The following is a 132,668-nucleotide window of genomic DNA, read 5'->3' as shown; positions in this document are numbered from 1 at the left end:
ATTACTCTCGATGCTCATGTCTTCTCCCTCTCTAGCTGAACACTACAATTCCCGATGGCTTTGATGTTTGCCTTGTCGCCAACGTAATAGATCGAGGGTGATTTGATGCAGCTTTAACAATAAAGGCTTTATTGCCAACAGAGTAAATATGTATGTTAGCTTTTATAGGACGGGGTGTAGAGTATAAGAGCTGGAGTCTAATGTTGCAGTTGTATAGATCGTTGGTTAGGCCGCATTTGGAGTACTGCGTCCCGTTCTGGTCGCCTTACTACCGGAAAGATGTGGAGACCCTGGAGAGAGTGCAGAGGAGGTTTACCAGGATGGTGCCTGGTATGGAAGGACTGGGTTATGAGGAAAGATTGAGCAAATTGGGGCTGTTTTCCCGTGAAAGATGGCGACTGAGGGGAGAGCTAATAGAGGTATATAAGATTATGAAGGGTATAGATAGAGTAAACAGAGGTAAGCTATTTCCTATGTTAGAGACACACAGTGAGGGAGGAGAGGTATAACACAGATATTAGAGGGAGGTTTTTCACACAGAGGGTAGTGGGGGTATGGAATGCTCTGCCAAGTAATGTGGTGGAGGCAGGCACGCTGGAGTTGTTTAAGAGTAACTTAGACAGGCACATGAGTGGGTTGGAGATGGGAGGATATAGGAGACTGTTTTTAAATAAAGTTCATTAGCAGTGGGACGTCCCTGGTAATGTAAAAGGATGTGGTATGATAATAATGTTTTTTCTCTTTTAATTCACAGGTTTTAAGTCGGTCTGCCTTGTTGTCCAACGAGGGGCATACACGCGATAGGTCGTACAAGGGCTGCTCTTGAATGTTCGAGATTGGCCTAGTGCTTAATGTCATTAGTGTTTGCTTAAACTGGACCAGGTGCTGGGCAAGACAACAGCTCAGTGACTATCACTGTTTGCTGTGCAGACACATGGATTTGGGCCAGTGTCTGTGGGAGTTTGCACATTCTCCCCGTGCTTGCGTGGGTTTTCTCCGGGTGCTCCGGTTTCCTCCCACACCCCAAAGATGTGCTATTAGGCTGATTGGAAGTAATAAATTGTCCCTAAATTAGTTTCCCTCAATGTGGATTGCCATAAAAACAATTGATAAGGGTCATGCGTGGAGGGGGGTACTGGTAATATTAAAATGGCGGCGCAGGCTCGTTGGGCCGAAGGGCCTATTTCCCGGGCTGTTTTTGTTTTTTGTTCTTTATATATGTACAACAGGGTAAGACTAGATTACAATGCGACTGCTCTTGATTCCCTGGCTCCAACAGCGAGTCTCTCCTTGACCTATGTCCTCCTGCTGATTGGCTCAGCTTCCCATCGGGGTGATCCATAGGGTCCTTGCTGGTCAAGTGGCCCTCGGGAAATGAAACACCTTCAAGGGCCATGTTACTACAAACGTCATCCATACACGAGCTGAGAAACATTGCACTTGCTTTAAAACAATGATAACCTGATTACTGAAACAAATTGTCAGCACTTCTTGTGGTTCTGTTTATATACTTCAGAAATTGTTTGTAATTAAAGCTTAAGATAAAGTTAATTCCCCAGGAGGATAAGATTAACACAACAGTAGCACAAATCTGTGAACATCCACATAAAGTACATAGACTCTCACAGCTCATAAATTTCAGACAGTTAATTCTCAGCAATCTTTTACAGCTGTAGCTTCAAGCACTACATACTCAGAATCCCTTGATTAAAATAACAAAAACAAGATCCTCCATTCTCCTTCATTATAATTTAACTTATTTTAACCTGACTTTTTTTGGGTGCACCTGTTCTTTGTTGATTCAAGATCTCAAATGCATTCTCATCCAAACACATTACCATCTGCAAAATGCTTGTTCTTTATCTGGGGTGATGTGGCAACACAACAAAATTCTCACTTATTCCAAATTTGTCCAGACTATACTTAAAATTTCCAAATTTAACTGGTTTGTTTGTATTCCCACAAATCCACAATTAAATCTTATATCAAGTAACTTGGACGCATACATGATCATAGAAAATGTTAGTTTCCAACAACAGATCAGCTGTTGGCTGAAATGGTAACTTTTCTATAGGACCTAAAGTCACAGGGAATAGGTGGAGAAAATGTAGTATGCAATTATGTCATTTTATGAAATTAAAAAAAATTCAATATTTTTTATGATAGTGAATTCCACATATTCATCACTCTCTGGGTGAAAAAATTTCTCCTCACCTCAGTCCTAAAAAGTTTACCCCTTTTCTTCAAACTATGACCCCTAGTTCTGGACCCTCCAACATTGGGAACATTCTTTCTGAATTAACTCTGTTTAACGGCACACAAAACTCCAGTTGTGACCAATGTTTTATACAATTACAACATTATGTCCTTAGTTTATATTCTATATCTCTGTCAATAAAAGAAAACATTCCATACGCCTTCTTTACAACCTTGTCTACTTGAACTGCTGCCTTTCGGAATCTGCGTACTGGTATGCCAAGATCTCTCACTTTATCTACCCCTCTTAGTGTATTTCTATTTATTGTGTACACTGTATAACCTCTTTAAATGCATAACCTCACACTTCTGTATATTAAAATCCATCTGTCATTTTACCACCCTCTCGACTAACCCATTGATATTGTTTTGTAGATTATAGCTAACTTCTACCTGATCCACTACTTGGCCAAGTTTTGTATTGTCTGTAAATTGTTCAACTGTGCCCCTGCATTCATGTCCAAATCGTTAATATATAACAAAAACAGTAAGGGTCCCAATACCAAGCCCTGTGGAACACCATTTGAAACAACTTTCCATTTGCAAGGGCATCTATTGACCATTATTAGAACATAGAACAGTACAGTAGAGGCCCTTCGGTCCTCGATGTTGCGCCGAGCTACGTCTGAACCCAAGATCAAGCTATCCCACTCCTTATCATTCTGGTGTGCTCCATGTGCCTATCCAATAACCGCTTGAAAGTTCCTAAAGTGTCCAGCTCCAGTATCACAGCAGGCAGTCTATTCCACACCCCAACCCCACTCTGAGTGAAGAATCTACCTTGGACATCCCTCCTATATCTCCCACCATGAACCTTATAGTTATGCCCCCTAGTAACAGCTACATCCACCTGAGGAAATAGTCTTTGCATGTCCACTCTATCAATCCCTCTCATCATCTTATAAACCTCTATCAAGTCGCCTCTCATCATCCTCCGCTCTAAAGAGAAAAGCCCCAGCTCCCTCAACCTTTCCTCTTAAGACCTACCCTGCAAACCAGGCAGCATCCTGGTAAATCTCCTCTGCACTCTCTCCAATGCTTCCACATCCTTCTTGTAGTGAGGTGACCAGAACTGAACACAATGTTCCAATTTGGTCTCACCAAGGTCCTGCATAGTTGCAGCATAACCCCATGGCTCTTAAACTCAAACCCTCTGTTAATAAATGCTAACACACTATAAGCCTTCTTCATGGCTCTATCCACTTGAGTGGCAACCTTCAGAGATCTGTGGATAGGAACCCCAAGATCTCTCTGTTCCTCCACATTCCTCAGAACCCTGCTATTGACACTGTAATCTGGATTCAAGTTTGTCCTACCAAAATGAATCACCTCGCACTTATCAGGGTTAAACTTCATCTGCCACTTTTCTGCCCAGCTATGCATCCTTTCAATCTCTCAATTCTTTATTTATTCTTTATTTTTATTTATTTATTTTTATTCTTTATTTCCTGTTACTAAGCCAACTTTGTATCCAGTTTGCCACATATCTTGTATCCCATGAGCCCTTTTTTTAATTAATCTGTATTGTGGGACCTTGGCAAATGGCTTGCTAAAATCCATGTATACAACATCCACTGCACTACCTTCATCAACCCTTATTTTCCAAATGTCGCTGGATTCCGGGGAAGTGCTGGAAGATTGGAAAACGCTAATGTTACGCCGTTGTTTAAGAAGGGTGGCAGGCAAAAGGCAGGGAATTATAGGCCAGTTAGTTTAACATCTGTTGTAGGTAAAATGTTAGAATCCATCATCAAGGAGGAAATAGCGAGGCATCTTGAGGGGAATTGCTTGATAGAGCAGACGCAGCACAGTTTTGTTAAGGGGAAGTCGTGTCTGACAAATTTATTGGAGTTCTATGAGGATGTGTCTAGGGCGGTGGATAGAGGAGAGCCGGTGGATGTGGTCTTTCTTGATTTTCAGAAGGCGTTTGACAAGGTACCTCACAAGAGGTTATTGCAGAAGGTAAGGGGGCATGGAGTTGGGGGTAGGGTGTTAGTGTGGATAGAGGATTGGCTGTCAAATAGGAGGCAGAGAGTGGGGGTTAATGGGTACTATTCGGATTGGCGGTTGGTGACTAGTGGAGTGCCCCAGGGGTCGGTGCTGGGGCCTCAGCTATTTACCATTTATATAGATGATCTGGAGGAGGGAACCGAGTGTATGGTGTCGATATTTGCTGATGACACCAAGATTGGTGGAACGGCAAATTGCGCGGAGGGTGTGGAAAGTCTGCAGAAGGATCTAGATAGGCTGGGCGAATGGGCCAGGAAATGGCAAATGGAATTTAATGTTGGCAAGTGCGAGGTGATCCACTTTGGTAGGAATAATGGTAGGAAGGACTATTACTTACGGGGCGAAAAACTGCAGCAGGCAACGGTGCAGAGGGACCTCGGGGTCCTTGTGCATGAGTCGCAAAAACCCAGCCTGCAGGTGCAGCAGGTGGTCAGGAAGGCGAATGGGATGCTGGCCTTCATAGCGAGGAGGATTGAATATAAAAGTAGGGAGGTCTTGCTGCAGCTGTATAGGGCATTGGTGAGGCCGCAGCTGGAGTACTGTGTGCAGTTTTGGTCGCCGCACTTACGCAAGGATATTTTGGCCTTGGAGGGAGTGCAGAGGAGGTTTACTAGGCTGATACCGGAGTTAAGGGGGTTGAGTTATGAGGAGAGGCTGAATAAACTGGGCTTGTACTCGTTAGAGTTTAGAAGAATGAGGGGAGATCTCATTGAGACATATAAGATGATGAATGGGATGGATAGGATAGAGGTGGAGAGACTCTTCCCGCTCAGAAAGGACAGTAGGACTAGGGGGCACAGCCTCAAGATAAAGGGGGGAGCGGTTTAGAACGGAGTTGAGGAGGAACTTCTTCACTCAAAGGGTGGTGAATCTCTGGAATTCTCTGCCCGTTGAAGTGGTGGAGGCTGCCTCGCTAAATATTTTTAAGACGCGGGTTGATGGGTTTTTGATAAGCGAGGGGATTAAGGGTTATGGGGAGAGGGCGGGAATGTGGAGCTGAGCCACGACAGATCAGCCATGATCTTATTGAATGGCGGGGCAGGCTCGAAGGGCTAGATGGCCTACTCCTGTTCTTATGTTCTTATGTTCTTAAGTTCTTATGTTCTTATGTTCTTATGTTCTTAAGTTCTTATGTTCTTATGTTCTTAAGTTCTTAAGTTCTTAAGTTCTTGTCACTTCCTCAAAGAATTCAATCAAATTTGAGAGGCAAGCCCTTCCTTTAACAATTCCAGTGAGGATTGAAAAATCATCCTCAGAACATCTGCCATCTCCTCCCTAACCTCCTTCAGCAGCTTCAGAAACCATCCATCTGGCCCTGGTGACTTATAGACTTTCAAGGATTCAACCTCTTCAAGTACTTTCTCTCACTGTATGACTATCCCATCCAATATTTCAGTGTTCCTCCTGGACTATTATATCTGCATCCTTCCTCTCCTTTGTAAACAGAGTCAAAATATTCATTTAAAATCCTTCCTATGGCCTCTGCATCTACACACAATGTCCCTTCTTCATTTCTGATATGTCCAACTTATTCCTTAGCTCTAACCCTTTATCATTAATATATTGGTAAAGCATCTTTGGTTTTCTTTGACTTTACCTGCTAATCTATTTTCACGCCCTCTTTATGACTTCCTTATTTCCTTTCTTACTTTGTCCCTGCACTTCTTATATTCATCTATGCTATCTTCAGTGTTTAGTTCTTTGTGCACTTTATTTTTTTGTTTGATCTTCCCCCATATTCCTCCAGACAACCGGGGTGGGAAGGGGATGGTCTAGACTTGGCAGTACCATTCTTTTGTACTTTGTAAATTTGGGATCTCGCATGTTAATGCTTCCTACTGATTTTCCACCGATTTATCCTCTCGCAGTGCTATTCAGTCCACCTGAGCCTAGTCCCTTCTCATTCTCACAAAATTTGCTTTCCCTCAGTTTAACACTTTTACTCCTGCTTTTTTGCTGTTCTTTTCCATGGCAATGCTAAGTCTAATTGAATTGTGAATACTATCCCTGATATGGTTGTCAACTATCATTTCACCCACTTGTCCTTCTTCATTCCCCAAGATTAGGGGCTGAACTTTATAAGAAAAATTCTATGCCCAGCTAGCATGAAATGGAAGCGTTTCAGATCCTTTTTTGAGCAAGGCTTTACTCCCAATCTTATGCAATTAGGGCATGCATAAGTGGGCGAGACTGTTTTCAGCCCATAAAGGCAGTGGGTGGGACTTAATTTGCCAGCCAAGTTGCACTAGCAGCAGAGGGAGCTATTGCGCATATGCTGACGTCTGTGGGTGCACATGCACAATTACAACAGCAGAGGCCTACAGAGAGAGAGAGAAAGAGAGAGAGAGAGAGAGACCTGTCAGGCCTCTGCTGCTGCAGCTGGACTAAAAGAAGACCTCCCCTTATTATCGTGGAGACCCGCATCTGATTGCAAGCCCCACACCACCCCCCGCCATCCAGGTTGATCACACCCCTGCCCCTACCCCCACGATCAACTGTAGGGCAGCAGCAAGCTCTCCTCCCTCTCCCATCAATTGCACGCAGAGCGCAAGTCGGGTCCCCTTCCTCCCCCACCAATCGCATACAGACAGCTTAGTGGGTCCCTCTGCACCCAACCACCACCCCCCCCCCCGCCCACTTGTGATGCAGAGTCGGCAGCAGATCCCCTCCTCTCTCACTGATCGGGCTACATTGGCCTGGCTCCACCCCTTCAGGCCTTGTTGTGTACGTCATGCCCCTGTAAAGACGCCCTTGGCAGTGCCAAAATGCCTAGTGGGCACTGCCAAGGTGTCACCCCCACTTGCCCTCAACCTCCCTCGGGAGGCCTCAATAGCGTCTGGTTCTACCAGTGAGGCTAACACAGCTGTTCCTGTTGCTGGGGTGCTTTCCTCGCCAGAGAGAACCTGTCCCGGACGTTTGCGTCTCGGGCTCACTGATAACGTGCTAAATTCAAAAAATATATTCAGCCTTTCACCAGAAATGGGTGAAAGGCTGATCGCGCTGGCTATCCGGTGCCGGTAAGATCTTGCATGATTCTATCAGCTCACCCCATCAATGGACAGTACAAGTCAGTAAAATTGTGACCTAGGTCTGGAATTACATTTCTTCTCACTGAGTTTATCATTAATTAGTGGAAAGAATTTCCCTGGATGCACTTCATGAATTGTTTTCCCTCAGTGCCTCTTTGGAACTGCCCACTGGTCACCTTGCCAGGGACGGGGCCTGAAGGAGACATGGCCCATGTGAAAGGGCCTGAAAGGACGGGGCCAGGTCAGGGCAGCCCGACAGGGGGGGGAGGGGGGAGGGGGGCCTCACTGCACACTCTGTATGCTGTCGGTGGGGGGGCTGCTGCTGCCCTGCCATCGATCAGTGGGGGGAGGAGCGCGCGGGGGGTCCATTGTTCTTCAGTCGATGGGTAAGGGGGGGGACGCTGTTGCACTGTAGTCAGTCAATCAGTCGGGGGGGGTGGTGGTGCGCTGCTGCTCTCTGTATGGGACCTTGAATGCTTTGATCTCTTCTTCCAAAAGATGTAATCCTTTTGAATTGACCCTGAATCCTTAGCAGGTGACTTCTTCTGATATAAATTTAGATTGTCTCCCGTTTTGGCCTAACTCCTGTTTCCCTAATACCAGCTCAACACCTGTTTTAGATTGTCTCTCTGTTCTTCAGGCGATGTTCCTGTGATCAGTACATCATTCAGATCAATCACTATGTCGGTGAGGCTTTGTGAAAGACCCTGCACCATATGCTGGAAAATGGCACAAGCGGATAAGACTCCAAAAGGCAACTTTGTTTACTGGTAGAGATCCTTCTGTGTGTTGGTTGTAACCAGCTTACATACATCCTCATTTAACAACAGCCACAGATAGACATGGCTGAGGCCCAGTTTAGTATATTTTAAACCTGTTGTCTTGTGTAGGAAATGAAAACAACCCAAGTCTACCCAACCTCTCTTCATAACTTAAATCTTCCATCCCAGGCAGCTCCTGGGGAATTTCCTTTCCACCCCTCCAGTGCAATCACACATGTTCCATAATATGGTGACCAGAATTTCACACAGTACTTTAGGTGTGGCCTCACCAAAGTTCTATACAACATCAACATGACTGTCCTGCTTTTGTAATCTAGGCTGCGATTGATAAAGGCAAGTGTCCCATATGCCTTTTTCACCACCCTACTAACATGCCCTTCTGCCTTAAGAGATCTATGGGCAAATATGCCAAGGTCCCTTTGTTCCTCAGAATTCCCTAGTGTCATGCCATTAATTGAATACTTCCTTGTAAAATCACTCCTTCCAAACCTTGCACTTTTCAAGGTTAAATTCCATCTGCCACTTATCCGCCCATTTGACCATTCTGACTATATTTTCCTGTAGCCCACAGCACTCAACCTCACTGTTAATCAACTGGCCAATCTTTGTGTCATCTGCAAACATATTAACCCCATTACCTGTTGCGACCTAGGCCAGAAAGTCCGAGGTATTTTGTGAAGTTAGCCTAGATTTTTACATTTGAATTTGGCACAGGTGAACATTAGATATTGCACTGTAAATTTAATTTGGAGTGAGTGACTTAGATCCCTTGCCGGGTTCCTCACCAATTTCTTTAAGGGAACTAAACTAATGGTCATTGTCTAATTTTTGTTCTGACTTTACTGGTTGCTTCGCTCTGCATCATGACTTTAAGAATGAGACTGTGATTACACTTTATAAGCACTTAGGAAACACTTTAGAATGTCCTACATTTATGAAACTTGCAATATTAATGCAAACTCTTCTGTCTCCTTGCTTCTTTGTTTATTTTTCCATTCTTTTTTACTTTCACTAATTTAAATATTAAAGTTGAAACTTGACTGCCTTCCAGAAATACTTAGAACATTGACTTTTCAACATTGCTCAGTGAGATGCAGACAGAAGCCTATAAAGCCTTTTAAGGTCAGAAAGCAAATTGCATAAATATTACACAGTGTTCCCTGTGACAAGGTAATGGAGTGCAGGAGAGAACTGCTCCTGACTATGTGAATTCATCTGAAGAAACTTTGTGACCCATGCAGACATTTGTATAATTGAGGTAAGGTGGAACACAACAACAGCAACGCTAATGCTTTAAGTGTGTGCTTAAGGGGTGTAAAGGGAAATTTTAAGGCCATGATAATAACTCAAATGCGTTTCAGAGGAATGCAATATTGTGTGGGGATTCAGAAATTCCAGTACATGGAGTCATAGAGGTTTACAGCCTCTGGGCCCACCTTGTCCATGCTGCCCCTTTTTTTAACCCCTAAGCTAGTCCCAATTGCCTGTGTTTGGCCCATATCCCTCTATACCTATCTTATCCACATAACTGCCTAATGCTTTTTAAAAGACAAAATTGTACCCGTCCCTACTACTACCTGTGGCAGCTTATTCCATACACTCACCATCCTCTGGACCCTTTCGTATCCCTCCCTTCTCACCTTCTCACCCTTACCTTTAGGAAAAAATACTGACTATCTAACTGATCTATGCCCCCTCTCCAGCTGATCTATGCCCTATAGATGGGCATGTGACGTGTGGTCGCCCAATTATAATGGAACCTTTGGATTTAGTCCCAGTTGAAGTGGAGCAGATCCATATCTGCAATTCTCATTTCTCATATTTAGAGGACCAGTCCAAAAATTTAAATTGGAGGAATTAAGAGATTGAACAAAGAAAGAATTTATAACCGTAGGACAACCCAAAATACTTTACATCTTTACATCTACTTTTGAAGTGCAATTACTGTTTTAATATAAGGGATGTGGTAACCATCATTACACACACAGCAAGATCTCACAAATGGCTCTGTTGACTAAATAATCAGTTTAAATGACATTACTTGTTATATAAATATTGCGCTGGGCACTGGTAAGAATTCCTTTCTTTAAAATATAGCCATGGGACCTTTATGTCCAGCTGACAGAGCAGAAGAGGCTTTAATTTAACATCTCATCTGAAAGCCTTATTATGGATTCAGGACTGTCAAAGATTGTGCTCAATTTAATCTTGCTCTGCTCGATTGAGGAGTAAGAGAGGGATGCACTTCCCCAGCAAAGAGAGGAAGAAGGCATGGCAGGAGATGATCCAGCAGCCCCACGTCTGCCTTCAGTTCAGGAAATAGTTTGATGGCCTAATGGTTTTAGGAAAGTGAGCATGATTGCATATTCATCTACATCTTATTGTGCATATCAACCTGACCCTCTCTCTGTCTAAGCATCATCCATGGAATTCACTTACCCTGCAATCATCTTAAGCACTCATCCCACTTCCTCATCTATCCACCTGCCAGTAGCCTTACCTTGATGCTTAGGCAATTTATGTCTGTTCCTCACAATCACTAAATGAATTGGACGGCAAGGTGGCACAGTGGTTAACACTGCTGCCTCACAGTGCTAGGGACTCAGGTTCAATTCTGGCCTTGGGTGACTGTGTGGAGTTTACATGCTCGCCTCGTGCCTGCGTGGGTTTCCTCTGGGTGCCCCAAGTTCCTCCCACAGTGTAAGTTAGGCTGATTGGCCATAGTAATTGCCCCTTAGTGTTAGGGGGATGAGTAGGGTAAGTACATGGGACTAAGCGGATAGGACCTGGATGGGACTATTGTTGGTGCAAGGTTGATGGACCAAATGGCCTCCTTCTGTACTGTAGGGATTCTATGATTCACTGGGTGAACGGTAATTCAGAGTTCTCTTTGAGGAGAAAGAATCATTGTACAGAAGGGAAGGTGATGGTTATCCACAAATAAATAGCTGCAAAGCTATCCAATTAGGGATGTACAGATTGGGATTGCCCAGAAAACTAATGACAGATTAAATGACAATAACCCATAAATCAGCAGTAAGTGAAATATAACTGTCTTTACAATGATCATTCTTGCAGCACAGGGGTTAGCACCTATCTGTGTGGAGTTTGCACATGGGTTAGCCATGGTAAACATGTGATATAACACGAATAGTGCAGGGAGATAGGGTCCTTCTGGAGAGTCAGTGCAGACTCGATGGGCTGAATGGCCTCCTTCTGCACTGTAGAGATTCTATGGATTCTTAGCCTGTCAGTTTTAATTTTTGCCTTTCCCCTTCACCTCAGGGTCTTCATGAAAGCAGCAGCAGCCAATAGACCTTCCAAGTGATGAATTCGCAGAGAAACTGAACCTTTCTGAGGGTGCATTGTTGCAAGACGTGTGCTTATTGTGCACCAACGGAGAGACGGGTGGCACGATGGCACATTGATTAGCACTGTCGCCTCACAACGCCAGAAACTCAGGTTCAATTCCTGGCTTGGGTCACTGTCTATTTGGAGTTTGCATGTTCTCCTCGTGGCTGCATGGGTTTCTTCCAAGTGCTCCGGTTTCCTCCCACACTCCAGAAATATGTGGGTTAGATCGATTGGCCATGCTAAATTGCCCCTTAGTGTCAGGGGGTTAGTAGAATAATTAAATAGGGTATGGGGATAGGCCTGGGTGGGCTTGTGGCCGGTGCAGACTCGATGGGCCAGATGGCACTGAAGGGATTCTGTAACTTGTTCTTTGATTGTTCTGATTAGAGAGAGAGCTGGGTTTTCAGCTGATCTTTCACAGTTTATAAATGAGCAAGAGCCCACAGTGTTTGTATGAACTGCTGTTGAAAGCTGTCTTCAGAGGACCCCCTTCAATACTGCTCTGATGCACATAGTGGGGGCGGAGTGGGGGGTGGGGCTACTGAGGATAATGGTCAAAGAGCAACAGAAAATCTCAAGTCTGCTGGTAGCTCTTCCATGCACGCTGTCCACAACCACACAGAATCATAGGGTGCAGAAAAGGCCCTTCAGCCCATTAAGTCTGCACCGACATATTAGAAACACCTGAACTCCCACCTAATCCCATCTGCCAGCACTTGGTCCAAAGCCCTGAATGTTATGATGTGTCAAATGCTCATCCAGACTCCTTTTAAAAGATGTGAGGCAACCCGCCTCTACCACCCTCCCAGGTAGAGCACTCCAGACTGTCACCACCCTCCGGGGAGAAAGTTTTTCCTCATATCCTGCCTAAATCACTTGGCCCTCACCTTGAACCTATGTCCCCTCATGACTGACCCTTCAACTTAGGGGAACAGCTGTTCCTGATCCACTCTAACCATGTCCCTCATTATCTTGTAGACCTTGATCAAGTCACCACTCAGTGTAATATCCTCCAACAAAAACAATCCAAGTCTATGCAGCCTGTTTTCATAACTTAAGTGTTCTTCCCCAGGCAGCATCGTGGTGAATTTCCTCTGCATGCCTTCCTTCCCATTTCTCAATGCAACCCATGTAACCTCACGTCATGATATTCAGGCATATTGTTTCTCTTCATGTCTTTAACCACTATTGCGACACACCTTACATTTTTATTCCATTCTCTGTCCTGCCTGAAAGCCCTGTGTCTAGGAATGTTGAGTCTATGGAAACCCTGAGCTCAAATTCCTTTGGCTGACCACACTTCCTGCACATTTGTTTGCCAAAGACATGAGAAACATAATGAAATTCTCACTTGATACAATATGTGTATTCAATAGACCAGAGACGGCCTATCACGCCTCTCTTTATTAAAGTACAAATTACATTTCTCAAACAAAAGATGCTGAAAATACCAGGCAGATCAGGCAACATTTTTCAGGTCAATAATTGCTCATCAAGGCAGATGACAATTTTAAAAGATTGGAAGCAGGAGATCAGAAGGAAGAACAAGAAGGAAAGGCCTGTGATAGAGTGGAGGGCTGAAAACCTTAAACATCAAACAATTTCACAATCCAAAAGCCAAAGAGATTGGTAATAGGTTTAGTGAAAAACAAAGGTTGTGCGCAGATGAGGTGTAAATGGCAGCCATCTGAATAGATAAAGAAATGAACAAGTCAGCAAAAAAAACACATTGAACATGATAGAAGCAGAGGATATGACCTGAAATTGTTGAACTCAGTATTGCTGAGATGAAATTTGAGGTACTTTTCTCATTGCACTTTATTGGGAAACTGCAGCAGGCCTTGGACAGAATGATCAGAAAGGAAGTAAAGTGGAGAATTAAACTGAGAAATGACTGGAAATGCAGAATTGTCCTTGCAGTCTGAATGGGGGTTTCTCCAAAGTGTCCACGCTATTGTAGAGGAGACCACATCGTGAACAGTGAATACAGTACACAAAATTGGAAGAAGTGCAAACAAATCACTGTTTGACTTGGAAGGAGAACCTGGGCCTTGGATAGTTTAAATTAGTGTCGAATTTTCCCATCATAGTCACAGCAGGTTCCGTGGTGGATGGGAATGGGGAACATAGGAGCAGGCAAAAAGTCGGAAACCCACCTGCCACTCTCCCGATGACAGGTTAATGGCAGCTTGGTTATCCCACTGTTTAGCAGCGTGAACATCATTTGTTTTCATTAACAGCTCACAAATGCTCATTGAAACAGCTGCTCACTGGAATCTCCCCACACCTCCCAATCTTTCATCGCACCAGCGGGAAATTACATTTGCCTCAAACCTATCTGAAAATGAGTGGCATGCACACGTCAGATTTCAGTTCACTTATGACTTCAAGGTGCATGTAACATACAGAGTCTACCAGTTATGGTGCTGTGCCACACTCGTTGTGATGAATGCTACACTTCTGGGCCTGTAGGGTTGGTCTGCTCCTGCTCTATGCCAACATTGTCTAGACAGACAAAATGAAATCATAGAATCCCTACAGTGCAGAAGGAGGCCATTCGGCCCATTGAGTCTGCACCAACCACAATCCCACCCAGGCCCTACCCTTATGTAGAGGCAAGGGGACCTCTACATATTTACCCACTAATCCCTCTACCTATGCATCTCAGCACACTAAGGGGCAATTTTTTTTAAGCATGGCCAACCAACCTAACCCATCCATCTTTGGACTGTGGGAGGAAACCAGAGCACCCGGAAGGAACCCCATGCAGACATGAGGAGAATGTGCAAACAGTCACCCAAGCTGGGAATCAAACCCAGGTCCCTGGAGCTGTGAAGCAGCAATCCTAACCACTGTGCTACTGTGCCGCCCCAAGTGGACAGGATTTTATGGCCTCCCTCATCTCGCAACAGTAAAATCCCGCCCGAGGTCAATGGACCTTTCTGTCTCCATCCCTCCCATGTGGCAGGCAGGATGGGAAAATTACAGCTAACTATGCTGTGGTACTGATGCAGGCCTTTGTTTTTAGGCATTGACCAGTACTGCATCAGGATTGGGGAGTGCAAGGGTCTTCTTCAAATGGCTGACAACATTGTCCAGAAGAACACCATTGTACAGGAATACTCAGACAGAACTTTCACAAATGACAATGTTGAGTGGTGGGTGGGTGTGAGGGAAGGGTGGGGATGATTAACACAAAGAAAACAAAGAAAAGGATTGCTGTGCAAGGGCTGTGAGTGGGAAGGGGGCACGATGGAAGGCAGAGGGAGGCAGAAGATAGATCATGGAGTAGAAAGTTGACAAGGGTAAATGAAATGCTGTCAAACAAGGGTATACCAAATATATGACTGGGAGGGGTTGCATATAGATTCTGGGGTGGGGTTCATTAGGCTCGTAGCACATAAAGGATGGGTCACACTGAGGCTCAGAGGTGAGGGCAGTAATCTGGGAGGAGACGCTGTAATTTTTAACTTTCATGCAATTGAAGATCTGTGAAGGTCCAAGTCCTTGGTCTGGGGCTTGCAGTCAGGAGTCACTGAGTAAAGACACTCCTGTGTTGATGTGGAAAGGAGTTACAGATTACAGGCTGTCCATGGCTATGTTAACCTCATTGTCAGAAGTCAGAGACAGGAGACAGCCCCGGGGGGGGCTGGGGGGTTGTGGTGGAAAAGAGGAGTAGGCAGCCTGAAACAAGAGGAATCATTGGGAACATGGTATACTCCAGCTCCTGGAAGCTGTGAGCTCCATTAGGAAAGAGGATAGCCTGGTGTGCCGGCCTGTCTCACAGTCACCACCCTCAGCCTTGCCGGTCTCTACTGGGCTGCAGATGGACTGTTGATGGTGACTGGAGTCATCTGCAGCCTGGAGATTGAAAACATGTAAAGCACATCGCCACTGGGGGGCAGGGTGTTCAGCTTTGTGGGTGATCCGTACACAGGCTCTAGATGAAGCAGGTAGAGGTAGGCATGAGGCATTGGCTATGGGCTCGGTGGTGGGGTGGGGGCAGGAATGTCCACAACAACAACTATGGGAGCCAGTATTATTGGGGGAGGCTGGAGAACAATAGCATGAAACTCTGTTTTCACATATTGATGTTCGAGATGTATATTTGACACACAGAAGACAGTGAGAGGGAGTGTGTATTCTGCTTGGAGAAACACCATCTTGTTGTACTACACTAATGACCACCAGCTCAAAACTAAAGTTACATTGGGAGTGGTCTGAGACAGTGAGAGATGAGTATGTTGCTAGGCTAAGGGACCCCTTCTGTGAGTGCCCCCTAACTTGTTGGTGCTGCAAGAGTGAACGGGGTCATCTTAGTTAGAAACGAGGAAGAGTCTCTTGGGAAGAAAGCTACTGAAAGCCAATACTTTCATTAGAGCTGTTACAGCTACTCAGAACTTTGTGACTTCACATTACAGATCCTGCATTTCAAGGGTAACAGCTATGAATGTGGACTTTATGAATGCAGGCAATAATGAAACAGGCCACAGCTGCATCATAAATGGCATTCCATTAAGTGCAGAGGGACAAACAGCCATTGTCCGTCATTGAGCGGTGCATTGGCCTGCTGAAGATGTGGTTCCGCTGCTTGGGCTGTTCTGGGGGGGGCCCTCCAGTATGACTCTGTGTGTGCTTCGCACATCATTATCGTTTGCTGCACTCAGCACATTGCCCAGCAGCAGGGAGACCAGCTGGAGCAGGAGGAGGAGCAGAGAGGGGGTGAAGTGGGCATCCCACCACATGAAGAGCTGGAGGAGAGATGGCAGTGGCAGGTGTCTGGCAAAGAAGGGCAGAGAGGGACTCCTTGATTGCAACCCATTTCATTCACCCAGCTGGTGCTGTGCAGCGAGGGGGTGCAACCAACACAAATCCACCACACCCCAGGAGCAAGTGCAGTCACTATTCCCCCTCCAAATCAACCTGGGCCCCCAAACCACCACATCACTCTTCCCCTGCTCCTGTCATCCCATCACTACATCCCCCAGAAACATCCGACCCTATAAATCTGCCTGGGCTGGCAATGGTTGCGAGTCTTGGTTGAAGGCTGGAGGGTGATGACGACTCACTGTTGTGCGCAGTGGGATCCTGCCCCTGGTGCAATTCAAGTCTGAATCCTACTTGTACTCCAAATGCACACTGCCACCCTGGCCTACGGAGCTGTAAGGGTTGGGGGACACATGTTTTTTGGGCAAAGGGAGGTTGGGTCACTTGCATCAAGAGTCTGGTGGATGTTGGGGAAGGCACTCTGAAACATGGGCTGAGTCTAACAAAGCTCAACAGACAGCATGTCTATGTTTGGGAGTCAGGAGCACTGAGCTGTGGGGGGCTGGGGGAAAAGAATCAGTCACAGCATGATGTACAATTAACAGTTTATTCTGCTCTTAACATAAATGATTACCAAACCCTAGCTAATGCTGACCTTCAGTCGTGACCTTTAGTGAATTACAACTTTCTAACTTTGTGCTGTCTACTGCTTCGAGGTGCTACCCCAGGACGCACATCGGAGGTGGAGGTGGCCATCTGTTATGCACACCCCATTGCCTGTAATTCCCTTGGTGGATGTTCCCTGGGTGGCCGGGATCTGGAGAGTCCTGGCTGAGTTGCACTATTTCGGTGCCACCCTGGTCATCTCGCTGGCCCTGATATGCTCTGATGTGAGGAAAGGAGGAATTGGTAGGTCCTGGGTGAAAGACCCCAACATTGGCTCAAGCCTTTCCTCTTCCCTTGGGGTGCCCAGAGGCTCCAGGAGCACTCCATGGAACGCCAGGATAGCTGGACTGAGCTCCAGAAGCTTCAGTGTCACTTGGCTCTGCCAGTCCTGGAGGCCTAGATGCTTAACATAGAACAGAATCATAGAATCCCTACAGTACAGAAAGAGGCCATTTGACCCACTGAGCCTGCCCCATGATGCATGGTCCCCCAGCCCTGACTCGGCCAAGCTCCGGAGCCCCTCTGCTTCAGCATTCTGGGAGCAAGGCTCTGGAGCCCCTCAGCAGTGGCCCTCTGAGCCTGGGCTAAGTTATTGAGGCTCACAGCCACTGCCTGCTGTGTCTCCAGAATGCCAGCCAGAGTCCTGGGCATGGCCAGCAGTGTCTCCCACTTGCCTTTGACACCCATGGTCATGGCACACTGTGCCTCCTGAAGCTGGAAATATACTTGCCCGTGGCCTGTTGTCTCTCCAGGATGGCCTGGGCTCTGTCACCTATGAGGACAAGGGTTATGGGTGGAGGGGGGGGGGAACTCAAATTGTTAAAATGGCAGCATGGGCTCATTGGGCCGAAGGGCCTGTTTCCCGGGCTGTCTTGTTCTTTGTAGAACAGACCCCTGAGCCAGACTTTCCACTGCAGTCACCACTCGTGAGGTGTCGGCCTGGGTCTCACGCTGCGTTGGCACCACCTCCTGCAACAGCACTCTGTTTGACTCCCCTAAACAGCCTTGCAGTTGCAGCCTGGTTGCTGTTGGCCCTTCCACAACTCCCTGTGTTTCCTGATGCATCGCCACCAGCCTTGGGAGGGACAAACCCAGAGGTCCAGCAGCTGGCTTGGGGACAGCTGAATCCTGGCCTTTGGCAGACCTCCGTGTGCCCGAGCCCTCGGATGTGCCCGCCTCCACCCAATGCGCATCAGTGGCTGCGATGTGCTCACCAGTTCGTGATCGAGAAGCCTCAACACTAAAGGTAACCACTGTGGTGATCATTTCTGTGTTGGTGGGTTGTGTGGTACATGCTGGTGACAATTTAGTGGTGCTGTCCTTGGAGGGTCCCTTAGTGCCTCCCTCTGAGGTGTCATCCAAGGAGTTGTGGGCAGTTTGTTCGAGAGCAGCAGGAGTGGCGGTGTTGTGGGAAATTATCACTGGAGTCAGACCGGAGGTTCAAAAGTACAGCTTTGTGTCTGAATTAAAGCTTCGGGGAGAAAGCACTGGTACTTCACAATACTTGGCAGCTACCTTCTCAATAATACAAAAGGAGTGGTTCATTTTTACACTTTTCAGACATTGGATAGTCCAGGCATTAGCCATTTAACACGTTGTTATAGTTGAGTAGGATCGATAGTTTAACACATCATTATAGCCAGACATATACAGACATTGGCTTTTAACATTGCATTGTTTCATAGAATGGATACATTTCCTCCTTCAGTGACTATCAATGACTTAGTTTTGGTCTATACTTACAGTAATTGGTTTTCCTGCATTTATGTATTCCCAGTCCCATTTATGGCTAATCTCTTTATCAGTCCTTATTGTCCTGAGTCTGTCCTTATCTTTAAAGTGCCTCAAGCACTTTACTGGCTTCCTGCAGAATCTGATTCCTGCATCTTTAACTTTAAATGATTGTCTGTCCTGCATGTTTTAATTTTAAGTAGTGTCTGCGCTAAAAGTCAGTGTCTGCTTAATGTTTCTCTCCCAGGTAACCTTTTTATGTGCCAGGCAGCCATTTTATGTGTCAGGTACCCAACTTCATGATTTTCCCCACTTCAGTCCCCACTTTTGGTCTGGATTTAATAATCCTTAGACCAACAATTACATATTCACGTATACAGGCCAATTTTCTTCTTTGTTTCTTCTGATGTCCTCAGGGATCTTTATCATGGGTTCTTCCTCGATGGATACACTAGCTCCTGGCACAATTCTCATTACCATAACCTTGCAGCAGACTTTTAGGCATCCAACAATTAGACAACAGACAATTACAATTGAAATAAGTATGACTAAGCCATGTAATAAGTAAGATTTCCAGGACCTCCCCTACTAGCCATTCCAGACAGTTACTTCCTTTCTTGGGTCCCTGTCTGAAGTTAGCAAGTTGTTCTCTGATGTTATTGATGACTTGTGTAATGCTATAAGACTTGTCTGTGACATGGGTAATGCGTTTGTTGCTAATGATTGTACACACTCCCCCTTGTTGTACTAACTGGTAGTCCACTGCATATTGTGTCTGCTGTGCATATAATCTCAGTTCAGCGGAGAAGTGTGAGGAAATTCATTTTGGTAGGAATAACAGATGTGTTGAGTATAGGGCTAACGGGAGGACTTTGAATAGTGTGGATGAGCAGAGGGATCTAGGTGTATGTGTACATAGATCCCTGAAAGTTGGGAATCAAGTAGATAAGGTTGTTAGAAAGGCATACGGTGTCTTGGCGTTTATTGGTAGGGGGATTGAATTTAGGAGTCGCAGCGTTATGTTGCAACCGTACACAACTCTGGTGCGGCCGCACTTGGAGTACTGTGTGCAGTTCTGGTCCCCACATTACAGGAAGGATGTGGAGGCTTTGGAGAGGGTGCAGAGGAGGTTTACCAGGATGTTGCCTGGTATGGAGGGGAGGTCCTATGAGGAGAGGCTGAGGGATTTGGGGTTGTTTTCGCTGGAAAGAAGGCGGCTAAGAGGGGATCTTATTGAAATATATAAGATGATTAGAGGTTTAGATAGGGTGGATAGTGATAGCCTTTTTCCTCTGATGGAGAAATCTAGCACGAGGGGGCATGGCTTTAAATTAAGGGGGGGTAGTTATAGGACGGATGTCACCACCCAGAGGGTGGTGAGGGATTGGAATGCCCTGCCTGCTGCAGTTATAAATGTGCCTAGTTTGGGGGCGTTTAAGAGATCCGTGGATAGGTTTATGGATGAAAAGGGATTGGTTTAGGTTAGTGGGTCATTGTTTTTTAACTGGTCGGCGCAACATCGTGGGCCGAAGGGCCTGTTCTGCACTGTAATGTTCTATGTTCTATTTCTTGGTTAACAGCCTCCAGTGCTTTTGACGTGCTGTTTCCCAGGACTGTTAGTCCACAAACAATATGATTCCTATTCTTTACACTAATCACCCCTGCTACCCCTCCCAGAGATAAGGCTCCAAGGAACCCATATCCCAGTGAGGATCACATTGTGCCCAGGGCTTCCCAGTTGGGGCAGAATTCTTTGCTGATAGCTCAGTTACTATTCTCCTCCGTGTATGCCCCTTCTGAGGGCATGGAACAGTCAGTTGTCCTATTGTTCCTACTGCAAAACGGTTTGAATGTAGGCCCGAAGCCTCCTCCTATTCTCATGAACAGTTGCCCTGCTTCCTGAGACCCTTCAGTGTCCACTTCCCATGATGTTTACGGCTGTCTGCCAGACAAGTCCTACCTCCCGCAGAATGGACAATTTGAAGTAACAGCGCTCGGAATACTCAAACCTGACTTTCACAGGATTGCCTCACTGTGGATCTTTTCCAATGATGTGGGTATGCTGGCGTTGGACTGGGGTAAACACAGTAAAAAGTCTGACAACACCCGGTTTTAGTCCAACCGATTTATTTGATAATAGACTCACAAGCTTTCGGGGTTAGCCCCTTCGTCAGGTGAATGGAGAGTTCTGGCCTCAGACAGAGCATATAAAGCACAGACAGTTTAGAGATTACTGATTAGAATGTGAATCTTTACACCTAACCTGCTGTTCAAGACCTGAAGTGGCTGATAATGTGAGTGGAAGGAGCACTGATCACAGTTTAAAGAGATGTGTATTGTCTCCAGACAGTACAGTAAGTGAGGTTTTGCAAACCCAGGCAAGTCACGGGGGTTACAGATAGTGCGACATGAACCCAAGATCCCTGTTGAGACCGTCCTCATGTGTGCGGAACTTGGCTATCAGTCTCTGTTCAGCGACTCTGCGCTGTCGTGTGTCGTGAAGGCCGCCTTGGAGAATGCTTACCCGAAGGTCAGAGGCTGAATGCCCGTGACCACTGAAGTGTTCGCCAACAGGAAGGGAACCAAACTACCCAGCCTTCAGGAGAACAGTGACCACAATACCACACAACCCTGCCACAGCAACCTCTGCAAGACATGCCGGATCATTGACATGGATACCATCATCACACGTGAGAATACCATCCACCAGGTACACGGTAAATACTCTTGCAACTCGGCCAACATTGTCTACCTGATACGTTGCAAGAAAGGATGTCCCGAAGCATGGTACATTGGGGAGACCATGCAGACGCTACGACAACAGATGAATGAACATCGCTCGACAATCACCAGGCAAGACCGTTCCCTTCCTGTTGGCGAACACTTCAGTGGTCACGGGCATTCAGCCTCTGACCTTCGGGTAAGCATTCTCCAAGGCGGCCTTCACGACACACGACAGCGCAGAGTCGCTGAACAGAGACTGATAGCCAAGTTCCGCACACATGAGGACGGTCTCAACAGGGATCTTGGGTTCATGTCGCACTATCTGTAACCCCCGTGACTTGCCTGGGTTTGCAAAACCTCACTTACTGTACTGTCTGGAGACAATACACATCTCTGTAGCCTGTGATCAGTGCTCCTTCCACACACATTGTCAGCCACTTCTTGAACAGCAGGTTAGGTGTAAAGATTCACATTCTAATCAGTAATCTCTAAACTGTCTGTGCTTTATATGCTCTGTCTGAGGCCAGAACTCTCCATTCACCTGACGAAGGGGCTAACCCCGAAAGCTTGTGAGTCTATTATCAAATAAATCGGTTGGACTAAAACCTGGTGTTGTCAGACTTCTTACGATCTTTTCCAATGCCATTCTTTGAAGTCCCAGGGTGTTGCTCATTCTCCTCCTTTTTCACCAGAACAGAATGCCAGCAGGATGTGTAGGCCATGAAGCAGCCTCATTGCCAGTTATTAAAGATGCCCCTAAGGATTAAGGGTGCATAAAGAAGGGAGCTCTTTATTAAAGATGTGCACTGATCACAGTCAGCTCTTAGATTACCCAACAAGGTCCTAAACTGGGAGGAGCTAATTAGGACCAGGGGTCACCTGACCCACATTCTTAAAGGGGCAGTCTGCACCCCATACCCGACATATAATATACATACATATATCATACATTGTGGAGAGATACTCAGTTTTGAGCTGCTAGATTTGTCTTAAATCTATCCCATTTACTACATGGTGGTAAATAGAATTTTTATATGAAGATGGAGCTTCCTCTACATAAGGACTGTAGGGTGGCCGTTCTGTCATGGACAGATATGTCTGAGATAGCTATGTTGGTGAAACTAAAGTCAACTGGTGAAGGCAAGGTCAAGTAAATTATCTCATGTTGGCTGTCTCATTGCCTACCACAAATCTGATCTGGTATTTACATTTTCCGGGCTAAGCCAGCCCCTTCATCTTCCCACTCAGAGTACGTTCTATGTCCTTGCTACCATCAGTACTGCTTCCATGGCAGAGTATGGATTAATTAGCTGAGGATAGGCCACAATTAAAAACACACAGCCAAAGCAAATGTTTTTCCAGTGACACGCATCACTGAAATAAAATAGATTTAATTTTTTGAGTACCAAATGTCTTTGAAACTTGCACAATTGTTGATTCGTAAAACTGATCTTTATTTCATTTCATGAGACTTTATGGTTGAGGACTCCCAGGACCACTCCCCTCAGACGATATCACATACTGTCCCACTTTGGACGGTCTTTCCTGTTGGTGAAACAGGGCAATTTCAGGATGAGTGATGCATGTCTGCAGGACATTATCTGATTGGTCATCCCATTCCCCTTCTGTCTCCAACAATCAATCCCATTCCCCACGCTCCTGCCATTACTCATCTGACCTTTCCTATGCTAAATGGAATGGGAACTGAATGGATGAATTTTGACTGGCAGTTAACCAGCTGGTTCACTCCAATCTCCAGTCTTAGAGCATTGGCAACCCTAGCGCAGAGTCCAAGGGCACTTACAGTGATAAATGATCCATATTATTGGTAAACCATTGACCACAGACTGTTTCTATGGGCTGTCACCCATTGAGAATTGGATTTAGATTGCCTATAATCAGCCATCAGAAAGAGAAGATTCTTTTCCAATCAATAAGAGGCTGGATTTTAACCTGGCATGAATGTCCAAATTTCCTACACTTTCCATACTCAAACACGTAAGTGCTCCTTCATACAGAATTTGCATAGTTAAAAAATTATTTTGCAAGAGTAAAATCTGAAGAAAAGCAATTACACAAAGTAAACAACTAAATATCTTTAGTCACCCACCAGTAGATAAAAAAGCCAAGTCACTGATCAGTTAGATTTTGTTAATTTTCAGTGATTACATAGCAGTGTGTGTTTCCATTCAATGTGAGCAAAACCATGGAAGATCAACCCCTTCACCATAAAATTATTTTAAAATTAGCTTATAAACCCTTACTGATATTATGCCAAGTATGATTTCCGTATACGGGGGGGTAATTTTGAGCCTGCTTTGGGAAGGACAAAATCTCAAGAGGGTTGGGAAATGAGATTTTCGCCGGCGAGATTTCGTTTCCCAATTTTACACGCCCTCCCTGTGACTTAACATCCTTCCTGTACAGTAACCTCATTTTAATAAAGTTATTTGTCATGAAAGGGCTTCTTGCAATATGCTTGCCTTCACTGACTATTCATGCTTTGCTGATGTGATGTCATAGAAAGTAATAGAAACCCTACAGTACAGAAAGAGGCCATTCAGCCCATCAAGTCTGCACCGACCACAATCCCACCCAGGCCCTACCCCCATAACCGTACACATTTTACCCACTATTCCTCTAACCTATGCATCTACGGTCAATTTAGTATGGCCAATCAACCTAGCCTGCACATCTTTGGACTGTGGGAAGAAACCAGGACACCTGGAGGAAACCCACACAGACTCGAGGAGAATGTGCAAACTCCAAACAAACAGTGACCCAAGCCAGGAATCAAACTCAGGTCCCTGGTGTTGTGAAACAGAGGTGCTAACCACTGTGCTACCATGCCGCCCGCTGTCATGTCAGCGAGGTTTATAACAGGTTCTTAAAAGCTTGAAACAATTGAAGAGAAACTGCTGGAGGCTTCAAGCTAAGCATAGGAGAGGAACATGCCAGGGTAGTGCCTTCTGGCAACCTGGCACTGTCACTGGCAGTGCCTACATGGCAGTGCAGGGCAACCCTTGGGAAGCCTCACTGTGGTGGAGGGGGGTTCTTATATGTGGTGGGAGGGTGTGCCCCAATTCTTGTGAAGATGGGGGTTATGACTCTTGTATGTAGGTGCATGCTATGGGGCGGGGGGGGGAATTGATGCTTGTGTGGGGTGGGAGGGGACACGGTGGTCATACTATGTCATGGACATTCCACGTGTCCATGATGGGTTGCGGGGAATTTACAAAGGAAATGGAAGTCTTTCTCAGTGCAGTTGTTGTTTGCTCTGTGCAGTTCTACTCCATTGGATCGATAGATACTGCTGGAGGTAAGGCTGTTGATGAACTAACTTTTATTGGCTTCACATACAAATATCTCAGTACACTCTGTCCTGTGATATTACATCACATGTAATGAACATTTGGACAGGTAGTATATATGGACTTCAGCAAGGCATTTGATAAGGTGTCCCATGCAAGGCTTATTGAGAAAGTGAGGGGGCATGGGATCCAAGGGGACATTGCTTTGTGGATCCAGAACTGGCTTGCCCACAGAATAATCTGACAACACCAGGTTTTAGTCCAACCTATTTATTTGATAATACACTCACAAGCTTTCGAGGGGACTGCCTCTTCGTCAGGTGAATGGAGAGTTCTGGCCTCAGACAGAGCATATAAAGCACAGGCAGTTTATCTCTAAACTGTCTGTGCTTTATATGCTCTGTCTGAGGCCAGAACTCTCCATTCACCTGACGAAGAGGTAGTCCCCTCGAAAGCTTGTGAGTATATTATCAAATAAATAGGTTGGACTAAAACCTGGTGTTGTCAGACTATTTACTGTGTTTACGCCAGTCCAACGCCGGCATACCCACATCTTGCCCACAGAAGGCAGAGAATGGTTATAGATGGGTCATATTCTGCATGGAGGTCGGTCACCAGTGGAGTGCTCCAGGGATCCGTTCTGGGACCCTTACTCTTTGTGATTTTTATAAATGACCTGGATGAGGAAGTGGAGGGATGGGTTGGTAAGTTTGTTGATGACACAAAGGTTGGAGGTGTTGTGGATAGTGTGGAGGGATCTCAGAAGTTGCAGTGAGACATTGATAGGATGCAAGACTAGGCAGAGAAGGGGCAGATGGAGTTCAACCCAGATGAGTGTGAAGTGGTTCATTTTGGCAGGTCAAATAGGATGGCAGAATGGAATATTAATGGTAGGACTCTGCGCAGTGTGGAAGACCAGAAGGATCTTGGGGTCCGAGTTCATAGGACACTCAAAGCAGCTGCTCAGGTTGAAGCTGTGGTTAAGAAGGCGTATGGGGTACTGGCCTTCATCAATCGAGGGATTGAGTTTAGGAGTTGAGAGATAATGTTGCAGCTATATAGGACCCTGGTCAGACCCCACTTGGAGTACTGTGCTCAGTTCTGGTCGTGTCATTACAGGAAGGATGTGGAGACCATAGAAAGGGTGCAGAGGAGATTTACAAGGATGTTGCCTGGATTGGGGAGCATGCCTTATGAAGATAGGTTGAGGGAGCTCAGCCTTTTCTCCTTGGAGAGACGAAGGATGAGGGGTGACCTGATAGAGGTGAGATAGATGTTGAGAGGTATTGATCGAGTGGCAAGTCAGAGGCTTTTTCCCAGGGCTGAAATGGTTGCCACAAGAGGACACAGGTTTAAGGTGCTGGGGAGTAGGTATAGAGGAGGTGTCGGGGTAACTTTTTCACTCAGAGAGTAGTGGGTGCGTGGAATGGGCTGCCGGCAACGGTGATGGAGGCGGATTCGATAGGGTCTTTTAAGAGACTTTTAGATAAGTACATGGAACTTAGTAAAACAGAGGGTTATAGGTAAGCCTGGTAATCTCTAAGGTAGGGTTAGGCACATCTTTGTGGGCCGAAGGGCCTGTATTGTGCTGTTGTTTTTCTATGTTTCTATATTTCTAAACCTATGTGCCTCCTCAATGAGCAGCTAGACTGGGGATCATCCCAACACTGCATTAAATAGAAAATATGATTAACTTCTCTGGGAATATACAAATTACATCAACAAGGTTTCATTAAGACAGCAAACTGCAAATTCACTGAACTAATTAATTTGTCACAATCAGCATAAATGGAAGGAGCATGCAAAAAGTGAGATAAAAAGCAATCCCATTTTCAGATTAATGTATGACTGTGTGCCACTGTTTCCAATAAATGATATTCTTCCATCAACTGCAGGATAAACCCATTGCATTTGTCTGATGTAGCTCCAAACAACTGAATAATCGGTGTCACCTGCAACAGCAAAAGAATACTTATTAAAGTCACATTTTATCTCTATACTAACAGAGATCCACAAAACATTTATAGTGAAATCAGTACCTTTGTTGCAATTGTACCTCCTTAAATTTCCATCTTGTGCCACTCCATCTGTCCCATGCCATCCAATTCAGGCCATACCCATTGCTCTCCTCTCTCACTTCATGCCCAGGTCTATCCCACCCCTTCCCCCTATTCAATCCAATCCATTGGGCATCTCCCACCCCTCAACCCTCTGCCAAGTTGTCTACTCCCAATACTGATCCCCCACAATGCCATTTCTCTCCTCACATGCCGTTCTCCTTGGTGCCATTTCCTGCTCCCTCCCGTGCCATCATCCTCCTCCAGCCACAGGAACTCTTTTGTTGGGCTCCCCTCACTTTCTGCTATTTTTTTACCCCCACCCCCCGACCACCAACGTCCCTCAAACTGGCAATCGATAGCAAGCACTGGAAACCGATGTACATCTAATGTTTCATTTGGCCTCATGATTCACGTGTCCTGCCCACCAAATCAACCCATTGACTAATCAGGACAGTGTGGCCTGTTGGAAACTGCATATTATTATAGGTTGGTGATTTGAACATTAGTTGAAAATGTGTACATACCAGTATCGTGTTTCAGATTGTTATCCCTCAACATGCTGAACCCATCTCCACCTCCAGCAAGATAAGAGCCGACAACAATTTTGTCAACTTTGCAGTCTTGGGCCTGATTTTAACATTTTCATTCTGAATCTGGGTTTAATTCAGATCCCACTTAGAAGTCTGCTTTCAGACGTCCCCATACACAGTCAGCCTGAAAAAAAACATTGCGAGTCCCATTTGCGCTATGGGCGGGGCTTAGCGTGGCCAAAATGATTGGAGCTGTGAGCTGTGGGAGCGCAGTGATAAAAAGATTTGAAAAAGCGCACCCTTGTCAGATCGCTCCCGGGCCACAGAAAGCAGAGAAAGTGGCCTGGGAGTGAAAAGCCTTGCTCCCTTCCCACCCCACCGATCACCCGCAGAGTGGCAGCAGACCTTCCTGCACTCCCCCACCAGAGATCCATCTGCCCCGCTCCCCACCAGTGAGCGATCAGGTCTCTCCCCCACCCCCACCAGAGACACATCTTATCCACCTCCCTCCTCCCCCCCGCCCAGAGAATGGTCTGGCCTCACTCACCACTCTCCCCCTCAGAGAGCAAACTGGCCTCACTCCACCCTCACCCCTCCCCACCCCCAGATAACGATGTGGCCTCACTCATCGCCCCCCCCCCCAGAGAATGGTCTGGCCTCACTCCCCCTTGTCCCCCAAGAGGAACATCTGACCCATCTCCTTCCTCCCCAGTAGACAATGATCAGCCCCCCCCACCACCAGACAACGATCGCCGCCCCTGACAACGATCGGCCCTCTCCCCCAGACAACAATTGGCCCTCCCTCTCCGCCCCCTCCCCACCAGAGATACATCTGACCTGCCTCCCTCCCTCCTCTCCCCCACAATACTGATCTGAGTCAGAGAGCCGTTGGAAGCTCTGAACTTGCCTCTTCAGCAGCTGGTGTGCCAGATTCAGACTTTTATTCAGCAGGTTTATTTCGGTGTGATTCTGGATTGGCAAATGTTGTGGTAAAGGGGGAAATGCTGATAAAGTTGGGCGGGCAGTTCATTAATTCAATTTAAATGCATGCAAATACATTTAAATCGCTGTTGCACCCATTTCAGTCACGAATCAGATCGCTGCCATTCCCGGTTTTGGTAAAGTGGCCATCTGCGCGGACATGGGAGCAGATCGCGTTAATGGCCTCACACCTGACTTCACCACGTTTTTGCACCCCAAAATGGGCACGACACAACGATAAAATAGGGCCCTTTGAGTGGTTCATAGTGTGGCACTCTGCAGTGCCACAGAGCAGAGAACATCCAATCTGATCACCCTGTGACCCGGCTTTTTACTCAGGTCAAATTCCACGTGGACGCCTAAGGAAACAAATCATGTCAGACTCGGCAGCAAGAACAGAATTAACATGGTTGACAATCACATTTGGCACCGTATGGGTGGGATTTCTGGCCATGCTCACCCAAAGATGAGAAATTCCTGCCCAAGGTCAACAGACCTGTGTATGGTCCACCCCCGCCTGCTACAAACCCTGCAGTGGGTGGAATTGGAAAACTTTGCCCAATGTGTGTATCTCTGAACCTGTTCGCTTTAATTCCCTCCCAACTGGACTCCTCCCTTCCCCCTGAACTCTTCCCCTTCCATTTGCTTTTGATAAATAAAATTCTTCTATTGTGGGTGAAGGTGCTTCATTTGTGTGTGATATACAAATCACAGGATCCGGTTTAAATATTACACGTGACTCCCCACCTGAAATGTCAGGTCCTCTGGCTGGTCTTCTCAAGACCCCTGGCAAGGAGGCAGCATTGGAGTGTCACCATATTCAGACCAACATCTCCTTGATGATTCCTTTCTCCCTGTCTGAAGCTGCAGATGTGAGCGGATACCCTTGAACTCCTCTGACAGAGCAAATATGTTCATTTCACTGATGGGGGCAGAGTTTCATTCTGCCCACTTGTGAACTCAGTCCCAGTGTCTGCACACAGCTTTGTCTTGAAGTTGCTGAGGCTCCCCAACAAGCAGAAAGTGTTGAAACCCTCTCCATTGCACTTGAAGACTTTGATCTGTAACAAGTTCAATGTGTAGTGCCTCGTAAACGATTTAGCTGCCAGCTCAACGGATTTCTATCATCTGTCAGGCACCTGTGTTGATTTTTATTTCCCTTCACAGTTGAATGTGCCTGAAGTACTCCTTCATCTTGACCACAGTCTTGACAGAATCTAATCCTGATTGACAGTCTGTGGTTTCAATCCCTCTTTGAAGTAGTTTGTTTGGAGCCTGTCCCAATGGTACAGTGACCTTCTGTTCCAGTTCTGGTCCCAGTGTCCCATAAAAAGGGAATCTTTCTACCCCCCATACATTTTTTTAAATTCATTTTGCGGGATGTGGGCATCACTGGCTAGGTACTAATTATTACTTATTCCTAGTTGCCCTTGAGAAGGTGGTGGTGAGCAGTCTTTTTGAATGTTGCAGTCCCTGAGTTGTAGGTATACTCACAAGTGCTGATAGGGAAGGAGTTCCAAGATGTTGACCCAGTGACAGTGAAGAAATGGTGATATATTTCCAAGTCAGGGTGGTGAGTGACTTGGAGGGGAACCTTTGGGTGTTCTCAGGTATCTGCTGCTCTTGTCCTTTTGGAAGGTGCTGCCTAAAGACTAATTTACCTCTCTAACTGGCTTTTCTGCAGGTTCCATCTATTCCCAGAATGCCAATAGGTGTCCTATGAGATAGCCTCCTATTTTTCTGATTAAAAAGATCCTAAAACATGAAGACTCTTCAGATACCCCATGGACAGAAGTAACCATGGACAAATACAAGCATTTAGAAGATTGTATGTCTGCCAAGCCTACTCTGAAGAAGTTGTGTTTCCAGTAGGTTAAAAGTGGCTCCACAATTATAAATTATGACTCTTTGATAGACCTAAAATAATAATCAACAGTGTTCCAGGGGGTATGAATGATTGCTGAAGTGTATTTTTGCCAGAGATTACCTATTGTATTGCAGCTACAATTGTCTTGTAGGATAGTTTTGTGTTCAGTGATGTAGAATGACCTTACCAGCAGCCTGCAGGAACTCCCCTCTTCCCTGTCCATATCTGTGGACAGAATGCTCAAAAGCTGCTCTTAAAGTGGAACCGTAAACTTTCAGCAGATCAATGGTATTTCCAAATGGTGAAGCAGTTAAAATATTTTCTGCTAGTATTGTTCCTGTGCATAGAAAAGAAAATATAAGTTATTTCTAGCTTTTTTATTGAGTTTTTAATCCACCAAACTGGAGAGTTTTACATTTCAAATTCATCTATTATTTATCTTGCCCTCAAATATTTACCCAGCCTTCTTTGAAAGCATGCAGTTTTCGTGTCTATGACACTATGGTTCCAGGGTATTGACCTGTTGAATTCACATTATATTATTTCTTTGATATTAATGTCTTTTCTACAATGAGGCTCCCTCCCTAGTAGCTAAAGACACGCTCATCGTGGTCCACCCAATAGTTGTACAAATTTATCATTCCTTCTTTAATCTTGTACGCTGTACCTGTATTTTTGAGAAACACTATGGCTGGAACTCTACCACCTTGAACCACCCCATCATGCTGTGAGAGTCCAGCAATGGAAATCTCTGTTCACCTTGGGCAGGAATTTGTGGTCTCGCCCAAGCGAGGCCATAATATCCCACCTTCTGGGTAGGATTTTAAGGATAGTGAGCAATCGGCACCTCTCCATTCTGAGAGTTGACATGTAACGCGCTAGCACCAACATTTTAGCTCCTACTGCCATTTAAAGCTCAGTTGAGCATTGATTAACAGTGGGCAGGAATTCTATTCACCATTGGATAGTAGTCCCAGCTGTGAGAGCTGTTGGCCAATCAGATTGACTGAAAGCTCTCCAGACCGGCCAAGCACAGTGTTGCAGTGGCCAGAAGCGGTACTGCAGCACTCTGCCTGGAACCAAGGCCTGGGACCATTGGAAAGGTAAGTAAGGGATCCCTGGGGTGAGTGAGTAGGGACACACTGCGGGGGGAGGGGGTTAGGATTTGAATGATCGATCACGGCATCAATGGTTGGCCAGCAGGGAAGTGGATCCCAGGGTTTCAATGTCCTGGAGGAGAAGAATTCCCAATTCTGGGTGGGTCTTCAGATTGAGGTGCCCAACTCCCCTTTCTGCACTGATTGTCTTAAATGGAGATATTTTTTCTGGCAGTTTCCTACCCCACCTGCATCCACCAGCCTAAAATTTGAAGTTGGGCAGGAAGTGGCCACTTAAGAGCTTTGACAAGTTAAAAGGGCAGAATTCCCACCCAAGGGAATTGGAATATATTCCCATCCACCACCACTCTCCTCCACCTGGCTGAACTCATTCTCTCTCTCTCAACAACTTCTCCTTTAACTCATCCCACTTTCTCCAAATCAAAGTGTAACAATGGATACCCGCATGTGTCCTAGCTCTGCTTATTTTCTTCTGGGGTATGTGGAACATTCCTTGTCCCAGGCCTACCAGTGTCCCCTCCCACAACTCCTTTATTTGGTGCTGCTTCATGCTCTTGTCCAGATCTGGAGAAATTCATCAGTTTTGCTTCCAGTTTCCACCCCACCATCACCTTCACCTGGGCCACCTCAGCCACTTCCCTTCCTTGACCTTTCGGTCTCCATTTCCAGCAATAAATTATCTATAAATCTCTATTACAAGCCCAGTGACTCCTATAGCTATCTGGACACCCTACATCCTGTAGGACTCCATCTCTTTCTTTCAGCTCCTTCTCGTCCATCTCATTTGTTCCAATGATGCCACTTTCCAAAGTGGTGCTTCTAATATGTGCTCCTGCTTCCCCAATTGTTGCCTCCCACCTATAGTTGTTGACAGGACTCTCAACTGCATGCAGTCCAGCTACTGCACCAAGACCCTCATCTCCACCCCTCCCTCCACCAGCCTCCACATTCAAAGCATAATTTTCTGCCATTTTAGCCAACTCCAGCGTAATGCCTCCACTGAACATATCTTCCCTTCATTTCCTCTGTTAGCATTTTGCAGAGACTGTTCCCTCTGGGATAACCTAGTCCACTCCTCCACTGTACCCAACATCTCTCTGATCACCCATGGCACCTTTCCATGCAATCGCAGAAGGTGTAGCACCTGTCTCTTTACCTCTTTTATGCTTACCATCCAAGGTCCAAAACACTCATTCCAGGTTAAGCAGTATTTCGCTTGCACCTTTTTCAATTTGATCCACTGCATTCGCTGCTCCCAATGTGGACTCCGCTATATTGGGAAAGCAACCAGCATAATTAAGGATCCCATGCATCCCAGAGATTCTCATTTACACTTCCTTCCATCAGGAGAAAGATACAAAAGTCTGAGGTCAGGTACCAACTGACTCAAGAACAGCTTCTTCCCTGCTGCCATCAGACTTTTGAATGGACTTACCTTGCATCAAGTTGAGCTTTTGCTACACCCTAGCTATGACTGTAACATTACATTCTGCACTCTTTCATTTCCTTCTGTGTGAACGGTATGCTTTGTCTGTATAACGCGCAAGAAACAATGCTTTTCACTGTATACTAATACATGTGACAATAATAAAGCAAATCAAAATCAAACGTTTGCTGAGCACATTTGGTCTCTGCACAATCAGGACCCTGATCTCACCCCTGCTTGCCATTTTAACACACAATTCTGCTCCCATGCCCACATGTCTGTCCTTGGCCTGCAGCAATGTTCCAGTGAAGCTCAATGCAAGCTGGAGGAACAGCATCTCATCTTCCGGCTAGGCACATAACAGGCTTCTGGTCTCAACATCGAATTCAACAAACTTCAGGTGATTCGCTCTACCCCACCTTGACCCCTTTGTTTTCATTTCATTTAATTTTAACTGTTCTCTACCTTTTATTTCTTTATTGGCTCAAGGATTGGTGTGGGAGAAATGGGTTTGAATTTATGGGGCATTGGCACCAGTATTGGGGTTGATGGGACCTGTTCAGATGGGATGGTCTTCGTCTGAATCATGCTGGGACCAGAGTCCTGGTGAATCATATAACTAGGGCTGTAGATAGGGCTTTAAACTAATTAGTGGGGGTGGGGGGGGGGGGGGGGGGGTGTGTGTGTGCAGGGGTATGGGGAATTACAAAATCAAGAGTAAAAGAGAGGGTACGAGTGCTGGTTAATGTTGAGGACATTCCACTAATTAAAGGAGGAGAGGGCGCGGGAGAACATAAGAACATAAGAAATAGGAGCAGGAGTAGGCCATCTAGCCCTTCGAGCCTGCCCCGCCATTCAATAAGATCATGGCTGATCTGTCGTGGCTCAGTTCCACTTTCCCGCCCTCTCCCCATAACCCTTAATCCCCTCTCTTATCAAAAACCCATCAACCCGCGTCTTAAAAATATTTAGCGAGGTAGCCTCCACCACTTCAACGGGCAGAGAATTCCAGAGATTCACCACCCTTTGAGTGAAGAAGTTCCTCCTCAACTCCGTTCTAAACCACCCCCCCTTTATCTTGAGGCTGTGCCCCCTAGTCCTACTATCCTTTCTGAGCGGGAAGAGTCTCTCCACCTCTATCCTATCCATCCCATTCATCATCTTATATGTCTCAATGAGGTCTCCCCTCATTCTTCTAAACTCTAACGAGTACAAGCCTAGTTTATTCAGCCTCAAATTGGGTCCAGATAAAGGCTGGTATAAAGACACTTTACCTGAATGCACAACACATTTGAAACAAAGTGAATGAGTTGATGGCACAAATCAGCACAAATGGGAATGATCTAGTGGCCATTACAGAAACGTGGTTGCAGGGTGAGCGGGACTGGGAACTGAATATCCAGGGGTATCATACATTTAGGAAGGATAGACAGGAGGAAAAAGGAGGTGGAGTAGCACCGTTAATAAAAGATAATATCAGAGCAGTAGTGAGAGACGATATAGGGTCCAAGGAGCAAAACATGGAATCGTCGTGAATCGTTGTAGGTGGAGATAAGGAATAGTAAGGGGAGAAAGTCACTGGTGGCTGTGGTCTATAGGCCCCCAAATAATAATTTTGAGGTGGTGCGGGCTATAAACAAGCAAATAATTGATGTGTGCAAAAACGGAACGGCGATAATCATGGGGGATTTTAGCCTGCATATTGATTGATTGGACTCAGGTCGGATGCGGTGGACTTAAGGAAGAGTCCTTAGAATGCTGTCGGGACAGTTTCCTTGAACAGTATGTTACAGAACCTACAAGGGAGCAAGTTATCTTAGATCTGATTCTGTGTAACAAGGCAGATAGAATTAGGGATCCTCTTGTGAGGAATCCTCTTGGGATGAGTGATCACAATATGGTTGAATTTCTGATACAGATGGAGGGTGAGAAAGTAGGGTCCCAATCCAGTGTCCTCTGTTTGAACAGAGGGGAGTATGATAAGATGAGGGTGGAATTGGCTAGTGTAGACTGGGGGCGCAGATTGGTTGGTTGGACAGCTGAGGAACAGTGGAGGATTTTTAAGGAGATCTTTTTCAGTACTCAGCAAAAATATATTCCAGTGATAAAGAAGGACTGTAAGAAAAGGGATAACCAGCCGTGGATATCGAAGGAAGTAAAGGAGAGTATTAAATTAAAAACTGATACGTACAGAGCGGCTAAAAATAGTGGGGAATTAGAAGATTGGGAAAGATATAAAAAATAACAAAGAATAACTAAGAAAGTGATAAAGAAAGGAAAGATAAAGTATGAAACTAAACTAGCTCTAAATATAAAAAAAAGTAAAAGTTTTTACAAATATATAAAGAAGTAGAGAGTGGCTAGAGTGAATATTGGACCTTTAGAGGACGAGAGGGAGGATTTAATGGTGGGAAACGAGGAAATGGCTGAGACTTTAAATAAGTTTTTTGTGTTGGTCTTCATAGTGGAGGGCGCAAATAGCTTACGGAATATTAAAGATAGAGGGATGGTAGGAGATGAGGTTCTTAATACAATTACAGTCGCTAGAGAGGTAGTGCTTGGTAGACTAACGGGACTGAAGGTAGACAAGTCCCTGGGACCGGATGGAATGCATCCCAGGGTTCTGAAAGAAATGGCAGAAGTAACAGCAGGTGCGTTAATAGTTACTTATCAAAATTCACTGGACTCTGGGGAAGTGCCGGCAGATTGGAAAACAGCTACTGTTATGCCGCTGTTTAAAAAAGGTAGCAGACAAAAGGCAGGTAACTAGAGGCCTGTTAGCTTAACGTCCATAGTTGGGAAAATGCTAGAATCCATCATTAAAGAAGAAATAGCAGGACACCTAGAAAAGAACGTTTTGATCAAGCAGGCGCAGCATGGATTCATGAAGGGGAAGTCGTGTTTGACGAATTTACTGGATTTCTATGAAGATGTGACTAGTGCGGTAGACAGAGGGGAACCGGTGGATGTGATGATTTCCAGAAGGCGTTTGATAAGGTGCCTCAAAAAAGGTTACTGCAGAAGGTTAGGGTGCACGGAGTTGGGGGTAAAGTGTTAGTGTGGATTGAGGATTGGTTATCTAACAGGAAGCAGAGAGTTGGAATAAATGGGTGCTTTTTTGGTTGTCAGTAGGTGACTAGTGGAGTGCTGCAGGGATCGGTGCTGGGCCTCAACTGTTTACCATTTACATAGACGATCTGGAGGAGGGGGCTGAGTGTAGGGTAACAAAGTTTGCTGATGACATGAAGATGAGTGGAAAAGCAAATTGCGTGGAAGGCGCAGAAAGTCTGCAGAGAGATTTGGATAGGCTGAGTGAGTGGACGAGGACCTGGCAGATAGAGTATAATGTTAGCAAATGTGAGGTTATCCACTTTGGAGGAAAGAATAGTAGGATGGAATATTATTTAAATGGTGAAAAGTTGCAGCATGCTACTGCGCAGAGGGACCTAGGGGTCCTTGTGCATGAATCGCAAAAACTCAGTCTGCAGGTGCAGCAGGTGATCAAGAAGGTGAATGGGATGTTGGTCTTTATAGCGAGGGGGATAGAATATGAAAGCAGGAGGTCTTGCTGCAACTGTTCAGGGCACTGGTGAGGCTGCAACTGGAGTATTGTGTGCGGTTTTGGTCCCCTTATTTGCGAAATGATATATTGGCCTTGGAGGGAGTGCAGAGAAGGTTCACCAGGCTGATACTGGAGATGAGGGGGTTAGCTTATGAGGAAAGATTGAGTAGATTGGGCCTGTGCTCGTTGGAGTTGAGAAGGCTTGGTGGTGGTGGGGGGGGGGGCGCGGCAGATCTTATAGAGGCTTACAAGATAATGAAGGGGCTAGATAGGGTAGAGGTACAGAGATTCTTTCCACTTAGAAAGGAAACCAGAACTAGAGGGCACAGCCTCAAAATACGAGGGGGGGGGCAGTTTAGAACATAGTTGAGAGACTCACTACTCTCAGAGGGTAGTGAATCTCTGGAATTCTCTGTCCATTGAAGTGGTGGAGGCTGCCTCGTTGAATATGTTTAAGTCACGGGTAGATAGATTTCTGATCAATAAGGAAATTAAGGGTTATGGGGAGCAGGCTGGTGAATGGAACTGAACCACTTCAGATTAGCTATGATCTTATTGAATGGCAGGGCAGGCTCGAAGGGCTAGATGGCCTACTCCTGCTCCTATTTCTTATGTTCTTATTGTCTTTCTTTATTTTTCTTCCCCCTCCCCCACTCTTTCCCCTCATTTTATCTCCTCTTTCCTTATTTTTTCTCTCTCTTTGCTTTCCCTTTCTGTATTTTTTCTCAATTTTACCTCTTTCCCACCCATTCCCCTCTCCCCCCACATTTTTATTTATCACAGTTTACCCTCTGATTTCAGCTTCTCTGCTGTTTGGCCATTCACACCTTCCATTCTCTCCATGGACTGCCATTAGCAACCTTTTCCCTTGTTTTTGTGGGTATGACTCATCTTTCATTCCCTCACCCTGCAGTATAAATATTTCTTACTTTCTTTGCCTTTTAGCTTTGCCAAAGGATCATCCGGACTCAAAACATCAGCTTTTTTCTCTCCTTACAGATGCTGCCAGACGCACTGAGATTTTTCAGCGTTTTCCCTTTTGGTTTCAGATTCCACTACCCGCAGTAATTTGCTTTTATTCCCACCCGAGGTCCTGCCCAATCAAGTGTGAAATTGCATTAGGATTTGGGTGGGTGAGTCCCTGCAGGGAATCACGTCCATTCAATTTTACACTCTCCTGTGACTGCCCCCCCTCAGTCCAAACCTCAGAACCCACCATGGGGGCAGGTAAAATTTTGCCCAATGTTGTTGCCTTTTTAAAGGTTTATTCATCCATATTCTCACTTCAGGGAATAATGTGTCCAAACCAATCAATCATTCTCTGTAACCATCTGCTCCCTTCTCCATCTTCTGATGGGTGGCTTTATCTCATACAGTGTTCTTGGGCTGGATCCTTCAACCCCATCCGCAGCTGGGATTCTCCAGTCCCACTGCTGTGAATGGAAATTTGGCTGAGTGCAAAATTCTCCAGTCTCACTGGCAGGGTGTGAACAGACAGAGAATTCTGGCCCTTATTTCCAATACGCAATATTTCATAAATATTCATAAAAAGCATAGAACATAGAACATTATAGTGCAGAACAGGCCCTTCGGCCCACGATGTTGCGCCGACCAGTTAAAAAACAATGACCCTCTAACCTAAAGCAATCCCTTTCCATCCATAAACCTATCCACAGAATCTTCTATCATCTGTTTGCTTTCTATCATCACAGTAACAGCTCACAGCTGCTTCATAGGAGGGGAATTGGGCACAAATCTATCAACTTCTTCATTTTTTCCTTCTGGCTTCTGCTTTCCTCTTCACTGTTTACCAAGCCTGTATTTTATTGTCATTGGTAGATTTTGAGATTGTGCTAATTCAAATTATCTCGGCGCATAGAGAAAAACTATGGTCATCGAATATCTCACTGCCAATTTGGTCTATCCTATGCAAGATCCACTTGTCTTCATTTGGTATCAGACAATCATCCATGTTGCTACATTTCTTCTTGTCGCCAGGACTGGATGGAATGCATCCGAGGGTTCTGAAAGAAATGGCGGAGGTGATAGTGGATGCCTTGGTGGTTATTTTCCAGATGTCGCTGGATTCCGGGGAAGTGCCGGAAGATTGGAAAGTGGCTAATGTTACGCCGTTGTTTAAGAAGGGTGCCAGGCAAAAGGCGGGGAATTATAGGCCAGTTAGTTTAACGTCTGTTGTAGGTAAAATGTTAGAATCCGTCATCAAGGAGGAAATAGCGAGGCATCTTGAGGGGAATTGCTTGATAGAGCAGACGCAGCACGGTTTCGTTAAAGGGAAGTCGTGTCTGACAAATTTACTGGAGTTCTATGAGGATGTGTCTAGGGCGGTGGATAGAGGAGAGCCGGTGGATGTGGTCTTTCTTGATTTTCAGAAGGCGTTTGACAAGGTACCTCACAGGAGGTTATTGCAGAAGGTCAGGGGACATGGAGTTAGGGGTAGGGTGTTAGCGTGGATAGAGGATTGGTTGTCAAATAGGAGGCAGAGAGTGGGGGTCAATGGGTGCTATTCGGATTGGCGGATGGTGACTAGTGGAGTGCCCCAGGGGTCGGTGCTGGGGCCTCAGCTATTTACCATTTATATAGATGATCTGGAGGAGGGAACCGAATGTAGGGTGTCGAAATTTGCTGATGACACCAAGATTGGTGGAACGGCAAATTGTGCGGAGGGTGTGGAGAGTCTACAGAAGGATCTAGATAGGCTGGGCGAATGGGCCAGGAAATGGCAAATGGAATTTAATGTTGGCAAGTGCGAGGTGGTCCACTTTGGCAGGAATAATGGTAGGAAGGATTATTACTTACGTGGCGAAAAACTGCAGCAGGCGACGGTGCAGAGGGACCTCGGGGTCCTTGTGCATGAGTCGCAAAAACCCAGCTTGCAGGTGCAGCAGGTGGTCAGGAAGGCAAATGGGATGCTGGCCTTCATAGCGAGGAGGATTGAATATAAAAGTAGGGAGGTCTTGCTGCGGCTGTAAAGGGCATTGGTGAGGCCGCAGCTGGAGTACTGTGTGCAGTTTTGGGCGCCGTACTTATGCAAGGATATTTTGGCCTTGGAGGGAGTGCAGAGGAGGTTTACTAGGCTGATGCCAGAGTTGAGGGGGTTGAGCTATGAGGAGAGGCTGAATAAACTAGGCTTGTACTCGTTAGAGTTTAGAAGAATGACGGGAGATCTCATTGAGACATATAAGATGATGAATGGGATGGATAGGATAGAGGTGGAGAGACTCTTCCCGCTCAGAAAGGATAGTAGGACTAGGGGGCACAGCCTCAAGATAAAGGGGGGGCGGTTTAGAACGGAGTTGAGGAGGAACTTCTTCACTCAAAGGGTGGTGAATCTCTGGAATTCTCTGCCCGTTGAAGTGGTGGAGGCTACCTCACTAAATATTTTTAAGACGCGGGTTGATGGGTTTTTGATAAGCGAGGGGATTAAGGGTTATGGGGAGAGGGCGGGAATGTGGAACTGAGCCACGACAGATCAGCCATGATGTTATTGAATGGCGGGGCAGGCTCGAAGGGCTAGATGGCCTACTCCTGCTCCTATTTCTTATGTTCTTGTACTTTATCTTTGAATTCTTTAACAATTTGCATTTTTTAGCTTTAATGTAGCAAAACTTCCTGATCCTCTTATGAGACCCCTTTTCTAACAACATGTTTATATCAATTTCATTAATTGCATTCCCTTTATCTAGAACTTATGTTGCAAAGTTGAGTAGAGTAATAGAACATAGAACATAGAACATTACAGCGCAGAACAGGCCCTTCGGCCCACAATGTTGCGCCGACCAGTCTTATTTTTAAAAAAAAACATTGACCCACTAATCTAAACCAATCCCTTTTCATCCATAAACCTATCCACCAATCTCTTAAATGCCCCCAAACTAGGCGCATTTACAACTTCAGCAGGCAGGGCATTCCAGTCCCTCACCACCCTCTGGGTAAAGAACCTGCCCCTGACATCCGTCCTATAACTACCCCCCCTTAATTTAAAGCCATGCCCCCTCGTGCTAGATTTCTCCATCCGAGGAAACAGGCTATCACCATCCACCCTATCTAAACCTCTAATCATCTTATATGTTTCTATAAGATCCCCTCTTAGCCGCCTTCTTTCCAGTGAAAACAACCCCAAATCCCTCAGTCTCTCCTCATAGGACCTCCCCTGCATACCAGGCAACATCCTGGTAAACCTCCTCTGCACCCTCTCCAAAGCCTCCACATCCTTCCTGTAATGTGGGGACCAGAACTGCACACAGTACTCCAAGTGCGGCCGCACCAGAGTTGTGTACAGTTGCAACATGACGCTGCGACTCCTAAATTCAATCCCCCTACCAATAAACGCCAAGACACCGTACGCCTTCTTAACAACCTTATCTACTTGATTCCCAACTTTCAGGGATCTATGTACACATACACTTAGATCCCTCTGCTCCTCCACTCTATTCAAAGTCCTCCCGTTAGCCCTATACTCAACACATCTGTTATTCCTACCGAAATGGATTACCTCACACTTCTCCGCATTAAACTCCATCCGCCACCTCGCGGCCCAGCTCTGCAACCTGTCCAAGTCACCCTGCAAACTTCGACACCCTTCCTCACAATCTACCACACCTCCGACTTTGGTGTCATCAGCAAACTTACTAATCCACCCAACTATACCCTCATCCAGATCATTAATAAAGATTACAAACAGCAGTGGCCCCAAAACAGATCCCTGAGGCACACCGCTCGTAACCGAACTCCATGATGAATAATTACCATCAACCACCACCCTCTGTCTCCTATCTGCTAACCAATTCCTGATCCAAGTACCTAAATTACCACCAATCCCATACATCTGCATTTTCTGCAGAAGCATACCATGGTGAACCTTATCAAACGCCTTACTAAAATCCATATATACCACATCTATTGCCTTACCCCTATCCACCTCTTTGGTCACCTTCTCAAAGAACTCAATAAGGTTAGTAAGGCACGACCTTCCCGCTACAAAACCATGCTGACTATCTCTAATCAATTCATTACTCTCCAAATAACTATAAATCCTATCCCTAATAATTCTTTCTAAAACCTTGCCCACTACAGAAGTAAGACTCACTGGTCTGTAATTCCCAGGGAAGTCTCTGCTCCCCTTCTTAAACAATGGGACAACATTCGCTGTCCTCCAATCTTCCGGTACTATACCAGAGACCAACGACGACCTGAAGATCAGAGCCAGTGGCTCTGCAATCACCTCTCTTGCCTCCCATAGAATCCTAGGGTAAATCCCGTCTGGACCAGGGGACTTATCTATTTTCAACCCATCTAGAATATCCAACACATCCTCTGTATCAACTACAATACTTTCTATTTTACACCCCTTCACCCCAGTGACCTCCTCAGCTACATTCATATCGTCCTGCGTGAACACCGAAGAGAAATAATGGTTCAATGCCTCTCCAATCTCTTCCGGTTCCACACACAACTTCCCCCTACTGTCTGTAACTGGCCCTAATCTTGCCCTAACCAACCTTCTGTTCTTGACATACCTATAGAACGCCTTAGGATTCTCCTTAATCCTATCAGCCAAAGTCATCTCATGCCCTCTTCTAGCCCTTCTTAACTCCCTCTTCAACTCCCTCCTAGCCAATCTAAAGCTTTCTACTGCACTACCCGAGCCCTCAAGCCTCATCCGAACATAAGCCTCCTTCTTCTTCCTAACCAACAAATCAACTTTTTTTGTGCACCACGGTTCCCTAGCCCTACCAATTCCTCCTTGCCTGACAGGGACATACCTATCACAGACCCACAGTAGCTGCTCCTTGAAAAAACTCCACATTTCAGACGTTCCTAGTCCCTGTAATCTCCTAGTCCAATCAATGCTTCCTAATTCTCTCCTAATGGCCTCATAATTACCCTTCCCCCAGCTAAAACTACTGACCCGAGGTTCATGCCTATCCCTTTCTATCACTAAGGTGAACGTAACCGAATTGTGGTCACTATCACCAAAAAGCACACCAACTTCCAAGTCTAGCACCTGGTCTGGCTCATTTCCCAGCACCAAGTCCAATATAGCCTCACCTCTAGTTGGCCTATCTACATATTGAGTCAAAAAACCTTCCTGCACACTTTGAACAAAAACTGACCCCTCTAACGAGCTAGAGCTATAGCAATTCCAATCAATGTTAGTAAAGTTAAAGTCCCCCATAACAATTACCCTATTACTTTCACTCCTAACCAGGATCGTCTCTGCAATCCTTTCCTCAACCTCTCTAGAACTTTTTGGAGGTCTATAAAAGACTCCCAACAGGGTGACCTCTCCTCTCCTATTTCTAATTTCTGCCCATACTACCTCAACAGACAAGTCCTCATTAAACTTCCTCTCTGAGACTGTGATATAGTCCTTGACCAATAATGCTACTCCACCCCCCCTTCTACCTCCTTCTCTACTCCGACTAAAGCACTTGTACCCCGGCACCTGCAACATCCATTCCTGACCCTGCTCTATCCACGTCTCTGAAATGGCCACAACATCAAAGTCCCAGGTACTGGTCCACGCTGCAAGTTCATCCACTTTATTGCGAATACTCCTCGCGTTAAAGTATAAACATTTCAAACCTCGCTCCGCCCCACCCCCACAATGCCGTGCAATGCCGTCCCCTTCTATGCCCCCCTCACTTTCACCCCCTCTACCCAGGATCCCACCCCCCCTCTGAATCAGTTTAAACCACTCCGCATAGCCTTCACAAATTTACCCCCCAGGATATTTGTTCCCCTCTGGTTCAGATGTATACCATCACTCTTATAGAGATCCCATCTTCCCCAGAATGAGCCCCAATTGCTCAAGTAATTAAACCCCTCCCTCCTGCACCATCCCCTCAGCCACAAGTTCAAACTTTCCCTCTCCCTATTCCTCTCTAAACTATCCCGTGGCACAGGCAAGAGTCCAGAGATAACCACTCTGTTTGACTTGGCCTTTAGTTTCCATCCCAACTCCATGAAACTCTGCTTAATATCCCCTTCCCTTAGCCTCCCTATGTCATGTGTCCCCACATGAATTATAACTTGGGGTTGATCACCCTCTCCCCTAAGAGTCTTGAATATCCTCTCTGACACATCCCGGACCCCAGCCCCTGGTAGGCAACACACCAGCCCTGAATCCCTACCCTTACTACCAACTCTCCTATCCGTCCCTTTAACTGTAGAGTCCCCAATCACGAGGCCCAATCTCTTGCATCCCCTAGACACCTGAGCTTTTACAATAGGCTCACCCCCAGAGTCCTGCTCCCTCTGGCTATCCCCAGTTGATGCTTCCTCAACTGTAGCCTCCAGGACCGAAAACCTATTTTGGAGGGGAACAGCCCCAGGGGATTCTCCTCCCACATGCTTCTTTCCCCTCCTCTTGACATTGACCCAAGACTGATTACTAGGAGTGACTATTTCCTTAAAACTCCTATCAATGTCTCTCTCTGCCTCACGAATTATGCGGAGCTCATCTAATACCTCCTCCAGCTCCTTAACACGCTCCTCCAGAAGCTTCAATCGAAGACACTTCCTACAAGTAAAATCCCCTGAAACACTACTGGAGTCCCTCACCACATACATCCCACAGGAGATGCAGCACACTGCCCGAACTGCCATCCTTGAAACAGGTAACAGCAAAAAAAAAGTAAAAAATATAAAAAAAAACTTCCCCACACTTATAATTTAGGTTAGAGGAGGTGGGAGGGTGGGATTCTCTACTAGTGTAGAGAATCGGGTATCCTCTCTGGACTAATTTATAGGGTTAGAGGCCTGAAAAAAAAAATTGTAGATTAGTGTTTGTAAAACTGTAAAATGCTAGGTCCCTTTAAAAGGTGGTGCTTTTTCTGTGCATAGAAAGTTAAAAAGTGCACATAGAGCCCCAAACTGAAACATTTGTACTGAAAGGACAAGCAGCAGTATTACCAAGACAACACGCTTTTGAATTTTTTGAATTCAGCCAATCATTTGAATTAGACACTTAGATATTCAGAACCTATGAAATTTAAATCTAACAGTTTTGACAATATAGGACCAACCTTATTGTAGAAATATTGATATGTCATTACAAAAAGAGGGGTAATGGGACTGTAACAGGATTCCTGTTACATCATTAATGGGGACAGATGGGGTGGGAGGTGGTATCAGGGACAGTAGTTGTAGGAAATCCCACCAGCATAAATCATGTTTTGGGCCTTCTCCCAGAGTTAAGGTTTTGAGTCAGGATGACTCTTTCTTTGTTGTTACAGCTGCCTCTGAGGGTCACTCTTTTTAAATGCTGAATAACTTCCAAATCTTAACAAAGCTCATGGATCTTTTTGTTTTAGACAAAACTTTCTTTTATGTTTTCAATTCTCTAAATTTGCTGAATTTGGGCTATTCCAGTGGACAAATGTTTAAATGAAAGCTTCATCAGGTTCATTCATGGTCAGAAGTGCTCAAAATATTTGAAAGGGTTAATAATCACAAGTTTAAAAATCACATAAGCTGCAAGATGCTAAACTCAGTCACACAGGCCAACTATAAAGAAAACCACATAGAACATTACAGCGCAGAACAGGCCCTTCGGCCCACGATGTTGCACCGACCAATTAAAAAAGCAATGACCCTCTAACCTAAACCAATCCCTTTCCATCCATAAACCTATCCACGGATCTCTTAAACGCCCCCAAACTAGGCGCATTTACAACTGCAGCAGGCAGGGCATTCCAATCCCTCACCACCCTCTGGGTAAGAACCTACCTCTGACATCAGTCCTATAACTACCACCCCTTAATTTAAAGCTATGCCCCCTCGTGCTAGCTTTCTCCATCCGAGGAAAAAGGCTATCACTGTCCACCCTATCTAAATCTCTAATCATCTTATATGTTTCAATAAGGTCCCCTCTTAGCCGCCTTCTTTCTAATGAAAACAACCCCAAATCCCTCAGTCTCTCCTCATAGGACCTTCCCTCCCTACCAGGCAACATCCTGGTAAACCTCCTCTGCACCCTCTCCAATGCCTCCACATCCTTCCTATAATGTGGGGACCAGAACTGCACACAATACTCCAAGTGCGGACGCACCAGAGTTTTGTACAGTTGCAACATGACGTTGCGGCTCCTAAATTCAATCCCCCTACCAATAAACGCCAAGACATCGTATGCCTTCCTAACTACCTTATCTACTTGATTCCCAACTTTCAGGGATCTATGTACACATACACCTAGATCCCTCTGTTCATCAACACTATTCAGAGTCCTACTGTTAGCCCTATACTCAACACATCTGTTATTCCTGCCAAAGTGAATTACCTCACACTTTTCCGCATTAAACTCCATCTGCCACCTCTCGGCCCAGCTCTGCAACTTGTCCAAGTCTCTCTGTAAACTATGACACCCCTCTTCACTATCTACCACTCCTCCGACTTTGGCGTCATCAGCAAATTTACTGATCCACAGGTCTTGATTAAAGCAGATCCAATAAGCATCTAGGACCATAACATTCACAGTCACATAGCACACACACACACACACACACACACACACACACACACACACACACACACACACACACACACACACACACACACACACATCACCGCCACTAAATTATGCACAACTGCAGTTCTCAGTTTCGGTTCTAACAAGAGACAGTTGGACGGAGAGGACATGAGGGGTTGATATGCCACTGGTTAGAAAGATAACTGATAAATGTGCAGAAAGAAATATGGCCTGGTGATATTATAATTAGGTAGATGTGCACAATTTGTAACTGGACACGTAAACTCTTATGTTATTTGTCCGTAATTCCAATTGTTAATTTTGAGTGGATATAGATAATTTCTATACAAATGTACATTTCTGATTGATATATGTTAATTGCTTGTAATTGAATCTGGACACACGTCTGGTTGCGTGAAACTGCAGTCACTGCTTTGGAATGCACTACCAGCTGGTGTACTGGAGCTCTAGCTGTAGTTATAGATTTTAAAACTCCAACATTCTTCATCTGGTCATTTGAAAGCAACAAAGTCGGTAAACAGCTGTGGCCCCTCTACAGTATTTGTGAAAATAATAGATGACCCACAAGCCATTGCCACTGAGTTCATCAATAGGTGCGCACGTTCCACCTCCTTATGTCAAACAAATGGATACATGGGTCCAAGACTTCGTATCTGGCTTTTGGATATTTTCATAGATCTGAAATTATTGCAAAAAGAGCAGTGTAAAGTCTGTTAGCTCAGTTATATGACATACTGTAGTTCTGTCAGACATTCATTCCAAACATTGCTCAGATGCATGCAGACTGTCACAAACAATTCCTGGTTAATGAGATTCAACAACAACAACAACAACTTGTATTTATGTCGCATTTTTTCCATAATGAAATGTTCTAAGGTGCTTCACATAATAAAAGACAAAGTGTGACACCATGCCAAAAGGAGCTGAACAGAAAAGTGATCAAAGAATTGGGTTCTAACAAGCCTCAAAAGGGAGGAAGTGAGGCGGGTAGGTAAAGTGAGGGAGTTTCAGAGTTTGGGTCCTGGGCAACTAAAGTCATGGCCCCTCATTGTGATCTTGTGCACACCAATGAGTAGAGACTATGCTGGTGGGAGGAAGACTGTGGCTGGAGTGAGACTCAGCCAGAGCAAGGGTATTGGAAGTTTGGAGCTGAGTGAGAATTTGGTGCTGAGGGAAAGAGATGCTCATTTTTGGGAAGAGTGGGAAGCAGACTTGCGAGGGAGGCTCACGGGCAAGTAAGAGGTAGAAAGAAATCAAACCATGAAGACACAGCCAGCACGTAAACGATGGTAAGTATTTTTTTCTTTTCTTTTTTTCTCTTTCTTTTCTTTTGGCATTGGAATTGATGTTGTAAGTTAACTTAATGGTTAAGTCATGGCAGAAGAGCCCAGGCCCATGTTATACTCCTCTTGTGCAATATGGGAATTCAGGGATTCTTTCCAGCATCACTGGCTCCTTCACATGCAAGAAGTACATCCAACTACAGCTGCCAACTGTTAGACCACTTGATGGCGCTGGAACCGCGATGGAATAACTTTGGAGCATCCATGATACTGAGGAAGTCGTGAAAAGCACATTCAATGATTTGGTCACACTTCAGATAAAAATTACTGAGGGAGATAGGAAATGAACGACTACCAGATAGTGGAAGTAAGGCAGTGCAGGGTGCCCTGTGGTCATCTCCCTCCAAAACAGATATACCATTTTGGATACTGTTGGGGGAGATGGCTCACCAGGGGAAGGTAGCAGCAATCAGGTTCATGTCGCCATGACTAGCTCTGCTGCAAAGGAGGGCAGGAAAAGGAGTGTCAGAGCTATAGTGATAGAGGATTCAATTATAAGGGGAAGAGGCAGGCATTTCTGTGGACGCGAACTAGACTCCAGGATGGTAAATTGCCTCCCTGATGCAAGGGTCAAGGGTGTCTCAGAGCAGCTGCAGGGCATTCTGGAGGGCGAAGGTGAGCAGCCAGCTGTTGTAGTGCATATAGGCATCAACGATACTGGCAGAAAATGGGAGGAGGTCCTACAAGCTGAATTTAGGGAGTTAGGAGTTAATCTAAAAAGTAGGACCTCAAAAGGTAGCAATCTCAGGGTTGCTACCAATGCCACATGCTAGTCAATTAGAAATGGCAGGATAGATGAGATGAATATGTGGCTTGAGGGATGGTGCAAGAGGGAGGAATTCAAACTCTTGGGACACTGGAATTGGTTCTCGGGGAGGTGGGACCAGTACAAATCGGGCAGTCTGCACCCGGGCAGGACTGGGATCAATGTACTAGGGAGAGTGTTTGCTAGTGCTGTTGCAGGGGGTTTAAACTAATATGACAGGGGGATGGGAACTGGTGCAGGAAGCCAGAGGGAAGTAAGGTGGGGACAGAAACAAAGGCAATAAGGGGAAAAGTGGAAGGCAGAGAAATCAAAAACGAAAATCAAAAAGGCCCACAGCACATTGTGTGGAGAACTCAGTGAATGGATCCAGTAAGGCTAAGAGAAATAAAACACAAGGAGACTACAAAACATGACAGGACAGACGGTCTGAGGTATGTTTGCTTTAACGCAAGGAACATGACACGTAAGATGGATGAACTTAAAGCTTGGATTGCTACATGGAACTATGACGTTGTGGCAATTATGGAGACTTGGAAAGATAGCTTAGCAATCCAGGACTTAGATGTTTCAGGTGAGACAGAGAGGGTGACAAAAGAGCTTGCTTCACTGATTAGGGGGGATTCACAGCTATCCAGAAGGAAGACACCTTGGTGGGATCATGCAGTGAGGCCATATGGGTGGAACTCAGGAACAGGAGCAATGCAATCATACTGTTGGGTTGTACTACAGACCTCCCAGCAGCCAGCATGAAGCGGAGGAACTGAAATGTCAGCAGATTATGGGAAGATGTAAAAACAACAGGGTTGTTGTGGTGGGTGATTTTAACCACCCCAACATAGACTGCAATTTTTTTAGTGCCAGGGGCTTGGATGGGGCAGAGTTTGTTACATGACCAGAATTTTACTGGTACACCCACCCTGATTTCGGGTGTGGTTGAAGCTTAGAGAACAGAATTCTCCATTGGCTTCAGGCGGGATCGTATGAAACTCCAGCGGATGTGCTGGTAAAATTCCACCCAGCGTGTCCAAGAATGCTTCTTGAGGCAATATGTAGATAGTCCAACTCAGGAAGGGACTATCATAGACCTGGTTCAGGGAAGCGAGCCTGGTCAGGTGATTGGTGTCTAAGTGGGGGACCATTTTGGGAACAGTGATCACAATTCTATAAGTTTCAAGAAACTTGTAGAAAAGGATAGAAGTAGTCTAAACTGGGGGAAGGCTAACTATGATAGGCAGGAGATAGGGAATGTGACTGGGGTGGCTGTTTGAGGGCAAGTCCACATCTAATATATAGGAGTCTTTTAAAAGTCAGCTGTTAATAATTCAGATCAAGTATGTCTCTGTAAAAATGAAGGATAAAAATGGCAAGATTCGGGAATTCTGGATGACCAGGGAGATTGTGAGCTTAGCAAAGGGGAGAAGGAGGCAAACATAAATTTCAGGAAATTGAAAACAGATAAGGCTCGAGGAGTACAAAGATAGCAGGAAAGAGCTTAAACAGGGACTTAAGAGAGCAAAAAGGGGCCATGAAATGTCCTTGGCAGACAGGATTAAGGAGAATCCAAAGTTTTTTTGCATATATAAGGAGGAAGAGGGTAGCTAAGGAAAAAGTGGGTCTAGTCAAAGAAAGTGGAGGGAATTTGTTTGTGGAGCCAGTTGAGGTAGGTGAGGTCCTTAATGAGTACTTTGCATCAGTATTCACAAAGAAGAAGGATGGGGTGGATGCTGAGTGTAGAAAGGAGGATGTTGACTTTCTAGGACATGTTGAGATAAAAAGGATGGAGGTATTGGAGGTTTAGAAAATCATTAAGGTGGACAAGTCCCCTGGGCCAGATAGTGTCTATCCCAGAATAGTGAGAGAGGTGAGGGATGAAATTGCTGAGGCCTTGGCCAAAATCTTTGTATCCTCTTTAGTCACAGGCAAGGTACCAGTGGATTGGAGAATAACTAACATTGTTCCTCTGTTTAAGAAGGGCAGAAGAGACAATCTGGGAAATTACAGGCCTGTGGCCTTACATCAGTAGTGGGGAAATGATTGGAGAAGATTCTTAGGGACAGGATGTACTCACATCTGGAAGAGAATAGGCTTATTAGTGATAGGCAGCATGGTTTTATAAAGGGGAGGTTGTGTCTCACAAACTTGATTGAGTTCTTTGGGGAAGTGACAAGAAAAATTGGCCAGGTCTGGGCAGAGAATGTTGTATACATGGATTTTAGTAAAATGTTCGATAATGTTCCTCATGGCAAGCTGATACAGAAGATGAAGTCATGTGGGATTCGAGATGAGCTGGTAAAATGGATGCAAAACTGGATGGGTTATAGGAAGCAGAGAGTAGCGGTGGAAGGGTACTTTTCTAACTGGAGGTCTGTGACAAGGATCAATGCTAGGACCTCTGCTGTTTGTAATAGATATATATAAATGATTATAGGAGGAAAATGTAGATAGTCTGATTAGTAAATTTGCAGATGATACAAAAATTGGGGGAGTAACAGATAGTGAGGAGGATTGTCAGAGGATACAGCAGGATATAAATCGGCTGGAAACCTGGGCCAAAAGATGGCAGATGGAATTTAACTCAGACAAATGTGTGGTGATGCGATTTGGAAGGTCTACTGCAGAAGGAAAGTATACAGTAAATGATAGGCCCCTTAGAAATATTAGCATACAGTGGGATCTAGGTGTGCAGATCCACAGTTCCCTAGAGATGGCAACTCAGGTGGACAAGGTGGTCAAGAAGACATATGGCAAGCTGGCCTTCATCAGTCTAGACATTGAGTATAGGAATTGGAAAATCATGTTGCAGCTGTATATTTGGTTAGGCCACATTTGGAGTATTGTGTACAATTCTGGTTGCCACATTACTGGAAGGATGTTGCATTTGAAAGGGTGCAGAAGAGATTTACCAGGATGTTGCCTGGTTTGGAGAAATGTACAATGAAGAAAGGTTGAACAAACTTGGATTGTTTTCTTTGGAACGTCGGAGGATGAGCGGGTTTACAAGAGGTTTACAAGATTATGAAATGCTTGTGGATAGTCAGTGTCTTTTTCCCAGGGACAAACTACCCGGGGGCATATGTTGAAAGTGAGAGGGGAAAAGTTTAATAGAGATGTAAGGGGCAAGGTTTTCACACAGAGGGTGACGAATGCCTGGAACGCGCTGCCGGTGGGGTTGGTGGAAGCATATTCTGTAACAACATTCAAGGGGCTTCTGGATAGATACATGAATAGATAGGGAATAGAGGGATCTGGATCATGTAGAACAAGAAAATATTAAATTAGAAAGGCACCTGTTTTGGCACAGACTTGGTGCGCCCCAGGGCTTGTTCCTGTGCTGTACTGTTCTTCTTCTTCTAATTATAAATGGGAATACATAAGTGACCAGAGTTAGAGGAGCACAGATATCCCAGAGGGTGTGGGGCTAGGGGAGATCAGAGAGATAGGAAGGGGAAAGGCCATGGAAGGATTTGAAAACAAGAATGAGAATTTTAAAATTAAGATGTTGTTTGACAGACCAACTCGGCCAATACTGTCTACCTGATATGCTGCAGGAAAGAATGTCCTGAGGCATGTTTCATTGGGAAGATCATGTAGACGCTACGACAACAGATGAATGAACACCATTCGACAATCACCAGACAGGAGTGTTCTCTTCCTGTTGGGGAACACTTCAGCAGTCACGGGCATTCGGCCTCTGATTTTCGGGTAAGCGTTCTCCAAGCTGGCCTTCATGACACACGACAACGCAGAGTTGCTGAGCAGAGACTGGTGCCCAAGTTCCGCACACGAGGACGGCCTCAACCGGGATCTTGGGTTCATGTCACACTATCTGTAACCCCGACGGCTTGCTTGGACTTGCAAAATCTCACCAACTGCTCTGGCTGGAGACAATACACATCTCTTTAACCTGTGCTTAACCCTCTCTCCATTCACATTGTCTGTACCTTTAAGACTTGATTACCTGTGAAGACTTGCATTCCAGCCATTATTTTGTAAATTGAGTTTGTGTCTTTATATGCTCCGCTTGTGAACTGAAATTCCACTCACTTGAGGAAGGGACAGCGCTCTAAAAGCTAGAGGCTTGTGCTACCAAATAAACTTGTTGGACTTTAACCTGCTGTTGTGAGACTTCTTATTGCGTTTACCGCAGTCCAATGCCAGCACCTCCACATCAGGGTTAATATTCCCTAGGACACCAGGGAAACCTCCCACTCTTTATTGAGATAGTTTCATTGGAATTCCACTGCTCTATTGCACTGCTTCAGCTACTTCACTCATTGTAATAACCCAATATGTTAAACGAGGTAGCATAAAAATGTAATCAGATTTTTGCACAGGATGTACAAAGTCAAATTTGAAGGGCAAATTCGGAGAAGCCCAGCCATGGCTCACAAAAGAAATTAAGGATAATATTAGATCCAAAGAGGAGTCATATAAATTGATGCAAAGTACCAAGTACTTAAGGATTTGGAGCAGTTTAGAAGTCAGCAAAGGAGGAGCATGGCATTTATCGAGAATAATAAAAATGTACAGATCAAACTGGCAAGGAACATAAAAGTGGATGTAAAAGCTTCTAAAACTATGGGGGGGGGGCGGGTTTGCAGGTTAATGAAGACAAATGTAGGTTCCTTGCCGTCCAAAGTGGGGAAAGTTGTAATAGAGAACAAGGAAATGGCAGAAAAATTGAATGATTACTTTAGTTTTGTCTTCATGGTGGAAGGTACACATAATATCCCAGAAATGCAAGGGAACCAAGGATCTAGTGAGAGGGAGGAAACAAAGAAAATTAGTATTCATGAAAAAAAAGCTGGAAAAGTTAATGGGACTGAAAACCACTAAATCCCCAGGGCTCGAAAATCTACATCCCAAGGTACTAAAGGAGATGGCCATGCAAATAATGGACGCATTGGTTCTCGCCAAATTCTATAGATTCTGGTACAGTCCCAGCTGACAGGGAAGTGGTAATATATCCCCACTATTTAAAAAAAGGGAAGAAAGATTCAGGCAGTGACAGACTGTCTAGCCTAATATCAGTAGTAGGGAATATGCTAGATTCCATTATAAAGGATGTGATAACAAGACACTTAGAAAATATCAACAGGATTAGAAAAAGTCAACATGGATTTCTGAAAGGGAAATCATGTTTGACAATCCTACTGGAGTATTTTGAGGATGTAACTAATAGAACAGATAAAGGTGAACAGTGGATGTGGTGTATTTGGATTTTCAGAAAGCTTTTCATAAATTTCAACATGAGAGGATCATGTGCAAAATTAAAACTCATGGGACTGGGGTTAATATATTGCGCATAATTTGAGATTTGGTTGACAGACAGGAAACAGAGTAGGAATAAATGGGTCACTTTTCAAATAGCAAGTGGTGATTAGTAAGGTCCCACAAAGATCAGTGCTTGGGTCCAGCTGTTTACAATATACATCAGTGATTTGGATGAGGGAACCAAATGTAATATTTCCGAGCTTGCTGATGACACACAACTTCTGGAAACCTAGTAGAAAATGTTAAGGAGTTTCAAGGTGACTCAGATAAATTGAGTGAGTGAGTAAAAACAAGGCAGATGCAGTATAATATGGATAAGTGTTAAGTTATCCACTTCAATGGAAAAAGTGGAATGGCAGATAATTATTTAAATGGTGATAGACTGGGAAATAAGAACATAAGAACATAAGAAATAGGAGCAGGAGTAGGCCATCTAGCCCTTCGAGCCTGCCCCGCCATTCAATAAGATCATGGCTGATCTGTTGTGGCTCAGTCCCACTTTCCCGCCCTCTCCCCATAACCCTTAATCCCCTCTCTTATCAAGAACCCATCAACCCGCTTCTTAAAAATATTTAGCGAGGTAGCCTCCACCACTTCAACGGGCAGAGAATTCCAGAGATTCACCACCCTTTGAGTGAAGAAGTTCCTCCTCAACTCCGTTCTAAACCGCCTCCCCTTTATCTTGAGGCTGTGCCCCCTAGTCCTACTGTCTTTTTTGAGCGGGAAGAGTCTCTCCACCTCTATCCTATCCATCCCATTCATCATCTTATACGTCTCAATGAGATCTCCCCTCATTCTTCTAAACTCTAACGAGTACAAGCCTAGTTTATTCAGCCTCTCCTCATAGCTCAATCCCCTCAACTCCGGTATCAGCCTAGTAAACCTCCTCTGCACTCCCTCCAGGGCCAAAATATCCTTGCGCAGGTGCGGCGCCCAAAACTGCACACAGTACTCCAGCTGCGGCCTCACCAATGCCCTATAAAGCTGCAGCAAGACCTCCCTACTTTTATATTCAATCCCCCTCGCTATGAAGGCCAGCATCCCATTCGCCTTCCTGACCACCTGCTGCACCTGCAAGCTGGGTTTTTGCGACTCATGCACAAGGACCCCGAGGTCCCTCTGCACCGTCGCCTGCTGCAGTTTTTCGCCACGTAAGTAATAGTCCTTCCTACCATTCTTCCTACCAAAGTGGACCACCTCACACTTGCCAACATTAAATTCCATTTGCCATTTCCTGGCCCATTCGCCCAGCCTATCTAGATCCTTCTGCAGACTCTCCACACCCTCCGCACAATTTGCCTTTCCCCCAATCTTGGTGTCATCAGCAAATGTTGACGTACAAAGGGACCTGGATGTCCTTGTACACTGTTCACCAGTTGTACAAGACATTAGTGAAATCACAGCTAGAGTATTGTGTGCAATTTTATTCTCTTTACCAAAGGTGGGTTATACTTACCATAGAGGAAATGAAGTGAGTGTTCATCAGCCTGATTCCTGGGACGGTAGGATGTTTATATGAGGAAAGATTGGGTCTTTTAGACCTGTACTCAATGGAGTTTAGAAGAATGGAAAAGGGATCTCATTGAAATGTTTAACATTCTGACAGGGCTAGACAGACTGGATGCAGGGATAATGATCCCCCTGGCTGGGGAGACTGGAACAAGTGGCCACAGCCTCAGGACACAGGATCGGCCATTTAGGATTGAGATGAGGAGAATCTTTTTCACTCAGATGGTGGTGAACCTGTGCAATTCTCTACCACAGAAGGCTGTAGAGGCCAAATTACTGATGTATTTAATAATAGATTTGTACACTCTACAGGGGTCAAGAGGTATGGGGAGAATATGGATGTATGGCATTGAAATACAGGATCTATGATGATCATAAAGATTGGTGGTGCAGGCTCAAAGGGTCAAATGGCTTGCTCCTCCTGTTTTCTATTTATCTGAACATTAATTTCTGAGGTGAGCTGCGGGATTGTAAGGAAATTGATGAAATCTCTATCAATGCAATGCAAATCAAATAAACAAGTAATAGAAAATGGAACAGAGGTACCCCTTCCCTATCTTAAATAAATAATGTCAGATTGCCTCATATTACTGGGTTTATAACAATGAAGTGAATGACAGTGAATTTGTTCACATAAATTGTTACCACGGCTTCACAGATTAAATTCTTCATATTGCATTCTCGATTCCTTCATTCCTCTGCGGTTCCATTCAGGTAGACCAATGAATTGCCCAATGACTTCCTTTGAAAAATTGGCAAGTGCCTATTTCCAGCTATTTATGTCTGCGAGCAGTGCCTCATCTGAAGATCAGACAGGAGAGAAAGTTTTCATGTCATTGATTTATAGAATTAAATGGTATTCCTCAGCAGCTTTTCCTTTTCTGTCCCAGGGGAGAACTCCCCTGCTTTACTTCAATGTTAAACTCCCAAGGCGTCGCACGTACGCATTATCAAGCATCAAACGTACAGAGAAATATTGGACCAGAAGTTTGGTCATGGGGTCAATGTGTAATGGAGGATTTAAAAAAAGGGTAGAGATCTGGAAATATGTAGAGAGGGAATTCAGGAGCTTAGGCTGAAAGCACAGTGATTAAAATCAGGGATGTGCAATAGTCCCCACTGATGCGAACTGTGCCATCCATTTTTAATACCTGAACAATTGGGGTGGCCCATTTGCTGGTGGTCACTGGTTCTAGCATCCCCATGTTCATCAGCCATTCCAGTTTTGCCTCCACTTTCAGCTGCATAGCACTTGGTACCAGATGTACCTTCAGAATCCATACTGAGTCTCTGGCTCCAAATTGAATTTTAATTTTGACCCTTTCATCTCATCCAGGTCCCATTGAACACATTCCTATATTGATCTAGGACAACATGTGAACTTTTTCCTGAATCCGCCAGCCTATTCTCTACGTCCCTGTTTAATTTAAATTCTGCAACCAGAAGCATCCACACAGGCCAGCAGTGTATACACAGGACCATTGTATATGGTCAAGGACCATATAACTCCACACACTGATCCCTCACTTGTCCCTTCACCAGTATATAGCCCTTCAGGTGGCACCATTTGCTCCATATAAGTACGTAGGATATTCTTGGCCAGCTTCAACGGCAGTGCTTTTAATTTATCTCCATATACTGAGTCCAAATTCAGTGACACTGCTGTCCCCCTATTCAACTCCATTTTAATTATCTTCCCTTCTATCTAGGGAAGGATCCAGAACCGATAGGTTTCTCCCTGGACTGAAATTTCACAGATTTAAGCTCCTTTGCTTCCGTCGCAGATCCGACGGATTCCCTGTTCTCTTCCTGGCTGGTGCCACCTTATGCTGAGTCCATAGGTTCATCTCTCTCCAGCTACTCCTTTCTCTTTAAGTTGCGCCCTACAATTCTAAGAAATATGCCCCATCTACTTACATTTGTGGCACTGGGCTTCATGAATCTAGCATGTTGATTCTTTGTGGTCAGATTTGCCTCATTGGCAGCATTGTGTGGTGCTTCAGAACTCAGCTGCAACACCCAGCTGTATTGTTTCATTGGCGGCCAACTCCATCATGGAAAATACTTTGAAATCTAGGACTTTTTGTTAAATGTTTCTGTTGGATAGCTTTGTTACACAGGCCACGAACTAAACAGTCTGGAAAGCATCTTGAAGGAACCTGCCAATTTCACAGTGCTCTGTCAATATTTTTTAAATGGCTAGAAATTGAGCGATGGACTCACCTTCCAGCTGTACCCTTTAACAAAACTGAAGATGTTCTGCTATGAGCCACGACAGATCAGCCATGATCTTATTGAATGGCGGGGCAGGCTCGAAGGGCTAGATGGCCTACTCCTGCTCCTATTTCTTATGTTCTTATGTTATTATTGGTGGCTTGGGTGCAAAATGGTTTCCTAACACCTTGCACAATTCCCCAAAGGCTTTCTCCATGAGCTTTTCTGGTTGCACTGGACTTCTTAACATAGCAGACATCTTACTCCCCATGGTGCTAAGAAAGATCGCTACCTTGAGGTCTTCATCTACCTTATTAGTTTTTAAATATGAATGAAAATTCTCTGTTTATAATGTCCAGCTTTCTGTTTCTTCATTGAACGGTCCTATTGCTCCAAATTGGCCTGCCATTTTCTCTTCCACTAGTGGGAATATTTCCTGCCGGTCACATTCAGTCACTACTCGCAGCCTGCTTCCCCTCATTTCCCGTTCTTTGTGTCAGCCACTTCCTAGCCAGTTGTGCTCTCGCTACTCTTCCCGTCAAGAGCCGAGTCGAGTCTCCTCGCAACTGCTTTCCCATGACGATTTTGATGCTCGTGGTCGAGAAACTCTCTCTTATTCTATCCATCAGCTGCACCCAAGTCCATGACCACTGCCTTCAGCCTGATACCTGGTGAATATCTTTTTCTTTGAGGTGTTGAATACAGCCAAATCCCTTTGTGACCACTTCCCTCGCTGCCTAGGCCCACTACCTCATCACTTTGTGCCATTTTCAGAATCTGGGCAATGTCTGATCTTCCTCCCTTCTTCTGAAAATCTGGCGATTCCACGCAATCTATGGGCTGAAACTCAGCCTCATCGCGAGTTCTTATGTACGAGGTCCAATTATGGACTATAAAGAGACACAGGTAAGTAGATGTAAATCAAACAGGAATGGTTTATTCGACATTGTGTAAGTAGCACAGTAGGTACAAGACTGCTCTAACAAGATCCATCCGGGGTGAGTTTTTGCCCTTGGTCACCCAACTTGCTCTCTTAAAAGGGCATAGGCCCAATGACGTACATAACATATTGCACTGTTAGAGACACTGACATTGTTAAACTGAGGTTTTGTCTGTCTGTTGGGATGTATGTAAAAGAATCCAGAGCATGATTTTGAAGAGGAGCTAGCCCTAATGTCCTGACAAGAGTTGAGAACCTGCTGATGAGCACACTGACTGTTGTAGAATTTGTTGTGCTGCTGTTTCATACATTACAACAGTGACTACACTGTACTTCATAAGTCGCAAAGCACTTTGATATCAGGCAGTAGTGAAAACTGCAATATAAATGCAAATATAATCCTTTCACTGAGATGTTAGTTTAGTGAATGCACTCAAGTCTCTGGAGTGGACAAGCTTCTGACCCACAGGCAGGAATGATATCATAGAGTCAAAACTAGGCACAGTGTCAGGCATAGATGCTTGACATAGAAACAAGAAGCAGGAGGAGGCCATTTGGCCCTTCGGGCCTGCTACACCATTTATTTTGATCATGGCTGATCATCAAATTCAATATCCTGATCCCCCTTCCCTCCCATATCCCTTTAGCACCTGGAGCTGTATCTAATTCCTTTGTGAAATCACACATTTCAAATCCTGGCATTCTGGAATAAAAACAAGTGATGCAGTTTCTTAGCATCAGTGAAGAGCGAAGACAGGTTACCAGAAACTGAGAAATTAGGAGCAGCAGTAGACCATTTGGCCCTTCGAGCCTGCTCTACCATTCGATCTGATCATGGCTGATCCTCTGTCTCAATGCCATACTCCCACTCTCTCCATACCCCCTGACACCTTTAGAGTCTAGAAATCCATCTGTTTCCTCCTTCAATATACTCAGTAATTTGGCCTCCGCAGCCTTCTGAGGTAGAGAATTCCACAGCTTTAGCACCCTCGGAGTGAAGAGATTTCTCCTCACCTCAGTGCTAAATGACGGACTCTGAATCCTGAGACTGTGACCCCTTGTTCGAGACAATCCCCTTCCTTCCTAGCCTGAGGAAACAACATCCCAGACTGTGCCACATTTGCTGGACAGATGGGAAGTGGGAAGGGAAGGGATGAAATGAAACTCTAAACCTTGGCATTCTGTGCTGGTGTCCTACTGCAGATATCAGGTGCACAGGGCTGCCTACTTATTTATTTATTACAGGCACTGCTCTCGATGCAGATAATGCATTGTGGGAATGGCAACAAAGCATTCTCCTCAAACTGAATTCTAGTCCAGTTCCTCAGAAAGGATTTACTCAGCTGGAAGTTCTGGAGTAAAATAAATGGTCTTTTTTAATACATATTGACCAGAATTCTGCAGTCTCGTACACTCCGCCATTGTTACCAGTGAGAACAGAGAATTTGGTGCTTAGCCAAATTTCCACTCACTGCAGTGGGACTGGAGAATCTCAGCCACAGACACAGCCAGAGAATTCTGGCAATTATAAACAGCAACAATTGTGTAGGAATTGAGCCTTACATCATGCAACGAAAAACAAACACAAAGAAAACAACATTCAAGCATAAGGGCAAAGTTAAATAACACGATACAGCTTATGAGGACCAACAATAAATACAGTGGTTGGATAGGAAACAGGTAAATTTGAATGGTTGCTGCATGAGGCAACAGTCGAACCTCCAATTGTAATGAGCATAAATTTCCATCCATCAGCATTTGAATTCAATCTGGTTAAATTCTTTTTTTCATTGCATTGTGTTATAGTTCAAAAAGTTATGAAAAGTTGCTTCAAGAACTCAGTTTTTTGTAATTGATGGGGAAATTATTCATTGCAATGTCTACTTGTCATATTACCTTGAGGGATGTTGCTGTCTAACAATATTGGATTTCCCTTCGCTTTTATCACTCTTCCTTTCTCGTCTCACGTCAGAAGTTCAAGGTATTTTCCGTAAGTGTAGGCCTGTACGACAGGAACGTCTTTGCCATTGTCTGAACGTACAATGTGGGTGTAAGGACCAACAGGGATATCACTGGAAGGAACCTTACCCTGTTGGATTAAAACATACAATGTAATAAATAGAGAAGATAGGCAAGAACCAATTTATTTGCCTTACCGTCATAGGGGATGACCTTATGAAAACATTCTAAGTTCAGAACAAGTGTGAAAATGGGAGAGTTTCTGACCCATTTTTTGGCTGAGTCCAAATCTGCGATCTTATGCACTCATAAGAAAAACATGAAAAACCATTTCTTGTCTGTAGGGGGAGGGAGGTGGGGCTTGAATCGACCAAACACTGGTTGAGAGCAGCAGGGGATATCATTGCGCATGTGCAGGTCCTTCTGCTCTGAGAGCAGCAGAGGTCTGTCACTCAGGCTCTGCTACTCTCAGCCAGCCTCCATGGTCTAAAGCAGGCCTCCTCCTCTGTCACCGTGGGAGTCCCCTGGGTTGGATGGGATCTTTTCCAGGTTACTGTGGGAGGCAACGGCAGAAATAGCTGGGGCCTTAACAGGTATCTTCACATCCTCTGACCACAGGCAAAGTTCCAGAGGACTGGAGAATAGCCAAAGTCATTCCCTTGTTTAAGGAAGGAAACAAGGATAATCCAGTAAATTATAGGCTGGTGAGCCTGATACCCATGGTGGGGAAGCTCTTAGGAGAAAATACTGACGGATGCAACATATGCATTTGGAAGAAAATGGATTAGTTAGTGACAGGCAGCATGGTTTTGTACAAGGAAGGTCATGTCTCACCAACTTGATTGAGGTTTTTTAAGACTTGACAAATACTTTTGAGAGAAGGGCGATGGATGCAGTTTATATGGACTTTAGTTCGGCATTTGACAAAGTCCCACATGGCAGACTGATACAAAAATTGAAATCACAGGGGATTCAAAGTGGGCTGGCTCATTGGATACAGAACGGGCTTCATTATAAAAGACAAAGAGTAGCAGTGGAAGAGTGTTTTTCAAAATGGAAATCTGTAGTTAGTGGTGCTCCATAGGAAGCTGTGCTGGACCTCTGTTGCTTGTAGTATATCATATATATAAATGGAGGAAAATGTAGGTGGTCTGATTAGTAAGTTTACGGATAACACGAAGATGGATGGAGTTGCTGATAGTGTCGGGGATTGTCAGAGGATACAACAGGATTTGGAGGGCATCCTGAAACCCATTGTACAAAGAACCTCCAGCTTTTGTTGCGACACTATGGACTTCCTACAGAAACTCAGCACACATGGAGCAGTTGAACCAGGGGCACTCCTCGTCACAATGGATGTCTCAGTGCTCTACACCAACATCCCCCACAATGATGGCATTGCTGCAACTGCCTCAGTACTCAACACCGACAATTGCCAGTTTCCAGGTGCAATTTTACAACTCATTTGCTTCATCCTAGATCACAATGTCTTCACCTTCAACAACCAGTTCTTTATCCAGTCACATGGAACAGCCATGGGGACCAAATTCACACCTCAATATGCCGACATCTTCATGCACAGGCTCGAACAAGACTTCTTCGCCGCACAGGATCTTCAACCGATGTTATACACTAGATACATCGATGACATTTTCGTCCTTTGGACTCATGGTGAACAATCACAAACAACTATATGATGACATCAACAAGTTCCATCTCACCAGACTCACCATGGACTAATCTCCAGAATCGGCTGCATTCTTGGACACACGCATCTCCATCAAGGACGGTCACCTCAGCACTTCACTGTACCGCAAGCCCACGGATAATCTCACGATGCTCCATTTCTCCAGCTTTCACCCTAAACATGTTAAAAGAAGCCATCCCCTATGGACAAGTCCTCCGTATACACAGGATTTGCTCAGATGAGGAGGATCACAACAGACACCTCCAGACGCTGAAAGATGCCCTCATAAGAACAGCATATGGCGCTCGACTCATCGATCGATAGTCCCAAAACACCACAGCAAAAAACCGCATCGACCTCCTCAGAAGGCAAACACGGGACATGGTGGACAGAGTACCCTTTGTCATCCAATACTTCCCTGGAGCGGAGAAGCTACGACATCTTCTCCAGAGTCTTCAACATGTCATTGATGAAGATGAACATCTCGCCAGGGCCATCCCCACATCTTGCCTTCAAACAACTGCCCAACCTCAAATGGACCATTGTCCGCAGCAAACTACCCAGCCTTCAGGAGAACAGTGACCACAATACCACACAACCCTGCCACAGCAACCTCTGCAAGACATGCTGGATCATCGACATGGATGCCATCATCTCCCGTGAGAACACCATCCACCAGGTACACGGCACATACTCTTGCAACTCGGCCAACGTTGTCTACCTAATACACTGCAGGAAAGGATGTCCCGAAGCATGGTACATTGGGGAGACCATGCAGACGCTACAACAACAGATGAATGAACATCGCTCGACAATCACCAGGCAAGACTGTTCCCTTCCTGTTGGCAAGCATTTCAGCGGTCACGGGCATTCGGCCTCTGATCTTTGGGTAAAAGTTCTCCAATGCGGCCTTCACGACACACGACAGCGCAGACTCACTGAGCAGAGACTGATAGTCAAGTTCTGCCCAGATGAGGACGGCCTAAACCAGGATCTTGGGTTCATGTCACACTATCTGTAACCCCCATGACTTGCCTGGGTTTGCAAAACCTCACTTACTGTACTGTCTGGAGACAGTACACATCCCTTTAACCTATGCTTAATGCTATTTCCACTCGCATTGTCTGCGCTTTTAAGACTTGATTAGCTGTAAAGACTCGCATTCTAATCAGTATTCTGTGTGTGCCTTTATATGCCCTGTTTCTGATCAGAACTCTCCTCTCACCTGACAAAGGAACAGCATTCCAAAAGCTTGTGGCGTTTATTATCAAATAAACCTGTTGGACTTTAACCTGGTGTTGTGAGACTTCTTACTGTGTTTACTCCAGGCCAATGCCAGTATCTCCACATCATCGCTGACTTGGCCAGTCTTTATTGCCCATCCTAATTGACCCTGAGAATATGAGTTACCTTCTTGAACTACCACAGTCTATGTGGTATAGGTACATCCACAGTACTGTCAGGGAGGGGATTTCCAGGATTTTGACCCAATGACAGTGAAGGAACAGCAATATATTTCCAAGTCAGGATGATTAGTGGCTTGGAGGGAACTTTCAGGTGGTGGTGTTTCCATGTGTCTGTTACCCTTGTCCTTCTAGATGGTAGTGGCTGTAGATTTGGAAAGTGCTGCCTTACGAGCCTTGGTGAGTTCTTGGAGTGCACCTTGTAGATGGTACACCCTGCTGACACTGTGCTTCAGCAGTGTGGAGTGAATATTTGTGAATAGGGTGGCAATTATGCAGGCAGCTTTACCTTGGATGGTGTCGAGCTTCTTGAGTGTTGTTGGAGCTGCATTCATCCAGGCAAGTAGACAGGAGATCAACCTAGCAGGATAGCATGTCAGGAGCAGGTAATTTATGTCTAAAAATCACACCTAGGGAAGCTACTTGCACGATAAACAGCATAAGCAGCAAGTGACAGGCAGAGTCACAATTAACAGATCAGATCTAACCTCTGCATTCCTACCATATCCAGCCGTGAATGGTGGTGGACAGTTAAACAACTCATTGGAGGAAGAAGATCCACAAATATCCCCATCCTCAGTGATGGAGGAGTTCAGCACATCAGTACAAACAAGAAGGCTGAAACATTTGCTACAATCTTCAGCCAGAAGTGCCAAGTTGATGATCCAACTCAGACTGCTCCAGAGATTCCCAGCATCACAAATACTTGCCTTCAGTCAAATCAATTCATTCCTTGTGATTTCGAGAAACAGCTGCAGGCACTGGTTACTGCAAAGGCAGTGAGACCTGACAATATTCTGACAATAGGACTGAAGATCTGTGTTCCATAACTTGCCATTCCCCTAGCCATAATGTTCCAGTATTGTTATGACACTGGCATTTACCCAACAATGTGGAAGATTGTCCAGGTGTGTCTGATACATAAAAAGCAGGACAAATCCAAATCAGCCAATTTTGGCAACAATTGGTTCTGCAGTTTTAAAGAAATTCTTTCATGGAAAGTGTATTTCATTGCCCAAGACCAGCATCCTTAATTAGCACAACTGAATGGGTTGCTAGGTTATTTGAGAGGGAATTCAGAACGAACTGTATTGCTGGAAGTCTGGAGTCACATGTAGGCCAGACCAGGTAAGAGTAGATTCCCTTTCCTAAAGAATATTCTAAACTAGACGGTCTTTACAACAATAACGATAGTTTCATGGTCATCATTACTGAGATGAACTTTCAATTCCAGACTTGTTAATTAGGTGTAGTCAACCTGCTGTGGTGGGTTTGAAGCTCCATCCCCACAGGCTGTCTATCTGTAAGCAACTGAGCTGTTTGACGTGGCAATCAGTGAAAACTGAGCAGAGTGATTAGCTGCTGATTGCCTAGATTTGGGAAGAGGCAACAGTCTGTATAGCTGCTGGTGGTATAATTAACCCAAATCTTGTCTATCTGTTTTTTGAGAATAGGATTGGAGGCTCTTTTGAGAAAACTTGGTTAGTGAGGGATTGACTGACTCTGCTTGGCTCTGAGGTGTTGATTGGATTTGTCCTGTTTTTTTGTAGGGCAAATTTTCAATTTGTCAAGTTGACACCAGTGTTAATAAGAACATAAGAACTAGGAGCAGGAGTAGGCCATCTGGCCCCTCAAGCCTGCTCCACCATTCAATAAGATCATGGCTGATCTTTTTGTGGACTCAGCTCCATTTACCCACCCACTCACCATAACCCTTAATTCCTTTACCATTCAAAAATTTATCTATCCTTGACTTAAAAAAATTTATTGAGGTAGCTACAACTGCTTCACTGGGCAGGGAATTCCACAGATTCACAACCCTTTGTGTGAAGACGTTTCTTCTCAACTCAGTCCTAAATCTGCTTCCCCTTATTTTGAGGCTATGCCCCCTAGTTTTAGTTTCACCTGCCGGCGGAAACAACTTCCCTGCTTCTATCTTATCTATTCCCTTCATAATCTTATGTTTCTATAAGATCTCCCCTCATTGTTCTGACTTCCATTGGGTATAGACCCAGTCTACTCAGCCTCTCCTCGTAAGCCAATCCTTTCAACTCTGGAATCAACCGAGTGAATTTGCTCTGCGCCCCCTCCAGTGCCAATATGTCCTTTCTCAAGTAAGGGGACCAAATCTGTACACAGTGTGGCCTCACCAGCATCTTATACAGCTGCAATGTAATCTTGCTGTTTTTAAACTCTAGCAATGAAGGACAAAATTCCATTTGCATTTTAATGACCTGCTGTAAACCAACTCCTTGAAATTTCTGCACAATGACACTTAGGTCTCTGCACAGCAGCATGTAGCAATTTTTTACCATTTAAATAATAGTCCATTTTGCTGTTATTCCTACCAAAATGGATGACTGGCCTATAGTTACTTGCCTTTTGTCTACCTCCTTTTTTAAACAGTGGCGTCACCTTTGCTGTTTTCCAATTTGTGGGAACACGTGAGATCCAGCAAATTTTGGTACATTATCACCAGTGCATTTGCTATTTCTCCCGCCATCTTTTCTTATATCCTGGGATGCATTCCATCAGGACTATAAACTTGTCTACCTTTAGCCCCATTAACTTGCCCAACACTACCTCTATGGTGATAATGATAGCCCTCGCCCACTCACTCAAATTATCTATATCCCTTTGCAGACTTTCAGCGTCCTCTGCACACTTTGCTATTTCTACCCATCTTTGTGTCATCTACGAATTTTGACACAATACACTTGATCCCAACTCCAAATCATCTATGTCAATCGTAAACAATTGCGGTCCCAACACCGATCCCTGAGGCACACCACTAGTCATTGATCTCCAGCCAGAAAAACACCCATTTACCCCCACTCTTTGCTTTCTGTTAGTTAACCAATACTCTATCCATGCTAATACATTACCCCTATCTTTATCTTATGTAGCAGTCTTTGGTGTGGCACCTTGTTAAATGCCTTCTGGAAATCCAGATACACCACATCCACAGGTTCCCCACTGTCCACTGCACATGTAATGTTCTCAAAGAATTGCACCAAATTAGTCAAACATGACCTGCCCTTCATAAACCCATGCTGCGTCTTATCAATGGGACAAGTTATATCCAGATGTCTTGCTATTTCTTCCTTGATGATAGATTCAAGCATTTTCCCTACTGCAGAAGTTAAGCTAACTGGCCTATAGTTACCTGCCTTTTGTCTACTTCCTTTTTTAAACAGTGGCGTCACATTTGCTGTTTTCCAATCTGCGGAAACCACCCGAAATCTAGTGTATTTTGGTAAATTATCACCAGTGTATTTGCTATTTCTCCTGCTATCTCTTTTCGCACCCTGGGATGCATTCCATCAGGACCAGGAAACTTGTCTACCTTTAGCCCCCTTAACTTGCTCAACACTACCTCTTTCGTGATAATGATAGTTTCTAGGTCCTCACCTGCCATAGTCATCAATTTTTGGAATGTTTTTTGTATCTTCCACTGCAAAGACTGACACCAAATACCTCTCAATGCCTCAGTCATTTTCTCATTTCCAGTTATTACATCCCCCTTCTCATCCTCTAAAGGACCAATGTTTAATTAAGCCACTCTTTTTTGTTTTATATATTTATAGAAACTTTTGCTATCTGTTTTTATATTCTGAGCTAGTATTGGAGCAGCTTGCCTAGGACCTCTATGACTCTATGACTGGCTGCAGTTAGTTCTGGAACACAAGTTTTTAGATGCAGTCAGGATGTTGATTCAGAGCTTTGATCTGATTCATTTGATGTGGAACTCTTATCTTAGACGATAGCACATCATTTCCATTGTTTCAGATGGATGGAGTTCTGTAGCAGGGTGGCACCTCACTTTCAGTATGACTTATGGTGTTCCTGGCATGTTCTCTTATAACTGTTCACTGAACCAGGATTGATGGTTATACCTGGATGATGGATATGTCAGACCATGAGTTTACAGAGTCTGGTTGATGACAGCTCCTGCTGTTGTCTCATAGATTCAGTTTTGAGCTGCTAGATCTGTTCTGAGTCTATACAATTTAGTGGTAGTGCCACACAATGTGATAGAAGGTGCCCTGAGTGTAAAGACAGTATTTTGTATCCCCTGTTTGCTGGTTATCCCATAAATATGGACATTGACAATGCATCTACAACAGATAAATTGATAAGGACAGGGAGCTTTTCTCTTCATGTTGCTTCTCTTACAAACCTGCCACAACTCCACTCTGACAACTATGTCCTTGAGGATTCTGCTGACCTGATTAGTAGTGGAACTATTGAGTCACTCAGTGATAGACATTGAAGTCCTCTCTCCTATAGAATATTCAGTGATACTGCCAACTTTAACACTTCTTCTGGCTGATGTTCATTATAGAACAAAACTGATTCATCAGTTGAGGGATGATAATGAGCAAGATGATTCCTTTGATATGTTTGACCTGATGTCTTGAGATTTCATAGAATTTGAAGTCAGTGTCAGGATTCCCAAGGCAAGCTCCACCCTACTGTGGACTTCTACATCAATGCTACTGGTGGGGCAGCTCTGCCAGTGAGATGCCCCAGTGATAGGGGTGTCTGTGAAATTGCTGTTGGTGTAATTTAGCACTGATTTGTTTGAAATGACTTGATAACCTGATTCAGTCTGTCACATGGTAAGTTAACACCCATGTGACAACAAGTGAGCACAATAAACAGCAAAATGAAGAATTTCAGATTCATGCTGCTGAAATTAAGGTTTGGGACTGCTGTTGTAAAGCAATGCATCTCTGTCTGACTAGTCTCATGATGTGCTGTGACATCGCCAGAGGCATTTGCAGGATTTTATCCCTCTTCCATGTCGGATTCAATATGGCAACAGCTCTTATATAAATATGCGCTGAGTTGATTCAAAACCCAGTGTGGCACCTCTTCATCTTTTGTCCTGTTGGTAATATTGGTCAAATGTCTAATAGACAACAGGGACACACTCAAAGTTGGTGTGGGTAGGAGTGAATGTGAAACTGCCCAAGATCACCCTGTTAACATGATATTAAGTTGGATGGCCAATTAAGGCCCTCCCAGTGTACAATGTGTCTACTATTAGTTATCCGTGCAGATGGGAGCACGTTGGGTCTATTGCAGACTCAGCCTGAGGTTTAAAAGGAGAGGGGGAGCTCCCTGAAAGTTGCATGAGTTTTGGCAAAAGCTTTGTGGCTGAACACGGCTTCTCTTGTGTGGGTACTGTGTATGTAGAGACTGCTCTCTAGGAATGTCATGGACGCCAGGAGGCCATGGAGGGCAGGAGGGTAAACTGGATGGGGTAAGTGCCCCCATTTTATAGATGAATGTCTGTCTGTATTGGTGAAAGGGGTCAGTGCCAGGCACAGCATCCTGATATCTAGGGATGGAAAGAGTAGGCCGCCCCACCTAACAGATAAGGCCTGGATGGAGGGTGCTGCCAAGGTCATTGGGCACAATGTGATGTGCCACAGCTGTGTACAGCTGGTAAGGGTAAGCACTGTGAGAGTATGGTCCTGTGTGGAGATGGCATGGACCTGAGTGGAGAGGTGTAGTCCGGTTTTCGTTCCTCTGGGCACTCGGATTTGTGTGTGTCTGCCAACTGGCACTGAAGTCTGCCCTGCCAAGGCTGAACTGTCAACCCAATAGCCCATAGTGCATTGGAGGGGGAAGGCGTGCCGCAGTGAAATCATAGAATCATAGGATCCTACAGTGCAGAAAGAGGCCCTTCGGCCCATCGAATCTCCACCGACCACAATCCCACCCAGGCCCTACCCCCATATCCCTACATACTTTACCCACTAATCCCTCTAACCTATGCACCCCTGGACACTAAGGGGCAATTTCTTAGCATGGCCAATCAACCTAACCCACACATCTTTGGACTGTGGGGGGAAACCGGAGTACCCAGAGGAAACCCACACAGACATGAGGAGAATGTACAAACTCCACACAGGCAGTGACCCAAGACGGGAATCGAACCCAGGACCCTGGAGCTGTGAAGCAGCAGTGCTAACCACTATGCTACCGTGCCGCTAAGTGACTAACTAATTGCCCATGTGGGGGATGGGGACATCCAGAATGGTCCTTGAGGAAGATGGAACCCTTTCTATTATCCCCTGTCAGGAACAGACATGTCTCAATACTGCAGAGCGTCACTGAATTGATGGGTGAGTCTCCAAATTGTTGGTCCTGACTAGGACTGAGAGTGATACTCTGGAGTTGAGTTACCATCATCCATCATCTCAGCAGGCCACCTACCATGTCTAATGACAATGAAGAGTGAATTCACTGATATTGTGTCTTTCTTCCACAGGTGTGCTGACTGCACTACCCGAGGACCCTCCATCAGGCTCTCATGAAGACATTGCTCCTGAACCTCCATCACGCTGCATTTCTATAGCAGATACCAATGCAAATGTTAACATGTTGGTGGCAGTTATGTCATTAGCTCTGTGGGTAGTGCACTCTGTATGAGGTAGTGACAGAGGCAGAGAGGTCCCAGGGTGCTGACAGTGGGAGCACTGCTGGAGACTGGGACTATGCTGACTCAGAAGTAGATATGGAGCCTCTAGACTTGTCCATCAGATGGCAAATTCTTCATGTCCAGCAGGATGTGTGGGGAGATCTATATTAAAATAGCCCACTTCCTAACCAGGTTAATAATTTCATGAACTTCATCTTTACTTAATAGCTTCCAGTGAGGGATTTTTTTCATGTGTTTCCTGAAGTCTACATAAATATCGATAGACATTTCATTATTTTAACAACCTCCTCAAATAGTCAATTGGATTTGTCACATGACCTTACTATTAGCAAATTTATGCTGGCTCTCTGGTCAGCTGAATACTTTAAATGTGTTCATCTACGCTATCCTTAACTGTAGCTTCTAGTATTTTACAGAGAGATAACAGAAATCAGGCTAATTGGCCTAGAATTTCCTTGTTTTCCATTAGCAATTGTCCAATCGAAAAGAGCAGTTTGTAAATTGATTAAGCTTTGAAGGTTGGTCAAAAAAACAACAAATTTACTCTGACTCAAACTGGAAAGCAGATATTTCCAGCACATTAATGCTCTCTTACCATTGCATCGTATTTCAGTTTGTTCATGAAGTGGGCAGCCTCAGTACCTTTGTAATAATTGAACCAGATGGTTCCCTGGTACTGATCCCCGGCATCCAACAGCAGCACATTTTTCTCCTGCTTCCTGATCTCTCGAATTTTAGTTAGTCTCCTGGCCACACCTGCATAACAGTTTGACCTGCACTTGCTCGAATCCTCGCTGGTCTCCTCCACCCTGGTGTGCACATCGTTAGTGTGGAGAATCGTGAGCTCAAAGGAAAGAGTGCCCCAAATGCTGAGCAGCCAAAGAGCCAGCAGCAGTGCAGAGGAACAGCCCATTCTGAGCGAGAGAGCTGCTAGTGCCTCATGGCTTTGAGCTGCTCACCTTCACAAGAACACAAGCCTTGAATGTTCTCTTACAGACAAGGGATAGGGGGACCCTCAATGTAAATCACAAGGAGCTTATTGATGACCCCGAGAACTGCAGATTAGCTGCAGAAATTTGAGAACATTTCTTCGACTCATAGGATTATAGAATCCCTATTGCAGAAGGAGGCCATTCGGTCCATTGAGTCTGCACTGACTGTTGTTCATCCATCGTCATCAAAGAGGACCTTGACACCATTAGTCATTTTGAGGCTGGATGCGGTGTGTCCGAAGATGACTGATCAGGCCAATACGGGCATGGAATGTCCTGGCACATATTGGACAGACTTGTGTAGACAGTAGTTGTTGCGCTGGTGGCTCTGGACTTGCGCAGCTCGCGCTTAAGTTGTGCTTCAACAATACACCTTGCTTCGTAAGCTCGACAGCCTTTGTGGATGAGACAGCGCCAGGTAGGGCAGTTTTGTACCAGCGTTTCCCAGGTGGTCATGTCAATGTCTAGTGACTTCAGGGAGGCTTTGAGTATGTCTTTGAAATGTTTCTTCTGTCCTCCATATGAGCGTCTTCCAGCAGAGAGTTCCCTAAAAAGGAACTGCTTGTGTATGCGCTCATCTGACATACAGATGACATGACCTGCTCACCGGGTCTGCGCTCTCATTAGCAGTGTGTGGACTGATGGTAGACTTGCTCTAGAGAGAACTTCAGTGTCTGGTACTTTGTCTTGCCAACAGATGCGTAATATTCTGCGAAGACAAGTCATGTGGAAATGATTGAGCTGTCTTGCATGCCTTCGATACACAGTCCACATTTCACAGGCATACAGGAGGGTAGTGAGAACCACGACGCTGTAGACCTTCAGTTGTGTTGCTGGGCTGATTCCTCGATGTTCCCATACAGTGGGGCACAGTTTACTGAAAGCAGAACTTGCCTTTGCTATTCTGCGGTTAACTTCAGTATCAATAGTCACTGCTCGGGAGAGGGTGCTGCCAAGATAAGTGAACTGGTCCACTGCCTGTAGTTTTTGCCCTTTGATTGTGATTATGGGTTCTGTGTACGGTGCATGAGGAGCAGGCTGGTGCATGACTTCGGTCTTTTTAATGTTGATGGTGAGTCCAAAGTTGTCACAAGCCGTGGAAAATTTGTCCATACTGACTTGCATCTCTGGCTCTGAGCCAGTATACAGGGTGCAGTCAATCGGCAAAGAGGAAGTCTCTCAGAACAGTCTCTTTCACTTTGGTAATAGCTTGAAGTCTCCTCAGGTTGAAGAGTTTCCCATCCACTCTGTACTTGAGGCTGACTCCAGCAACACTGTCCTGGAAGGCATCATTCAACATGGCGGTAAACATCATGCTGAACAGTGTGGGTGCGAGCACACAGCCCTGTTTGACACCATTGGTGACTGGGAATGCCTCAGAGGATTCTCCGCCATTCAGTACTCTGGCCATCATGGAACTGGCGTACCATCTGAATGAATTTGGAGGGGGGGGGGGGCAGCTGAACTTTGACATGATCTTCCACAGGCCTTGTCAGCTTACAGTGTCGAAGGCTTTCATGAGGTCGACAAAGGTTATGTAGAGCTCATGATTCTGCTCCTGATACTTTTCCTGAAGTTGCCGTGCAGCAAAAATCATGTCAGTCTCACGACCTTTGTGGAAGCCACACTGTGACTCTGGAAGCAGGTCCAGCTCCAGATGAGTGACCAGACGATTTAGCAGGACTCTTGCGAGGGTTTTCCCTGTGACGGAGAGCAGCGAGGTTCCTCAGTGGTTGTCACATACTTGCCGATTGCCCTTCCTCTTGTAGAGGTGTATGATGGAAGCATCTTTAAGTTCCTGAGGATTGGATCCTTGCTTCCAAAAGGACTGGAACAACTCGGTGAGCTTCTCGATAAGTACAGGACCAGCAGCTTTATAGATCTCTGCGGGTATGGCATCTGCCCCTGGGGCTTTGCCACTGGATAGCTGGCTGATAGCTTTCGTGACTTCGGCTACTACCGGTGGGTCATCCATGGCGCTGTTGATATCAACCTGGGGAATCCTGTCTATTGCCTCATCGTTAGTAGATGACGGTCAGTTGAGGACGGCTTCAAAGTGTTCAGATCTCTGCAGGATCTGAGTCCCCTCTGTAATGAGAGTTGTACCATCTGTACTCAGGAGGGGGGAACTCCAAAGAGATTGAGGTCCATAGAGAGTGTTGAGAGCTTCATAGAACCATTTCAAGTCATTTCTGTCAGCGTATCCCTGTATTTCATCTGCCTTGGCGCTCAGCCAGGCATCCTGCATTTTATGCAGTTTAATCTGGACTGTCCTGCGAGCACTGGTAAAAGCATTTTTCTTGGCAGCTGAAGATGGGTCGTTCTGACAGGCCCGATGAAGACGGTGCTTTTCAACAAGTAGAGCCTGTATCTTTCCTCATCATTCTCATCGAACCAGTCATGCTGCTTGTGGGTGGAGGGCCGGAGCACCTTCCGTGCAGATGAATGTACAATATCTCTGAAGCGTTCCCAGTCATCCTCAGCACTGCCTGCCAGGTGTATGTCAGCAAGCTTGATTTCTAAGTCTTTAGCCAGAGCTGAAGCTATGCTGGGGTTCTTTAGCTTGGCCGCATTGATTCTTTTCATAACCTTGCTTCCATGTGGTCGCCTCTTGGGTCTGATACAGAGCCTCATTTTGGAGACAATGAGCCTGTGATCTGTCCAGCAGTCAGAACCACACATGGCCTTGGTCACTCTGACATCCTGCCTGTCTTTTCTCCTGACAGTGACATCGTCGATAAGATGCCAATGCTTAGAATGGGGGTGCATCCAGGAGGTCTTGTTACGGGTAGGCAGACGGAAGGTTGTGTTGGTGATGAGGAGGTCATGTGCTGCACAGGTCTTCATTAAGAGCAGGCTGTTACTGTTACAGTTGCCCACTCCATGCCTCCCAATGACTCCCTGCCAAATTGCAGACTCACACCCTACTCTTGCATTGAAATCACCAAGATCAGCTTGTTGGTGCTGCTCACTGCTGATAGTAGGGCATCTAGTTCTTCGTAGAATTTGTCTTTTATCTCGTTCAGGTTGTTAATTGTGGGGGCAAAGGTGCTAATCAGGGTGGCTTGACTTCTGCTCTGTAGTGGAAGCTGTAATGTCATAAGCTGGTCGTTCACACCCTTGGGTAGACTAACAAGTTTCTGAACAAGGTGACTCCTGACGGCGAATCCAACTCCAGCATCACGACATTCATCGCTGCCGCGACCGCTCCAGTGTATCCGTATCCACCTCCAGTTTCAGTCAACTGACCTACATTGGCAAGACGAGTTTCGCTCAGGGCTGCAAAGTCAATGTTGTATCTTGCAAGCTCTCTGGCACCTAAGGCTGCTCTTCTCTCTGGTCTGTCTGCTGTAGGGTTGTCCAAAAGCGTGTGCACGTTCCAAGTGCTAATGGTGAGCGGTGTCACCTTGTGTTTTATTTTGTTTGTTCGACCGCAAGATGGGATCCCCGCCAGCCACGGTAAACTGGCCAGCATGCAGTGAAGCAGGCAATGTTTAGGGCACCTTTTCTGGCCCCTTCCTCATTCTACGGAGGTGAGCAGTGCGTTCCTGAAGAGGACTGCTCAACCGCCCAGGTAGGCGCCGAGTTCCACTGCTGCTTCGATCAGCGAAAAACAACCATTAGACCTGAGCCGCCTGCGTGCAGGTCTGTGACTACAGCTCCTAGTGTATCCACGCCTGATGCTTCGTCGCTCGCCCATCGCCACAGGACTTCAAGGGTTGAACAGGACACTGAAGATGATGATGATGGTGTCGAAACTAGCGCTTGATTTGGATTAAAGTGAGGGAGAGTTGCGCAGCATCAGCCTCACTCTCCCTTCCCAATCCCCACCTAGATCCAGTGACAAGACAAGAGTCAAGACAGCTGGAGGTGGGACTAGGCTCAGTGGATGACCAGGATGTCTTCTGTGTCTTGTCCTGCTCTTTGTGTTCCATGACGCTTGCAGAGGCCGCCTTCTTGACCGTTGGACTCAATCCACCGGACTCTGTCTTCACATGCTGGGATAGACATCTCCCCAACTCACTGAGGGTTGAGACCTGTCAGCTACCCTCACCAGGTTTAGCTGGCTTGTCGAGGCCATTGCCCGGGGTGTGGCTGCTGTCGCATGCAAACAGCTACAGGGAGCCACAGGTGAGAGCTGAGAGCCAGGTGGGGACAAAAGATGGACAAATTGCCCTGAATGGATGCGACATATTCCCCCAGCAAAGGTACTACCCCTCCCTGACACCCCATACACGCGCCCCATACTGCACCGACTACAATCCCACCCTATCCCTGTAATATATATATTTATCCTGCTAATCCCCCTGAGCTAGGGTGAATTTAGCAAGGCCAATTAACCAAACCCACACATCTTTGGACTATGGGAAGAAACCGGAGCACTTGAAGGAAATCCACACAAGGGAGAATGTGCAAACTCCACATAAATTTGTTCACAAAAAGCTACAGATTTTTAATTGCACGTACCATATTCAAATCTCTGCATTTCCCCCACATTGAAGAGTGGCTGGAACTTTTCACACTGACAGTTCATGCCTCCTCTTCAGCTTATCACAGGTCACTGACAGTCAGTAGCAATGAGCTGAGAGTGTTGAGGCTGACTTGAATACAGCCTGTATTCAGCCAAGGTCCAATCTGCTGCCAAGTCTTTGGAACTTCTTCCTCAGAATGAGGTGGAAGCAGAGTCTTTGAATATTTTAAAGGCAGAAGTAGATAGATTCTTGATAAGCAATGGGTGATGATTAGCAAGAATGTGAAATTTAGCGAGAATGTTAGGTTGAGATTACGGTCAGATCAGCCATGGTCTTATTGACTAGCAGAACAGGCTCAAGGGGCTGCGTTGTCTACTCCTGTTCCTAATCCATGTGTTTGGCTGGAAGTGAATGTAAAAGATTCCCAGGAACTTTATGGAAGATCAAGGAAGTTGTTCCTGATATCCTGGTGAATATTTACCCTTAAACCAGCAACACTAAAAGATCTGGTCATTATTGCATTTCTTTAAGTGTTTGCTGTGTGTAAATTGACTGTCAGGTTATCTACATCACAATAATAATCACACTACAAAAGCATGAAGCACGCTGGAATATCCCAGTTGTGAAAGTTATTTTATAAATAAGTCTTTCTTTCCCACTGAAGCCACAGACTTGTTCATCTGAATTTGAAAGTGTGTTAGGAACACTGATCCTCATTCTCCAATGATCTCCTGACTTCACCTGGAGATGAACTAGTTTCTAATCACATTTTTTAAAATTGTGACAAATGGCTTTTAATTGAGAACTGGAAGCAATGAGACAAAGGGTTTGGATTGCTAACTCTGGTCAGACATATTCCTTGCAGCTTCATCACAAGTCAACATGACAATTGGTTACCGTTGTAAAGTGAGACAACATTGACCTTGAGATAACATCATAACTCCTTGCACTGTTCCACCAGTAAAATGATGGACAGAAGATAAGCACACAAAGCCTTGACAATCCGACAGACTGTCTCCAGGGATATACAAACCTAGTAGCTGATAAAAGATAAATTGGACTCACTGTTCAGTGTTTCAGGCTATTGGCAGCATTAATTACTGGGTGTTCCAGAATGTTCTGGGATGAATGATAACATTAAGAGAGTTGATAAACTTGTTCTGTCATCATTGAGGCATAGCCTGATGATGCCCTGCACACACAGTGGGACCATTTTCAGAAAAAAAGGGGTGAAGTAGGATTTGGACTGCAGTGGACTGAATCCTTCCAGATATCAACTGTATGATCTGAATGCCATGCTGGAGATCCCACAGGAGTTAGAATTGGACCCTGCAGGCTCCATGCCAGAATTCCTAATGTGGACCAGATCAAAAGTTGCATAAGTTATTTCTGTCCTTGCAGAATCATAGTTTCTTTTTTGATTTTCCTGTTGGGAATCCACTCTCCTGTCAAATTTGGGAGTAGCAAGCTCAATCTGGTACGAAACTTTCATCCCATTAATTGCTCTCTTTGTCCTCTTTGAAGAGGCCCAATTATGGTTGATAACTATAAAAAACTGTCAACAATAAACATGGATGAAAGACTTCAGGTTGGCCAGGTGTTCCTGCTCTGAAGCCCCGGATGACCAAGATGCTATCTAGGTAAACTGTTACCTTGGATAGCCCTTGAAGGATGCTTTCCATAACTCTCTGGAAGATGGCACACGCTGATGAAACCCTAAAAAGTAAATACGTATACTCATAAAGTCCCATATGTAGATCGATTAATACATATTTCTGGGAGGACTTGCCCAATTCAAACTGAACTCAGGCATGGTTTATGTCCAATTTCGAAAATGTCTTGCATTCTGTTAACCTAGCATACAAATCTTTGAGCTCTGGCATGGGGTACCAATTACAATTGGAGACCCGATTAACTGACAGCTTTTAGTCTCCACAAGACAAAATGATTCGTTGGGCATAAGAACAGTGATTAGGCGTGTGATCCATTCTGTAAATTGCACAGGCTTTATTAAATCCAAGCTCTCAGTGCGCTGTGGTTCAGTTTTTACCTTCTCCAGCATGGAGTAATGGACTTGCCTGGCTCTGAAATACCTCAGTGTAGCATTGGGGTCAACATAGATCATGGCCTTGGCTCATTCTATTTTTCTCAGGCCCTCTTAGAAAACTTCAGGGTAGCTGATAGCTTCATTTAGTCCCCCTACGCCCAGCCTAAAGATCTCCAACTAGTTCAGCTGGATCTTCTAGAGCCAACCTCTCCCCCTTAGGGTTGGTCAATGCCCCTGTACAACAATGAGTAGGAGATGGGCTGATTGCTGCGTCTGCCTGTATGTTACTGGGGCCATTGTGATGCCTTTTATTTGTAGAGGTTCCCCTGTGTAGGTGGCTATTCTGGCCTTCGTATCTTCCAACATTCAGAACTGGATGCCTGATTGGAGTTGATTATAGGTCTGTTCCCTTACAACGGAGACTGTAGCTCTCATGTCCACCTCTATCTTCAAGGGATGGCCATTCACTAATAATTCCATCCTTATCAGGCAACTTCCATTGAGCAATTTAGTTCCGTTGTTGTGTCCCTGTCTGTGGAAGAGGGGATACCAGCATGATACACTTAGATATTGGCCTAGGTTTTCATCCGAGGCAGCACGTGTTTTGTCTGTTCCTGAAACTTCACTATGGTGGTATTTCTTGACAGTACTTGCACTTGTCACCTGGCAGCTGCACCTTTCTGCAGTATGTTCTGTAATACTGTTGGGTCCTTACTGCCTTTTCTTGACTGACAGTTTAAAGAGCAGGAACAAAGAACAGTGACAGTTTAAAGAGCGGGAACACAGAACGGCCACAGTTTAAAGAGCAGGAACACAGAGCAGCGACAGTTTAAAGAGCGGAAACACAGAGCGGTTACAGTTTAAAGAGCGGGAACACAGAGCGGTTACAGTTTAAAGAGCGGGAACACAGAGCGGCGACAGTTTAGAGAGCGGGAACACAGCAGCGACAATTTTGAGAGCGGGAACACAGAGCAGCGACAATTTTGAGAGCGGGAACACAGAGCAGCGACAATTTAAAGAGCGGGAACACAGTGCGGCCACAGTTTAAAGAGCAGGAACACAGAACGGCCACAGTTTAAAGAGCAGGAACACAGAACGACGACAGTTTAAAGAGCAGGAACACAGAGCCGCAACAGTTTAAGGAGCAGGAACATAGAGTGGCGACAGTTGGGAGTCTGGGTGGAGAGGATGGCAGTTAGGGCAGTTCAATGCTCCTCTTGCAGAATGTGGGAGGTAAGGGTCACCTGTGGGAGGTGCATCCAGCTCCAGCTCCTCAGAGACCACCTTAGGGAATTGAAGCTGGAACTGGATGAACTTCGGATCATTTGGGAGGCAGAGTGGGTGATAGATAACAGTTATTGGGAAGTGGTAACATCTAAAAATGAAGCTAGCTGGGTGACAGTCAGCAGAAGGGAGGGGGGGAAGCAGTCAGTGTAGGGATCCCCTGTGGTTGTTCCCCTCCAAAATAAGTATACCATTTTGGATACTGTGGGGCGGGATGACCTTCCAGGAGTAACCAGGTCTCTGGCACGGAGTTGGGCTCTGTGGCTCAGAAGGGGAAGGGGGAAAATAGGAGACCAATAGTAATGGGAGACTCAATAGTTAGAGGCACAGACAGGCAGTTCTGTGGGCGTGAACGAGACTCCAAGATGGTAGTCTGCCTCCCTGGTGCCAGCGTTCTGGATGCCTCTGAGAGGATAGAAAGCATCCTAAAAAAGGAGGGTAATCAGACAGACATCAGTCCATACTGGTACAAATGACGTAGGCAGAAAGAGCAGGGAGGTCCTGCAAGAGCAATTTAGGGAGTTAGGTCGAAGGCTAAAAAGTAGGATCTCTAAGATAGCAATCTCTGGATTGCTCCCCAGGCCACATGCTAGTGAGGCTAAGAACAGGGAGATTGTGCAGCTGAACACGTAGCTAAAGAACTGGTGCAGGAGGGAAGTCTTCCAGGGAGGATGGACCTGTACAAGAAGGATGGTTTACACCTGAACTGGAGGGGCACCAATATCCTGGCTGGGAGGTTTGCAAGTGCAGTTTGGGTGGGTTTAAACTAATGTGGCAGGGGGCTGGGGATTGGAACAATAGCGTAGAGACTGGGGACAAGCATACGGCCAAGACAAGGCTACCTAAGAGGAACAGCAACCTGGGGGAGGATGAACTCAGTGGGCATGGAAGACTGGAGTGCATCTACTCCATCTTGAGGGGAATTGCTTGATAGAGCAGACGCAGCACGGTTTTGTTAAGGGGAAGTCGTGTCTGACAAATTTACTGGAGTTCTATGAGGATGTGTCTAGGGCGGTGGATAGAGGAGAGCCGGTGGATGTGGTCTTTCTGGATTTTCAGAAGGCGTTTGACAAGGTACCTCAGAAGAGGTTATTGCAGAAGGTTGAGGGACATGGAGTTGGGGGTAGGGTGTTAGCGTGGATAAAGGATTGGTTGTCAAATAGGAGGCAGAGAGTGGGGGTCAGTGGGTGCTATTCGGATTGGCGGATGGTGACTAGTGGGGTGCCCCAGGGGTCGGTGCTGGGGCCTCAGCTATTTACCATTTATATAGATGATCTGGAGGAGGGAACCGAGTGTAGGGTGTCGAAATTTGCTGATGACACCAAGATTGGTGGAACGGCAAATTGCGCGGAGGGTGTGGAGAGTCTGCAGAAGGATCGAGATAGGCTGGGCGAATGGGCCAGGAAATGGCAAATGGAATTTAATGTTGGCAAGTGTGAGGTGGTCCACTTTGGTAGGAATAATGGTAGGAAGGATTATTACTTACGTGGCGAAAAACTGCAGCAGGCGACGGTGCAGAGGGACCTCGGGGTCCTTGTGCATGAGTTGCAAAAACCCAGCTTGCACGTACAGCAGGTGGTCAGGAAGGCGAATGGGATGCTGGCCTTCATAGTGAGGGGGACTGAATATAAAAGTAGGGAGGTCTTGCTGCGGCTGTATAGGGCATTGGTGAGGCCGCAGCTGGAGTACTGTGTGCAGTTTTGGGTGCCGTACTTGCGCAAGGATATTTTGGCCTTGGAGGGAGTGCAGAGGAGGTTTACTAGGCTGATGCCGGAGTTGAGGGGGTTGAGCTATGAGGACAGGCTGAATAAATTAGGCTTGTACTTGTTGGAGTTTAGAAGAATGAGGGGAGATCTCATTGAGACGTATAAGATGATGAATGGGATGGATAGGATAGAGGTGGAGAGACTCTTCCCGCTCAGAAAGGATAGTAGGACTAGGGGGCACAGCCTCAAGATAAAGAGGGTGCGGTTTAGAACGGAGTTGAGGAGGAACTTCTTCACTCAAAGGGTGGTGAATCTCTGGAATTCTCTGCCCGTTGAAGTGGTGGAGGCTACCTCGCTAAATATTTTTAAGACACGGGTTGGTGGGTTTTTGATAAGAGAGGGGATTAAGGGTTATGTGGAGAGGGCGGGAATGTGGAACTGAGCCACGACAGATCAGCCATGATCTTATTGAAGGGCGGGGCACGCTCGAAGGGCTAGATGGCCTACTCCTGCTCCTATTTATTATGTTATTATGTACTCCAATGTAAGGAGTGTAACGGGCAAAATAGATGAGGTTAGAGTCTTAATGCATGCAAGGATGTAGTTGCAATGACAGCAACTTGGTTAAAAGAAGGACAGGACCAGCAGCTGAATATTCCGGGGTATAAGTGTTTTAGGCAAGACAGAGGAGGGGCTAAAAGAGGTGGGGGAGTAGCAATACTAGTTAGGGAGCATTTTACAGTGGTACACAGGGTGGAAAATATGGAAGGATCATGTAACAAGACACTGTGGGTAGAGCTCAGAAACAGGAAGGGCACAGTCACTATGCTGGGGGTATACTACAGGCCTCCCAACAGCCCACAGGAAGTTGAGGAACAGGTATGTAAGGAGATTCTGGTCAGATGTAGAAAAAATAGAGTTGTGATGTGGGAGACTTTAATTTCCCTCATATAGACTGGAAATCGCTTAGGGCTGGGGTCCGGACAGGGAGGAATTTATAGACTGTGTCCAGGAAGGTTCTTTGGAACAATATGTTGCTAGTCCAACTAGAGAAGGAGCTATACTGGACCTTGCACTGGGAAATGAGCCCAGTCAGGTCATCAAAGTTACAGTGGGGGAACACGTAGCGAACAGTGACTGCAATTCTGTAAACATCTTAATAGTCATGGAAAAGGATGAGTGTTGTCCTATGAGTAAGGTGCTGAATTGGCTAACTACAGCCAGATTAGGCAGGATTTGGTGGCTGTTGACTGGGAGAGGCTGTTTGAGGGTAAATCCACATCTGGCATGTGGGAGTCTTTTAAGGAGCAGTTGATAGGAGTGCAGGACAGGCATGTTCCTGTACAAAGGAAGGACAGGAAAGGTAGGATTCGAGAGCCATGGATAACCAGGGGAATTGTGGGTCTAATCAAAAAGGAAAAAGAGGCTTACATAAGGTCTAGGCAGCTAAAAACAGATGAAGCAATGGAGAAATACAGAGAGAGTAGAAAAGAATTCAAACAGGGAGTTAGAAGGGCAAAAAAGGGTCATGAAATGTCCTTGGCAGACAGGATTAAATAGAATTCCAAGGCTTTTTATACGTATGTTAGGAACAAGAGGATTGTCAGAGAAAGAGTCAGACCTCTCAAGAACAAAGGAAGGGAATTACGCTTAGAACCCAAGGAAGCAGGTGAGATCCTAAATGAATACTTCGTATCAGTATTCACAAAGGAGAGGGACATGTTGATTGGTAGTATCTCAGAGGGATGTGTACACCCGTTAAAACAAATCACAATTACAAGGGAGGAAGTGTTAGGTGTTTTAGGAAGTATTAGGGTAGACAAATCCCTAGGGCTAGATGGCATCTGTCCTAGATTACCGAGAGAGACAAGAGATGAAATTGCTGGGCCTCTAACAGAAATCTTTGTTTATTCATTGAACACAGGTGAGGTCCCATAGGATTGGAGGATAGCAAATGTGGTCCCGTTATTTAAGAAGGGCAGCAAGGATAACCAGGGAAATTATAGGCCAGTTAGTTGACATCCGTGATAGGGAAATTGTTGGAGAAGATTCTTAGAGATAGGATCTATACGCGTTTAGAACTGAATAGTCTCATTAGCAATAAACGACATGGTTTTGTATGAAGGAGGTCATGCCTCACAGATTTGGTTGAGTTTTTTGAGGAGGTGACAAAAATGATTGATGAGGGAAGGGCCATGGATGTCGTCTACATGGATTTTAGTAAAGCGTTTGACAAGTCCCCCATGGCACACTGGTGCAAAAGGTTAAATCTCACGGGATCAAAGGTGAACTAGCTAGATGGCTATGGAACTGGCTTGGCCATAGAAGTGATGTAGAGATGCTGGCATTGGACTGGGGTAAACACAGTAAGAGGTCTCACAACACCAGGTTAAAGTCCAACCAGTTTATTTGATAGTAATCCCACAAGCTTTCGGAAATGCTGTTCCTTCGTCAGGTGTGTGGAAGGAAGAACCTTTGTTTGGTATGTTTGGCCATAGAAGACAGAGAATAGCAATGGAGGGGTCTTCTTCTGATTGGAGGTCTGTGACTAGTGGTGTTCCACACAGCTCTGTACTGGGACCTCTGCTGTTTATGATATATATAAATGATTTGGAAGAAGATGTAGCTGGTCTGATTAGTAAGTTTGTGGACGACACAAAGATTGCTGGAGTTGCGGATAGTGATGAACATTGTCAGAAAATACAGCAGGATATTGATAGGCTGTTAAATTAGGTGGAGAAATGGCAGATGGAATTTAATCCAGATAAATGCGAAGTGATGCATTTTGGTAGATCTAATGTAGGGGGGAGCTACACAATAAATGGCAGAACCATCAGGAGTATAGACATACAGAAGGATCTGAGTGTGCAAGTCCACAGATCCTTAAAGGTGGCAGCACAGGTGGAGAAGGTGGTAAAGAAGGCATATGGCATGCTTGCCTTTATTGGACAGGGCACAGAGTATAAAAGGTGGCATGTGATGTTGCAGTTATATAGAACATTGGTTAGGCCACATTTGGAATACTGTGTCCAGTGCTGGTCGTCACACTACCAGAAGGACGTGGAGGTTTTGGAGAGAGTGCAGAAAAGGTTTGCCAGGATGTTGCCTGGTATGGAGGGTATTAGCTATGAGATGAGATTGAGTAAATTAGGGTTGTTCTCCCTGGAAAGACGGAGGTTGAGGGGCGACCTAATAGAAGTTTATAAAATTTTGAAGGGCATAGATAGGGTGAACAGTTGGAAGCTTTTTCCCTAGGTCAGAATTGACAAACACAAGAAGTCACAAGTTCAAGGTAAGGAGGGGGCAAGGTTCAATATGGATATGCAGGGGCCGTATTTTACACAGAGGTGGGGGCCTGGAATGCACTACCAAGTAAGGTGGTTGAGGCAGACACGCTAGGATCATTTAAGACTTATTTAGATAGCCACGTGAACAGATTGGGAATAGAGGGATACAAACAGATGGTCTAGTTAGGAATACATGATTGGTGCAGGCTTGGAGGGCCGAAGGGCCAGTTCCTGTGTTGTATTGTTCTTTGTTAGAACATAGAACACTACAGCACAAACAGGCCCTTCAGCCCACCAGTTGCACCGATCACTTCTATACCTACTAAGCCATAGACCTATCTATAACCCCAATCCCATTAGATCCCACATACTCATCCAGAAGTCTTTTAAAAGACCCCAGCGAGTTCGCCTCCACCACCACCGACGGCAGCCGATTCCATTCAGTCACCACCATCTGAGTGAAAAACTTACCCCTAACATCTCCTCTGTACTTGCTTCCCTGCACCTTAAATCTGTGTCCTCTCGTAGCGACCATTTCAGCCCTGGGAAATAGCCTCTGAGAGTCCACCCTATCTATTCCTCTCAACATCTTATAAACCTCTATCAGGTCTCCTCCCAACCTTTGTCTCTCCAGGGAGAAGAGTCCCAGCTCCCTCAACCTATCTTCATAAGGCATGCCTACCAATCCAGGCAACATCTTTGTAAATCTCCTCTGCACCCTTTCAATAGCTTCCACGTCCTTCCTATAGTGAGGCGACCAGAACTGCGCACAGTACTCCAAGTGGGGTCTGACAAGGGTCTTATAAAGTTGCAGCATTACCTCCCGACTCCTAAACTCAATCCCTCGATTAATGAAGGCCAGTACACCATACGCCTTCTTGACCACATCCCCCACCTGCGAGGCTGATTTAAGAGTCCTATGGACCCGGACCCCAAGATCCCTCTGCTCTTCAACACAGCTAAGACTCCTACCCTTGATATTGTATTCCTTCATCCCATTGGTCCTGCCAAAATGGACCACTACACATTTATCTGCGTTGAAGTCCATCTGCCACTCCTCCGTCCAGTCTTGCATCCTATCTATGTCCCGCTGCAACTTCTGACATCCTTCCAGACCATCCACAACACCACCAACCTTCGTATCATCTGCAAACTTACTAACCCATCCCTCCACTTCCTAATCCAGGTCATTTATGAAAATGACAAACAGCAAGGGTCCTAGAACAGATCCCTGGGGCACTCCACTGGTGACTGACCTCCATGCAGAAAAATACCCATCCACAACCACTCTCTGCCTTCTGCAGGCAAGCCAGTTCTGGATTCACAAGTCCAAAGCCCCCTGGATCCCATGCCCTCTCACCTTCTCAAGAAGTCTTGCATGCGGGACCTTATCAAATGCCTTGCTGAAGTCCATGTAAACCACGTCCACCACTCTTCCTTCGTCAATGTGCTCAGTCACATTCTCAAAGAACTCAACTAGGCTCGTAAGGCACGATCTGCCCTTAACAAAACCATGTTGACTATTTCTGATCATTCTAAATTTCTCCAAATGCTGATAAATCTTGTCCCTCAGAAGCCTCTCCATCAACTCACTAACCACTGAGGTCAGACTCACCGGTTGGTAATTTCCCGGGCTATCCCTGTTCCCTTTCTTGAAAATAGGAACCACAACGGCAATCCTCCAATCCTCCGGAACCTCTCCCATCTCCATCGACGATGCAAAGATCATCACCAGGGGCTCTGCAATCACTTCCCTCATCTCCCACAATAACCTGGGGTACATCCCATCAGGTCCCAGCGACTTGTCTATCTTGATAGAGTTTAAAAGTTCTAACACATCCTCTTCCTTAACATCCACATACTCAATATTTTCAGACTGCCGCAAACCTGTAGTACAACCTCCCAGATCACTTTCCACCGTGAATACCGAGGCAAAGTACTCATTAAGCACCTCTGCCATTTCTTCCGGTTCCACACAGACTTTTCCCCCTTCACCTTTTATAGGTCCTACCCCTTCTCTTCTCATCCTTTTACTCTTCACATATTTGTAGAAGGCCTTGGGATTCTCCTTAATTTTACCTGCCAAGGCCTTCTCATGACCCCTTCTGGCTCTCCTAATTTCCTTTTTAAGCTCCTTTCTACAAGCCTTATACTCCTCTAGATCCTTACCATCTCCTAGCTCTTTGAACCTTTTATACACCTTTCCTTTCTTCCTGACTAGGTTCACCACAACCTTTGTGCACCACGGCTCCCGCGATCTACCAAAGCCTCCTTGTCTCATCGGAACGTTGTCGTGCAGAGCTCCAGTCAAACATTCCGTGAATATCCGCCACCTTCCTTCTGTACTTTTCCCCAAGAACGCCTCCTTCCAGTTTATTCGTCCAATTATCTGCCTGATGTCTTCATATTTCCCCTTACTCCAGATAAACACCTTCCTAGCCTGCCTGATCCTATCTCTTTCCAATGCTATCGTGAAGGAGATAGAATTATGATCTCCATCCCCAAGATGCTCTCCTACTGAGAGATCCGACACCTGTCCTGGTTCATTCGCCAGTACCAGGTCAAGTACAGCCTCTCCTCTCGTAGGCTTATCCACGTACTGTGTCAGGAAACCTTCCTGAACACACCTAACAAACTCCTCCCCATCCAAACCCCTTACCCTTGGGATATTCCTGTCGATGTTTGGGAAATTAAAGTCTCCCATCGCGACAACTCTGTTATTACTACATCTCTCTAGAATCTGTTTCCCTATCTGCACCTCAACTTCCCTGTCACTATTGGGCGGCCTATAGAAAACACCCAGCAAAGTTATCGACCCTTTGCTGTTCCTAACTTCCACCCACAGAGACTCCGTAGATAGTCCCTCCACGGCATCCTCCTTCTCTGCAGCCATGACACTGTCCCTGATCAACAGTGCCACTCCACCACCTCTTCTGCCACCCTCCCTGTCCTTCCTGAAGCATCTGAATCCTGGCACCTGAAGTACCCAGTCCTGTCCCTGAGACATCCAAGTCTCCGTAATGGCCACCACATCACATTCCCCAGCAGCAATCCACGCCCTAAGCTCATCTACCTTATTTACTACACTCCTGGCGTTAAAATAGACACACCTCAGCCCCTCAGTCTGGACATTTCTCTTCTCCACCATCCGTCTAACCTCCCTCTCATACTGTCTACAGTCCTTCCCTACCCGGGAGCTAACCTCCTCGGTCTCAGTCTCCTCATCTCTGTTCCCTCCCCCACAACCTTTCTAGTTTAAAGTCCCCCCAGTAGCCCTTGCCAGTCTTCCCACCAAGATATTAGTCCCCCTGGGATTTAAGTGCCACCCGTCTTTACTGTACAGGTCACACCTGCCCCTAAAGAGGTCCCAATGATCTAGGAACCGAAATCCCTGCCCCCTGCTCCAGTCCCTCAGCCATGCATTCAGCCTCCACCTCATTCCATTCCTGCCCTCATTCTCCCGTGGCACAGGCAGCAATCCCGAGATTACTACCTTCGCTTTCCTCTTTCTCAGCTGCCTACCCAGTTCCCTATAGTCCCTTTTCATGACTGCTTCCCTCTTCCTGCCTATGTCAGCAGTACCTATATGAACCACAACCTCTGGATCCTCACCCTCCCCCTTTCAGGATGTCTGGGACACGCCCAGAGACATCCCGGATCCCAGCTCCAGGGAGACAAACCACCATCCACGACTCACGTCTACGTCCACAAAAACGCCTGTCCGCCCCCCTCACTGTGGAGTCCCCTATTAGTACTACCTTTCTGCTCTCTTTTTTAATTTTTTGACATACTGGCTCAGCTCCAGAGACCTGGCCACTGCTGCCTCCCTCAGATGAGCTGTCCCCCCCAGTAGTACTCAGGCAGGAGTACTTATTTTGAAGGGGGACATCCACCGGCGTGCTCTCCATCACCTGAGGTTTCCCCTTCCTAATAGTTACCCACGTGCCTTCTTCCCGTTGCCCTGGTGTGACCACTTGCCGATAGCTCCCATCAATTATCACCTCATTCTCTCTAATGAGACGAGTGTCCTCATGCTGCATTTCCAGTTCCTTTACCAGGTCCCGTAGGGACTGCAGCTCCACACACCGAGCACAGGTATGGATGTCTGGGAGACCAGGAGCCTCCAAGACCTCCCACATATTGCATCGGCAACAACATACTGGCCTCACACTCATACTTGCCCTTTTTAGAAACCCAGAGGAAAAAAAAGTAATAAAAACTTATAAACTTACCTTGCCTCACCCTTTTTGCTTTGGCCCTCTGAGCCAAAGCCCTTACAGCTCACACAAAAACAAAAACAAACGTACCTGCCCTCACTCAGAGCCCTTCTCTCTCTCTCTCTTTTTTAGGTTAGAGGAGGAGGGAGGGGTGGGATACTCTACCTGTGTAGAGTATCGGGTTTCTTCACCTCTCCAATTTATGGGGGTCCGGAGGGAAAAAAAACTACTTCCCTATGACCACTTCCTGTGTCCGATTTAAAATTAAAAAAAAGCTAGAGACGTTAGTTTAAAAAAGAAACACAGTAACTCACTCAGAAGCTCTCCCCTCACCAGTCTCTCCCTCTCTGATGTGCTCCCAAGGAACAATGTTCTTTGACTGGTGGTGACATTAGGGTTCCTATATCCTACATCCTATACAAGCGCTTTCCATTGATGACTGATTAAATGAGATCCACCCCACTAAAGGGAGAACACTGCTGTCTGATGTCCCTTGTAGTTCCTGAACACCTTTCTCTGTATTCTCAAGTGACAAGATTATTTCAACAGCTTTTTTAAAGTCTAAATTGGGCTCTGCCGACAGCTTCTTTTGGAAGGTTAGATCCCTTATGCCGCATACCGATTTGTCATAAGATCATAAGATAAAGGAGCAAAATTAGGCCATTCAGCCTATTGTGTCTGCTCTGCCATTCAATCATACCTGATAAGATTCTCAACCCCATTCTCCCATCTTTTTCCCACAACCTCTGACCCCCTTACCAATCAAGAACCTACACATCCCTGTCTTAAATACACTCAATGACTTGGCCTCTACAGTCTTCTGTAGCAATGAATTTCATAGATTCACCACCCTCTGGCTAAAGAAATTCCTCTGCACCTCGGTACTCTGGTTTCCTTCCACAGTCCAAAGGATGCGCTGGTTAGGTGCACTGGCCATGATAAATTGTCCCTCAGTATACCTGAACAGGTGCTGGAGTGTGGTGACTCTGGGATTTTTGGTGTAAACCTATTGCAGTGTAAACGTAAGAGATGGATAAGATAATGAAAGGGATGGATAGGGTAGAGATAGAGAGATTCTTCCCGCTTAGAAAGGATAGCAGGAGTAGAGGGCACAGCTTCAAGATAAGGGGGGGGGGTGGTGCAGTTTAGATCAGAGTTGAGAAGGAACTTCTTCACTCAAAGGGTGGTGAATCTCTGGCAATCTCTGCCCATTGAAGTGGTGGAGACTACCTCAGGTCTTAGTTTCTCCTACTATTGGAAACATCTTCTCCACATCCACTTTATCCAGGCCTTTCAGTATTCTGTCAGTTTCAATGCACCCCCCCCTCCCCAACTTCCATCCTTCTAAACTCCATCAAGTACAGACCCAGATTTCTCAAACATTCCTCTTATGTCAAGCTTTTCATTCCCAGAATCATTCTCATGAACGTTCTCTGGATTCTTTCCAAGGCTAGAACATCCTTCCTTAGATATAGGCCCAAAATTACTCACAATACTCCAAATGTCTCGCAACATTGCATTAAGAGGTGATCAATAGTCTCAGTGTTCAGGTAGTTTCTACAACCTAGCCAAGGACTCAGTGACACATTCCCCAGGAGTTCTCCCAGCCTTATTGAAATGATATTGCTTGAGAACTACTGGGGGATTCAGATCATAATGTTTGTTTACCACGTCTACCAGTTCATTAAAAGTTTTTGAGTGAGGGTCATCTGGGTAGGTCAATCTTCTTATCACACTGAAGGTTGGGGCCCCACATGCTGTTAACAGTATCACTTTTTGTTTCCCATCTCCTTTAATGTTGTTAGCATGAAAGTAGTAACGCATGTGCTTAGTGTATTGGGCCCAGTCTTCCCCATGGGTATCATAGGGCTCAGGTTTCTGGAAAAGAGGCTTTTTCCGACCAGAGAAGGTTTTTGATGTTCTGAGATTGTCCAGAGGGAAGGATAGAGAGAGGGAAAATTATCCTCATCACCAATGTAGTATTTCAGCCTAACACCGGTTTCCCATAACCAAAACCATTTATTGCGCACCAAAGAAAAGGGCTGCAGTTGCGGCTTACAGTCAGGTAGTCTTCACCTCGGGACCTAGAACAATGGCCCAAGTAGAATAACAGGTTAAAAAAAACCCTCTAACCATTTCCCATCGGGCAGGCCTCTGCTTCTTCAATAAGGTAGCTCATATTCCATGAAGCCCACGGACAGATCCATTGATGATCCCCCATGGCCTTCGTGGCCATCATAAGAGCTTCCTCATGCTAGTGGCACTATTTCCTTACCAAACATTGTGACAAGCTCAACCAATCCCCAAATCCATCTGCACAATGTGCAGTACAGCATCCGGCACCTATTGCAACCATCAAGCCAACTCAGCCTATTAAAGCAACATTCATGTTTGTGTCATTTTCAACACACCAAAACAAAACATTCTGGCCACAATGTAGAGAAACTGAAATACTGAACACAAATTATGTCACCAGTGACAAACCCCTGTTTTGTGTTCAAAATGCCTTAAACTTACATTTGTGGGTGCTGAGTCTTGGTTTCACCACCACTGGCAGTGGCATTGGAGGCAGTCTGTTGTCTCTGTTGTCTGACAATCCTAATGAACTTTGCAGTCATCCTCTGGCCAGTGGAGTAGCTGCACCGGGAAGGATGCACCTAGCACCAGGGCTGGGTATTCCTCAGTCATTGTGGCAACATAGAAGCATTGATCACTGGAAGAGAGGTGGATGGGCTGCTACCATCCCCAAAGTGGAGACCATAGAGACAATTAGCAGTTTGTCTGCCAGCATGAAGTACGCTTGCACTTTCCTGCTCATCACTAATATATAGACACAACTAGGAGAGACTAGGTGCCTCATCCATCTCAACGCTGGCAGTGACCTACTGAGTTCAGGGTTTGGGCTTGCAGGTCCAAGCAAAGGCTCAGGAACTGCTGCCTGTTCCTGAAGCTGCCTCTCTATGAGAGTCACCACTCTGATAGCCAGAGATCACTTCGAAAGGAGGAGGTGGAAGATGTTCAGGAAGAAGTGAAAACATGGAAGAGGCAGCTGAGATCTCTTCACTTCAGACGGGCAGTTCAGACTCTACATTCATTTGGAGAACACCTTTCACCAGTATTCCCCACCCAAGTGGGATATCAAGGGCTGGAAGCAGGAATCAGAAGGTATCTTCATTTCCAGATCACAAATTGAATCAGGAACTGTTTGGCATTTTCACTGAGGCAAAACCCGAACAGCTGAGAGATAGAAGTGGCAGCCAATTCATGGCTGTGGATTGTGTGTGTGTGTGTGTGTGTGTGTGTGTGTGTGTGTGTGTGTGTGTGTGTGTGTGTGTGTGTGTGTGTGTGTGTGTGTGTGTGTGTGTGTGTGTGTGTGTGAGTGAGTGGTGAATGGGGGTGGGACTTCATTTCCCTCCCTTGTGAAAATTGGCATTGTCAAAACATAGGCTTTTAATGCCATCTTTGTGGTTGTTTACCTCCTTGCTGTCCCAACACAGTGTATGAAAATCCAGCCCTGGACCACTTCAACTCCTCTGCCAATTTTCCTCTTTATTTGGCATGTGGATGTTGCTGGCAAGGTCAACATTTGTTGCCCATCCCTAATTGTCCTTTAGAAGATGCCTTCTTGAACTACTGTAGGCAAATTGCAATGCTGTTATTTTGACCTTGTGACAGTGAAGATATGTTGATATATTTCCAAGTCAGTGGCTTGCAGGAGAATTTGCAGGCGGTGGTGTTCCCATGCATCTGCTGTCTTTGTCGTTCCAGGAGGTAGAGAACATATGTTTGGAAAGTACTGTCGAAGGAGCCTTGGTGAGTTGCTGCAATGTATGTTGTATATGGTATACACCGCTGTGACTGTTAACCAGTGATGGTGGGAGAGAAGATGGTGCATAAGCTGGATGGTAGACTGCTTTGTTCTGCAAGGTGATGAGTACCTTGAATCCTATTACAATTAAAACCACCAATGATAAACTTTCTATTAAATCGCTATCCAAAAAAAACTTCCACTTACCTGAACAGAAATATACTGCTCACTCTTACACATTCTCTTGAAGTAGGGTTGTCTGGAACCTTACCTTTGGGCCACTGCCTAGCCCTGATGCCTCTGTACTTCGCCCTCAGACTCACCCTGAAGCCTCTGTCTTGGAGGTGAGAAAGGTTCCAAAGCAGGTGGAAGTGGGGAAGATTCCAGAGCAGTTAGATGGGGAAAGCTCTGGTGCAGGTGGAGGTGGGGAAGGTTCTGGTGCAGGTGGAGGTGGGGAAGGTTCTGGTGCAGGTGGAGGTGGGGAAGGTTCTGGTGCAGGTGGAGGTGGGGAAGGTTCTGGTGCAGGTGGAGGTGGGGAAGGTTCTGGTGCAGGTGGAGGTGGGGAAGGTTCTGGAACAGCTGGAAGTGGGGAAGGTTCTGGAGCAGGTGGGGGTGGGGAAGGTTCTGGAGCAGGTGGGGGTGGGGAAGGTTCTGGAGCAGGTGGGGGTGGGGAAGGATCTGGAGCAGGTGGAGGTGGGGAAGGTTCTGGAGCAGCTGGAGGTGGGGAAGGTTCTGGAGCAGGTGGGGGTGGGGAATGTTCTGGAGCAGGTGGGGGTGGGGAATGTTCTGGAGCAGGTGGGGGTGGGGAAGGTTCTGGAGCAGGTGGGGGTGGGGAAGGTTCTGGAGCAGGTGGGGGTGGGGAAGGTTCTGGAGCAGGTGGAGGTGGAGAAGGTTCTGGAGCAGCTGGAGGTGGGGAAGGTTCTGGAGCAGGTGGAGGTGGGGAAGGTTCTGGAGCAGATGGAGGTGGGGAAGGTTCTGGAGCAGATGGAGGTGGGGAAGGTTCTGGAGCAGGTGGAGGTGGGGAAGGTTCTGGTGCAGGTGGAGGTGGGGAAGGTTCTGGAGCAGGTGGAGGTGGGGAAGGTTCTGGAGCAGGTGGAGGTGGGGAAGGTTCTGGAGCAGGTGGAGGTGGGGAAGGTTCTGGAGCAGCTGGAGGTGGGGAAGGTTCTGGAGCAGGTGGAGATGGAGATGGGGAAGGTTCTGGAGCAGGTGGAGATGGAGGTGGGGAAGGTTCTGGAGCAGGTGAAGGTGGGAAGGTTCTGGTGCACGTGGAGGTGGGGAAGGTTCCGGAGCAGGTGGAGATGGAGATGGGGAAGGTTCTGGAGCAGGTGGAGGTGGGGAAAGTTCTGGTGCAGGTGGAGGTGGGGAAGGTTCCGGAGCAGGTGGAGATGGAGATGGGGAAGGTTCTGGAGCAGGTGGAGATGGGGAAGGTTCTGGAGCAGGTGGAGATGGAGATGGGGAAGGTTCTGGAGCAGGTGGAGGTGGGGGAGGTTCTGGAGCAGGTGGAGATGGAGATGGGGAAGGTTCTGGAGCAGGTGGAGGTGGGGGAGGTTCTGGAGCAGGTGGAGATGGAGATGGGGAAGGTTCTGGAGCAGGTGGAGATGGGGAAGATTCTGGAGCAGGTGGAGATGGAGATGGGGAAGGTTCTGGAGCAGGTGGAGGTGGGGGAGGTTCTGGAGCAGATGGAGATGGAGATGGGGAAGGTTCTGGAACAGCTAGAGGTGGGGAAGGTTCTGGAGCAGGTGGAGATGGAGATGGGGAAGGTTCTGGAGCAGGTGGAGATGGGGAAGATTCTGGAGCAGATGGAGATGGAGATGGGGAAGGTTCTGGAGCAGCTAGAGGTGGGGAAGGTTCTGGAGCAGGTGGAGATGGAGATGGGGAAGGTTCTGGAGCAGGTGGAGGTGGGGAAGATTCTGGAGCAGGTGGAGATGGGGAAGATTCTGGAGCAGGTGGAGATGGGGAAGATTCTGGAGCAGGTGGAGATGGAGATGGGGAAGGTTCTGGAGCAGGTGGAGGTGGGGGAGGTTCTGGAGCAGGTGGAGATGGAGATGGGGAAGGTTCTGGAGCAGCTAGAGGTGGGGAAGGTTCTGGAGCAGGTGGAGATGGGGAAGGTTCTGAAGCAGGTGGAGATGGGGAAGATTCTGGAGCAGGTGGAGATGGGGAAGATTCTGGAGCAGGTGGAGATGGAGATGGGGAAGGTTCTGGAGCAGGTGGAGGCGGGGGAGGTTCTGGAGCAGCTGGAGGTGGGGAATGTTCTGGAGCAGGTGGAGTTAGAGGTGGGGAAGGTTCTGGAGCAGGTGGAGGTAGGGAAGGTTCCAGAAGAGGTGGAGGTGGGGAAGGCCCAGGCACTGGGAACCAGTGGTCATTAGAAGTATTTAAAATGTAGGTGGATAAATATTTGATTGGTCAAGGAATAGAGGGCTGTGAGGAAATGGCATAGAAAAGGAACTGAAGCCAACATAGATGAACAATGATCATATTAACTGGTGGGACAGGCTTGATAGGCCTAGTGGCTTACTTCTGCTTCACTTTGTTGTGTTCTTGTGTTCTTAGGATCTCCCTGTCATGTTTGCAGAGAACATCTGTGTATTTTCTCTATATATTCAGTAAACCATATATCTTGCAGTTTGCAAATCCACCTTGGAGTTTTTGTTCTCGTCCATAGATATAGGGTGAGATTCTCCAATCCTATTTACCATACCCCACTGCCAGCAAAAATGGAAAATGTGGCACTCAGCCAAAACTCCATTCACTGCAGTGGCACCAGAGAATCCCAATCACAGGCAAGATCAGAGGTTTCCGGCTTTGATATGTACTTCATATCTGTTAATCAAAGTCCATTACTACCGTCTGGTTCCTATACCTGCCTGACTAACAGTCACATTCTACTGGCTCTTATCCAATTCATGATCTTTTGAGCTGTTATCATTAGCTCAAGTTTCAAATCCTTTACCAAGGTGCTGTCTTGTCTTAGACTTGAAACCTGGGTGAAATTGGCATTTTAGCTTCAGACTTGGCCACTTTGAAGGCTCTTTAGTGTTGAAAATCGCTGGGGAAATAATTGCAACTTTTGTTTATTGGCTGATGGCTTCAGTGGTTGCATACTTTTTAAAGTGGTTTGTGTTTCTAGTGTTAGATAAACAGTTAAATAGTATTAAACTCAGAGTAAAGCATTGTGAAATAGCTATTGTGCAACATGACAGAAGAGCTGAGGCCTCTTGTTTGTACATTCTGTACATGAAGAAAAGTGTCCAGGACACTTCATGTGTCCTGGAAAACTACACATCCAGGAAGTGTAGTCAAGTGTGTTCAAGAAGGCGTAATGTGTACTGGCCTTCATTAATCGAGGGATTGAGTTTAGGAGTCGAGAGGTAATGCTGCAACTTTATAAGACCCTTGTCAGACCCCACTTGGAGTACTGTGTGCAGTTCTGGTCGCCTCAGTATAGGAAGGACGTGGAAGCTATTGAAAGGGTACAGAGGAGATTTACAAGGATGTTGCCTGGATTGGGAGGCATGCCTTATGAAGATAGGTTGAGGGAGCTGGGTCTCTTCTCCCTGGAGAGACGGAGGTTGGGAGGCGACCTGATAGAGGTTTATAAGATGTTGAGAGGAATAGATAGGGTGGATTCTCAGAGGCTATTTCCCAGGGCTGAAATGGTCGCTACGAGAGGACACAGATTTAAGGTGCAGGGAAGCAAGTACAGAGGAGATGGGGGTAAGTGAGTGAATGGAATCGGCTGCCGTCGGTGGTGGTGGAGGCGAACTCGCTGGGGTCTTTTAAAAGACTTCTGGATGAGTATATGGGATCTAATGGGTTTGGGGGTTATAGATAGGTCTATGGCTTAGTAGGTATAGAAGTGATCGGCGCAACTAGTGGGACAAAGGGCCTGTTTGTGCTGTAGTGTTCTATGTTCTAAGTGTCAACTGTCTGGGCTCGAGCTCAGACCTTCAGAACTCAATGGCTGGCAGCCAACATTAAAGTGCCTATAGAATGCTGAGTGGATGGCACATTTCAGGAGTTGTTATACTACAATGACAGAGAATTTAGGAAGTGAAGGATTTCGTGACCACATATCAGTTCAGGAGGGACAGACAGGCAGTGCAGAAATCCACTGAGAATATGGCACTCACAAACCAATGTTAAGTGTACATTAGCAGTGTGGGTGATGAGACCTTGTGGGGAGAGCAGTCAAATACAATTCCACAGCATCCATGAGAGACTCTATATACAGGGGAGTCTGAGACCATCAGGGTGATAAACGTGCATTGCTACATCTGTAGTCAAGAATCCTGAATGATATATGGTCTTTCTGGTGCCAAGGTAAAGAATATCACTGAGCTGATGCAGGACATTCTGCAAAGTGAATCAGATTGGTCAGAAGTTATTCGTCCATTTGGAAATCATTGACATAAATGGGAAAAGGTTGTGAACCTAGAGATGGAGTTTTAGAAGCTACGGAAAGGATTCTAGAACAGGATCACCAAAGTTGTCACGTCTGGATTATAACCAGTGTCACAAGTGAGTACAGAAACTGGAAGATAGCTCCTGTGAAGGGGCATTAACAGATTCCTGGGACATTGGCACCAGTTCTGGGGCATGAATGACCTGCACAAGTTGAATGAGTTACACCTGTACAAGCTGTAACCAATATCCTTGTGGGGAATTTAAGTAGTAAAGTGGAAGAAGGTTTTAAATAATTGGTCAAGGGACAATGTAGCAGTGGAGTGAAAATCATAGAATCCCTACAGTGCAGGAGGAGGCCATTGGGCCCATCGAGCCTGCACTGATAATAATTCCACCGAGGCCCTATCCCTGTAATCCCATATATTTACAATGCTAATCCCTCAACACTAAGGGGCAATTTGGCATGGCTGATCAACCTAACCCCCACATCTTTGGAGTGTGGGAAGCAACCGAAGCACCCGGAGAAAACCCATGTAGACATGGGGGGAATTTGCAAACTTCACACAGTCACCGAAGGCTGGAATTGAACCCTTATCCCTTGAGCTGTCAAGCAGCTAGTTTTTGCCCAGTCATCCAATCTATCTGTATCCCAATGCAGAATCAATTCAATGAAAGACAGGGGTAAAAAAAAAGTACAAATTCAATAGAGGAAACAATTGAAGTCAACTAATAATGTTAGAATGCAAAATGTATTAGAAACAAGGTTGACGGGTTATAGGTGCAATTTGGCACATGGATTTTTGAAGTGGTAACTATAATGGAGACCTGTTTTAAACATTGTCAGGAATGGGATTCCTGGTAAAATGAGAGACAATGAAGAAAAGGAAGCGGCGTGTCATTACTGATTGAGAAGAGTACAAAGAGACCGTACATCAGTGGGAGCAAGGACTGAATCTGTTTAGTTCAAAGTGAAGAACATAAACAACGCTGTTATTTTGCTGTTTTTTTTTCTATAGAATCCCAAATAGTGAGAATGAGGTTGAGACACAAATCTGTAGGCACATTTCAGAGAAGTGTAAAAATAATATGAGTAAAATTGAGATCTGTAATTACTCTCACATAGTCCAGGGTAAAACAGAGCAAAGAGAGTAGAGAGAGTGAAAAATGAGAAAATGTGTGCTCACTGTTTTTCCAGCCCAATGAGGAAGAAAGCAATGCTGGACCTAGCTCTGGGAAATGCTATCAGACAAAAGGAATATGTAGGAGTGGATAAACATCTGGATAACAGTGATCAGGATACAGTAAAGATTAACAAAGAAAATAACAAAGAAAAGGCAAAAGTCAAACTATCCAACTAGGGAAGAGACCCAATTTCGATGATTTGTGAAAGGATTTAGGACAGGTGGACTGCAAACAAATGTTAGATAATGACCATTGGCAGATCTCCCAGGGGGTTGAAAAATATATGATTCAAAGCTGGACGTCCCAGAGCAACAATGGAATAATGGTTAATTAGGAAACTAAGTATATGCCTATGAGCTCTACTGCTGCTGCTTGAAAATTGAATTCAAATCACGGGACTAATAAATCACATCCTGCCATGGTTGTAGTGATTTACTACAGTTTAAGATATGCTTTCTACGGTGCGTCTGTGAGAGTTGGTGAGACTTGTAGCGGTCATACCAAATTTCCTTAGTCTTTTGAGAAAGTAGAGGCATTTGTGGGCTTTCTTAATAATAGCTTCGGCATGGGGGGACCAGGACAAGTTGTTGATGGTCTGGACACCTAAAAACTTGAAACTCTCAACCATTTCTACTTTGTCCTCATTGATGTATACAGGGATGTGTCCTCCACTGTGCTTCCTGAAGTCAATGACTATTTCTTTCGTTTTACTGACTTTGAAGGCGAGATTATTGTCATTATATCATTTCACCAGAGTCTCTAGCTCTTTCCTGTACTCCATCTCATCATTGTTTGAGATCTGACCCACTATGGTGGTGTCATTGGCAACTTGAAAATCGAGTTGGAGAGGAATTTGGCAACACAGTTATAGATGTGTAAGGAGTATAATAAGGGGCCAGTGCTGGGGTGATCTGGAGGAGGCGTTGTTACCTATCTTTACTGATTGTGATATGTGGGTTAGGAAGTTCAGGATCCAATGGCAGAGGGAGAAGCTGAGCCTCAAAGCACGGAGTTTGGAGGTGAGTTTTGTAGGTATAATGGTGTTGAAGGCTGAGCTGTAGTCAATAAATAGGAATGTGACATAGATGTCTTTGTTATCTAGGTGTCCTAGGGTTGAGTACAGGGCCAGGGAGATGCTATCTGCGGTAGGAGAACTGTAGTGGATCTAGACAATCTGGGAGGCCAAGATTGATTCTTGCCATGACTAACCTTTCGAAGTACTTCATAATGATGGATGTCAGAGCCATTGGATGATAGTCATTAAGGCATGCTACTTGGTGTTTTTTGGTACCTGGATAACGGTTCTCTTCTTGAAGCAAATGAGGACCTCAGATTGTTGTAAAAAGAAGTTGAAGATGAGTACAGGGGCTTGTGGAGGCTCAGCTTCTGGGGACTCCTCAGGTCAGGGGTTGCCATGGGTTAGGATCGTGAAGTGAGCATTCTCCTTGTCTGCTGAGAGACCCCTGAGGTGCCACCTCTCAGTTGGGAAGGCTCCGAGTTTTAGTGTGTACATCCTATCCCAGCCCTCACTAACAGTCACAAGCATCTGGCAGCTGTTACCTCAGTCAAGGGAACTCACTAGGTGTTAACACAGCTGTGTACACCTCACGGACTCTGCAGTGCTCCCAAGAATGGCCACTGTTGCAAGGAAGTCAGGAGGTGCCTTCCTACCATCTGTCTGAACTGGACACCATGTCTGGAAGCCACTTTGCACCCAACTTCCAAGTAGGTACATGTAGATTTCTACTACAAGGGTTCTTCACTGGGGAACGTCCCACAAGCACCCTTATGCGCAAGTGAATGCCTTATGCTGCATCTGGGTGGTAGAGGGCAGCCATCTGGGTGGCCAGCACAGCCGGATGCCATGTGTTGCTGAAGGCTGTGCCTGAGTGTGGAGACAGTGTGACACTTGTGCCATGTCCTTGCAGTCCTGGCACCTGATGACAGTGAAGGTGACGGAATCCCTAAACTTCAACGCCATTGGCTCATTCCTGGTCTTGAACAGGGACCTGCATGGCATCTCGCATTCGGTGATGGATGCCCTGTATGCCTGGGCAGGCCAGTGCATCCACATACATCTGAGCCACCCCAACAGGATGCATGGGGTGAAGGCTTCACTGCAAATGCTGGCAAGCCTCAGGTTCAAGAGGCTGTAGATGGCCCTGTGGAATCAGGGAGCTCATGGTTGATGATACCAGGCAGAGGCCTTTGAGTGCGGCGGAAATCTGATACAATGAGGCCCACACTGCTATCCGGTTTGTCATTGAACGGTTCATTGGACTGCTGAAGATGTGGTTCTGCCGACTGGATCACTCTGGCAGTGCTCTACAGTTTAGCCCCCAGAGAATTTCCCCAATCATGGTGATCTGTTGTATGCTCCACAACCTGGCGCAGCAGCTGGGGGGAGGCATCCTGGAGGAGGAGGATAAGGCAGATGCCACTGTGGAAGATGTGGATTAGAAAGGCATGAAGGACAAAGCTGAGGAGGAGCTTGAGGGTGCTGGACCTGGGGTGGCAAAGGTCCACCTGGCTAGGAGGACCCGGGAGGCCCTCATTGCTGCAAGGTTCACCCATTAGGAGGCATGGTTTCTAGAATCTCCAACCTCCTCCTGCAACCCTCCCCCTCCTCTCCCCCCCACCTCCCTGACATTACACCAGGGTGATGGGCTTGGGTTGGCTGGGCCCTTGTGAGTGACTAGTCCAGGCAGGAAGGTGATGATGACTCACGCTGGGGCAAATTGTGATGCTGCCCTGGTGAAGCTTGAGTTTCAGAATAACAGGCAGACCAGGGAATTTCGTTACTCAGCGTGCTGAATCTTTGGAATTTTCTAATCTGGAAGCATGTTTAAGACAGAAATTGATAGATATTTGGATCCTAATAACATCAAGGAATACAGGGAATGTGGCATTGAGGTAGATGATCAGCCATGATTTAATTAAATGATAGAGCAGGTTCCGATGGGCTGAATGGTCTACTCTTGCTTCTGTGTTCCTATATGACAGCAATACGTCTGAATAAAACAATTATTTTTTGTTTGGACTTGGTTACAATGATTTGTTGAAGACTGCTGTACGTTTTTGTTTTACATGTTGGAGGATTGTTTGTTTACAATGGGATTATTTGCTGTTTCTGACTCGTATTTATCTGATTTGGTATTTGCTTCGTTGCACTGTCATGTTATTTGATGTTCTTTCTTGATGTTCAGGGTGTTTACTGATAATTTTTGCAGTGTTCCATATACAATCAGTTTGGTGTACTTGAATTTTCTGTCCATTATTTATCTTGAGTAATTTGTTCTCCCCGTGCTGGTCATGGGCACTTTTCATATTCCCCGTTCTTTACTTAATATATCTCTTACTCCTGGTTGTATTGACAGGGGATGGTGGGCCACACTTGTCCACTGAATAGTAATTGGCTCCACATTGCGATGAAGTGCGCATGTTTGGAATGGGGATACATATTTGGTTCAAATTGTACCACTCAGCTTGTTGGCTGATGATCTGTGTTGTCAAGCTAGTTGGTCATCTTCCGGTGTAAGAATGGGGGAATTCCAGTGACATTACTTATGAACTGTATTTTTGTAATTTTCTTGATGATACCATGAATGGTGACCAAGGTTGGTTTTTTGCACACCATTAAGCCTTCAATCTATGGTGTCCACAACATAAAGCACCAGAGGCAAACAGGGTGAGTTGCTATAAAAGCCATGAGCATAATGAACACAGGGATGGAACCTCTGAGCAGTTGTAGGTGGTGAGATTGGATTTGGGCAGTTGAAATATCACTTGCTGATTTTTTTGGGTACATACATTTTAGTATATAAAGTGAAAGGGTGTTTGCACCTGCACTGATATCCGGTTTTGCACTTAGGTTAAGCTGCCTCTTCAGCTGTGGGCATGTAATCTGGATAGTGACAAAGTTTTCAGTTGGTTCCTCTACCAATACATTCTTTGTTGTTCAGTATGCTGAATGTCTGCTCACATCGAGTGTTGATGGTTTGGTTAAGCTCATCATCCACTTTGTGGGCCTTATCTTGATGATGTTTCTTTGGTACATGCTCTTGCTTATTTAGAATGCTGCACCTGTTTGGCCTCTCACGGTTTGGAACCATTGTTTTGATTGTTGCTCCCTGCACTGATGCTTCCGGTGTGCTTTGCTGGCAGATACTTTTGCATACAGTTTAAAAGTCAGGCATGTACAAGGCCACACTGTTTACTAAGTTTGGCTGCATTCACTATTGCACCAATGGTGGAGGAATTAAGCATAGCCTATAGATGCTGTCTAGCCAGTAGTAAGGCTTTGCACTTGTGTCCATTTTGTATTAGTGTTTCTGCGGTGTAACCTTTGGATTGATTCAGGAAGTCTTTTTTGGGTAAATGTTATAAAGAACAAAGAACAAAGACCAAAACAGCCCGGGAAACAGGCCCTTCGGCCCAACAAGCCCACGCCGCCATTTTAACATTACGAGTCCTCCCTTCACCCATGACCTTTATTTATGCTTATGGCATTCCACATTGAAGGAAAACTAATTTAAGGACAAATTATTACACCAATCAGCCTAATAGCACATCTTTGGGGTGTGGGAGGAAACCGGAGCACCCGGAGAAAACCCATGCAAGCACAGGGAGAATGCGCAAACTCCCACAGACGCTGGCCCAAATCCATGTGTCTGCACAGCAAACAGTGATAGTCACTGAGCTGTTGTGTTGCCCAGCATCTGGTCCAGTTTAAGCGTACACTAATGACATGAAGTACTAGGCTATTCTTGAAACAACCAAGAGCAGCCCTTGTACGACCCATCGTGTGTATGCCCCTCATTGGACAAGGCGGACCGAAGCACCTGTGAATTAATAGAGAAAAACATTAGTATCATCCACATCCTAGCCAGCTCTGCTGTCAGGAATTTTGAGTTGTGCCCCTTTGTGAATTGGTCAATTGTTTCTGTTCACTGTGATCAAATGGAGATGAATTCCAGACGTGTACACTGAAGTTGAGCTTCACTTGTAATTAATTTTTGGGAGGTGACCATATTCTGTCACTGGGTGGACCTAATATATTGAGTCTCTGGCAGCCTTCATTGCCCAGAGTAGTTTTAATATTTATGGCTGGGCTTAAAATGACTAAGGGTTTGGAAATGGCCAAGAAAACACAGTTTGATGTATTATCAGAACAATGTATACTGGGATAGGAGGTCTGCTGCCTACTGGTTGAGTGTTAGAAATTTTGTGGTTATTGTATGACTATTGCAGGATTATTAGGACCTTCTCTGAAACAGGACAGCTATCCAGGTTCTCTTTTGTTGCTCTGCTAAGCTTAAATTAGTTCTGAGTTGCAGTACCTTCGGTGGTCACTAGCATAGGTGATTGTAGGTTGCTGAGTGACTGCAATGGTTGAACCATTAAGTTTTTTACAAAACGGTGATTTAGGTGCCAGTATGTACTGTAGGCTTCAAAGGTAATATAAAACAGTGAAACAAGCACTTTTACAGAATTCTGGTTGTTGGGACCTGTTCCTGGATGAAGTTCTCTCCCTACCCCAGTTTGCAGTACTTTAACTTCCCCCTGAGCTCCCGTACAACAGTAATCACCAGTAATGGAGTCTCTCTTGTCTGTGATTTCTGCTGAAAGCTGGACTTTCCAGAGACAGCTATTTACTTTCTCCTCCTGCTTAAATTTTGCAGCAGGTAGACCCATATTGATTAAGCATTCCCAAATTCAAACAATCTTATTGGGATTGCCTTGAGTGAGATACAATCCCACAACAAAGGTTGGTAGGATTCCGATAGAACAATAAATCAAATTCACTTGATGAGTAATTTATGGTTGTTGCACTTTATTAACTTCCTTCATTGTTGTAACCATTCCATGATTCTTTGATTCTACAATTGCAAGCTTATAGCTATTCAGAAAGACCAAACAGGCTGGGGCCATTTTCTTTAGAAATGAGAAGGCGGAAAGGTGAACTAACAAAGATCTTTAAAATTATAGAATCATAGCTTTAGGTGAGAAGGTTATCCACTTTTGGGGTTGTCCAAAACCAGGTGCCAGAAATAGAAGATGTCTCTTCTAAATTCAGTGGGAAATTCAGACTTATTCAGAGAATGGTGAGAATGTGGAACTCACTATAACATGTAGCAGCCTATTTAAGTCTATTTAAGGAGATACTAGATATGAATATGATGAGGAAGGTAATAAATAGTTCTGTGGCAGTGTTGGATGATGTAGGGTGGGAGGAGTTTCTTGTGAAATTTAATTGCCATTGGTTAGTTGGGAAGAATGGTTTGTTTGATGTCATGTATACAATGTAAATCCCTCCACCTCCCCTGCCCCCTTAAGATTTGCCTTGAACCATCCTCTGACACAGTTGTTTGACACACCCTAATCTTTCCACGTTTGACTTTGAATCCATTATTTATTACAACCATAAGGAAGCATTTGAGGAGTTTTGCTGCATCTCAAACATTATAGCAATGTTGTAGAATTTGATTATCACCTTAATGGAAGAAAAAAGAAAACTTTCATTTACATCGTGATCTCAGGAGATCCTGAAGCATGTAGCAACCAATGAAGTTTTTGGAGTGTTGTCAGTTACATAGGAAAATGCAGCAACAAATTTGCACGCAGCATGACTCCACAAACAGCAATGTGATAATAATCAAATAATGCTTCTATTGGTGTTATTTGAAAGATAAATATTGGTCCAAGACTCCAGGGAGAACTCCCTACTCTTCAGAATAGCCACATGGGACTGTTTAACCCAGGGGGCAGACAGGGTCTCAATTTAGGATTTTATCTAAAAGACAGTAGGGGTGAACCTGCCAAAAAATTTTAAGGATTGAATGAGCGTAGAAATGAGAGAGAATCATATCCATTTTCTCCGACAAGAAAAAAATTCAAATCGTAGGGAAAGAAAATGTGATTCGTGCCAGTAGGGGTAGTGGATAGAGCCTATTCATGCCAGGAAGCCAGCTGCTGACTACTACAGGGTATCATTGTGCATGTGCAAGATCTCCCTGTGTACACAGTTAGTGCACTGGGAGTCTGACATTCTCCCCCACCACCCCGGATCATGGGCCCCTCCGGGTCAGTTGCCACTCTGTGGCCATCTCTGATTGCAGAGCTGCACACAGCCACCCCTTAGGTCCCACCCCCTCCCCTGGTGGGCACTGCCAGGGTGCCAGAATGGCAATGCCAGGATCCCGGACTGGGTGAACCTGTCATAAACTGTGCTGATTTGACATCACGTCGGCAAGTTTGAACTTATGGCAAGGGAGGAACATGTATCACAGGGGTGGTTAATCATATTTGAATTTATTAAAATCAAATTCACAGCCATTATAGTTGTGGACCTGATTACGTCACCGGCTGGGAAAACAAAATTCTGGATTCAGGATCTTGCCGGTGAGATTCGCGATTTTCGGGTTTGGCTGGATATTGAGCCCCCTTCACCAATCCCCTGGATGGAGACGGTGTGCTCAAGACTGACCTCTATATCACTGTTCCATCACTATTATGGAATCAAAATCATGGAACTCCCATTGGAGGAATACCCAGACCTCAAAGATCGCAATGGTTCAAGGAGGTGGCTTATCAGCACTTTCATAGAATCCCTATTGTGCAGAAGAGACCATTAAATCCATCGAGTCCACACTGACTCTCTGACAGAGTGACATACCAAGGCCCTCACCCCACTTATCCCCATAACCCTACACAATTCCTTTGGTTAATTCATCTAACCTACATATCTTGGGATACTACAGAGCAATTAGGCATGGCCATTCCACAAAATCTGCACATCTTTGGGCTACGGAAGGAAACTGGAGCAGACACGGGACAATGTGTAAAGTCCATGTAGACAGTCATCCAAGGACGGAATTGAACCGGGTCCCTTGAGGTGTGAGACAGCAGTGTCAACCACTGTGTTACTGTGCTGCCCTTTCTCAATGACAAGTCATAGAATCATAGAATCCTACAGTGCAGGAGGCCATTCACCCCAGCGAGTCTAACAGAGTCTGACAGAGCACCTTACCCAGGCCCTTTCCCTCACCCTATCCATGTAACTCCATATATCCACCATGACTAGTTCATCTAACCTAATCCAAGATGAACAATAAATGCTTATCTTTTCAGCAATACCCACATTCCATTAATGACTAAAATAAAATAAAAACTAAACTAAGTGTTCTTTCCTTGAATTCTGTACATGAAAGAAGAACTTTCCCTGAATTTAACATTCAATGTGGAGATCTTAATCGTCATCACATCCCCCCTTATGTTCTCATTCTCCAGAGATTAAAGTCCCAGTATAAACAATCTTTCATCTTTAAGTCAACTGTTTAAAGTTCATGAATCAGCCTTAATTCTCCTCCAGATTCCTTCCCTAAAAATCACGTTTCCAGGACTTCAAATGTGGCCTCATCAAGAGCAGTCACAACTTAACCTCTGCGGTACGTTACTTCATCTTCCGATCTTCTAGCTTCTCACCTTGTTTACCTAGTTTTAATTCTGCATATATACTCCCTAGTTAATGATTAATTAACCATGGGAATAACCATTTACTACTCAGACTTTGAAACACTATCATTGGCAGGGATTTCCTGGCCCCTTTGTGGACAGCTTTGGAGATGCAATGTCAGGAAGGGCATGAAATCACAGGGAAAGGAATCAGAAATAGGAGAGAGCATCATCAGGGCAGGAATGGATTTTAAAAGGGATGAATTAATCTGAAAACAAGGTGATCAGAGCATCTTGTATGCCAATTCACTGGGATTTTGTGGGTCTGTTTCAAATTTGAACCAAATGCATTGGGGTTATAGGGCGTTAGAATCCTAGTAGGTATATCAGTGTGGCAACAAGGTGGCAGCTTAGGCGCACACTAAATTTAGCAGCCGTCAGATGAGGCAGTGCACCTTCACAACAAGGTTAGCACAGTCTGGTTATGGTATTTTGCAATAAGGAGGAGGAGTTTGGGTGCCAGGGCTTTAGCTGTAGAGTCTTTATCTGGCTGCTGGCACTTGGTGCATTGAAAAGGGGCTGAGAAGGTGGTGGAGTGGGGTGTAGGAGGTGAGTGTTCCTTGAAGTTGGCAGTACTTCACAGCCATGGCATCGTCCACTGAGGAGGCAAATCCTCCAATGAGGCGAGCCTCAGAAGGCAGGAGATACAGTCACAGTGATCCAGACTGCAGCAATCTCATGGCCACTTGCTGGGAAGTCTGAAGATTGAACCAGAAACAGACTGCAAAGCAGAGAAGAATAAGCACTGTAGCAATGGTCTATAGGCAAGATGAACTACCTCCAGATGTCAGAGAAGCAGTGTCACTGAAGTCTGTGCCTCTCCCATTTTTGATTTGATTTGATTTATTATTGTCACATGTATTAGTATACAATGAAAAGTATTGTTTCCTGCACACTATACATATGCACCGGAATTTTATCACCTCACTCACCTCAGAGTCGGACTGGGAGAGGGGCAGACAATAGAAATATCCGTTGTCCTTGGTGGGAATTTCCAGTCTCGCTCGAATGAGGCTGTAAAATCCCGCCCATAGTTTCTTGTGCATTATAGATCTTTACGCCATGATGATGGATCAGCTGAGCCCCACTGGCATTGGTGATCAATCAATGCCAGTGCTGATGAAGGCCACTGTGGACCTTAGCTTCTATCCTTCAGTTCATTGCAGGGATCCACTGGAAACTTGTAGCATTTCCCATACATCAGTGCATCATTGCATCAAGGTGATGACTAATGCTGTCTTCAAGTGGACCAGCCAAAACATCCATTATCATACTGAATCAGACAGTCATTCTGAGAGAACCAGAGGATTCCCCCGAGATGCAAGTTGTGATAAACTGCACACGTGGTAATCAAGGCTCCCAGAGGCAAGCGATGGTCTTGATCAAATCAAGAAAAGGCTTCTATTCCATTAAGATCCAGCCATTTGTGTGTACAGTGTCAATGGATCTTGCAGGTGTGTGCTTGGTTCCCTGGAATCAGCCTTCATCTTCAAGCATTCTCAGGTACCGTAACTTTTCACTTCTCCTGTGCACTTTCAAGGTTAGATTTTTGGCAACAAATGCTATTAAGGAGATGCTTACTAACACCAGTGAGGAACTGGAAAAAAATACAACATGAACTATGCAGCTATCATTAAGCAGATCATGCTTTCCTGAAGATGAGACCTTGGTGCCTGGATAATTCCAGTGAGGCACTTCAGTATGCCCCCAGTCGTAATGATTGGTTGGACTTTTCACAGCCTGGCACTGCAGAGTGACAAGATCCTGATCACTGAGGATTTAGTGGAGTGTGAGGGACCTCCTCAGACAGGGAAGATGATGAGGAATCTGATAACCAGCCACAGGATCCTGAGAGACACGAGCGACTGCATAGAAGGTGCAGTGACAGAGAAACAAGGGAATTGGCAGGGAGTTCATACATACATGTTTCAAATTAAATTTCCAACATCATCTTTCTAGTCAAATAAAAGTTTACCTTCAAGCTTCTGCGATTATAACTTACCACAGGCTCCTGTGCCCAGTGTCTCCTGGTACTTCCACATGATCAAAAAGCACCACTGTAAGCACCATAGTCCATCCCAAACAGATTCTGGAGTGAGTGATGATACTCCTGCACTTTCAGAAAGCCTCTTCCAATAGATGGAAATGTCAACATAATGCATTAGACCTTTACTGGAAATAAAAGGGTTACATTTAAGATGTTTAGGACAGAGAGCAGAAAAATTTATATTGTGAAGAGACTGGAAACTCTCAAACTGGAGCTTGAGGATGCATCATCAAAAAGTCAGTAATTGAAACAAAGTCCAGCTAACATTGAGGAACATTGAGGTTGTGACACAAGTGGAGAATGTTGTCAGGAAGGCTTATGGAATGCTAGCCTTTATAGGAAGAGGTATAGAGTTTAAAAGCTGCCGTCTAATGCTTCAGTTGTATAGAACGTTGGTTAGACCGCATTTGGAGTACTGCGTCCAGTTCTGGTCACCTTACTACCGGAAGGACGTGGAGGCTCTGGAAAGGGTGCAGAGGAGGTTTACCAGGATGTTGCCTGGCATGGAGGGGTTGGGTTACGAGGAAAGGTTGGAGAAACTGGGACTGTTCTCTTTGGAAAGACGGAGATTGAGGGGTGACATGATAGAGGTATATAAGATACTGAAGGGAATAGACAGGGTCAATAGTGAGAGATTGCTCCCTAGATTGGTTACGAATACAAGAGGACATGATTTAAGGGTGAGGGGGGAGAGGTATAATTTGGATATGAGAGGAAGGTTCTTTACACAGAGAGTAGTGGGGGTATGGAACGCGCTACCGAGTGGGGTGGTGGAGGCGGGAACGTTGGACTCGTTTAAGGTTCAGTTAGATAGGCACATGAGTGAAACGAGGATGGAGGGTTATGGTAGGGGTTATTGAATAAGGGTTAGAACCTCGGGAGACACCGGAAAGGCAGGCTTGTGATTAACGTTTTTGTCTTTTCACTCCGCAGGTGGAGGTCCACCTCGTTATCAAACGAGGGGCATGCACACGGTGGGTCGTGCGTGGGCTGCTCCTGGAGATTCCGGGAGTGGCCTAGTACTTCGTGTCGGTGTGTGTGCTTGATCGTGGACCGGTAGACGGGCGCCGCAACAGCTCGGTGACTAGCACTGCTAGCTGTGCAGATACATGGATTTGGGCCTGTGTCTGTGGGAGTTTGTGCATTCTCCCTGTGGTTGCGTGGGTTTCCTCCGGGCGCTCCGGTTTCCTCCCACACCCCAAAGATGTGCTCTTAGGCTGATTGGTTTTACCAAATTGACACTATTCTCCCCTGAATCTGGCTAAGTCAGGGGTTCTATTCGTAGACACACAGGGTAGAATAGGTGTAGGGTGATGCGGCGGCGCGGGCTCGTTGGGCCGAAGGGCCTGTTTCCCGTGCTGGGTTGTTCTTTGTTTTGTTTGTAATAGTTTAGACCATAGGCGAAGGAAAGGGGAATAAAGGAATAAGGGAATTGTGCATAAACATGGGAATAGAATTACTATTGGTATGGAGGATGAACACTGGCCATTCCAGATTGTAATTTCTATTTAATGGCTTCAACAAAACTAATGCAATTAAATAATTAAACTTCTGATCATGACACAGAAGGGTAAAAAGGCCCATTTTTGTGTCATAGTTTGCTTTTCATGATACTAATGCACTTCCCCTCTTCCCACACACTCCAACTCTGATATCTCTGCATAAAGAGTTTGAAGTGTGGATTTAGTGTACATGGAAATCTCACTCAGTCGGAATGTGCTAGTTTTATTCTTAGGATTGAGAGTTGACTCCTGCACCCCATTCTCAGAATACTTATTGCAGATGATCTCATTTTTAGCTGTAGGTCTGAATGTTGGTAATTGCTTCCTTTTGACACTGCACTCCAAACTTTTGTCCTGAGGATTTTCCTTTACTCTGAAGGACAAAAATGGTGTAAAAAATGTTTGTACATTTTTGTCTTCTTTGTAGAGTGAATACAGAACAATCTGTATTCTGCAACATACATTTGTGTTTCTTATTGCCATTCTTACATGGCTCCTTGTGTCAAACTGTTGGGTGTTGGAAACAGTTTATAGTTTACATCAAGCTTGCTGGTGTCTGTTCTAAATTTGAAGATGTTAGACATCCAAACATTTTGTTGGTATATCTTAGAAAGGTCAACATGTGACACATCAGCAGATGCAATCAGTAAGTATTGCTGAAATATCAGCTGAGTTTTGTTCACCCTCCTAACTGTCTTATTCATAAGTAAATCTAAGGATATTATGGTGACAATTAGAAGATACAACCTACTGTGAAACTAAATGATCAGTGCAGGGATTCACAGAGAAGGCATTGTCAATTGTCACTGAATTGAATTTTCTGTAGAAAACCTATCACTTTACAATAACGTGGAACGAAAAAGAAACGAAAAGCCTTGTTTTGAGGACTAGGATCATATAAGGAGGTCAATTTTTCTAGCCTCAGTGTAGTATGCTTGGAGACAGGGGCTGCAGGAAAATAGTATCCAAAAATCTATCCATCTCTGACTTCATTGTGTCAAATAACTGAGTATCCACAGGCCTCTGGGGACATTCTGGCGTGTAGAGAATTTGAAAGATTTACAGCCCTTTGGTGAAGAAATTCCTCCTCACCTTAGTCCTAAATAGCTGATCCCTTATTCTGACTCTGTGTTTAAAATTCCCCCAATCACAGGAAAGATTTTTTTCAGCATCTCCCCTGACAAGCCCTTTAAGAATTATATGTTTCCATTAGATGACTTTTCATTCTTCTAACACCAGAGGATATAAATTTAATCCACTCTATCTCTCCTCATAAGACTTTCCCTGGAGCCAATCCAGTGAACTTTTACTGTACCCCTTCTGAGCTGAGCTAACAAACCAAAAATTCAGACAGAACTCCAGATATAAATGCCTTAATGTACATTTGTAATATAACTTTGTAACTCTTAAACTTGAATCATTTTGTAACAAAAGCTAACATACCATTTACCTTCTTAATTGCTTACTCTACCTGAATATTAACTGTGATACAAATCTATGGATACCCAAGTCTTTCTGAATGCAAACAGTTCCCAATCCACTTCAAACATTTTTTTCTATTAAATTGATAAATTCATTCACTTCAACAACCACAACTTATATGACCATCGTATTCCCACAGTGCAGAAGGAAGCCTTTGGCCCATTGAGTCTGCACTGATTCTCCAAAAGACCTTCTTACCCAAGGCCCACAATCCCTGAAACCACTCTCCCCCCAACCCTATCCCCATAACCCCAAGTACTTAAGTTTAAGTTTATTAATGTCACAAGTAGACTCGCATTAACACTGCAGTGAAGTTATTGTGAAAATCCCCTAGTCACCACAGTCTGGCACTTATTCGGGTACACTGAGGGAGAATTTAGCATGGTCAATGCACCTAACCAGCACACAGCAGCAGTGCTAATGCCTTTAATGTAAAGCAACAGCCAAAGATGCATCTCAGTCTCTACCATTTAACATATTCCCCTTTCCGTATTTGGTCTTATTGCATACTTAACATGATTGTTTTAGACCAGGACACGTGACTTGATTATCAGGCCATTGGGGTATTTCACAGGCCTTTAGTTTTTTCAGTTTTTAGTTTCAGTTTCTGTTCCGTGCAGAAAATCACTCTTTCAATAAACTTATTTTATGTTAGTTTGAATTTACATGTGCAAACCTTTTTTTTAAAATATTTAAAACCCACAACCTCTAACAAATTTACAACATTACAAAGAGAAAATTAACCATGAGCCGGGATATTGTTTTGTCAAGAACATTGAGAAAAGATCCTAAGTAGAAGAAAAAACATTTTGGGTCCTCAGAGTTTGAATATTAGAAGGCTGGGGGAAATCAACGACAGGATTTAAGATTGAATGCCAGCGTTGGAAGGCTGATTGAAAAAAAGGTGAAAGCTCCCGGTGTGTTTTTAAAAGAGAGATATATTTTCAATCAGAGAAGAGTGAGATTATAGGCATATTTGAAAAGAAGGTGTGCTTTGCTGAACAGCTGGAGATGGTTTGAACAAAAATAATCAAGTTAACAGTTTCCAGGGTAAAGAGGGTGCTGGGAAGACAGTAAAATGAAATGTATGCCAAGTGGTCTTGAGCAGCTATTGCCTTCAAGAGAAACGGTGGGTCATTTAGGAAACCAAAGGTCCTGTCAATGAAGAAAATGAATCATGGAGTTTCTATGGCAAGTATTTTCATTCAGTATTTTGTACGAGTGAATAAAATTGCAAACAAGCACCAGCTTTTTTCAGTACTATAGATAGTAAAATCTTCAATTAGCTCCAGAGCTTGGTTCATGCAGCAGAGCCAGGAATCAAAACTTATAATGACTTGACAAAGATCCTTGAAAAGCATTACTCTCCAAAGCCATTGATCATCACAGAATGGTTCAGGTTCCACCGAAGTAATCAAGTGGAAGACAAAAGCAGTTTGTAACAATGTTTTGAAAGGCCGGCACAACACTATGGGCGAGATTTTACAGGCTCGCTCATCCTGAAATCGTAAAATCCCGCCCGAGGTCAACGTATCTTTCCATATTCTGCCCCTCACCCACTCCGATTCTCGCGGGCAGGGTGGTAAAATTCTAGCCTGTGAGGTTGGTGAGCCATTAGAAGGTTCTCTTCGAGACCATCTAGTTTATAGTCTTCAAACTGAGGCTATCTAAAGAAGATTGCTCACTGAGCATGCTTTAACTTTAAAGACAGCAGCAGAAATCACCCTGTCAATGGAACTGGCTGCTAAAGAGGCTTCACAATTTGGTGCAGAAATGAAGATCCACAAGATGGGAAGTCAAAACAGCAACAAGCATGCCACAGATGTGCATAAATGGGCCATTCAGTGAGTGATAGCTGGAGCAAGGATAGTCAATGATGAAAGATTTGCAGCAAAATGGTCACATTGCAAAAGCTTGTTGTGCCAGACCAGGTTTCCCTAAGAAGAATATTCAGAAAAAGGATCTGGGTACGCTTAAGAAGATGAAGTTGCATTCAACAAAAATATTTTATAGTATAGAAGAATTAAGACTGTGAAGAAGAGAATGTCCAGAAATATGCTGAAGAGCTCCAACTGGGCAGCATGGTGGCACAGTGGTTAGCACTGCTGCTTCACAGCTCCAGGAACCTGGGTTCGATTCCCGGCTTGGGTCACTGTCGGTGTGGAGTTTGCATGTTCCCCCTGTGTCTGTGTGGGTTTCCTCTAGGTGCTCTGCTTTCCTCCCACAGTCCAAAGTTAGGTGCACTGGCCATGCTAAATTGCCCCTTAGTGTTCAGTGATGTGTAGGTTACAGGAATTAGCAGGGTAAATATGTGTGGTTATGGGGATAGGATCTGAGTGGGACTGTTGTCAGCGCAGGCTCGATGGGCTGAATGGTCTCCTTCTGCAGTGTAGGGATTCTATGATGATAACTTAAAACATCTTAACCATACAAGGTGAATCACATAGATTCTGGGTGATTCTGAAGTGGACAATGTTGATACTGGTGCAGCTGTATTTTAATTTCTGAGACTACACACAAATAACATCTAAACCATCTTTCTTTAAAACCAGCCAATGTGATTTTAAGAACATACACAGAGATCATAATTTTAAAAGGTTACATCATGGTCAGTGTAAATTTGGGTGGTCAAAAAGTGGAGTTGCCTCCTACTGATTCAGCCACCCCCCTCACCCTCACTGGTATAAATCTTGTCCGATTTTCCTTGTCTTCAGCTCTGATGAAGGGGCATCCTGACTCAAAACGATGGCTCTTTTCTCTCTTCACAGATGCTGTCGGATCTGTTGAGATTTTCCAGCATTTTCCGTTCTTGTTTCAGATTCCAGCATCCACAGTAATTTGCTTTTATCGTATAATTTCATAGAATCTCCACAGTGCAGAAGAGGCTATTCGGCTCATTGAGTTTGCACTGACTCTCTGACAGAGTATCATACTCACCCCTTGCCATATCTCGACAACCCCAAGTATTTACCCCACTAAACCCCTATCTTGGGACAATCAGGGGAAACTTATCCTGGCTAATCCATCTAACCTGCATGTCTTTGGACTATGGGAGGAAACCAGTGCACCCAGAGGAAATCCACACAGACACAGAGAGAATGTACAAACTGCACACAGTCACCCAAGGCACTGTGAGTCTGCACTGTGCCACCCTTCCTCTGAAAGAGTAAGTTGAGAACTACGTTTGATTTATTATTACTTCTAAAACATCAGAGATAGTAGAGTGTCAACAACAATCTCAAGTTGCTAGATGAGAAGTAAGGGCAAAACAATACTCGTTTCAACAAGCAGATTAGGTGTAGTTATGTCACAAGTGAGAAATGGGTACCAGCCATAGTTTTAGCAAAAACAGGACCAATATTTCTTACATGGTTTAAACAGGAGATGGATTAATTTGGCGACATCATGCTGACCAATTGTTGTCATCTCAAAATGATTTCTCTGAATCATTTGCAGAAGTACCAAACTCTTTTGTCCTAAGTGTTGTGGACACTACTACAGAAGCCTTAGTTGTATCTGAGTTATCAGAGGATTGTTTTTCTGCTTCTATACTGATTGCGAATGGTGTAGAAATAATTCAGAACTAGGGCTGTTCTCCAGTCCTCTGGAACCACACCTGAAGCCACAGAAAATTGGGAAGTTTTGGTCAGAGCCTGTACAATTTCCTCTCTTGCTTCTCTTAATAGCTTGGGTTACATTTCATCTGGCATGAATAATTTGCGTACTTTTACAGAAACTAAGGGTGGGATTTTCCACACCCCTGTGGCATGTTTTGTTATAGTAGAGGCAGCCTTCCATTGACCAGTGGTAGCACCTTCTGATCCCACCATTGTCAATGGGGTTTTCCGTTCTGTGTACACTCTGCCGCCGGGAAACATATGATGGGGATTCACCATCGGTGGGACTGGAAGATCCTCTTAATATTACTTCTCTAAGTTCCTCCTGTCAACTATTGTGTGCTCCTAACCAAAAACATTTGCAACATCTCCCAGTTTTATGAAGACAGATGTAAAGTATTCACTAAGAATAGGTTATCTCCACGAGGCACTATTTTTTCCTTAGTTCAGCAACAACAAAGGCCCACTAAGACCTGTGAGCATATATCCCATGCCGAAACTCATCCCCAATAATCGCTGAGTGGTTCGTGCACATTCTGTTCACTGCCCCCTCTCCAATGGATTCCCCAGAGGGTAATGGTGACATGAGTGCTCACCTCTGAAATTCAGCAGTGAGGGTTCTTACTTTTATAGAGCTGTTGTAAATTGTAGGAGTGTGATGTCTCGCTAATAAGTTGTCAATGCATTTATTACATCATGGATGAGGGGCGTGGAAAATTGTGAAACAGGGTTTTACCAGTGAGAATCATGAAGCCCAACTTGTTGGATTCTATGCTTGTGTCGCCGTTAATGCTAACGGGGGTTCAAAATTCTGCCTAATGCCTCTTGTTGCTTGCTCATCCTTCATTATATCCTTTCTTATCATTGAATTAATTTCATCCTTAACCACCAAGACCACACTTTCTCCTCAACCATTTCCCTCATTTTTCACATAGCTCTTATGACTCAGCATAGTTAGTTCCCTCTCCTGACCATTTTGCAGCCTGACTCAGTAATGGTTAACATGTCTCCCTTTCTTATTGAATTTTCATCTAGAATTCATTCAATTTGTTACTTAAACTCTCTTAACTGCCCTGTCTCCCATTTCTGATGAGAGGCTAACTATTAATATTCCTTATAAATCCACTGACTCCCACACCTACTTCAACTAGACTTCCCAGCACCCTACGTAAAGGATGAGACACAGAGAAGGGAAATGAGAGGAATGGAAGGAGCAGGGAGAATGACACAGAGTGAGAGTGAGAGTGAAGCAGATGCATGAATAAATCACGAGGATAAATTGCCGAAGTGTGCACAGAATGAATGAGAGAAACCGTACATTGAAGTTGTGATTAATTGTTGTCAGTTTGAGTATGTTTTATTGTTGGACTCATTGCCTGTGTGTTCATCCCTGTCAGATTTTCAGTCTGTTTTGGAGAAAATTCCTTTTCCCTACTTACAGATTGAATAAACAAATATCATAAAATCAATTACTCACTGATGGCACATCATCATTTAAAAACTATGCTTTAATATCTCTTTGATCACTAAATTCAATAAAAATTGAAGCTGATCTCATCAATGTGATTAAATTCTTCTCATTGTAGCTCACTCACAAAAAGCATAATGGGAGATATGGTCCTTTTTGCTCGAGTTGACCCATAGGGCTGGATTCTTTCGTCTACCTCTGGTCTGTTTCTCACAGCGGGAGATGGCACTCCATTGGCTGGTGGTGGGATCTTCAGTCCCATTGCTGCCAATGAGATTTCCCATTGATTCCACCCCACACTGCCAGGAAAGTTACAGCGAGGGTGCGCTGTTGGCATGATCAGAAGATCCCATCGGTGTGAAAAGCTGGAAAGTCCCGGCCATTGTTTCAGTCTGTTTATGTCCCACTGAACTGATTGTTTCCTATTTTGAGTCCATTTTTCCTCCCCTTGTCCAATCTGCTCCCACCTACAACTGTGGCCCTTTTGATGTCCTCCATCATTTTAAAAGTTTTCAATTTGAGTATTGCTGAAAAAAAAATACACTGTTGACATTTTTCAGCTTATGCTCATCAGGACATTCTCAAGAATACCAAATTATAAAAGGAACAATAATTTATACTGCATGAGAAGAGAATGGTCACCGATTGTTGAACGGACTCAAATAAAATGTGTTGCAAGAGACGTATAGACCCTAGCTATCCCTGTCTTTTTATGGGCTAAGTTAAACGTTTCTTGTTCCGGTTCCAAATATCCCCATCCCTCCACTCTTTCTGGAGCATTGATGGCTATACCAATGCTGTGTCTTGCTCTCGCCCTAGATTGGAAAACTTTATGAACTTGCTTCCATTTTCCATCCTTTTCTCAATTCCACATGATCCAAATCATGTCTTCTCTGTTTCCATTTCTGGCAATAGACTAACTGTTAATATTCATTCTGAGTCCATGGACTCCCACAGCTATCTTGATGAGACTTCCCCATACTGTACACCCCGTAAGGATTCTGTTCCATTCTCCCAGTTCCTCCATCTCCATCACATTATTTTGATGATACAACTTCCCTCAACAATATTTGAGATGGCTGCTTTTTTTTCCCCTCAATCAGGGAATCCAGCCCACAGCAAAATGCCACATTTCCCACACAAAGAACAAAGAAAATTACAGCACAGGAACAGGCCCTTCACCCCTGCACCAACTATGCTGCCTGATTTAACTAAAACCCCCTACCCTTCCAGGGACCATATCCCTCTTTTCCCATCCTGTTCATGTACTTGTCAAGATGTCCCTTAAAAGTCACTGCTGTGTCTGCTTCCACCACCTCCCCCAGCAACGAGTTCCAGGCACCCACTACTCTCCGTGTAAAAAATCTGCCTGTACGTCTCCTTTAAACCTTGCCCCTTGCACCTTAAACATGTGCCCCCTAGTAATTGACTCTTCTACCCTGGGAAAAAGCTTCTAACTATCCACTCTGTCCATACCCCTCATAATCTTGTAGACTTCTATCAGGTCGCCCTCAACCTCCGTCATTCCAGTGAGGACAAATGAAGTTTCTCCAACCTCTCCTTATAGCTAATGCCCTCCATACCAGGTAACATCCTGGTAAATCTTTTCTGTACCCTCTCCAAAGCTTCCATATCCTTTTGGTAGTGTGGCGACCAGAGTTGAACACTATATTCCAAGTGTGATCTAACTAAGGTTCTAAAAAGCTGCAACATGACTTGCCAATTTTTAAACTCAATGCCCTGGCCAATGAGGGCAAGTGTGTCATATGCCTCCTTGACTACCTTCTCCCAGCTATATTGCCACTTTCAGTGACCTGTGTACTTGTACACCCAGATCCCTTTGCCTGTCAATACTCTTAAAGTTTGCCGTTTACTGTATACTTCCTTTCTGTATTAGACCTTCCAAAATGCATTACTTCACATTTGTCCAGATTAAGCTCCATCTGCCATCTCTCCACCCAAGTCTCCAACCGATCTATATCCTGCTGTATCCTCTGATGGTCCTCATCACTATCTGCAAATCCATCAACCTTTGTGTCATCTGCCAACTTATTAATCAAACCAGTTATATTTTCCTCCAAATCATTTATATATATTACAAATAGCACAGGTCACTCCACTGATCCCTGAGGAACACCATTTGTCACAGCCCTCCATTCAGAAACGTACCCTTCCACTGCTGCCCTCTGTCTCCTTTGATCGAGCCAGTTTTGTATCCACCTTGCCAGCTTACTTCTGATCCCATGTGACTTCACCTTCTGCACCAGTCTGCCATGTGGGACCTTGTCAAAGTCCTTACTGAAGTCCATGTTGACAACATCCACTGCTCTACCCTTATCAATCATCTTCTTCACTTCCTCGACAAACTCGACCAAGTTCGTGAGACATGACCTCCCTTTCACAAAACCATGTTGCCTCTCACCAATACGTCCACTTATTTCCAAGTGGGAATAAACCCAGTCTCGAAGATTTCTCTCCAATAATTTTCCTACCACTACTGTAAGGCTCACCTGTACAAAGAACAAAGAACAACCCAGCACGGGAAACAGGCCCTTCGGCCCAACGAGCCCGCGCCGCCGCATCCTCCTACACCTACCCTACCCTGCGTGTCTGCGAGTGGAACCCCCAACTTAGCCAGATTCAGGGGAGAATAGTGTCAATTTGGTAAACCAATCAGCCTAACAGCACATCTTTGGGGTGTGGGAGGAAACCGACACAGACACAGGCACAGACCCAAATCCATGTATTTGCACAGCTAGCAGTGCTAGTCACTGAGCTGTTGCGGCGCCCGTCTACCGGTCCAGGATCAAGCACACACACCGACACGAAGTACTAGGCCACTCCCGGAACCTCCAAGAGCAACCCATGCACGACCCACCGTGTGCATGCCCCTCGTTTGACAACAAGGTGGACCTCTACCTGCGGAATAAAAGACAAAAACGTTAAAATATAAGCCTGCCTTTCCGGTGTCTCCCGAGGCTCTGACCCTATTTAATACCCCCTACTATAACCCTCCATCCTCATTTCGCTCATGTGTCTATCTAAGTAAACCTTAAAAGAGTCCAATGTTCCTGCCTCCACCACCCTACTCAGTAGCGCGTTCCATACCCCCACGACCCTCTGCGTGAAGAACCTTCCTCTCACATCCAAATTATACCTCTCCCCCCTCACCCTTAGATCATGACCTCTCGTAATTGTACCCAGTCTAGGGAGCAGCGTCTCACTATTGACTCTATCTATTCCCTTCAGTATCTTATATACCTCTATCATGTCCCCCCTCAATCTCCGTCTTTCCAAGGAGAAAAGTCCCAGTTTCTCCAACCTTTCCTCATAACTCAGTCCTTCCATGCCAGGCAACATCCTGGTAAACCTCCTCTGCACCCTCTCCAGAGTCTCCACGTCCTTCCGGTAGTAAGGCGACCAGAACTGGACGCAGCACTCCAAATGCGGTCTAACCAACGTTCTGTACAACTGAAGCATTAGACTGCAGCTCCTATACTCTATACCCCTTCCTATAAAGGCTAGCATTCCATAAGCTTTCCTCACAACCTTCTCCACTTGTGTCGCAACCTTCAGAGACTTGTGAACCTGCACTCCCAGGTCCCTCTGTGTTTCTATACTCCTAATTGGTCTACCCTTTATTACGTAGCTCCTCCCTGCATTATTCCTTCCAAAATGCATCACCTCGCATTTGTCAGGATTAAATTCCATCTGCCACCTATCTGCCCAATGTACCAACCTATCTATATCCTGTTGTATCACCTGACATTCCACCTCAGTATTCGCCAACCCTGCCATCTTGGTGTCATCCGCAAACTTGCTGATCACACCACGTACGCTCTCTTCCAAATCGTTTATGTATACTACAAAGAGGAGAGGTCCCAGTACTGAGCCCTGCGGCACACCACTGGTCACTGGCCTCCAGCCCGAAAAGGTCCCCTCCACAACTACCCTCTGTCTCCTATTGCCCAGCCAGTTCTCAATCCACCTAGCTACCTGTCCTTGTATCCCATGCGCCTTAACCTTTTCTACCAGCCTACCATGAGGGACTTTGTCAAACGCCTTACTGAAATCCATATAGATGACATCAACAGCTCTCCCATCGTCAACCGTTTTTGTCACCTCCTCAAAGAATTCTACCAGATTCGTAAGGCAAGACCTCCCTCTAACAAAGCCATGTTGCGTATCCCGAATCAGATCGCAACACTCCAAATGCTCATACATCCTACCCCTAAGTATTTTTTCCATTAATTTCCCTACCACCGATGTCAAACTCACCGGTCTATAATTTCCAGGGTTATCCCTACTACCTTTTTTAAACAGCGGTACCACATTTGCTACCCTCCAGTCTTCTGGGACCTCACCTGTGTCCAAAGAAGAGACAAAGATTTGCGCCAGAGGCCCAGCAATTTCATCTTTCACCTCCCTAAGCAGCCTGGGATAAATACCATCAGGCCCTGGAGTTTTATCCGTCCTTACGCTCCCTAAAAGCCCTAGCACTTCCTCCCTCGTAATAGATATTTCCTGCCACTGATCCACAGCTCCCTCCAAGACACTGCACGACACCAAACCCCTCTCCTTCGTGAATACGCAAAGTATTCATTCAGGATCTCCCCCATTCCCTCCGACTCAATACATATCTCCCCACTTTTGTCCCTAAGAGGACCAATTTTCCCTCTAACTACTCTCTTGCTCCTAATATAGGAATAAAATGCCTTCGGATTTTCCTTAATCCTATCAGCCAAAGTCATTTCATGCCCTCTCTTCGCCCTTCTAACTCTCCTTTTTAGCTCCCTCCTACTCTCTCTATATTCCTCCAGCGCACTCTCCGTACCCAGTTGTTTCGACCTAACATACGCATCCCTCTTCTTCCTCACCAAGTCTTCGATACCCCCTGTAATCCACGGCTCTCTTATCCTACCTTTCCCACCCTTCCGCTTAACCGGAACATGCCTCTCCTGCAACATTTTCAGTTTGCCCTTAAAAGCCTCCCACTTGCCAACCGTGGACTTGCCAGCTAACAGTCCCTCCCAATCAGTGTCCTTCAGCTCCCTCCTAATCCGGCTATAGCTCGCCTTACCCCAGTTCAGCACCCTCCCGTTTGGCCAGCACTCATCCCTTTCCATTTTTATCCTAAAGTAGACGGACTTGTGGTCACTGTTAGCCACATGTTCGCCTACCTCAACCTCAACCACCTGCCCCGGCTCATTACCCAACACTAAATCCAGTATAGCCCCTTCCCTTGTTGGGCTAGTTACATACTGCTCTAGGGACCCTTCCAAAACACATTTTACAAACTTCTCACCCTCCGTACCCCCAGCTCTAGGCCCGTTCCAATCTACTCCAGGAAGATTAAAGTCACCCACTACAACCACCCTATTCTTCCTGCACTTATCCAAAATGCCCCTGCAAATGCCTTCCTCCACTGACCTCGGGCTGTTGGGCGGCCTATAGTATACCCCTAGCATCGTAATCTCCCCCTTTTTATTCCTCAACTCCACCCACAGCGACTCAATCCCTAACTCTTCCATATCGTCCTCCCTCTGCACTACTATGATGCTTTCCTTTACTAACAGTGCCACCCCTCCACCTCTCTTCAACCCTCCTCTGTCACACCTAAAACACTTGTACCCAGGAACATTCAGCTGCCAGTCCTGCCCTTCACGTAACCACGTCTCCGTTACAGCCACCACATCTAACTTCCTCACAAACATCAAGGCCCTAAGCTCATCCGTTTTTCCTGTCACACTCCTTGCATTGAAACAGACACAATTCAACCCACCAGTGTCCCTCGGAACCTCCTTCTCCCTGATAATTTTCCTTTCACCCAACTCTCTCCCAGCCACATCCCCACCCCCCCCTCCTTATTAGTTTAAACCATTCCTAAACACACCAGCTAACCTCCCTGCTAAGACACTAGTTCCCCTCCCATTCAAATTCTCTCCACCCGTCCTGTACAGTTGCCCTTCTCTCATAAATACCTCCCAGTGATCTACGAAAGTAAAGCCCTCTACCCTACACCAATCCCTCAACCATGCATTCAGCTGAATGATCTCGTCATTCCTAGCCCTGCTGGTACTAGGCAGCAACACAATAAAAAGTCTGACAACACCAGGTTTTAGTCCAACCGATTTATTTGATAATACTCACAAGCTAACCCTGAAAGCTTGTGAGTCTATTATCAAATAAATCGGTTGGACTAAAACCTGGTGTTGTCAGACTTTTTACTGTGTTTACGCCAGTCCAACGTCGGCATACCCACATCATGACTAGGCAGCAACCCAGAGAATGCCACCCTGGAGGTCCTGCTCTTCAGTTTGGACCCCAACTCCCTAAATTGCCTACGGACATCTACCCTACTCCTCCTTCCTATGTCCCCCTCCCCTATGTGTATTATTACCTCTGCCTGGGTCCCCTCCCCTTTCAAAATTCCCTCTACCCTTTCTGTTACGTGACTCCAGGATGGTGGTCTGCCTCCCTAGAGCAGGGGTACGGGATGTAACTGTAATTACCTGGATTATTCTTGCTACCCTTCTTAAACAAAGGAACAACGCTGGCTATTCTCCAATCCTCTGGGACCATACAAAGATTTCTCTCAAGTCCCCAGCAATTTTCTCCCTGGGCTGTCTCAGTATTCTAGGGTATATTCCATCAGGCCCTGGGGACTTGTCTACCTTAATGTTTCTCAAGAAGCCCAACACCTTACCCTCTTCCCCTTCTTTCCAAATTATGATAGCGTTTTCCTTATCTTCCACCACACTAATCTGTGTACTTATTTCTGCTCCCTCCAGCAGCATGCACTATGAAACACGTATTCCCATCCTTTCTCCTGACAGCATTCTGAAGGGACCAATCCCTCTGTAATACCCTAGTCCACTTCTAAATTACAACTTCCACCACCCTGTCCATGCTAAATTGTCCCTTAGTGTCAGGGAGTTAGTAGGGTAAATAAGTAGGGTTATGGGGATAGGGCCTGGGTGGGATTGTGGTCGGTGCATACTTGATGGGCCAAATGGCCTCCTTCTGCACTTGAGGGATTCTGTGATTCTGTGATTCTGTGAACACTTTTCCATGCAAGCATTGATTTGATTTGATATTGTCACATATTGGAAAGCATTGTTTCTTGTGCACTATACATACAAGGTATACTGTTCAAAGGGTTACATAGGGGAGAAGGAAAGAAGAGGGTGCAGAATATAGTATTACAGTTACAGATAGGGTGTAGAGAAAATTCAGCTTAGAGTCATAGAGGGTCACAGCATGGAAAACAGGCCCTTTGGCCCAACTTGTCCATGCTGCCCTTTTTTTTAAAACCACTAAGCTAATTCCAACTGCCTGCATTTGGCCCATATCCCTCTATACACATGTAACTGTCTAAATGCTTTTTAAAAGACAAAATTGTACCTTCATCTACTACGACATTTGGCAGCTTGTTCCAGACACTCCCAACTCTGTGTGAAAAAATTGCCCCTCTGGACACTTTTGTATTTCTCCCTCTCATCTTAAACCTCTAGTTTTAGACTCACCTACCTTTGGGAAAAGATATTGACTATCTAGCTGATCTGTGCCACTTGTTATTTTATAGATCTCTATAAGAAAAAAAGTGTAACTGGATCAAAAAGGAGGAGGTATTGTTATTATTATCCCCTCAGCCTTCTACGCTCCAGACAAAAAAGTCCCAGTATATCCAGCCTCCCTTTATAACTCAATCCATCAAGTCCCGATAACATCCTAGTAAATCTTTTCTGCGCTCCTTCTAGTTTAATAATATCCTTTCTATAATAGGGTAACCAGACCTCTATAAGATCACTCCTACACCCCAGACAAAAATGTCCCAGAATATCCAGCCTCTCCTTATAATTCAAAACATCAAGACCTGGTAGCATCCTATTTTCTGCACTCTTTCTAGCTTAATAATATCCTTTCTATAATAGGGTGACCAGAACTGTACACAGTATCCTAAGTGTGGCCTTACCAATGTCTTGTACAACTTCAACAAGACATCCCAACTTCTGTTTTCAATGTTCTGACCAATGAAACCAAGCATGCTGAATGCCTTCTTCACTACATTGTCCACCTGTGGCTCCACTTTCAAGGAGCTATGAACAGGTACCCCTAGATCCCTTTGTCCTGTAACTTTCCCCAATGCCCTACCATTAACTGAGTAAGTCCTGCCCTGGTTTAATCTATCAAAATGCATCACCTTGCATTTATCTAAATTAAACTCCATCTGCCATTCGTCAGCCCACTGGCCCAATTGATCAAAACCCTGCTGCAATGAGAGATAACTTTCTTCACTGTCCACTATGCCATCAATCTTGGTGTTATCTACAAACTTACCAACCATGCTGACTATATTCTCATCCAAATCATTATATAAATGACAAATAACAGTGGACCCAACACTGATCCCTGAGGCATATCGCTGGTCATAGGTGTCCATTCTGAAAAACAACCCTCTATAACCTCCTCTGGCCAACAGCCAATTTTGGATCCATTTAGATACATCACCCTGGATCCTGTGAGATTTAATCTTATGCAACATCCTACCATGCAGTACCTTGTCAAAGGCCTTGCTAAAGTCCATGTAGACAACATCAATTGCACTGCTCTCGTCTACCTTCTTGGTTATCCCTTCAAAAAAGTCAATCAAATTTGTGAGATATGATTTTCCACTCACAAAGCCATGCTGACTGTCCCTAATCAGTCTTTGCGTCTCTAAATGCCTGTATATCCTATCTCTCAAAATACTTTCCAACAACTTACCTACCACAGATGTGAGGCTCACTGACCTATAGTTCCCAGGCTTTTCTCTGCAGTCCTTTTTAAACAAAGGCACAACATTTGCCACCTTCCAATCTTCAGGCCTCACCCGTGACAACCGATGATTCAAATATCTCTGCTAGGGAACCTGCAATTTCCTCCCTAGCCTCCCACAATATCTGGGATACATTTCATCAGGTCCCGGGGAATTATCAACCTTGATGCAAAGAACAAAGAGAACAAAGAACAAAGAGAACAAAGAACAAAGAGAACAAAATCAGCCCGGGAAACAGGCCCTTCAGCCCAACGAGCCTGCGCCGCCATCTCAACACCACCAGTGCCCCCCTCCATCCATGACCCTTGTCTAATGTTTTATGGCCATCCACATTGAGGGAAACTAATTTAGGGACAATTTATTACTGCCAATCAGCCTAACAGCACATCTTTGGGGTGTGGGAGGAAACCAGAGCACCCGGAGAAAACCCACGCAAGCACGGGGAGAATGCGCAAACTCCTACAGACACTGGCCCAAATCCATGTGTCTGCACAGCAATCAGTGATAGTCACTGAGCTGTCGTCTTGCCCAGTATCTGGTCCAGTTTAGGCACACGCTAACGACATGAAGCACTAGGCCAATCTCGAACAACCAAAGAGCAGCCCAAGTTGGAAGACCAACTTGGTCAGCCCAACAGCCCAAGGAGAAAGCTAGCACGAGGGGGCATGGCTTTAAATTAAGGGGGGGTAGTTATAGGATGGATGTCAGGGGTAAGTTCTTTACCCAGAGGGTGGTGAGGGATTGGAATGCCCTGCCTGCTGCAGTTGTAAATGTGCCTAGTTTGGGGGCGTTTAAGAGATCCGTGGATAGGTTTATGGATGAAAAGGGATTGGTTTAGGTTAGAGGGTCATTGTTTTTTTTAAACTGGTCGGCGCAACATCGTGGGCCGAAGGGCCTGTTCTGCGCTGTAATGTTCTATGTTCTAAGTATGACCCATCGCGTGTATGCTCCTCGTTGGACACAAGGCAGAAAGATTTAAGATTTCCAGCTTCTCCTTCTCTGTAATACGTACACTCAAGACATCCCTATTTATTTCCCCAAGTTCCCTAACATTCATGCCTTTCTCAACAGTAAATACTGATGCGAAATATTCATTTAGGATCTTACCCATCTCTTGTGGATCCATGACCTTGGTGATCCTTAAGAGGCCCTACTCTCTCCCTTGTTACTCTTTTGCCCTTTATGTATTTGTAGAAGCTCTTTGGATTCTTCTTTGCCTAAATTTATCAGCTTAATATATGATAGAATCGTTCAAAAGTCTGATGGCACCAGGGAAAAGCATATAGGAGATATAGCAACTGCCCTTCTCAATTATCCAACATCTCAAACACTCCTTCCAGGTGAAGCAGCAATTTATGTGGTATTTCCTTCAGTTTTTTCCACTGTACTTGCTGCTCACAATATGATCTTCTCCATTTTGGAGAAACTAAACACAGATTGAGCAACCTAGTTACAGAGATCATTGTTCACACTGCAAGCATGACCTGCAGCTTTGGGTGGTCCGTTATTTTAATTCTCCACCTTGCATTCATTCTGGCAACTCTGTCCTTGGCCTGTTGCATTGTTCCAGTAAAACTCAACACAAGAATGCTGCTCCTGGTTTGCGGAAAATGAATGCCTGTCAAGGTCCCCTTTCAATAAGTTGCTTGGACCATCAACACAATGAGGTAACAGGAGGGACATCAGCTTGCTGCCTATCCCCACCATGTGATTTGCTGCTGTCCTCGATGATGAATGGCTATTTGGCTGGGTGCTGTGTGACCCTTCATGGCTAGTCTTCCTACCTACAAGCAGTAGTGGTGTGAATCTTTGTAACTGACATCAACAATCTGGCCAGTCTTGAAGATTTCACAGATGCCAGCTGTATGTGGGGCTGCTGCTGCCTTGCTGAAGAGAACATAGAACATAGAACATAGAACATAGAACATTACAGCGCAGAACAGGCCCTTCGGCCCACGATGTTGCGCCGACCAGTTAAAAAAAAACAACAACAATGACCCACTAACCTAAACCAATCCCTTTTCGTCCATAAACCTATCCACAGACCTCTTAAACGCCCCCAAACTAGGCGCATTTACAACTACAGCAGGCAGGGCATTCCAATCCCTCACCACCCTCTGGGTAAAGAACCTACCCCTGACATCTGTCCTATAACTACCCCCCCTTAGTTTAAAGCCATGCCCCCTCGTGCTAGATTTTTCCATCAGAGGAAAAAGGCTATCACTATCCACCCTATCTAAACCTCTAATCATCTTATATGTTTCAATAAGATCCCCTCTTAGCCGCCTTCTTTCCAGCGAAAACAACCCCAAATCCCTCAGCCTCTCCTCATAGGATCTCCCCTCCATACCAGGCAACATCCTGGTAAACCTCCTCTGCACCCTCTCCAAAGCCTCCACATCCTTCCTGTAATGTGGGGACCAGAACTGCACACAATACTCCAAGTGCGGCCGCACCAGAGTTGTGTACAGTTGCAACATAACGCTACGACTCCTAAATTCAATCCCCCTACCAATAAACGCCAAGACACTGTATGCCTTCTTAACAACCTTATCTACTTGATTCCCAACTTTCAGGGATCTATGTACACATACACCTAGATCCCTCTGCTCCTCCACACTATTCAAAGTCTTCCCGTTAGCCCTATACTCAACACATCTGTTATTCCTACCAAAGTGAATTACCTCACATTTCTCTGCATTAAACTCCATCCGCCACCTCTCGGCCCAGCTCTGCAACCTGTCTAAGTCTTCCTGCAAACTATGACACCCTTCCTCACTATCTACCACACCTCCGACTTTGGTGTCATCAGCAAATTTACTGATCCACCCAACTATACCCTCATCCAGATCATTAATAAAAATCACAAACAGCAGTGGCCCCAACACAGATCCCTGAGGCACACCACTTGTAACCGAACTCCATGATGAATATTTACCGTCAACCACTACCCTCTGTCTCCTATCCGCTAGCCAATTCCTAATCCAGTTCCCTAGATCACCCCCAATCCCATACATCTGCATTTTGTGCAGAAGCCTACCATGGTGAACCTTATCAAACGCCTTACTAAAATCCATATACACCACGTCCACTGCCTTACCCCCATCCACCTCTTTGGTCACTTTCTCAAAAAACTCAATAAGGTTAGTAAGGCACGACCTACCCGCCACAAAACCATGCTGACTATCTCCAATCAACTCATTACTCTCCAAATAACTATAAATCCTATCCCTAATAATTTTTTCCAAAACCTTGCCCACAACAGAAGTGAGACTCACTGGTCTATAATTCCCGGGGAAGTCTCTGTTCCCCTTCTTAAACAATGGGACAACATTCGCTAACCTCCAATCATAGAACATAGCTCCAGCAGCATAAAAGCATAAGATTGTATCTAAACAACTAGAACAGAGTTCATGCTTGATCCAGATTCCTGTTGCCTCATAATTTTCAATCTGGTTAAAATACTGCTGTGAACTTGCAGTAATGTGTGGGTTTGCCAAATTCTCTTAGAAATTTGCAGTTCTGACCACCCTTGTCTCCTAACAAGCTCTCCAAGGAGTTTACTGAAGATGAGGGTGTAACCCGTTCCTTCCCCCTTGTCCTCATTTTGAGCAAAGTAATAGCTCATTGAATAAAAGGGACTGTAGCAACATGACTACAAAATTGGCTGAGTAATACAAACAGGGTAATGGTCGATGGATATGGAACAGCTGTGAGAAACTGATGATGAACTAAGCAGATAAATGAACAGGAGTTCATTATCAAAAGCCAGAGATAAGAATGTTTCCGAACTCCACAACTCCAGGATTCTAACTGTCAGAATACCAATACTTCCATTCTTGATTTGTGCGTTTCTCTGCGATTGGCCCAATGGGTCATGTGTCTCCCCAGTGACTTAGCCCTTAAAGGAGCATGCTACCTCTTTCAGTCCTTAATTAATATTTTACAATAACAACAACACTGTTTACAATATTAAACAGCAAAAGGGGGAAATGCAATACAATTTCTCATGAAGTTATTCTACCTGGAGACTTCCTAATATTTTGAGGGCACTGTAATCCTTTATTACCTGATGAAGGAGTAGTGCTCCGAAAGTTCATGATTCCAAATAAACCTGTTGGACTTTAACCTGGTGTTATGAGACTTCCTACTGTGAACGGAAAAAGCCCATTCAACCTTGGTGGAGTCATAACTTCTGCACTTCTTGTTTAGCCTCTAACCTCCCCACTAAATTTGGAAATATGAGATACAGTTTTGTCTGAAGCCGTCTTTCCATGAGCAATTCAGCAGGGTTAACAACTATAGTTGCATCCGGAGTTCTATACATTTGTTAAAAATGGGCCAGTTGAAGTTGTAAAGGTGCAGAGGACTGTTTTTTTCTTGGCAGTTTTAAATGTTTGGATGGCTTTTTCAGGTAAACTGTTTGAGGCCAGGAAGCATGGGGATGTTCTAATGTGTAGATTGCAGTAAGCGTTGAAATTCTTTGCTCACAAATGCAATCCCATTGTCAAAGACCAACATCTGCTGTAGTTTATCAATTGTGGCTAAGAATGTAGTGGTTTACACCAAATCTGTTGTCCAAACCTGTGTGCTTTAACCTCAGTAGCGAATAAAGACATAAAGTTGACTTTAAATACTTAAACACAATTTCCTTTCTTCTGTAGCTACTTAAATAGCAGTAAATACTTGCAATGCATAAACCAAATACTCACTATCTGTTATTTTGCTTAACTTAAGATTGATTTCCACTTGCAATTAAAACCTGGCCAGGATTTTGTTGTCACATGGAATCAGTTCTTTATTCTCTTCTTCCAGATGTTGTCTCTTCTTGTGAGCTTGATTCCCGGGTTCTACACACTGCCTTTCTGAACAAGCTCTTTGTGTTAGCAGAGTTAAAACTCAAAAAAATTCCTTGGTAGTCGGCCAGTGAATTGATCAAGACCCCAACTGCATCATTCAATTAGGCCAATCAAATCCAATCATAATATCATTGGTCACTTCAGACCTCATTATCTAAGTGCATATAGTTTACATTCCAATGCCCAGCTAAGGAACACTGGCTCCAGGAGTCTGTTCACAACTCACCCCTGCCAAGGACAAGCTGTTAAATCTGACACCTTCTGTCCTTTGACAACTTCCAGGCCACTGGCCACAAGGAAAATCCAGCATAGTGAAAAAAACAACTTCAACCAAAAAAATCAGGATTGTTTGATTGAAGATCTTTCAGCGCATTAAAAGTTAAAACTCCATTCAGCCACACATCTATTTCAAATGAGCATCAATAATGAGGAGAAACATGCTGCCCATGAAGGGGCCCACAAATTCAATATAGAGAGGTGTACTCACAGCCTACCTGCCCATTCCCCTGCCGAGCTGAGGGTGGTAAACTTTGCTGTACTTGACACTTGTCGCAGTGTCTAATGAGACCTTTGATGTGTTTACCAAGCAAAAGCCAACAGCGTAACTCTGGGCTAACATTTTCACTTTTGTCATACCGGGATGTGCACTGTGCAGTTTTTCAAGCAGGACCAGGAATGACTAACCACCTTGGTTCCCCACAACAGTCTTTGTAACTCAGCTCATCCTTTCTGATTTTGAAAAGTTGAAGTTGTTCGGACTCAGCATGATGCCAAACGTGAAGGACCATCCATTTGACCCCAGGCAAAATGGGTTTCTTTGGGTCCATGATTTGGTTTGTCATGCTGATACAGATAACATGTCCAAAAGATAAAAGTGAGCATAATTTCTTGAGGAACTGGTGGTGGTGGAATATTTTGTGGTAAAGAAAGGCAGCTTAAAGCATTGGCATTGACAATGTGGATGTCTGGCATACGTTGGAACGTAAAGTCATATGCTGCCTACAGCAGGGCCCAAGATTGGAAGTTGCTGAAGTAATGGGGGGAATGGCTTTGTCCTCAATGTGGTTAATGGTTGGTAATTTTCATAAAGTGCTGAAATTTTTTCACCCCATAAATAATAGCCAAACCTTCCTTTCAATCTGTGAATAGGCCTTGTGTGTCTGTTAGTACTCTTGAAGCAAAAGCAATAATTTGCTCTACATTATCACTCCAATAGGAGTGGAACAGTATTCACATTCTGTAGGGCGAGGCATCACAGATCTGCACTATTTCTTTTGCAGGATCAAAATGGGTCAAGAGGCTTGAAGACTGCAATGTAATTTTGACATGCTCAAATGCTTCCTTTTGATATCCATTTCATTGCCACCTATGTTACTTCCCAAGAAATGCATGCAAGGGGCCAGGAACGTGGATAGGTTGGGGATAAATCACGCATTATAATTAACCATCCCCAATAATGATGCAAGGTCTGATATGTTTCTGGGGCTGGTGCTCTCTGGATTGTCTTTATCTTCTTCTTTCTTTCCATAGGAAACGGTCCTTGAGCATTGACTCTAAAGATGTTAGTATGTGTGCATGGAATGTACATTTTCTCCCTTGAGTCATACCCTCACTTTTTAACTTTGTTCAACACTTCTAAATTTGCTAAGTGTCCTTCTTCAGAAGCTAATTAATATACTGACAACTAAATTGACAACTACCATGGGTAGGCCCTGTAACAAGCTTTCCATGGTAGATTGTAATATGGCACTTGCTGAAGATACTCTGAACAGCAGCTGGATGTATTCATATAAACCCTTGTGGGCACTGACTGTTACAAATTCCCTAGATACCTCACCTAACTCAATCTGCTGATAAGCATGGCTCATGTTGAGTATCTTATAAGTCAACCCTCCAACTAAATTGGCATATAGATCTACGATTTTCAATATAGGATACCAGTCTTTGTTCTGATGCTTGGCTGATGGTTAGCTTTTAATCTCAGCATATCCTGATATTCCGGTCAAGTTTAATAACAGGGACGATGGGAGAAGTTCATTCAGAAAACTGCACAGACTTCATTATTCCTAAATCCTTCAACTGCTTGAGCTTAGCTTCTACTTTTCGTGAAAAGCATAGGGCACTAGACAAGCTCTGTAGAACTTGGGTGTTGCCTCAGGATCAACGTATTACTGTTATTCATTAATGTTACAAGTAGGTTTAACACCACAGTGAAGTTACTGTGAAAATTCACTAGTCACTACATCTTATTCGGGTACACTGAGGAAGAATTTAGCATGGCCAATGCACCTAACCACCATGTCTTTTAGACTGTGGGAGGAAACCAGAGCACCTGGAGGAAACTCTCAGACATGGGGAGAACGTGCAGATTCCATGTAGACAGTGACCCTAGCCGGGAATCGGACCTTGGTTCCTGGCGTTGTGAGGCAGTACTGCTAACCACTATGCTGCCCCTGATTTTGGGCTTAATACCCTGCCCAGTTCAATCTGAAATACTTGGTATTTCCTTAATATTTCATGCAAATTGCCTTTATTAATACTGATGATCTCTAACCAATCTAATTGAATTTGATGGAGACAATCTCAGCCTTCGAGACTAGGCCCTTGATCATGATGGTCAGTAACTCAGGTGACTGATGTTGGTAGGTTACTGGTGCTGCTGTTGTACTGAGTTCAAAGTATCTCCCATGTACATGGCCACCCTGGCTATTGTGAATTTCAATTCCAGGCCTGGACTTCACTCTGGTGGCACAGGTTGCAGTATCCACCTCCATTCTTAGTGGCTGACTGTTCACTATTAATACAAGAACAAATGAGGCTGACTTGCTCACTTTAATGTTATTAAATCAGCAAACTTTAGGTTCTTCTTAGGAGCCATTTTCTAAACTATGCATTCGACTCATAACTTTTTTTTTACTGGCCCATGGCAAGTTTTGTTTGGTTTTGCATTAAATCCTAATATGCCCCCTTCTGTTTCAGGCAAAATATGTTACATCTTTAAATTTATATCTCTCCTGGGAATGCTCTCCCCCTCAATTGGTAGCATTTTGCTAACTCCTTGGTCTGCAGACCTGATTTTCTGTATCTCGTGCCTGGTCTTGCTCACTGCTCTTTGGCTCTCAACTTTCAACACCCTCATCCTTGGCACCATGACTTTGAGATTTGGTTAGCTTTGCCTGGTTGCATGCTTTGCAACTCTATGCACATTTTTCAGTGCTGTCTGTAGCCTGTGCAATCTCTAACACTCTAGTCAAGGTCATTTCTGTCTCTGCTAATAGTCATTTTATATGGCGAGTTTATTCATGCCAGAAACTAATCTACCTTTTGTCTTAGCACATCATCTAAATTCACATTGCTCAGCTAACTGCCTCAGCCGTGTTATTGAATACTGCTTGGTTTCTCATTTTTGAATTTAATTTATTTCTCTGCACACTGTGGTGTTCAAAAGATGAAAAAGATAAAAGGCTACACCAACATGCTGCAGGATCTTTGTATCAGACTGTGTACTCTAAATAACGAAACAGTGCTGTGATTTAAACCCACCTCTCCTTTACTTTTACCCCAAAGTCTGCTGTTGCCATTTTCAGCCAAGCTGTGATGATTTTGGACTCTTGAATTTCCTCACCAATTCAAATCAAACCAGAGACTGGTGGCAAAGCTACTTGCAA

At 45.1% G+C, this 132,668-nt stretch overlaps 1 pseudogene; it reads right to left on the bottom strand.

Moving 5' to 3' along the window:
• Positions 1-26,409: 26,409 nt before the first annotated feature.
• LOC145350705 (5'-nucleotidase-like) lies at positions 26,410-71,883 on the bottom strand (annotated as a pseudogene).
• Positions 71,884-132,668: the final 60,785 nt, after the last annotated feature.

The sequence above is a fragment of the Carcharhinus amblyrhynchos genome, chromosome 12 (genome assembly GCF_965287045.1).
Source record: "Carcharhinus amblyrhynchos chromosome 12, sCarAmb.v2.hapA, whole genome shotgun sequence".
In the NCBI taxonomy this organism is placed as follows: Eukaryota; Metazoa; Chordata; class Chondrichthyes; order Carcharhiniformes; family Carcharhinidae; genus Carcharhinus; species Carcharhinus amblyrhynchos.
Note: the sequence above shows the minus strand (reverse complement) of the source record. Positions and strands in the feature narration are given on the sequence as shown.